At 43.3% G+C, this 144,179-nt stretch overlaps 1 protein-coding gene and 1 non-coding gene across 2 annotated transcripts; one reads left to right on the forward strand and one right to left on the reverse strand.

The window, feature by feature from the left end:
- The first annotated feature begins 10,900 nt into the window (after positions 1-10,900).
- ANKFN1 (ankyrin repeat and fibronectin type III domain containing 1) lies at positions 10,901-113,363 on the forward strand. The gene is made up of 18 exons (XM_044981860.1): positions 10,901-11,000; positions 19,267-19,468; positions 29,989-30,199; positions 37,038-37,232; positions 38,994-39,107; positions 61,357-61,454; positions 66,151-66,241; positions 70,126-70,233; positions 80,434-80,533; positions 81,968-82,100; positions 82,757-82,873; positions 88,085-88,300; positions 90,880-91,046; positions 93,414-93,564; positions 96,521-96,689; positions 101,359-101,525; positions 107,534-107,753; positions 112,397-113,363. The coding sequence occupies exons 2-18, from the start codon at positions 19,283-19,285 to the stop codon at positions 113,194-113,196; spliced, it is 3,243 nt and encodes a 1,080-aa protein (XP_044837795.1). The 5' UTR covers positions 10,901-11,000; positions 19,267-19,282; the 3' UTR covers positions 113,197-113,363.
- LOC123347082 lies at positions 21,332-21,517 on the reverse strand. The gene has a single exon (XR_006573036.1). It is a non-coding gene; the product is annotated as a U2 spliceosomal RNA (small nuclear RNA).
- Positions 113,364-144,179: the final 30,816 nt, after the last annotated feature.

The raw sequence follows: 144,179 nt of genomic DNA on the forward strand, positions 1-144,179 counted from the left end.
GTTCCAAGACTCAGGATAAAATCGTGAGTGTTAGCAACGCTGTAATTCTATGCATGTCCAAATCTTGCTCACATGCTGGTATTTCTTCTTTTAAAGCCCTAGTACTTCAGGTGAAACAAAATCCGATTTCCAACTATATGATCTGTGACAAATTTTTATACTAAACTAGGAAGCTTTTTGTTCCATGAATAGCGTCCTAAAGACAGCACAGATCTTTGATGCCTCACAGAGGCAAGATTCATTCTTTTGGCTGATGGCGTAACAACCATAGCATAGAAATTATTTAGCCCTCCAGTGGCAGCACAGGCTGGATGGTTTCTTTCTAGCATTTACATTTCTCTATAGTCTATAATGCTGGAGAAAAATCCAATGGCATCTTTATTAAAACATTATTCAAAAGCCAACCTATATTTTAAATGGATCCAAACCCTGCCTCTGAATAATCCTTGATAAAATGTGCCTCTGGATCCAGATCTGAACTTAACCATTCAGGGGCCATATCATGTAACTTTACTGGGAAATCATTCGTTTTCACAAACTTCTGCAAACCTCCAAAATAGTGAGATTTGCCAAACCTTGAACTCTAAAAGGGTTTCCTATCCCTTGTTATGTTGCATTGACATTTAAACCAACACAGTTTATACTGTACCAAAACTCAAGTGTTTTATCATTTCATTGTTCAGTGGTATATGAAATGGCAGTTTCACCAGTCCAATATATGGTTTCAACAGGACTCTAGCGGGACACATGGGTGCTTGCATGCATCTCATTGTAGGACCAGGGCCTGTATGTGTACATATTTCATCTGCATGTGTATATGTGTGTATGTCTATGTTTATTTATATATATAAAAAACACACACACATAAAGAAATAGAAACAGAAGTAACGTACCTTTGGACTTACAAAAAATAATATAAGCGAAAAGATAGTCAGATTTTTTAGCATTCTGTGAATTCAATTAATTTCTCCTTCTATCGCACCTCATAATTTTTCTGAACAGGGACTATTAATCATTCCAAGTTGTGTAGAAGTTTGTGGGATAGCTGTAAGATCACCAAACTCTGACCTGTGAGGAAATGAGTTCCTAAAGGCGAAAAGCAAGTGTTTGCTTAATTAAGCCACCTAAACCACCTGCTCTTGCAAACACTTCTTAACTCAGTTCAGATGAACTCAAATTAGCACTTCTAGTTCAAGTGAATATGCGCTTCATTGGACCACGTGGCCTAGTTTGCAAACTGATATTCAATCGCTTAACATAACTGCAAATTATTCTGCCCATCTGTTTCCTGTGACACCTTAGACTAAATTAATATTAGGGTGGTGACGTGCAAACATTTTCTAAGTGTTTTCTTTTTAAAAAAAATATATTTAGCAGATATTTGTAGCAGCTTGTTTCATTTTTTTTACACCTTTCTGAAAAACTTATTTTTAATGATTTTTCTTTTTAAAAATTGCTAGATGGGGAAGTTGAGTTGGGACTGACTTAGTCTACATTCCTTCTCAAACTGGATTCCACTAACATACAAGAGGGTCATTTTGTAACCAGGCATGTCTGGCATCTTAAACACATGGATTACGTGAGTTTGGTATAAGAAGGAATATTTCAAACAGTGATTCTCCAGCTGGGACCAAGAATTATCTTAGCAGCAATTTGAAAGATAAAGGACACTTCTGTGACCCGGGGCCTGACTAGAGGCAGAGCTGACCCGCAGTATAACTTAGAGCAGCCCAAGGGCTGTTCTAAATTACGCTGACACTAGAGAACATCTGTCACCCAGGGATCACCCAAGCTTGCCCAGAATCACTCTCTACACTTTGGGAAAGAGTGAGAGGCATAAAGAAGGAAAGTCACCAGCTGTCCTGTTAGGGCAATGAAAGAGCAAAAGGGGCCAAGGCAGCGGGTCAGGATTCAGCCCAATATTCCTGCCTTTCGGTATTAGCTGTAACCATCTTCCTCCCATCTCTTGGTTGCTGCCCTGTCTTCTCTCAAACTGAAGTGAATGGGACTATCTGTGTGCTGAACATATGGCACATGCTTAAGTACCTTGCTGAAATGGGCTTAAATGGGGAAATCCATGCCAGGAATCTTCTTATCTCTGCTTAGATCCTCCTTAACCAGGTGGGAAACAGAGGTAAATGAACTGCTGAACCCTGCTCTGAGAAGCTGAAAGGTGAAAAGTGGGAAATCAGTTCAGAATCCTTGTCCTCCCCCCACCCATGTGGTGTTAATTGATTCATCACTCAGGACAAGTTGGGGGTGTCAGAATGAAAAGAGAAGCTCTAAGCGTGGTACAATTAAAGGTACATGATCAGGCTCATTAAAGAACAGGAAAAACAATGAGGAGTCCTTGTGGCACCTTAGAGACTAACAAATGTATTTGAGCACAAACTTTCATGGGCTACAGCCCACTTCATCAGATTCATGGGGTGAAAAAAAGTAGGCAGGTATAAATATACAGCACATGAAAAGATGGGAGTTGTCTTTCATGTGCTTTTACATGTGCTTTCAGGACTCCTGGTTTTGCTGATACAGACTAGCACGGCACCTCTGAAACCTGTCACCACCAAAGAACAGGGATTGCCTTCTATTACACTTTGGATTGTGGTAGAGAAGTTGTGATACCAGCGGTGACTAAACAGGAAATTGTAAGGATGTTGATTACTACTGCGGGGCTAACTTAGCTATATTTGAAAACACAGATGCGTCATCTTTTTGGCTTGAGGGAGGAGATGAAAGAGGCTACCCTTTGAAATTATTGTTCTAGTTACTTAACCATATTAAAAATCTGTTCTCAAATGGGAAGTAATGTGTTTTGACAACATGCTGGGAGCTCCGGTATAGCTCTCTTATACTCTACATGGAAAAGTTAACCTCAAGTTTGGTTCAGTTCCCTGTGTGAATGAGTCAGGCCTTTTAACTTTCCATTTAGAGAAAAAAAATGGGCATTTTGTTTGCCTCAGATGAAGAAAGGAAGTTGTGGTTAAGGCACTGGAGTGGGAATCAGGAGATCACTTCAATTCTCAGCTCTGTCACTGACTTCCTTTGTGACCTTGGCCAAGTCACCTAGTCTCTCTGTGCCTCAGTTCCCCTTCTGTACAATATGGATAATAGCACTTTCTTTGTCTATTTAGAATGTAAGCAGTGTGAGGCAGGGACTCTCTCTCACTGGGAATATGTACAGTGCCTAGCACAATGAGCCCCTGATCTCGGTTGGATGCTTAACGGTGTGAAATTCACCTTAAGAGGCAAGCAGTACTGGCTGTTTAGATGGGGTCTTCACTAAATGTAGAATAAAATTGCACTGGAAAGCTTGGAGTTGCTTCAAAGTGATCATTTCTCTTCTGTCTAGGTTTCTATACTGCTCCTATGAGACTGGGGTTTCCAACTGAGGAATCCCTTACAGCAATTTTCACTTTAACTAATAAATAAATGAAGAGTCAGATCTGCCCAGCTGATTCAAGTATCTACCAGTTTTAGTCTGTGCAGAACTAGCAGGCCCCAAAAGGGTCATGTTCTTATGTTATTAAAATGACCCTATGTCACAGTTTTACTGGGATAGTCCTGATGTTTCATTTTAGTGATCACAATATTTGATTTTTTTTTTTATCCCTACAGCATGTTTGTTCAAGACTTATCACTGCCCTGAGTAGATGCTGCTGTGGCTACCAGGAACAGACAGTCCTGTGAACAAATGTTTGGTGTAATGAACAATGTTTGAGGCGAAGGGGGAAGTCAAGCAATTGCAGACACTGTCAAATCTGTTCCTTCACTCAGACTGAAAACTAATCACACTATTCAGCGTTTCATGATAGACTTGTTCAGATGCTAGGTTACAGGGGAGGGAAATGCTCCACTCCCAGAAACATCCCATATTGCTGCTGAATCAGAAGCTGGAAGTAGTGACACCTGCCTGCAGACATTTGTTCTTCAAGCACACTTATCATTTGTGTGACAAAGGTGTCACACCCTTACAAAATGCGGCTGAAATTGTCCCACTTTCCAATATTAAAGATGCTGTCACCTTATAGCTAACAAGTAAATGATTAACTTTCTTTATATATCTGTGGAATCTTTCCGAAAACTGTTTCTGCCTCAATTTGTGTTCTTTTCACACAAGTTTTGATCGATGGCAGCTTTTTCCCCCTTCTTCCTAATCTAGAAATTGCCAGTTATGAAAAGCTTGTTAATTTCTCTTTGTAAAATGTGCTCCTATTACTTGGATGTAAACACTGTTGCATCGCTTCTGGGAATAGTCCCAACCAATCAATATGTGACATAAATTATCTCCATGAGGAGCGGCTGACTAGATGGCATAAACAACATGAGATTGACAAAATATCACAGCTGCACTTTGGCTGTTGACAGCTTCATTATTCCTGTGGTGTTCAACTGGGTAATTCATTTCTGAGGAACTGCAATATCTCCTGATACGTCTAATGGCCTGAATGTAATTTTGCAAGCTTTTTGAAAATGAATGTGCTCCCTCATGTTTAGCTTTGCCCTGGAATGGAAAACAATTATTGCAACCATTAGCTAACAACATTGGGACACACACTATTTTACCATAGGGCAGAAGCTCCGGCAGGAAACATTAGTGATAAGTTCTGATCTATGTATGGGTCATGGGTGGTGTTAGCAGCTGCTTTTTGATTCATAATGATTATAGTCTTCATGGGCCTGATTGTGTTCTCTCTTACACTAATGTTACAATTAAGTATCTTCATGGATCTCAGTGGAGACGTTCTTCATTTACACTCGTGTGAGAGAATTCAGACCCCAAGTGACCAGATTGTTTGTTTTCTAACCACAGAAAATGCGTAAGCCTGTCCCATTGAAGTCAAGGACAATTTTTCCATTGACTGAACTGGGAGCAAGTTCAAGCCCCATATTAAGTTTTTTATAAAATCCTGACATGATTAGTTAGGCTTCTTGCCCCCAAACTTCACTTCCAGTTTCCAAACCCCACTGTTCTTTTGAGCATTTTGCATCCTCTCTATGTGCCTAGATGGTGTAAATCAGTTCAGCTCAGTGCTTAATTTGTGCCAGGGCTTGCCAGGGGTGAGCCCTAGCCCCTCTCGGCTTGGCAGTTCATAGCCCTGGCACTGCTGCGCTTGCCATGTCAGTTATGAATGTAAAAAAATTGCTTGAGCTTTGGCACCTAATTGCTTGAACCCCCGCATCTCTTTCAGTACAAATTAAGCACTGGTTTAGCTCCATTGACTACAGTAGAGCCAAAGTAGCTGACACACACGGAGGATCTGGCCTATAATATACAAATGATTCCTACTGAAATATCTTGTGCAAATTTGCCTGGTAGTTAAGAGTTGGACATGGTGTGATTGGGACAGCGCAGTACATGTGCGTTCCTGCTGTTCCAGGGTCCATTATCTTGCCTGTGAAGAACTGGGTGAATACTGCCACCTATTGTTTGATTAAATAAAAATTTAGTGTTGCCCAGCTACCTTGAGATGGAACACGCCATATGAGCATTCCCGGTCAGGTAAGCAAAATGCTACATATGTTATCACTTTGCATAAGAAATAACTACAAATCTGATCAATGGAATTGGAATCCAGCAAAACGTACTGCAAAACTCACATCTACAGGAAAATAAATTAGCCGCTGGAATGCAAAGTGGCTCAGTTAGTGATATGCTGGCTGCAGCTCGCCTTGTAAGGTGATTGAAAGAAGGATATGAAAATGTCCCCACTGCAACGTGTCACTTCACTAGTACAGTTTGTGGAAACAGAGTAGTTGAACTATTCAGCTCAACTAATTAAGTATGAAATATGGGCAGCTGAAATATTAAATAGCTGACGTGTATATAGGTCAACCAATGGAATATAAGTCTGAATCGCCAAAGTCTAAGAACATGAGAGTTCCTGCACCAGATCAGACCAACCTGTCAGACTGTTTGTTTTATCTTAATCCCAAATTCTTATTCTCTCTTTGCCTCTCAATCTTCTCTTATCTTCAGAAATCAATGGTGGTATTTCTGGAACTCATTTATACTCTCTTATTCAGTCACCTTTCCTGATCATTTATTCCATGTTTCTTATCCTTTGAGAAGTTCCCATCTTAACATACTTATTCTTACTGTATTAAATGTTATTTTATGTCCTTTCATTTCTGAACTTGTGATCAATGAACTTAAACTCATGTGGCAGGAAGGGTTTTCAATGCATTAATTTCAGTTAATGTTAGCAAAATAGTTATTTTTTAAAGTAGTAGCCTGGACAAGAGAAAAGTCTTTGTTTCATATTCCACCAACTAAAGTTTGCACTGAAAGATATGGAGAAATACTAGACACCATGAAAAGAAAAGGCATGAGGTCGAATCCAATAGCCAACCTTCAAAATGATCAGTTCCCACCTAGTAAGATGAAAGCAGAAGGGATAGGAAATATTGGCACCAGAGGAGGAACCACCAGGAAATGGTCATGAACAGACCAGTTGTATTAAATTGTCCTCACGATCTGTTTGCCCTAAAGCAGCCAGAGAGAGCTCTCATCCATAGGAGAGTTCCATAGTTAAAGAACCTAGATATAGGCAGACCTGTCCCTAGACTAGTGCTGATTGAAGCCAAATCAAACATTTACGTCTTTATTCCAATGGGGATACAAGAACCCCTCAAGGTGGCTTTATTTGCTTCTGTCGATTTGGTGCTCACCATGTGGGTAAGTTAAATTAATGGTCATCGATCAGATTTTCCTCTAATCTATGCATTGGACTTCATCTGGTCCTTTTGATATATTCATCTGGCCCACGGGGCAGGATGAGACTCCACAGAAGAGAAGAAAATCGCTTTAAAAAATAAGTTTCTAATCCTCGTAGTTGCAAAGAAAAAGCTTGGAAACATGACCCGAGTGTAACTGACGCAGCGATGTCTGCTAACAGGATTCCACCAGTGGGGAGAGAGATGGAGGAAGAGTGGGTGGGGCCAGGGCAATGTATATCATCCCCCCCTCACTGGCTCCACATTGCTCTGGGAGCAAATACATACTGGGTTGTACTAAGGCTCCATTTCAGAAAGGCACTTAAGCATGTACTTAACTTTAGGCATGTGCCTAAAACCCATTTGCCTTGAGTAGAATTAGGCAGATGCTTAAGTGCTTTGCTAAATAATAATGGTTCTTATTATTCCTCTCATCTGTAATCTTTATGGGAATGAGATTCTTGTCATCGTAATTTACAATGGGCAGCTGTAGAAACTATTGTGGTGTAACAAGAGGAGTATCAGGATCTTAGCTGAAAAATAGGCAGCAAGAGCAAATTAAAATCCCAGCAGAGACAAAGGCCAGGTCGCTGTGCTAATGTCTACAGCTGAACAAATAATTGGTACTGAATAATTTGCTGGATGAGTCTGGGCACTTTTTCTGCTTGTCAGAATAACTGAGCAGATCTCAACTTCCTCAGATGTGTGTATTAGACTTTACTCATGAGCATTCTTGTGACATTTCCCCTTCTCCCCCACTCTATGGACGGATCACAAACAATTTACTCTGAATGTTCAAAGTGCGGTACTTTAAATCTGAGTTGTGATGCCAATTGTATTTTCTCTGTTCTCTGAATCAGGAAGAGCAGGACTTGATCTGGGTCTTCTGCTCCTCTCTCCTCCCTCCCCCATCCCATCCCATCCCATCCCATCCCATCCTGGTCTTCTTAAATGGAAGCATATTTTGAAAACTCAAAATTACTCATGAAGCAAAATAGTTACCAGTCAGCCCTACCATATATCCACATGGATAGGTTACTAGACTGAATGAGACCAAACCCAGCTCGGCCACTAATTTTCTGTGCAACATTGGACAAGCCACTCTGAAATAATTGTAAGCAATTTAAAACTGGAACAAGAAATGATTGGTTCCTTATATTTGTCAGCATTTTTTAACTACTGGCTCCCAAAGTGCTTTCTGAAATTCTAAGATAACTTCAGGAACTGATTCATTATCAGACCGAGTTATACTTCACAGAGCTCAACTCAAACGTCTGAAGCCAGCTGCGATTGACTTTGATAAAGAGACCTGCAAGGTGCTGTTCAACCTGCCAGCTGGAAAAGAACCCTGAGCTGAACTGAAACTAAGGCTCTTGTTCTTGCTTTTTAACATCTACACCTCTGTTGCCTTGAAAGGACTTTGAGAGGCTTTCAAGCTCTCACAAACCACACTAAATGCCCCCAGCTGGTATAAATGAGGGTAGCTACATTTATTTTGATTTACACCAGCTGAGGATTTGGCTATTAAGTTTTATATTTGAAACTTAAATTAAAAACTTGGGAGAAATAGGAAGCTCTCATAATTATTCAGCAGTCCTTTAATTACATAAACAACACATTTTTTTTTCAATTTATTCCTGCCCCTCAAAGATGCCCCTAATATCTGATCCCTACAAACCACCCTTTTTCTCATGAGAATATGTGAGCAAGATTGGCACCTCCATCACACTGGGCCTTGTTTAGCCTTACGTCTCCCTGCTGATGTGCTTTTGAACAATACCCATTCTGAAGTATCTCCTTTGCCAAACTAGTTCATCCTCCACCATTGACAGAATGGTGCTCAAATGGGCCCAAGCCGTGACGCAAAGATTTTCTGCCGTTGCAATTCACATGTGATTTATTTGCATCCCAGGAGGTTTTCACTGAGTCTTGAGCTGGAATGAATCAGAAAACCTCAAAGCAAAAGTACCACCAAGTTTCACCCAGTTCTGATTCAAAACCATTTCAACGTCAAATCTTAGGCATGGGCTGGCAAATCTTGTTACAAAACCTGGGCTGGGTTTCCAGCTTAGAACAAAATCCAAAACTAGGTGAGTTCTGGGGAGTGCCAAGGTTTTGCGAGGAACACTTTGCACTGCTCTGACCAGTTAAACATAAGCAGCTAACATATCTAAGCAGCAAACCTGTACGTGCTAAAAATAATTCCAGTGCTAGCCTTCATCAATCCAGCTTCACCAGGTTTACTGAAGTCTGACACCAAGTTTCAGAAGACAGATTGGAGTTCTTACTCCATACTATGCAGCTTGTGCCTAACAGATTATTGACACTGTAGTTAGTTGAAAGCTATGATCACTATTCATTGGCCCCAAACTAAGGATCATTGTTTTGACTAATAACCTGAGATGGGCTCACGCTGCAGAGTGCCTAGATCCACGTTTCAAACTTCCCAAAGTTTAGGACGTTTGGATGTGAGGGTTTGGTGCAGGCCCAGACTTAATCTTTATAAATTCTGTGTCACTAAGAGAACATGATTTGACCAACTTCAATGTAGTGTTTGCCACTGCGAGGGCACTTACCATTCAGCACAGAAGTCAGAGTTATACTCAGCTGTCCAGCCAGTTCTGCTGCATGCTGTGTAAGAACAGACCCCATGTCATGCAGGGACATTCTGCTCTCAGCTGCACTGCCATAAGCAGGACACCACCCTGCAAGAAGCTGAGCACCCTCAACTCTCCTTTGAAGTGGGTGAGAATCAAGTATGGCCACCATCTCCCAGAGGATGCTCAGCGTTTTCCAGAATCATATCTGAGTAACGCCACTGAGTCAGAGAGGCTACTCCAGGCTCACTCTCAAACCCACAGTGTCTTTATGATGCCTACAAAAAACTGAACTGTGGGCAGGCTACCCGTATGCTGAGGTCCCTGCCTATCACGCTGACCAGTGCTGTTTCACTGGTCCCTTGTACCCCCTGGTTGGTCTGTTTGTATCCACCTGTTGTTTTATACTTCGATTGTAAGCTCCTTGGGGCAGGGGCTGTCTCGTTGATGTGTGTACAGGACCTAGCACAGTGGGATCCTTGCCCATGACTGGGGCTCCAGGGCGCTATGAGAATACAAATAATAATAATAGTCAAATTGCTATTATAGACAACTGATGATCATACATCCCCAAATGAGCATCTAAAGAGTCTTTTCATCTTATTCTGTTAGTAGGCGCTTAACTTTTATGGTTGTTTGAATGTAACCAGGAAGGCGATCCAAAAACATATCGTGCTTTACTTGATCATCTTTGTTTATCTTCAGTCCAACACATATCCTGTATTTTTAGCATTCTGAGGTTTGGCAAACTTTTTGCATATTCTGACTTTGTAACGTATTGCTGGGTTCAGTGGGATCTAGGTTTTACATTTTCTACTAGACATTTAAAAAAACCACCTCTTGTTTAAAAATGTCACTGTTTTTGTACCAGGCTGTATTGTCAAAAGCATTTAAAAATTAATTCCTGGGGACCTGTTGTAATTAAAATTTAAGCATCATTAAAGTTGTATGTGCTGGTGGTGGGGGTTAGCTGGTTTAATAACCTTTTAAAGATAACCTGTTCATGCTGGGAGCTTTGAAATGATCTTGCAGATGTCCCAGAGCTATGGATATGGTTGCTGCTTTTGTTGCTATGATTGCAGACAGCTGTATTGGTAGCTTGGCGAAAGAAGGAACAGTACATCATATGCAATCATGAATGCCTGGACTAAGTGTAGGGCTAGGATTATTTTTCTTTTATTGATTTAACTTAGAACTAATTGTTTTAAGATTACTGCATTAATATCTTTTTGTTCATACTGAGTGACAATGGACTACAATTCCCGTTTGTTTACTCTGGGCAGTGATTACTTGTTCTACTTGCATGCTGTGCTGATCAATTCTTAGAGATACAACAGGCTAAAAGCATGCAGAAGTCATGGCATCTTTGACCACAGAAACAAGAGCATTAAATACCAGTCATTACTATAGCTGCAGTACTAAGAGCACAGTAGTGTTAAGGCATCAGATATTTTACTTCAGATGTTTCATAATTTGCTTTTATCTTTGGTTTTTGCACTGAGATTTAATCAGTGATCTTGGACTTCAGTAATTGCTTGTAGTAAGCTCTTTCATTTTTGATCATTCATACAGTGTAGGAAAGAGGCTGAACCAGAAAAGAAAGCAAAGCCAATGTGAAATATTGAATGAAGATAGTGGACAATTACTTCCAACTTGTTCCCAGTCTGAATTATACAGCCTAAGCTGGTAAGTCAAATTTAATTCTCTAACTCATGTTCTCTAGCTATGTGTTGGTGAATGAAATCACTTAATAAATAAGTGTGTGGGGTTTTTTATTATTATCTATTGTATGTGTATGTTTTTATCAAATCTTCCAAAGTTAACACTTCTACATCTAGGTTGTATTTATACAGTGTGCCTATGTATGCTCTATGCTCATGTGTGTATAATCGACACACACCACTACGTAATTCAGGGATTTGTTTCCCTTTTACAATGTGATTTTAGAAACTGTGCATGAATATTTGATCAGTCCCCCAAGACAAAATAAGCTGCTTTCAGGGGTAGGTTATTTAAATGGATTTTATCTAAAATCTCCACTTTTAAAACACATGCCTGTCCGGAAAGGTTACTTTAGTAGCGCCTGGGATGTGTGATCAGAAGCCTGATCACAAAGATTAGATTACATTGTGTACAGTATGAAACATGTGTTGGGCGACTTCCCTCTCTTAGTTGGTACATGCTAAATGAGAGTGATGATGCAGAGTCTGCATGCGATGGCTAGTGTAAAATGTCTGCAGTAGACTGTTTGCCCAGTGATTCAGATATTCATCACTGGAACCATTTTTGTTGTGATTTTTAATTCTTAAAAAAGTGGGCTACTGCCAGTATTGGTTATGCCCAGTTACAATGTGAGCAGCTGCTCTGCATGCTACCCTGCAGAGCTCTACCTACACCCCCCAAACCTGCTGCACGTTTCTCGTCAATTTCTTGATTGCCTGTGACAAGCGTTAGCCAGTTAGGTCAAATATTGTGACGGTTATTTTGATGTGCACAAAGATCTATTCAGAACAACACTGAGATCGCCTAATGCTTTTAAATTTGTGACCTAAGCTAGATATGTGCTGAAGTTCCCAGAGGTGAAAGCCTTGAATATATGAACCCCAGTGCACCACCTAGCACCTACAGGGTTTGTTTTTTATAATCCACTGCTAACAGTTTAACTCTAGCAATCATCCATCCTTCGTCGTAGCACATCTTCAATTGTCCATATGTTAAACACATGAAGACATGTCTAATGTGTAACTTCAGTGAGAATGATGTATGTTTTGCTGTATCATCTGACATGGCTATGAAAGCTAACCTGAATTTCTTATAAAAGAAGACTAAAGATGTTCCTATAAAATTACTTCGATATTACAAAACTGCTACCAGCCAATTTAAATATCCCTGCATTTGAAGCAGTTTTGAATCATGTGAATTAGAGCTGGAAAAGACCCTGTAGATGATCAAATCTATCGCCTTCCCAATGCAGGATTATTCCGTGTTTTTATTGAGTCTAGTTTCCATTAATTCCCTTGGGAGACAGCTCTCCAGCTTAATAAGATCACAGTACTAGAAAGTTTTCTGTGATATGCAGCATACATTTTCCCTTTCCTTTTTTTGCATCTAATAACTGCTTATTACTTACCCCGTTGTGCTGTCCTAAATACAGTAATCCTCGGCAATATTTTGCATTTTACAAACATTGTATGAACATGCTGACCAGGACTCCGGTGAATTTGCATTGCATTATTTCCAACTATTACTTGGCTGTTGTGTGTTTAGTTCATGCAATGTTTTATGTACTTCTGTTAGTATATAAAAATAGCCCATTGAACATTTTTAAGGTCATTGATGACCTAATATGGGATCAGTGTGGATATGGTACTATTGCCACATAGAAAAATGGTGTCACTGAATCACTGCAAGTTTTACGGCTATGTTTAGTCAACCTCCTCTTGACCTATCTCTCCTTGGATAAAGAGAAACACCCATGGCATATGGTCATAAAGATGTATATTTATCATATATCATAAATAAAATAATAATAGGTAGCTCTTGTATAGCACTTTTCATCAGCAGATCTCAAAGTTCTTTACAAATGAGCCAGATAGTGTTATCCTTATTGTACTGATGGGGAAACTGAGGCACGGAGCAGTTAAAGTAACTTACCCAACGTCACCCTGCAGGACAATGGCAGAGCAGGAAATAGAACCCAGGTCTCCTGACACCCCATCTAATGTTCTAGCCATTGGGAAATACTGTCTTTGTACCTGCATATTGATTTTAAAGATCAGCTATGGCTAACTCATATAAAAACAACCCATGGGTAATTAAAGAGACAAGGTGGGTGAGATAATCTCTTTTACTGGACCGACTTCTGTTGGTGATGGAGACAAGCTTTCAAACTACACAGAGCTCTTCTTCAGCTCTGGGAAAGATACTAAGAGTGTTACAGCTAAATACAAGATCGAACAGATAGAATATGCACTAACTACTAATGCTAAACTAAGGGATCATTCAAGGTGATGTGGCCTGTAACCCACCAACCTCTCCAAGCTCAGCATCAGGAGCAAGACCACACACTAGGACACATCAGCTGAAAGTGGCATCAGACCCTGCCAGTACAACAGATGCAAAACCTGCACACACATCTCCACTGTACAATGATCAACATCCCCCACAACACACCTTTCAAGATCCATGGCTCCTAAACATGCCTATCACAACATGTGATGTACTTCATCCAGTGAACTAAATGTTCCAATAACAACTATGTGGGTTGAAACCAGACAATCACTAGACTCTCAAATGAGCATACACAGGAAAATGATAAAAGACAAAAATATCACATCACCTGTGGGTGAACATTTTTTTCCACAAAGCGATCACTCTATATGTGATGTATCAGTCCTCATCCTCAAAGGAAACCTGCACAACACTTTCAAAAGACAAGCCTGGGAGCTTAAATTCATAACTTTGCTAGACACTAAAAACCATGCCCTTAATAAAGACACTGAACTTATGGCTTATTACAACAATCTGTAACCAACTATTCCCCACTTTTTGTCCTGTGACTGCAGGGATGCTAATGGTCCCCTTTCCCCTGGAATGGCCCCTTAGAATAAGTGCTAACTATTTATGCTAAACTATATGTTCAATCTTTTATTTAGCTGTCACACTCGGAGTACCTTTCCCAGACCTGAAGAAGAGCTCTGTGCAGCTTGAAAGCTTGTCTCTCTCACCAACAGAAGTTCGTCTAATAAAAGATTGCCTTACCCACTGTGACAGGATCAGACCAGATGGTTACAGGAGAGTGTTAAAAGGCAGATATATTAGTCCCAGATTAAGTAGATCCCTTTTCCCTGGGTAAGTAACAGGGGCAGTTCCAGAACAAGCAGGAACTTGCTGGAACCAACTAAGGCAGGCAGGCTAATTAGTACACCTGGAGCCAATTAAGAGTTAAAAAGAACCTCACTTCAGTTTGTAGTGTGCATGTGAGGAGCTGGGAGCAAGAGGCATTAGGAGCTGAAAGTGAGAAGACATATTGCTGGAAGACTGAGGAGTACAAGCATTATCAGACACCAGGAGAAAGGTCCTGTGGTGAGGATAAAGAAGGTGTTGGGAGGAGGCCACGGGGAAGTAGCCCAGGGAGTTGTAGCTGTCGTGCAGCTGTACCAGGAGGCACTATAGACAGCTGCAGTCCATAGGGCCCTGGGCGGGAACCCGGAGTAGAGGGCGGGCCTGGGTTCCCTCCAAACCTCCCAACTCCTGATCAGACACAGGAGGAATTGACCTGGACTGTGGCTTCTACCAGAGGGGAAGGTCTCTGGGCTGTTTCCTGACCCACATGGTGAATCTCTGAGGCAAGCAAATCCACCAATAAGCACAAATAAGCACAGGACCCACCAGTAGAGGAGGAACTTTGTCACACACCTTGTCTCGCTAATATCCTGGGACCAACCCGGCTACAACAACACTGCATACATCCATGGATAGAACAGTAATCCTACTACAATGGTCCTTGGAAGGGTGCTGTTTAAATGTTTGGTACTGTAGCAGGATGGACCCTGCTCCTGCTGTGAAGGGGTTTAAAAAGTGGCCTGGCAGGGCTTGAGAGCAGTGGCTCTCAAGGCTGAGCTGATTGGGGAAGTGGCTGCAGCCGGGGGCCACGCCCCAAATAGAGCAACAGGGCCTTATAAGAAGGCAGGGAAGCCAGAAGACAGACAGTCTCTCTCTGGCTATAGAGAGAAGATGGGCCTGGCTGCTTAGTAGCTAAACAAGGTACCTAGGGTGAAGCAGGGCTGGGGAAAGGCTGAGGAGCTGGGGAAGCTCCAGCCTAGGAAAGCCCCAGGCTGCGGCCTAGCTATAGGCTAAGAGGTACTGGGGGTTACAGGGGGCAACCCAGGGGTAGGCAAGGCAGCAGGTCCAAACCCCTTTTGCCTGTGATGAGTGGGCTGATACTGCAGTCTGCCCCAGAGTGTGGGGCTAGATAATGACTGGCAGTAGCCACTACTGAGGCAAAGTGGGGATAGTGGGGTGGGGGTTCCCCTGGGAGGGGGAGACCCAGTCAAAGGGGCACTGGGGTCCTGGGAGGGACACGGGGCCAATAGTAAACAGGTGGATCACCGGCCTGCAGAGGGCGCTCCGGGCTGGAACAGAGCTAATTCCCAGAGTCACCAGCAGGAGGCGCCACAGGGGGTGAGTACGACCCTGTTACAGGTACCTAAAGTTATTTTGACTCTGAGGTTACACTAGCATCTTTCTCATATGTATGTAGCAGGCCTCATTCACCACTGCGAAACTCCAGCTGCACAATGCTGTAACAGTTGAAGTCAATGGAGCTGTGACATAGATTTTTAAGGGCCAAAGCAACCACCATGATTATCTCGTCTGACCTCCTGCATATCACAGCTTCCCAGACAGATTGCCAGTGTGCAACACAATGGTCCAGCTATCCATCCCTAGCACATGGGGGACTGTGATCTCCTTTAACAGAGCATCACCCAGCAGTCAGAACTGATGGAAAATCAAGACTGCTGACATTTAGAGAAGATTTGTTCAGGCTCTGCCACCAGCAGAGGCTGAATTCCGCTTCTTATAAAAGAGGTGGGGGTGGTGGCAGGGTCCACCGGGGCCAGTTAATGTATGACACGCTAGTGTGCACTTGCATTTACACCTCCTGGTGTGGACTAATGCACCGTGTAGGTAAGCCCTTAGAATGGCATTGACAGGCCAGACAGAGATTGTTTGGTCTGACTCTAGATGGGAAGGCAGCCTATTTAGTTACACAGGCCTAGATTCTCAAAGGTGTCCAGGTGCCTAACTCCAGTTTATATCAGTGGGAATTAGGTCTGTAGTGTAGACAACATAACCTTACAGCAGCACCACTGTACCATGTAGCCACTCTCTGCTGATGGAAGAGAGCACTCCCGCCAGCATAATTAAACCACCCCCAACAAGCAGCGATAGCTATGGAGTGCATCTCCTGCTGGCGTAGTGCTGTCAATACCGGCGCTTTTGTCAGTGAATCTGATGTCGGTCGTGGGAACAGGTGTTTTTTCAGTCTTGATATGGGTGTAGTTCACACTGTTGTTCTTAGTTCTTTAATGATTTAATGGGATCAGCCGGAAGTAGCAAGCATCTAATGCCACCATTGCTTGTTCTTAATCGTAGCGTGATGGCATTTCCAGGCTTGAGAAGTCCCATTCAGTACCAAGTAGAACTGCTTGACTTGTTCGTTATGAATGAACCTAGTCCTTTTCTCTTGTTGTTCTCAAGGCATTTGCAAACCGTTCATCATCTCTGCAAATGCAAGGGGAGATTTTCAGAGGCGCAGATGGGCGTTATGTGCCCAAGTTCCTTTGACTTTTGGTGAAAGTTGGGTGCTTCCTGGTTCCCTAGACCTCTGAACATCTCCCCTGTGTACACTATTCACAGATATCTGCTCAGCCACTTCGACTAACTATTTCCAGCCCTGGATTATTCATGAAACTTCCCCTTGTACTATTTGCAGTAGATGACTGCTCACTTTTCTCACGTGGGGTAGCCTCTGCTCCGTGACTGGATGCCTGGAACTTTTAAACAGGAGCAGAGTGAATTGAACTATTTTGTGAGTGTTTGCAAGACCCTTTGTGTTACTGATACATTTGGGGCTGATTCTTCCCACATGCTGCTGTACAGGAGGAGCCATATATTGAAGTCAGTGCAGGGTAAAGTGGATGTGGGCGCAGATGCCCTTTCTGTTTCAATCTGTTGTGCGGTGGAATATAGGGAAGCAGGTTGTCATGGGGCATTACGAGGGGATCTTTGCCATCACTCTGAGTGACTGAGAATAAAACGAACTTTGGTAAGGTGCTGAGTCACCTTTAAATATTAATAGCATGAGACTGTGGGATCTGAAGATCTCTGGGGGCAACACACCAAATCCATCCACCTCTTTAAACATATCTTCAGATGTTCATTAGAAACTCACTGAACTAATGGCAAGATTCTAAATAGGGGGTTAAAGCGAGCACACCCGTAACAGCCATTTTTTTAAACCGTTTTATTTCACTGACTGTACCTTTGCTCATGTTTTCAGTTAAAACTCCTGATTGATCCGCTCACTGCATCAGTAAAGCAGAATGCTTTTTGCATTTGTCGTGTGTTTGCCGTTAAAATCAGCACTTACTGACAGTTTCCACATCTGGTTCATGGAGTATCGGGGGCAGATCTATGCATGCCACTCCAGATGTAACCAATGTGATTCCACCATGTGGGTGGGGAAAAAAGGATTTGTGGCACCCATGCTGAGTGTTCACGTCCCCTGTGTGCCATAGAGACCAAATTTTGGGGGGCTCTCTTCATACCCCCATGTAGCAAGGTATGGGGAACTAGGACTAGGGGGAAATCTTCCAATATATGGATCCACTGGATATTGCCCCAGTAGGGGACGACTGCAGCACCACGCAGAGCGATTCCACTGCTGCTCCACCAGCTGGATGGGACGGAGCGGTCCTTCCAACCCTGCTTCCTGCTGCCCTTACAGAAACCCCCTTCCACTAGACCTGGCATCTCCTGTGTGTTACTTTGCAGGGAGGGGGGAGAAAAGAGGAGGATCATTTAGCTCTATTTCCCTCTACTGCAAATAGGAAAAATAATTCCAAAATTTCAGGTAAATGTAGATTTTATTTTTATTGTAACCTCTATAATATTACAAGGTTCCTTGGTCCAGTGAATGGAACACTGGACTGTAATTCAAGAGACCTGGATTCTGTTCCTGCCTCTGCTATTGATCTACTGTGTGACCTAGGCAAAGGCACTGACTGTGTCTCTATTTCCTCTGCCACCCTTTGTCTGTCTCATCTGTTTTGACTAGCTCTTCGGGACAGGGACTGTCTTACTCTGTGTTTTGTGCAAGTGCTTAGTGCACAGGGGCCATAATTTCAGTTCAGGCCACTGAGCTCTACTAAAATGCAAATTAATAATAACGAAAAAGCAAGATAACTTCTATTGTGTGCAGTCTGACTGCACCTATATTCCATGGTCGTCATGCTCAATGAAAGACGATCCTGGAGATCTTAGAAGGCCTGCTTTGCCTTGCATCCATTATTATTTTTTTTGTTTGCTCATTAGTTGCAGGGATGCTACTCACACAGAGCTCTGTTCTTGTTTGTACACATGGGTGTGCTGAGTTAACGAGGAAGTCTCCTTGTCACATGTCCCAATTATCTCGAGTCTCTGGGCATATGTTCGTCATTCAGAGACCTTGTCTATTTGTAGTACCTCGTTAGCCTGGGAAATGTGTGAGATTATTTGTAAATGGACACTTTTGTGTTCAGAATGTCTGCTTTGCCACCATTCACCAACGGGAATGGAAGACTTAGAGGCCTTGGAGAGTTGGCGTTGAGCTTTAAATCTTAGAGGCAAATTAAAGCCAAAGAGCAGCAATTACAGGACAAGAAAGTGTTTAGCAGAAAAGCTTTTATGACAATAAATGGTAGGGCCAAATTGTTAGGTCCTGATTCTGCAATCCTGCTTGTTCTGGTTGAATTTAGGGAATATCAGCATCACTTTACATACATAGAGTATAAATCCCTCTTCCCAATTCTTGTTTAATCCAAACTCCCTCCCTCTTTAAATTTTTTTTTAACCAGAATTTTTTTACCAGAATTGTTGTTTTTCCCACAATGTTCCCTGGAGTTCTTATTCCTCCCATTGGCTGGCACTCATAGGGGTGGTCCCATTGATATCCACATCATACACCCTCCCGCCCATTGATGTCAATGAGACTATCTCTGTGAGCAACAACTCACCAATGAAAAATATCTAAAATATGGCCCTTCCTGTTCTTGGTGTGGGGCTGGCCTACCTTAATGAAAGTCCGCTGCTGCACAAGTCTTGCTGTGTGTGTTACAAGGATGCGTTTTGAACGGATGAAGTTAGTGTAGCAAACCCGTATCCAACGGCTGCATTGCCTTCTCTCTAGGAACTGCCACGTGAAAATGACACAGCAAATGCAGAACTTGAACCTTTCGCAGACAAAAAAGAACAGTGGGCCGTCTTCTCCGAATGCTGCTAAACGACTGTATCGCAACCTCTCCGAGAAGCTGAAGGGGAGTCACGCATCTTTTGATGAGGCGTATTTCAGGGCCAGATCAGATCGACTCAGTCTCCGAAAGACTTCTGTGGTAATTACTTCATTTTTAATAAACTGTGATAGTAGCTAATTTCACCTTGACCTTGCTTCTCTGTTGTATACCTTTCTTCATCCTTCTTCATCTGCATTTTGTCTATTCACGGACCTGCTCTACACACCTATTCCTGAGCTTATGTCAGAGGAATCTCATTGATGTGAAGCATGTGCTAATAAGCACTATGCTTGATAACGTTTGCTCTGCAGAGCAGATATTGATGTTTTTTCTTGTGGGCCAGATTCTGGGGCACCCTTACAGTACCAGTTTTTTATTCCATGAGGAGTCCACTTTTAAGGAGTAAGGTTCTACACAGCATGCGTAAATGTGGCAGAATCTGGCCCTATAGATAAGGAAAATGTCTAGCCCACCTTGGAAATATAAGAAACGATCATTTTCTCTAGAAGTTTGACGTATGCGCCAATGTCTCTCAACAGCCAAGGAAGTAACAGTCGAATAAGTTACAATTAAGTGCCAGGGTCACAGGCTAGGATGGTGAGCACCAGATCAGAACCTAGACAGAGAGCCAAGGACCCCCACGCATCAAAGCTTTTGGCACTCTCCTGTGGTCGCAAAGCCCATCTATGGCCTTGATTGTACAAGATGCTGAGCCCAGCGCGTAGGCACTTGCTTCACCAAGCGCATGACTACTCCCATTGACTTCAATGGGGCTACTGTGACACAGCCTCGTGTGCTGCGTTCTGGCAGGCTTGGACAAACAGGCAGAGACCCCTGTAGAATGACACAGGCATGGGCTCAGTAGCAACACAACCTCATCTATTTATTACTGGAGGGAGGTGCCGAGGCAGCTGCCCTCCTGCTGCTGGTGTTGCTGAAACAAAACAGGTTTCCTCCCCTCTGGAGGCAGGAAGGACACGCCCTTGGATTTCTACTCCGAATTACTTCCTGAGGGAGGGAGGAGCAGCCACCTTGAGGGGTTGCCTGTGGATGTGCCAAGAAACACCTGCTCACCCAGCTGGCACGGTAACGACGCCTGGGCTTAAAGTTAAGTGCTGTGCTGGATCAGGGCTAGCGTGCTCAGCACCTTGCAGGACCACTCTACCTCAGGCCCATATTGCTAATGGGAACCGTATGACTGGCCAGAAAAAGATGTATGGCTTAGATTTCCTTAACACGTGCAAATCTGCCTTAGAGGTAAGAAAAATTGCATGCAGCAATACAAGTGCTGAAGCCCTAGGAGAGTTAATTCAAAACAATCACAGCCTGTAGATCAGGCTAGATGTTTCTTTCAGGAAGTTATAGGGCTAGATTCAGCCTGGCCCTGTTAGAGGGGCATGGCAGTGGAGAGGGCATTAGCAGACTGTTGTTCTCGTACATGGCCTGCAGAAGAGCTAGGCAGAACTGCAGCCCCTGTGCGATAGACGTGACAGGAAGGCTCTGTCCCTGTTCCTGTGGTGGGCACAGGGCACTGGCTGTCTCCACGACCCCGCCTGTCTTCCATGCACTGGCATGAGGAGCTGCCTGGCTGTGGGAGAGGTAAGCAGCTGTGCATGGGCTTGGTAATGGGAACACAGCCTGTATGCTTCAGGAATTTCTTCTTTGAGGCACAGCACCATCTGAGGCTGCCATTGGGTCAGAGCAGCTGCACCCCTCCCCTTAACAGGAGCTGCACGTAAATGGCACTATCTAGCCCATGGAGAGGGGTTTGTACAATGAAGTTTGGATTTGCATCTGGGTCCACTTTGGGGCGCATTTGAATTTAGGAGGGTTTGCTACAGGCCTAGGTATAGGAGTTAGCTGTGGGAAAAGCCTACTGTGTCATGATTTCCACCCCGTCCCCTGTCCCCCCCCCCCTTTTTTTTTTCTTACCAGGTTTTTTTAATCATACCTTTTGTATGATTATTGTGCTGGCAAAGGCACTGCAATATCAGGCTGAGGCATGGAGTGGCTGGAACAAGGTCCTAGCCCAAATCCCTGTTCCAAAAATCCACTTATTATGCAGTCCCAGACAGGGAACACGTCAGATCTTAAACTAGTAAGATCACATGGGTAAATCTGTTCTTAGCCAAAAGGCCGAGGAGCACATGACCGCTGTGGAGACTGGACTCCTCTGTCACCTAGTGAGCTGCTGGCTTGCTCACTCACTGCCCACCATCCTTCTCAGATCTGACCTGTCAGGACCCCCTCTAGGCATGGGAGTGTTTGTTTCAGTCCTCGGCCTTACTGACAAAACTCTATGGCCAAGTATGATGTGGACAGTTGTATAATGGGAAATAGATCGAGACTCGTTACTTTTATGTCCTCCAATCCATTATGCAACCATGAAAGTGTAATGGCTTTCTGTCACGACTGACCTGCCGTAGGCCAAATGCTAGAGGTGAACGTTTCTATATCCCATCAGTAATTCAGAGCCTGATCCAACACCTATCAAAGTCAGTGACAAGATTCCCACTGACCTCTGTGGGCTTTGGATCAGGTCTCTGCTGAGCAAGCCAATCAACCAACTATCTATTCTTTTCAGTGTTCACTGTGGAAAATAATCAGGAAACCACAATTAAGGAGTAAAAATATGAGGGATCAAGGCGTTAGCTGATATGTTTTTTTAATCCTAAACCTCAATTTAAAGGACATATGTGGTATAGGGTCGACACATTAATTAAAATCGATTTTCCAGATGAGAGAACAGGATTTTTAGACTCTTCGCTCACCGTCCACTAGTGAACAGTTTTCTCTTCATTTTTTCTATGCAACACTTTCCATTCAAGACATTTATTGTCCTGCCAGAGACATAGCCACCTCCCAGAACTGCTTTATTCTCACTCTCATGTTTGTCAAAGCACTTCCTTGCTGGAACTAGTTTGATATTTTGTTTCCAACTCTAGGACCAGACATGGACTTTCCTAGCTAACCCAAAGCAAATAGCTACACACGACTGCATTTTTAAACACTCAGCACTAAATCACTTCACTGGAACATAGCTCCTGCTTACCGCAAAGCAGCACAGTGGTTCTTTTCAGTGTGTACATTTTTGCATCTGTGTAACACCCTCCATAAATTAATCTTGTCGTGCAACTGTTAAGGGAGGAAAAACTTGAGAATTGTCCCTAAACTGCACTTGATTGTTTGTAGCTGGGTCATCAGATACTGTTTGCTCCCAGTGATGTTTTCACAGTGGAGAAATATCCTGTGCTCTAGTGGGTGCAGATGAAGTCAGAAGGCGCTTTTGAATCATTTTGATGGTACCAGCTGGTCTGAAGCTGAACATGTCGGTCTGATGAGATCACGGTGCTCCTTTCCCCCATTTGAATTCCATCCCTGGGAGCTGCAGGTGACTGAATGGTATAGCAAAGACTAAGGGATGTTTTAAATAAGAGTTTGGTGCAGTATTTGCATTAACTGATATAGAAGGTAAAGATATTTCTTGTTTGCAAACTGCCAAACTCACAGGAAGGATGGTCTAGTGGCTACAGCACTTGACTGGGGCTTGGGTTCAAGTCTGAGCTCAGTTGCAGACATCAAGTGCAACCTGGGGCAAGTTACTTCATCTATCCTTTCCACTCTCTAAAATAAGAGGCGATATTTTGCCCTCACACAAGTGTATTATGAGAATAAAACCCATGAATCATTGCAAGATGCTCAGATATGATGATGAGGGCCATATAAGTACCTCGGTAGACAGAATAGATCACAATTTCCATTATTATTTTTCTCAGTGTTCAAAACTACTGGACAATTATTTCATGCAAATACTTTTCGGCCTGTTGGTTGCTTCTGACTTGTTCATTCAGGATATTTGCAATTTGGCCTCTGCTGTTTTGATTGGATGCAGAGAGTAGGTTCCAAGGTATGCTCTCTTCTTTGTCTAGATGAAAGCAACTCTGCATCAGATTTTCTGTGTGATTATGAATGTTCGTATTTGCATTTTGGGTTGAACTAATTTAGGCCCCAATTCAGCAAAGCACTGAAGCCTGTGTTTAGGTGCATCCCTGTTCTGTAAAGCATTTAGGGCCACATTTTCAAAGGTATTTAGGCAACTAAAGATATAGATAGGAGCCTAATATGATTTTTTTCAGCAATGTCTATGTAAATCTCACTGGGCACTTAGCGGCATCTTTAGGTACCTAAATATCTTTGAAAATCTGACCTGTTAGCCTTTGCTTAACTTTATGCATTTATTTAAGTCCCATGAACATCAACAGGACTTAGGCATTCACTTAAATTTAAGCATGTGCTTAAATGCATTGAGGAATAGGGATGGTTTGCTGAATTATGGGTTTATTGAGGCTGAGTTAAAAAAAAAATCAAAGTTCCCCAATAATTTTTGCAGTATTCACCCAGAACTTGTTTTAGGTACAGCAGCTGTATAGCATCCAGCCTGCTGTCTGGTATCGTACATATAAAAATATTATATGTTTGAATAAGAGAGAGCCAGATTCTGCTCCCAGTTATAGGCTAGAAATCCAGAGTCGCACCCCTGACTTCAGTTCAGCTACACAACTCACACCGCACAATTTTGGGCCCCAAATGATAAAGCTCTATTAATTTTTCTGCTTATTCCTAATGCAAGGATTGCCCCATATGATGTAACGTCTGTAAGACTGATTTTGAGCTTTGAATGTAATATGAAGACAAAGTAAGTTGATAATATTTGGTCCTTAGATAGTGCTCCGGAAACACGAGTCAGATAATCTTCATTGCACCGTGTGGTGCGGCTTTGCCGCGGTTCGTCTCTCAGCGGGGCCGTGGGGTATCCCACCGCCTCGCTCTAGTCCACCAGCCGTTGGCTCTGCGGTCGTGGGGAATAATGCCCATTCGGTTGGGGCTCAGGCCCTTGGAGCGGGGGCTGAGTCAATAGTCAAATGGCGGCCCAGGCCCTAGGTCAGGGCAGGGCAGCCAGCAAACAGTCAGAGACCCAGGCCTTTAAGCAGGGACTGAGTCAGCAGTTAATAGCAGCCCAGGCCCTAGGTTAGGGCGAGGCAGAAAACAAGCAGTCAAGGACTCAGGCCTTTAAGCAGGGCCTGAGTCAGTAGGCAAAGCGCAGCCCAAGCCCTAAGTCAGGGCGGGGCAGCAATCACACAGTCAGGGACTCGGGCCCTTAAGCAGGGGCTGAGTCAGTAGTTCCATAGCAGGAGGTCCTAGCCTCTCCAGGCCAGGGAGAAGGGGGAGTCTGCCACCCAGGAGTTGGGTGGCAGGGGGGGACGCAGGCCCTCCCACTCCACTGCGTCCCAGCCCGGGGCCCTAGCAGCGGCAAAGACCCGCTGCTGTCAGTAGGGATCCAGGCCGCAACACACGGACATTGGTTCAGGCAGTGCTGCAGCCAGACTGGGGTCGGCTACCCCCGGGCTACTTCCACACTCCCCCTCGTAGGGTACCTGGGTCGTGCTAGCATCCTCGGCTGTCTCAAACAGCATCGGCTCCTCCTCGGGGTAGCTGGCACGGGGCAGGCTCGGCCAGTCCTCCTCAGGGTAGCTGGCACGGGGCAGGCTCGGCCAGTCCTCCTCGGGGTAGCTGGCACGGGGCAGGCTCGGCCGCTCCTCCTCGGGGTAGCGGGCGCGGGGCAGGCTCGGCCGCTCCTCCTCGGGGTAGCGGGCGCGGGGCAGGCTCGGCCGCTCCTCCTCGGGGTAGCGGGCGCGGGGCAGGCTCGGCCGCTCCTCCTCGGGGTAGCGGGCGCGGGGCAGGCTCGGCCGCTCCTCCTCGGGGTAGCGGGCGCGGGGCAGGCTCGGCTGGCCGGGTGCGAGCTCCGGCTGGCTGCGGCCTGCTGCTGTCTCCCAAGAGGGAGCTCGGTCACAGACGTCTGGCCTCTGCGGTGGCTGGTTCTTCACTGAGCTCTGCAGGTGAGCTTTTATACTTCCGGGGCTGCGCCGTGACCTCTGAGGGGCGGGCGCAGGACCCAGTGGTTCCGCCCACGTTGGTGTTAGGGGAGGCTTGTCTCTCAGCGGGGCTGTGGGGTATCCCACCGCTTTGCTACACATGGGTATTGTTTCTGTTTTCAAATTGGATGAACACGCAGGTGCTTCTGACGTATATTCCGAAATTCATTTTGAATTTTTCTTTCTGTTAATGTATGTGACAGTAAAATAGAGAGCTCAGATATTCACAGGAAATTAACTTGAAAGGGATACCAGCTCGACTGAAATGAATTTATTTTAAAGTCCAAACAAATATGCCTGGAGAAACAAAAAGTGGCATTATTTGCCAACCCTAATTTTTAATATAAAGGTGGTTTTGGTAGGTTATAGTTCATAGTTCACAATCCTCAGCCTTAAAGCTGCAGGGAGCAAAGGAGTGTAACGCTTTTGTTCTTCTTATCTGGAATGTTAATGACCCAATTTAAAACATGTTAAATGTGCCTAGACAGCAGAGTGACGGCCAGCTATTAAATACATGTAACAATATCTAATTCCCATTGACTCCAATTGGAGTTGAAGAGCTCAATATGTTTCAAGCTCCATGCCACTAACGAATAGGTTTTCTCTTGTCTGAGCAAAGAGTTTCATCATCTCAGATGGGAGGGGAACCCCACAAACACATGAAGAAAGTGCTGAGTTTTAATTTCAGAGTGATCCAAATCAAGCATTAGAAAAGCAGGGGAACAGATGTGTGGAGCTGCTGTGTAGTGCAAGGCAACTGCTGCATTGCAGAAAAAATTCCTCTCCTTTTAGGCTTTGCCTTACAATTGAGAAATACATGACAGGATCTTTTCTTACATTTATTTTAGACCTGCCCTCACAAGGGAAAGTTTGCCTTTAAAACTGTTCTAATTATGATTTAGATAACCAGAGGATAATCTCTATCCATCTGCCATTCATTCATCTATCATTTGAGGATTTTTCTCTTGCACCCCTCCCACTAGCATCAAAGCACTGGGTGGGTATATGAAATCTGGCTAATAGAATTCCTCATATTAAATACAAGGAGAATTAATTAGTTATCTTGAGTGTCTTCCCTGAGTAATATTTATGAAATGTGAAAGCAGCAAAGAGTCCTGTGGCACCTTATAGACTAACAGACATATTGGAGCATGAGCTTTTGTGGGTGAATACCCACTTCGTCGGATGTATTCACCCACGAGAGCTCGTGCTCCGATATGTCTGTTAGTCTATAAGGTGCTACGGGACTCTTTGCTGCTTTTACAGATCCAGATTAACACGGCTACCCCTCTGATTATCTCAGTAGTTGCAATATTTCTTGTATTTCCCATGTTGAGCAATGTCCATGTTTTCTCTAACCAGAAGGCGCACTGTACTGTTACATTCTTTTTAATAAAGTTATTGTATATGGATTGAGGTAGTGGTTTGCTTGTTTAGAACATTATAGCTAGAGCAGGTCAAAGTTCTAACAAAGTTCTTCCATCAGAAAATGCCATTTTGTTGAAAACTAAACTTTGTGCTGGAACGAGAAGGTTTAAACAAAGGTTTGTTTTTAAAAAAGACAAAACTTTGAAACAAAGTGTTTTTCGATAAGGTCAAAACATTAGGAACATTTTGATTTTTCATTTCAAAATGTATATTATAAATTATAGGTTTTTTTAAAGTTGAAATGGGAACGAAACATTTCAATTGACCCAAGACAAACAAATTTTGAATTTTTTGTTTTGTTGGTTGGTTGGTTGGTTGGGGGTTTTTTGGTCTTTGATCTGCTTCAGAGCTCAGATCTATTACACTGAGGATCTCATCCTGGTACATAGCGTACATCACAGAGCCCACCACACAATGTGGAACAACTAACAGAGTATTAATACAACAATTCCCTTGACAGGTATTAAAGATATACTGTCTTGAAAAGCTAGTATAGGCCTATATCCACCAAAGTATCCATTAATTTTTGGGTGCCCAACTCGAGACATCTTGAGCCTGATTTTCAGAGGTGCAAATCACCCGCAGCTCCAGCTGAGTTCCATGTTATCAGAGTTTCCCTTTCACAGGCAATGCTTATTTTCTTCTAGTGGTCCACAGATGCCTCCTTGGAGTCTCCATAATCCCTTCATTTATCCCCTTTTTACTCTCCCACGCTCTACCAGGCCTCTTCCTGCAGCAACGAGGGCCTGAACGCAGAGTTAGGCCATGCTTCTCCTTCAATAGGCCAAACGGGAGTGCTAGTGAGTGTGCTGAGCAGGCTGCCTCTGTAACATTTCCGCTTCCAGCAGTGAGGGAGAGCCAAGCTTCAGTCCTGAATCTCTCTCTCGCTCATATCCAAGTATTTCTTTAATGCTCCCCTCAGCACAGTACATCCACCCAAACCGTAGCTCCCTTGCATGGCATCATGCTGAGCTCTCTTTGCACAGCTGGGCCAGTTGCTTCTAATAATTCACTTTTAAAAGAAGAACGCTGTTGGGTAATTATCACAAAGGGACATTGAAAGGGAGTTTAAAGTAACTTGGCAAATAACACGTCACCACTGTAGAGCACTAGAAGGATGTTTTCATAAACAAAAACCCTGCAGGCCGTGCTAGCTTCCTGCACCTGCTTCTTCCCAGCTCAATTAAGGAATGATATGTTTCTTTGCATCCTACCACTTTTCCTTTATGACTGCTCTTAGTTCTTATATCTATTGTTGAGGAGAAAAGGGGCCTCACTGTTCTTTTCTAGCCTAGAATATTAGCCAGGGTGGGTAAAGAATGGTGTCGCTAGCCTCTGGTCGGCAGAGGATGGAGATGGATGGCAGGAGAGAGATCACTTGATCATTGCCTGTTACGTTCACTCCCTCTGGGGCACATGGCATTGGCCACTGTCGGTAGACAGATACTGGGCTAGATGGACCTTTGGTCTGACCCAGTACGGCCATTCTTATGTCCTTAGAAGATGCTAATACATGGTATATCCTTGGGTCCTATTTTTCAGGTGCTCACCCACTCAATCTGCATTTTTCCGAGTACCACACAGATACATATATTTGGTTACCTGACGATATTTTGGAGGTACCCAGACAGTTAATCTACTTCAGTCCCATCCCCTATTCTTACGTCATGATGACAAGCTCCACTGAGTTTCAAGGCCTCTCCTAGTCAGTGTTTTTCTCTGGAAGCCGGATGTGAAATTATTAGGGTATTTAAAAATGACCTAGGGCTTGTCTTCACTGCAACAGTTAGCTTGAAGTGGTACACTCAAGTTATTGCAGTCGAGCTAACCTACCCTAGCTTGAGTGAGATTGATGACACGGCACAGCAATAGTCCAGTTGCACAGAGTGACTGCATGAGCAGTAGTTGTGGGTATGTCTATACTGCAAAGTTATTCCCGGTGATCGGCATATGGGTTAGCCTGGCCAGTATGTGCGCATTTCCCCTGCAGAGCCTTACCTGCGTTACTGTATCCTCCCTGCTTCTGCTGTCACTCGTGTGTCTCTGGGGGTATATCCCAGGGTTCTTTGTGCTGAGACAGACTAGGATTCTTTCACTGTCAATTCTGTCAGTTGTGGGAGAACTTGTCTGTCCCTTGGGGGAATTGTGGGAAGGGTGTTGGGGGACCATCAGGACTTATGTGATCTTGCTTGAGTCCGCATTGCAGAGTGGGTGGATTCCAGCCTGAGCTTTCACCCATGCCCTCAGCTGTTGAAGCAAGCACAGGTTCGAAGCACAAATAAGCACATGCTTGGGGGATTTGTGGTAGAGGGATGTGGGCAACAATGCATGCATGTGCTAGTATTACAGCGTAGACAGACCATTTAACTTGAGCTAGAGGTTTTTTTGTGGGAATGGGAGTCAGGTTATGAGCAAAACTCGAGTTATAACTCCAAACTCTTACAGCAGTGAAGAGAAGCCAGATATGCTGCTAGCATGCAGAGACCACTGCCTATCATGCTGACAAATATATATATTTTTTTTTACTGCTACTCCCCCATCGGTCTATATCCATCTGTTGTCTCTTGTCTTATAATTAGATTGGAAGCCCCTTAAGGCAGGGACAATCTTTTTGTTCTGTTTTTGTACAGAACCTAGCTCAGAGGTGTCCCGCTTCACGACTAGGGCTTCTTGGTGCTATGGGAAAACGTCATAATAATAATAAGCCCTGAAGAGTTCAGAATTTATGAGCAATTTCAGAGCCAGTGCCTGGTACCAGCTCATGATAAAGCTGCAAGACACTTTTTGAGTTTTGCTTTGTTTTAGTTGGCTGTTGATTACCTTGGGTTACATCCCCCAGGTTTTTGCTTTGAGTTTTGGGGGTTGAACAACCTCAGAGTCAAGCCCTCTGTCAAATCCACAAACTTTCACCCAGTTTCACATGTAAATCTTAAAAGATCACTTCTGTGGCTTGGTTTCAGGACAAACCTGTAAATTGGTTCAGATTTGCTTTGGGAGGGTTGTGAACCTCATTGAACCTTCCAACAAACCTGAACTGAGTTCAAGGGTATAATGAAACCTGAAGCAAGGGGAGATGGGCTTTGTTGAAAACAATTTGCACATCTCCAGGGGAAGCTAACGGACTGGTAGGGCCCTTCCTCTAGTCTTTATGCTTGGGCTATAGGATTGGGCCAGTGGTCCCTCGAACAGGATACAAAGTAAAACTTGTGGCTGCCATAGGAAGAATTGTAACTAATTTCTGCTGTTGCTGATGTACAGAATTTCCAATGCAACGAAGCTATGTTTGAGGCGGTGGAACAGCAGGATTTGGACGCTGTTCAGATTCTCCTCTATCAATATACACCAGAGGAGCTGGATCTAAACACGCCGAACAGTGAGGGATTAACTCCCTTGGATATTGCCATCCTGACAAACAACGTGCCTATCGCTAGGATCCTTCTGAGGATTGGCGCAAAAGAAAGCCCGCACTGTAAGTATAGCAGAACACAAATTGTGTTGCTCCAAATAATCCATACTAAGGGCTTCCTCTTGCTCTAGGAGGCTTAATTAAATTACATAAAAGAGAAAAATCTGTCTGCTTTTGTTTGTAAGAGGAATACAAGCAGCAATGGCATCACGACAACTGGAGACAGTTGCAAGAGTATTTGCTTCCTGAGCACAAGCTCAGCAGGTGGTTCCTGTCTCGTGTCAGCAACTGGGTGCAACCTACCAACCCAGCAAATCCCAACCTGAAGATTTGCTGTAAGTGGCTCTGGGGATAAAGTTAGCTGTTTGCCTTGTCCCGTCAAGAGGGAACACACCAAAGTCACATGGGAATGGCTTCAATAACGTCCAGACATAGCTGCTCACTTTTGCTGGTTCAGTGTGTCACACATGAGTCTATATAGGTATAACTATGTAGGCACATGAAGACATATGTTTTCCATGTAGGCACAGGATCCATATTTATCAAAGTTATTGTTATGATAGTAGTTAGTGTGAGACACCCTAGTGCGGACTAGAATTTACACCCCTGAAGTGCAGATAGCGTAGATGATGGTAGGTTATATGATGCTATAGGGTTAGGCATCATTAAATACTTGACAATTACCAATTATAGCAGCTGAAGTTACCATGGTATTTGCAGTAATCTCCATTCTAAGTATTAGTTTTATGTTTTGAGGCTTGTTTAACCCTTCATTTTAAAGTTCTTTGGGATGAAAGGCGCATAGCAGAAAGCAAAACCTATTAATTGACTGCACCCTCTCTCTGAGTCAAACGGCTCTATGGACCTGTCTGCCGTAGGTACATTGTCTATAAAGGTCCCATTGCTGCTAAAACTGGTTCACATCCACTAGTGTTAGCAATATTGCAAGCCCTAGCATAGATGTACCAAGACAAGTGGCAAATTAATCATTTACTGTCTTTCAGTAGAGACCAGATGTTTTTCTGAAGCATATGCTGTACTTCAACTATAGGTAGGGCTTCTGATTTTAGGTTTTAAGTAAAAAACACCTATAAAACACCCCAAATACAAAAAAAAATAGTGTTTATCCTATGAAGAGCCAAAAAAAACCCTAGAAATGGTTACTCAATTCAGGTTGACTTCTCTGCTTTCCCTGTAGTCAGTGTCCCTGCTCCCTGGCTTGTATCTAACATTAATTCATGCTAGGTACTTTAAATCTGCCTCAGCTACTGAGTGCAGCCAATTCCTACATTCCAATGGACACTCCATAGATAGGGAGGACTGTACACGCACACAGAATTTACACTTCTGTATTACAAATTGTGGATGCAATTTAAAAAATTACTAAAAATTTAAAAAATCCATTTTGCTCGAAGTTGGAAATTACTATTCTTGACGTCATAAACATTGTACTTTTTGACTACATTGGGATATTAATATGATGGGAAAGGACACAATCTCTCTAGATAATGGTAAGCGTATTTGTATTTTATGTTTTTTATTAAATAACAGCTTCTCTTTATGGTAAATATGCATTATAAAAAATGTCAGCCTAGTGCCAGGGAGAGGTATATGAAATGCACTAAATGCTAAACCAGGGATCCATAACAAATATACAAAGCTTAAACTAACATGAAAGTCATTTTTATACATATAATAAAAATTAAAGTTGATCCTATTTAAACAAGAATTTTGGGATGTACCCCCCAAAAATCTTCTCATTATAGTATATAAAAAGTGAAACCCCTGATTTTTGCATATCATCACAGAAAGCAAATTGCTAAACAATGAACTGCAAACAATGAAACTGATACACCCTGAGAAACAGAAGCCGTAACTATAAATTACTGGACTCAATCATGTTCAGTTACCTGGTCTGAGTTATGCAGGAGGTCAGACTAGATCAGTGGGTCTGGCCTTAAAATCTATAGCTTTAGGGCCAGATTTTTATCGCTATTTAGGAACCTATTGATGTAGGTAGTTGCCAGTGGGATTTTCAAAAGTGCTTAGTGATTCCACTGGGCACCTACCTGCATTTTAGGCAGCTAAATACCTTTAAAAATCTGGCTCCTAATTCCTATTTAGAGCATGGCCTGTTTATGCCATTCAGCCAGTATAAAAGGGCCGCAGTGTAAACCCAGCCTTATGAATGTGTAAGATGGGCTACCAGCTACTGGCAGGGTTACCAAAGCTAAATAACAATGTTAAAAATGATTGCCTCCGCCAGCATCCCACCCAAGCTAGGGCTGTTTAACATCATTAAGACCGGTGGAGCTGAACTGATGTTAGCAATAGTGGGAAATCTTTAGAAAATAAGTAGATAGGGACTGAGTCAGTAATACAGAGATCACAGGTCCCTAATGGCATTGAGTATGTGAAACAGGATAATAGACTCTTATGTCTATGGAGTAATGGGACGATTATTCTGGTCCATGCCATGGTGTCCCAACGAGGTAGCAAGGAGCGTGGAGGTATATCACTGAATGGATAGTCGAGCCACTTCCAATACTTCAGACATTAATTCCCACTCTTCTGTTGAGCTAACAGTCCCATTAAAATCAGATTACCGCAATTTTAGGGCCTAAAAGTGCAGTGGAGTCAATGGGAGTCTTTCTATTCACTTTGATGGGCTTTGGATCAATGAGAGAATGACAGCAGCAATGAACTGGCAGGATGGTATCGGTAAATATATGGCAACTGCACCAATGAAAACTCAGCTCAGATTCTACCTCCTCACTGCACGGGAACACTAATAGCACTTATTGGGGTTATAAAACTATCCTTTGTCTTCCTTCATGGGACTTTTTCTGCATAATTTGGGGAGTGCGGGGGGGAGGAACTTACCAAGTCAATTAATCAACCTTAAACCATGACACAAACTCTCGACGCCTTACTTTTGGCTGAAAATACACAAATATATACGAATTGGTTTTTAAGTGTCAATGCCTATATTTAGGACATTCCCAGCAAGGCTATAATGAGACTGTGTTTGAAGGGTTCAGCCACTGCAGACTGTGTCATTAATTTGAAGTTAGTTAAATTAACAACATTTAGGACTGGCATGTCAATCTCAGTGCTCCAGGAAATTGCACCTTGAGGCTACTCACAGTGCCAATTTTTTTCACTGGAGAGCGTATGTGTGCGCGTGTGTATGGGTGTGTGTGTGTTGGGATTTTTTGCCAGACCCTCAGTGTTGGTACACCTTTATTGCTTTTCTATGTCCACAGCACTTATATTATCATTTATTCTGGCCTCCTTTAACCTTCCCATGAGATTTTTGCATCGTGTAGCTGCTCAGTGAAAAGAGGGAGTTTTGGATTTTTTTTTTTGCTTTATATTTATTTGTTTATTTTTCTGTCATGGTTCATGACTGAGGCTTTAAAAAAAAAGTGTGACAGCATTTAGAGTGCATGATTGACTGCTGAAGCAACATTCATTAACCATGACAAATCTAGAGGAAAACACAGTCTTGAGTGTTCTAAACAGCAGTTAAAAAAAAAAAAAAGACTAAACTAATTTTTCATTGACCTCATCTGTAAATAAATGCAGTCTGATGGCAAGCAGGGGCAATCATAAATTAGTATTCATTTCCTGTAATTAATGCAAACATGCCTATGAACACAGAGAATATGAATATATAACCACCTCATTTCCATTTCAAAATATGCCCACCAAATTTCCACTTCACTTATCTTGATTTTCAGTTTTTCTGATTGAAATAATGGTGAAGGCTTTCTCGATAAAAAACCAAATCATTGAGTTTTTGTCCCCGAGGATCTAAAGTCGCTGCTTGAAAGTGAAAAGCGAAGTGTCGCATTCAAGGCTCCATGGAAAGGCTTTCAGCACCTCTGTATTTGTCTCCGCTGTTCGACGCTGGCAGTAATCGCTGTTTTACCCTATTCTGCCCCCTTGCCACACTTCACAGCCCCTCCACATTCCTTCCTATATTTAGCCTTCCCTGTTAGAGTGAAATCCCCTCCACCTGCATGGCATTTGGGCTCTGGAGGCCTGACCCAACACCCAATGGAAAGACTCCCATTGACTTCAATGGGCAGAGGGATCTGAAGGTAGAACTCCCACCTGCCCCTTGGGCAGCTAAGCATATATAAACTTGACCTCTCGCTGGCTGCCTCATTTCAGAGCCTTTCTGTGCTTCAAGGTACCTGTGCCTGGCAACTCTGCCCAGTATCTCCACCCAGCACAGCCCCTGGCCGTCATGCCATCACCCTTTCCTGTCATGTGGCTGTTATGTGTCAGGCTCAGAATTCTTTGTTTCCTCGCCCCTCCCCCACCTCCCCGCACTAGCAGCAGGGGCCCAGCAGGAATCACACTACCATTAGCTGGGTCCCCTTGTAGCTACCCTGCCCTAGCTTTAGAGAGGACACAGGTGACATACCTCCCAGCTGCGTTACTTGGATTTCTGTGTGGAAATCCAAAAGCAAAACAGAGAGCAACAACTCCCACTACCAGATCCACGTGGCGCTCAGTCCATGCAAGCCCCAGCACAAGCTCATTCTTCCCTTAAATACCGAATAGGAAGAAGGATATAGTGCAGCCCCTACAACAATTACATTAAAAATGTAAAGCTGGTTGCTTGACTTTCCCTGATCTCAGAGTCCACTTTGTGCTATGTAACCATCTCTCTCGCCTCCACTGATTTTATTTGTCATTTGTGCAAAACTAAGTAGAAATAAAATTAAAATGCCCAGTGGTTGTTGCCTGCAAACATTCTACACCTCGCCAAGGCCTGACAACTGTAGAGTTGAATCTTGATGAGGGAGATAAGATCAGATCATCCTCTGGACCTTGGAGCAATGCCAGTTTACACCAGCTGAGAACCTGACCCATAGAACCTTCCCTCTCAGTCCTGGTATGTTATCAGATATGCTCCACACTTACCATTTGCATGGATCCAGGAAGGTCTGTCACCCTTTGCTGGTTTCACAGAAGGTAGCGAATTCTGAAGATGTTAGCCGATTGCGGTAAGCATGGCTATGTGTCCCAAGATGTCCACATGAAGAATGATCATACTTGGAGGAGAGAGGCTCCAAGCCAGCTTCCGAAAGTAGAGCCCCAGAAACGACCTTTCTTCAAAAACCTTTAGGATGTCAGAGGCGTGGAGTAATTCTTTGCTCTTCCCCTTGTGGTTGTTAAATACCTGATGGCGCTTTTCACATTAGTACGTGGGATTATCCTTGGACTCCTGGCTAAGCTCCAGCCATGATACTAAGGTTTGAAATGAAAACATGTACACATCTATGTATACACATCAGAGTATCCCTCTGCTTTTTTCCTGATGCAGTATCCTGAGCTGTTGGACTGGTTTTTTTATATAGTGGAGTAGCTATCGAAGGCATCACTTAACACCCAGATCTGGTCACTTTTGCTCTTCTGTGGGGTGCTTTTTATGTCACAGCAGATTAGAGTCCTGTCCCCATATGACATCTCAGAGATGCCTTGGTCCCTTTTTAAATAGTCATTGCAACTTGCTCTTTGGCAAGGTTGGTTCAGATGCCATAAAAGACTTGGAAGAGCCAGTAGCCTGGCTGTGTCCCTAAGCCTCATCGTCTCCAGCATTGCTAAGAGCTGTGGCTTGTCGTGGTAAATTATTTCTGATGAATAGGGCCCCTTTTTTTTGGTCCAAGGCAATTAAGGCTCTGATGTTAAAATCAGACAGCTCTTGTGGAAAGTTACTGCACACCGTAGCAGGACTATTTTTGGTGATTTCAGGAGTCCTCCTCCTTTATGCTATGTGCTGAATTTTGATCACCACCTGGATCTGCCACTTTTCCTCCCATGCTCAAATTAAACAGCTTTGCAAATAATATTTTCTAAATTGCAAATAATTTGATCAAACTACCCTAAATATTTCAGAACAAGAGCAATTCTAAAACAGTTTGCTCCACTCAGATTCACTAGGCACTCGTGGCGGTAGTTTGCATTACAGTAGTGCTCCGAGGCCCCGACTGAGGTTGGGACCCATTTTAGATTTAACCTCTGTAGCTGTCATTTTCTGTATGTTTATACAGCACTTATGCGGCCCAGACCTGGTTGGGCTGTCAGCGCTACTGCTATATAAATGTAAAATAATAATAGTACTAGACACTGCACACACACACACACACACACACACACACGTTCAGAGACAGTTCCTGCTTATAAGACAAGGCAGGCAAATGAATTATTATTACCCTTCTTTTACAAATGGGGAGTTCAGACATAGGGAGACTAAGTGAATTGCCAAAGAATTCAAGAATTCAAAGTGATTCTTGAAGTCTGTAGCAGAGCATAGAACTGAATACCGATCTCCTGAGTTTTACACCAGTACCTTAACCACAAAGCCATCCTTCCTGGGCTTCCAACAGCTGTTTCTTTTGACCTGTAGATATTTGTGAATTTTATATTTTGTCCATAGTCAACCACAGCTTTTTGTTCATTAGAAGCATATGGGTTTTTATGACCAAGTAAAACTGAAAACCGGGTGGAAACTGAAAAGCTTTAATTGTGGCTGTTAATCTTTTGTAATAATCTGTCAACATGAAAGAAAAGGATATAGGGTAATTTTGGTTTGCTTAAGACACTTCCAAGCATATGATAAATACCGTGAGCTTAAACTTCCTCACCTTACTCATGTGGTTAGTCTCATTTAAAGAGGACAGATCCTCAGCTGGTAGAAATTGACATAGATCCATTGACTTTAATGGAGCAATGCCAGTTTACACCAGATGAGCATCATTTCACTTCAGCAGGGCTACTCGAAGGATGGAGAGGATTTGGCTTTAAATGGGTTGTGCTAGTGTAAGTGAGGGCAGAACTTTATCACTCCATCAAGCAGTCACTTGCATTCCCCTTTTCTTGGCAGTTGTTAATATGGAAAGCAGGTCAATGCATCTGAGCACCTTGGTCCAGGAAGCCCAGCAGCGAGTGAGTGAGCTGTCTGCACAAGTGATGAGTGAAGGTCTTAGTATGGACGACACAGACAAAGAGAAGCAACTAAAAGCGTGGGAGTGGAGATACAGGCTATACAAGCGCATGAAAGCAGGCTATGAGCATGCCAGTAAGTAGTACCAAGGTGGAGTTATACACCTAAAAGGAATATGCTTTAAATAAGAATAATTTGCACTTGTAGAGCAATTTTTTCTCTACAAAAATGCTCTAATCAGTCCTCCTGATGCCCCTGGGAAGCAGTGAAGGTTATAGGTGGGGAAAGTGGAGCACAGAAAGTAAGTGACCTGTCCAAAAGTGGAAAGGGAGTTGGTGTTAGAATTTGAGAGGCCCAGTTATTCTGACAATTGCATGAGTGCAGCTTCTACAGAATGGGAGTTGTGTGCTCAAAACTGTTCAGATAATCAGACCCCAAAATCCCTGGTACAATGTCTAATTCTTGCATCATTAAGCCACACTCCTTTCACCTTTCCCCTGTCTCCTTCCCTTTACATTTTCCTTCCTTCCAGGTTTCATTTAATGTGATTAAAGATAGTTGTAAAATAGGGACATTTGAGGGAAAATGGGGGGAAATTCAACCTTTCTATCATAATTTGAGAAAAAATGTGAACAATTCTGTGGGTGGTGAAACCCCAGAATGAAGTTTTCACACAGAAAATTGTGAGAAGTTAATTCTATATGTTGGTATCGACAAAATGAGCCAATTTAAAAAATGTGGAACTTTTTAAGCCACTCTAAATGTGGTTCTGTGCAGAAAGGCATACTGTGGCCCTTGGAGAGGAGTAGACTAGAGATTGAAGTTTCTGTTTGTATAAGCATTTAGATCTTTTGGCTGTAATACATTCAGTGACAAACAATCATTGTCATTAACATTTTTAGAACCACCTTTCTAAAAATCTGTTTGCAAATAATTATCTTTATCTAAAGGGTTTTGCACACCAAGAATACTCCTCTAATGTATTTATGGTGTTCTCTGAGTTAGGATATGAGGAATACTACAAATGTAATATGTAATGTTCATTACTTGCAATGACAAAATTGTAAATATATTAGGCCACATCCATAAGTGGTGTCAGTCAGGGTATCTTCATTTAATTTAGTGGTGTTACACTGCTATAACCAGTAACCAGCTGAGGATCTGGCCCATCAGCCAGCATGTTATGTTACATGACAAGAGTTTGCTTAATGCCCTTATCCTAAATCAGATGTAAAAAGTTACATAACTATATGATCTTCATCCACACCTAGAATGACCTCAGAATCATTTGCATGTTCAAAGGGATTGCCAGTTATTCCTACAAACAATAGGTAATTAATTTGATTTCTGGACTGAATTACTTTTTGAACTGATCTATATGCTTCAAAGAGACTTCATGCCACAATACGTTTTAGAATGACCATAGTGAAACATATACAAAGTAGCTGTTACAACCTGGGTGATTTCTAAACCAGAATAATGTACAAATGTTTTTGTGTCTTGTGATACATTTGAATCTGTTAGTGAAATCTTGATGATTTAATTAGCCCTTTATGGTAGTTTTTGTCCCCTTTCTTTCCTCCCACCCACCCCAAAAGATTTATAGGGGCTTTTCATTGACATAATTAACATTATCCTGTTTTATTGGGTTACGTGGGTACAGGAAAATATTTTTAACCCAAAGGAGCTGAAAACCATGATAGAAACAAATGGTGTCTGCAGGATATTGTTAGTTGGGGTACTAATTAAAATGTTCAAAAGGCAGGGAACACAAACACTTACGAACCAAAGCTCACAATTGCCGGGTGGTTTTCAGTTGGTTCTTTGAAGACACACAAACGTTGTTTGAATAGGATTTGTTGTGCTATGGACCTGATGTTTTTTCTTCTCTCTCAGGAGCCCCTGAGGCGCCAACCAATGTCTGTTTCATGGTAACAAGCAGCACATCACTCACTGTCACCTTCCAAGAACCTCTTAGCGTCAACTCGGCTGTAGTGACCAAATATAAAGGTACTGGATTTGGACATATTTCATTTACCTTTCTTAAGAGTGCACAGAAACGTTAGGGCTCAATCATGAGCTGTTTACTTGCAGAAAATATTTTGCTCTAAAAGCTTCATTTGGATAGAAATATTTCATTGGTTATCTGTGTATACATGAGAATGTTTTGGATGGGATTCCCTAATGAGACAGTAAGACAAAAAGACAGTTCACCCAGACCATTATCCATGGTGCCTTGAAGTTTGCTTGACTCATTGTGGTTAGAACATGGGATGAGCCAGCTTGAAAACATCAGCTAGCCTATGGGGCCTGTGGGCTTCTTAACAACCCTGTGTATCCTTGCCCATGCCAAAGCCACACTGCCATCTCTTAAAGGAATGCCTCTGGAAGCTGAAGCTGCTGGGTGTGGCTTCACACAGCCCAGCTAATTAGCTGTTCCAGTGCCGCCACATAATTCCTGGAAGAGTATCACATTAGGGGTGGCATCAGTTACAGTCTTTAAAGTGGAATGAACAGAGCGAATACCTTTCTCTGAACAGTCCTGCTAAACACTCCGAGCATATGCAGCTCATCTGCATTGTTGTAATGAATATTAAATACAGTCATGAGGTTGCACAGAGGGGCTTAAGTATTTAAGACTTCTTTTTTTAAGCAAAGCAAATCTATTTTTAAAGCCATCGGTGTCTTCAGGTGGACTGTATTAAGCTTCATCCTGAGGAATTTTAGAAAGGGAAAGCCTCATTTTTTCTTTGCTGGAATATTTCAAGTGAAGCCCATTCTAGTTCCTAACCAGATTAGTCCTGTACACTTACACTAATCATGCTAGTAGCGGTAATACTCTACAATTCCATGGGACCTTTCATCTGAGGATCTAAAAGCTATATGTAAACAATTAAACCTCAGTTAATTAAGCCTGGCCCACACATTCAGCCTGTGTCTAATTCTTGCAGCTTCTTCCTTTACGACATCTCCAAAATCCAGCCTTCCATCTCTGCCCACACTACCAAAACTCCTGTCCAAGTCCTTATCATATCATACATTGAACACAACAATCTTCACCTTTCTGACAGGTTTATAATGGTCTGCAAATTGGTTAAAATGAAGTGGAGAGAGGCTTAGATACCTAACTGTAAGCACTTTCAAACCTGGGTGCTTACAGTTAGGTATCTACGTTCTTATTTAACACCTAAATAAGTAGCCTGGTTTTCAAAGGTGCTAAGTAACCATGGCTCACATCAACTTCAAAATTCATTGTCAATGTTCTGTCCAGACACCCAAAGTGGCCTCATACCTGATGGTATTAGAGGAGAGTTAAATCACCCATATTTCAGCTAGCTAGCTGTGCAAATGCAACGTAGTGATTTACGAGCCCAGACCCCATTTTTCAAAAGTGACTTAGGAGCCTTCGAATGACTTCTACTGATAGTCTCCTAGGTGCCTAAGTCACTTGAAAATAAGACAGGAACCTAAATCACTTAGGTGCATTTGAAAATGTAACTTGATAGGACAAAACTCAAATATACCTAACATGCAGGGGGCCAATGAATCTTGTACAAGTCATAACTTCACAATAACATAAATTCCCAAGTACAATTGATTAATTTTTTTTAATATTTACTTTCCAAAGGTTGTGTGATATTTTCCCCACACCTAGTTGTTTAGTTTGAATCAGTTTTATAGCCTCTATCCTGGGTTCGGCAGGTATGAAGGCAGGAAAAATGTTACCCAACTTGACATAACTTTCCTAAATCTGACTAGTTCACACTCTAGTGCCTTCATGCTTTGAGTAATCCACACTGCTACCTGTTTTATGCTTGGTCAGAATGGCCATGAATTCTACCAGGATGTTCATTTTAAACCCTTTATCCCAGGAAACTTGCCTATTTAAGGTTAGATGGAAAGAAAGAGCATTAATGGGTCATGTTGGTGACTTGTGGGGATTAATTAAGCACAATATATGGAATTGTTTATTACACCGCAGAGCAAAATTCTTTGTGTTAAAATGAACCTTTCAAAAGAGCACTCGTGATTAGAACCAGGTAAGAGATACTGTTCCCATAAAGATAGTTTGATAATATTAATTGAGGATCTTTTAGCCAAAAGTATGAGCCCAAATTCAGCAAACCACCTAAGCACATACTTAAATGCTTTCCTGATTCAGGGCCATAAATAACACACTACTGTTAGGAGAGATAGTAGTCTTTCTCCTCCTCACTACCAAACTCTAATAATGATCTTTTCAATGGATCTATGGATTATTTTGGATAAGTATCAAGTTTAAAGTTGCTTCAGGTACTTAGCGTTTTGACAAGCTGCCAATGCCCTCTTCATGTCATTTCTTTTGAAATGTTTGATATGTGGCTTGAACCTGCATTGTGGAATAGTTTTTTCCCATGTGCCCATTTGTTCAAAGTGATTCAGACACATGTATCAGAACATTATCTGAATCCTGTGTGCAGGATTTTCCTTGTTAATTATATAACTTCTAAATAAGAAAGGACAATAACATTTTGTAGTCTCTTTAATCCATAAAACCAATTTACTTCCTTTAAGAGATTTAATTTAAGCACACAAGGTAGCTGGGTGTTAAGTTTGGGGTGCCAGCTAGGTTCCAGTTCTGTGACTGCATTCTGCCAAGCCATTTCTCTAAGTAGCTGAGGTATTCTTTACTTCCTACCCTGGACTGCCATTTATTGTTACTGCCACCATCCTAATGGCTCCTTTAGTTTCCCTCCAGAGAAGGCTGCCTTATGTCAGTGTCTGAAGTGAAATGATTCCTATGTATATAGTAATTCAGTAAAGTGTTTTGAGTCTTGAGACAGGCATGACATAAATCAATAATAATAATAATTGTAATAATCATCTCCAAGCTACAGAGAAATATTTGTATCAGTTCCTGAAAGACCCCACCCCAGCAAAAGGATATTAAGGATTACATTAACTCATCAGGAAAAAATCTCGGATTGACTAATCATGCCCTGAGGACAAGCTTTGCACCTGAACCTGAAAGCATTTGGACTTGCCTACACCGTATAAACCACTTTGCACCAGTAAAAACCCCTAATGTAAAAGTGCTGAGCTGGTGTTAAAAAGTGAATTGCACCAGCCCAGCTTCCTCCAGCTTGAAACTGGGTGACTCACGTTCCGGTCAGTTATTTTGACACTGAGCCGATGTGTCTACACTGGAGCTGGATGGGAAACAGTTTTCCCATGCCACGAAGATTTTCAAGATATAAAAATATTTTCCCATCCCGAATCAGGATGAAAACGTCAAAATCTTGAAAATTTTCACCAACCAAAAATCTGGGGGGAAAAATAATCTTGTTCCAGGTCAATTGAAATGTTACATTTAGATTGCTCAATCATTTCATTTTTTTTAATTCTAATTACCTTACATTTTGAAACAAAAATGTTTTGAACCAGAAAACTGGAATTTTTCTTTTAGAAAATGTCAAAATATTTTTTTCAAAAATATACTTTGAGTAAAAAAATTCATCGAACCTGACTCTTTAAAAGTTTCCGCTTCAACAATTCAGCGTATTTCAATAAGTAAAAGGTTTGATTGAAACATTCCTGACCAGTTCCAGCCTACACTACATGTTTGTACCAGCGGGGCTACATTGGTATAACAATACTGTTGCAAAAAAAAACCCCACAAAACCATAACACCAACATAGACAAGACCTTATTCCTCACTGTTGTCCCATTGGAGCCTGGAAGTAGGACATTCAAGAACTGTTGTCTTCAAGAAGTAATCCTTTTAATGGGTGTCACCTCTCTCTCTTACACACACTCACATGCACACATCAATTTAGTTCAATGAAAATCACTTTTCAACATCATTAACCACAGGTAATTGTAAAGATTAATGTGAAATTCAAAAACTGCACTGGAGGAAAAGTATTGCCAGTCTGGTAAAAATGCTACTTCTCCTTCTTGTTTGTTTATTTTTGTTTTAAGCCTGTTTTTTGGTGGTGGTGGTGGTTGTTTTCCCCTCTACATAGATGTAATTTCGGGCATACATAATCGCCTCTTATTGCACAGTGTTACTTTATGCGTATCTCCTGTCAGAAGTACTTGAAAATCCCCAGGCATCAAGATAAACAAGAGCATGTACAATATCAGAAGATAACCACTGAATGGACCACCAATGAAAAATTACCATGAAATATAGTCTCAGTGTATACCTCTGAGTTTCGTATATCTTATTAATTTTTAAGCAAACATATGTTAGACAAATACATTTTATTTTGGTGAAAAATGTGAAGCAGCTTATGTTTTTGAGTTTAGTTATTTAGCTAACGGACCTGAAAAATTCAAGCTGTAGTAGGAAACAGAGAGAGATTCTGAGTCACCCTTTAACTGAGCAATTTGAGCTGCTCTGCCATCTGCATGAACGTAGATCCCAATGCCTGCACGACAAGCTTCACAAGCTGTTTTTCCAGTAGCAGTATTTGCCTTTAACAAGGTCTTACGAGGTTCTCTTGGTGGGTTTTGAAGTAGCTTCCCAGCCTGACATCGAGTTGGGGGGATGATGATTTGTTTAGCCCACCTGATCCCCTGTTACTATTTTCTTTTTATTCATTTTTTGGTTAATCATTTTACACATTTCTGTTTGTCAATATTCCCCCACTCCCTCCTAGGATTTCTGCCTGGTTGGAAAGTATGTTTTTCTTTTATGTCAATTTTGTAGCCTTAAAGAAAAAGTCAAGCAGTCATGTTAGATCAAGACGAGGTGGAGGAGGAAGAAAGCATCTATTGCTTGCTCAATTTTTGACCAAAAAATTATTCCATACCTCCTTTCCTCCAGGGCAATTTGTGGTTCACCTCAAACATTTTTTGCATTAGTATAATTTTCTTTAATTACCTCTAAGTCACTGGTTCAGCCCAGGTCAGAAGTGACGTGGCCAAAACTTGTTACCATCTAATGGCTGGCTTGGTGTCCTGTGTGAAGTGAGTTTACTGGGCTCAGCCCTGCTCCCAGAGAAACGGGTGTCGCTATTACCAGCACAATCGATGCAATTTGGCACCATTGTTGGAAGTCTCAGCAGAGGGAACTGAATGGATCTTGGAGACTAAAAAGCCATTTCATACTTAGAGGAGAAACCCTTTGAAAGTCAGAGTTTGGGACCCCCAGCGTGGCAGAAGGGGGAAGCTTGCCCAGATTGGCTTGCATTGTACACGTTGTAGAAATAAATAGAGCTTCCTTGACCCAGGCTCTCAATCTGTTCCCCTTTACAAGCACTAAGGGGATGATCCAGTTGGGGGTATGTCTACAGTGCATTGTAAATCTGTAAATTTACACTACACAGACATTCGGACGCGGCGCCATCCACACTGCAAAATGACAGGGCTGGACCTGAGTCACGCTGGGACTTGGCTCTGACCTATCCCCCAAGCAGGGTCCTAGGACCTGGGTCCTGATTGCTTGCTGACCCCATCAGACTGATTTGTGTGTGGACAGAAGGGTGGTTTGGGCTCCAACCTGAGTCAGAGCTTGGGCTTAATGTGCAGGGTAGACACACCCTAGCCTAGGCGTCTTCCCTTGAAAATCTTCACTTGAAAAATCACAGTTTAAGATTGTAAAAAGAACATAGGGAGTTTTCCTGATCCATCATATTTTATTCCTGTGAATGATCTATACTCTCATTGACTTCTCTGGGTCTACACACACACACAACCTCCCTCTTGTTCTTTCTCTTTTTATATATATATAATATAAAGTATGTATGTCTGTGCAGGTAATCCAGCGCACGTATGCAAACAGTTTTTGTAAGGCTGTATTTAATTTGTCTATCAGTAGAATTTGCACGTGTGCTTTTTTTTTCTTTTACATATGACACATACAGCTTTTTTCCACATCTCTCTCTAATGAGAGCCATTCCCATTAAACGTTGTCACTCAGGAGTCAATCAAACACACACACATTCTTCAGCTCCTTTTGACTCCAGTGGGTGGGAGCTGAGGGTGCTGACATAAACTCCTACGGTGTGTTTACACTGCAGCTAGAAGCCAGCCTCCCAGCCCAGGACCAGACTCTCACTAGCAGGGCTCAAGCTACCATGGTAAAAATAGCAGTGTGGACATTGCGCCTTTAGTGGAGATTCGGGCTAGACGCCCGAGCTCAGGCCCAGGGGACTGGGCCGGCTGGAGAGACTGAGCTCACACCCAAGCTGCGATGTCCACACTGCTATTTTTAGCATGCTAGTCTGAGCCTCTAACTTCCCAGGTTGAGCGCCCGCTCCCAGCTGCAGTGTAGACATGTCCATAGGATCGAGCCCTTACCAAGAATTGTGATGCTGTAACATTACGTTCTAATGAACCTTTTATAAAGTGCTGCAGCGAATGCTCCATCCCAACTTGAGTCTACCCCCAGCTTCATGGCACCATATATCCAAATTGGTCGTTTTGCCACGTTTGCCAACCATTCGAAGTATTTCTGTATATTTTAAAACTTTCTTTTTCCTTCTATCCCCAAATCAGTTCTTTTCTGCATTAAAAATGAAAGAGAATACATTTCTTTGTAACATATTCAAGTTCATGCTGCAGAATAGGTGTGGTCTGGTATTTTATTTTTACAGTAGTTCATTTCTGGCATTTTATTAGGTCTCATGGGCATTTTATTTGCACATTACATTTCGGTAGCTAACAAGACTGTGCAACTTGATTTCTATTTTTATGCCCAGCAAGTACAGAAATGCGTACATGTTAAAACAAACCTTTCTATTTCCAAGTCCTCTCAGCATTTGTACTCTTCAACTTTGGGACTAGTTTAAAGATACCGGAGACAGATATGGCAATTTCCTGCAATATTCTGGACAGCCCTACTGAATTAAGTTTAAGTATGTTTGGAGTTCATTGTAGTAAAAATGCAAAAGTCGATGTGTTATTGCCAAAATACCATAAATGAACTACTGTAAAAATAAAATGTGGTGTTGTGGGATTGTATGTAACGTAACTGGGGGGAGACGGGACTAATGTAAACCCTGGGAGTGTTATGAGCATCAAAGGACTATTTGAGACAATGGGCCAGACAAGAATGAAATTTTAATTAAGTGGGTTTTGCAGGAAATCGGTGGGGGGGGGAAGGGGAGATGCAATGTACCCCCTTCAGTTATACCAAGATTCAGTCTTTTGGAGTTTCTCTCTGCGGAGGAGGAGATCTTTGTCTGGCTGATTACCTCTTCACGATCTCTACAGATCAAAGACCCAGGCTGCGTAAAGGAAAGGCTAATCTGCACATAGGTCAGCTTGTTCTGAGTGAAAGGGTGTTATGAAATTGACCACAGAAAACCCCCCGGGTAGGGTTTGAACAGACTCCTACCAAAGTCCTGGTTGGAGTTGAGGGTGGCTGGAAAGCATATTAGCATGTCTGTAGGGTTCTTTCATTGGTTTGTATACGTTTTCTCTATAGTGCTTTCACCTTAAGAATTAATGTGCTTGCTTAGGAAAAGCTGTGTGGTACCTAAGAACTTTGGCAATTACACTATTCTTAACCTCTGAGGAAAAGGCAAAGCAGGCCTGCTTAGTGAGTCTGACTCGCTGGGAAACTCACAGTGTAGGCAGAGAGATGGGCAGCCTGGAAAAACCCCAGTCAGGAGGGAGAAAGATGTGAGTCTCCAACAAGAGAGGTGACATCTGAGGGTTGGGTGCCCTTGCAGGACCAGGAGACGGAGTATAGCGGCCGCTGCCCGAAACTGGAACAATATCCACCAGCTAGGGTTAAATATTAAATGAAGGTACAATTAACTAATGTAATTGATCAGCCAAAAACTACTCACGTCAATTATTCTGATCTTCTGCTTTGTGTTTTATGAGCATTTTGAGCAGCCAGTCACAGTGAATGGCAATGAGAAACCCAGAGACTTAGGGGCTGATCCTGTCCTTATTTTGGGTGAACAAGGAATACAGGATCATACCTTTAAATGGATGATTTTTAGGAGATGTTGGTTTACCTTTTACATTTGCTTTGACTTAATAATAATAATAATTATTAATAATAATAATTAGGGCTGTCAAGCAATTAAAATAACTAATCACGCAATTAAAAAAATTAATTGTGATTAATTGTGTAATTAAAAACATTAATTGTGATTAATCGTGCTGTTGAACAATAATAGAATATCATTTATTTAAATATTTTTGGATGTTTTCTATGTTTTCAAATATATTGATTTCAATTACAACAGAATACAAAGTGTACAGTGCTTAGTTTTTATTTATTTTATTTGCACTGTAATAAACAAAATAAATAGTATTTTTTAATTCCCCCATTGCAAGTACTGTAGTGCAATCTCTTTATCATGAAAGCTGAATTTACAAATATAGAACTATGTACAAAAGAACTGCAGTCAAAAATAAAACAATGTAAAACTTTAGAGCCTACAAGTCCATTCAGTCCTATTTCTTGTTCAGCCAGTCGCTCAGACAAACAAGTTTATTTACAATTGCAGGAGATAATGCTGCCGACTTGTTTACAACGTCACCTGAAAGTGAGAACAGGCATTCACATGGCACTGTTGTACCCAGCATCACAAGATATTTACGTGCTAAATTCCCTAAAGATTCATATGTCCTTTCATGCTTCAACCACCATTCCAGAGGACATGCGTCCATGCTGATGACAGTTTCTGCTCAATAATGATCCAAAGCAGTGTGGACTAACACATGTTCATTTTCATCATCTGAGTCATATGTCACCAGCAGAAGGTTGATTTTCTTTTTTGGTGATTCAGGTTCTGTAGTTTCTGCATCAGAGTGTTGCTCTTTTAAGACTTCTGAGAGCATGCTCCACACCTCGTCCCTCTCAAATTTTTGGAGGCACTTCAGATTCTTAAACCTTGGGTCGAGTGCTGTAGCTATCTTTAGAAATCTCATATTGGTACCTTCTTTGAGTTTTGTCAAATCTGCAGTGAGAGTGTTCTTAAAACAACCAACATGTGCTGGGTCATCATCTGAGACTGCTATAACATGAAATATATGGCAGAATGCAGTTAAAACAGAGCCAGAGCCATACAATTCTCCCCCAAAGAGTTCAGTCACAAATTTATTTAACACAATATTTTTTTAACAAGCATCATCAGCATGGAAGCATGTCCTCTTGAATGGTGGCCGAAGCATGAACGGATATACGAATGTTTAGCAAAAGAGTGCATGCCTGTTCTCACTTTCAGGTGACATTGTAAATAATAAGCAGGCAGCATTATGTCCCATAAATGTAAACAAACTTGTTTGAATTTGTGATTGGCTGAACAAGAAGTAGGACTGAGTGGACTTGTAGGCTCTAAAGTTTTATATTGTTTTGTGTTTGAGTGCAGTTATGTAACAAAAAAAATCTACATTTGTAAGTTGCACTTTCACAATAAAGAGATTGCACTACAGTACTTGTATGAGGTGAATTGAAAAATACTATTTCTTTTGTTTATCATTTTTAGAGGGCACATATTAGTAATCAAAAATAAAAATATAAAGCGAGCACTGTACACTTTGTATTCTGTTGTAATAGAAATCAATATATTTGAAAATATTGAAAAACATCCAAAAATATTTACTAAATTTCAATTGCTATTCTATTGCTTAACAGTGTGATTAAAACCGCAATTCATCTTGATTAATTTTTTTAATCGCGATTAATGTTTTTTAGTTAATCATGTGGGTTATGTGCAATTAATCATAGAAACATAGAATATTAGAGTTGGAAGAGACCTCAGGAGGTCATCTAGTCCACCCCCCTGCTCAAAGCAGGACCAATCCCCAAGCCTGACCTTAAAAACCTTAAAAAATGACCTTAAAAATGGACATCCCTAATAATAATAATAAATAATAAGTATTTTGCATGTTGAAAGCACTGTTCAGACATTAGCTCAATAACCCTCACATCACCCCTTGGGCTTGGTGAATAAGTATTATCCCTACTTTGGAAATGGGAAACTGGGATAGAAAGGTAAAGTGACATGCCCAAAGTTACACAGTAAGTCAATGGCAGAACCAGGATTAGAACTCAAGCCCTCCTTAGTCATAGCCTCATTTTCATTCCACCAGGGCACCCTGCCTTTCAGGTGGCAAAGGAATGTCTCTGTAGGATGGATCCTGCCTCTGCCGCTCTGGTGAGGGCTCCCAACCCCTTGGATCACCCCCTGCAAATTTTACAGGAACCAGAACCCCTCCCACTGCTGGAAGATGTTTAGCAGGAAGCTCTGAAGGGGAATCTCATGGAGATTCCCTGCCTTTCTCTTGCAGGTCTCACTGTGCCAGAAGGTGATTTGATCCATGGCATACACAAATGCATGGGGCCTGAAAAATAGTGTGAAATCCACTTCCCTATCAAGTTAGAAACATGTCACAGTCTGACAACATTTTACTCACCTCATCTAAAGCCCACAATCGTCTATGGGAGTCTTTCCATTGACTTCAATGTTTTTGGGATCAGGCCCCTAGATCTGGTTCCAGCTCCTTGCCTGGCTGCAGTTTCCAATTTTTTAGAACATACTGTGCAGTCAAGCTCATCTCTGTGGACCTTGCAACATCCAAAAAAAACTCAGTTTGCAGAATCCAGGACCTTACTGTACTAATATTGGGTCTCTCACATAGTCCCGCCAACTGACAAATTACATTGAACTACCCCATTTGCAAGTCCTACTACACTTGTGTTCCTTCCTATCAAGTGCCTGGAAGAGTCCCATGCTCAAAGTAATGCAAGTACAGGAAGCAGCAAGGGACACGCTGGGTGAGTAGACCCATGTTTGCGTTTGCTTTATCTTCACTGAGTGCTCTGCTTCTGTCTCTAATGCTCCTGATCCTCTTTCTTCACCTCAAAGCTGGTACTTTTGTTGGTGAAAGTAAAATTTCACAGCTTAGGCAGCCCCCATGCTGAGCAGAGAATTTCTTTGATCCCTAACCACTATCTAATGGCATTTTTTAAAGAATTTAGGGATTAACTTAGAAAAAATAAAACCCCTAAACATAAGTGATTAATGCTCTCGGCAAATAAGACTTTTTTTTAATTTAATGTTTCTAACACTGCAGCATTAAAAGAACAATGCTGGCATCAAACAATATCACTTGATGGGTGTTGGTGTATTTTCTTTTGTTCGGTTGCCGTTAAATGTTCTGATACCTGAATGTTGGGCACATGTGAGCGAAGTGACCTTTTTTCTGTGATTGCGTCTTTATGACTGTTCATTTTTTAGTTGGATTTTTGAATGTAGGATGGTTCAGAAAGAGCCTGAGGCAGACAATGCATGCTTTAGGCATGTGCATACTCCTTACTGGTGTGCACCATCCCCATGGCTTTGGTGGCACTGCTTGCTTGAGTCAAAACTATTCCCTGTGAATGGGGGGTTGTAAGATTGGGGCCTGAAGCAGTTATGCTTTTCTAAGACATGTTGCCTTTGGGCTAGAATCACACTTACGCTAAGGCCCCTAGTAAATTGCAGGAGAAAAGATGCCCCTATCTCCCCACCCCATGCTCTTTAGAGAATTTGGACAAAGATACCAAGTGTTTGTTGAGGAAAGTGAAAATTGGGCATAAGTCTGAAGAAACTGAAGTAACAAAGATTGGCCGCAGCTGGAGAAAGGACACCGGATGGAGTAGACTAGTGCTGTGAGGTGGTACAGAGAAACCTCTCTCTTAGATGCCTGGCTGATGAGTCTTGTTCACATGCTCAAAATTAATCTGGTCATCAGATCTGGGGTCAGGAAGGAATTTCCTCCCAGGTCAGATTGGCTGGGACCTTGTTTATGGTGGGGGGTTGGGAGGGCTCCTTTCTCTGCAGCATGGGGCATGGGTCACTTGCCTGGATCATCTGGGTATATCTCACTTAATCAACGCCATGCTGTTGCATAGGCCTCTGGCATTGAAGCACATTGCTCCCTTCTATTCTCTGCCTGTGGCACACAATAGTTTAGTCCCCCAGGGCTGCAATACTTTGGTCTAACTTCCCAACATAAATCAAATCTTTGGATCTAATTAAACCACAGAGCAACTTGGAGAGTAATTTAAGTGTGAATGAGGAAACAAATGCCAAGAGAAATGACCAATTCTGTTGTGGCTTGTGCTTTCTGTTTATTCGGGAAAAGCTGCCCCTTTCCTGAATAAATCAATGATTGGGGTGGGCGAGATGTTTTATTACCTTCGCTGTATCTCTTGTCCGTCCATCCCTCTGGTGAGCTGCCCTGTACTCTGCGCATCGCCCCCAAAACAGGGAGCGGTGGGAAAGAAACAGGTGACAAGAAGCCTATCCCTTGTTCTAAAATGTAAAGTGCATGAATTGGGTATTTTAAAAAAAAAGAAAAAAAATCTTGGCTAAAAGTAGGTTACATAACTTAAGCCAGTCTAAAATTATTTGCCAGCAATTTACATGAGTTTTATGTAACTGTTTATACTGCTGTTTATTTAAAAATTACTACTTATCTTGGCAACCGCAGCTACACACCATGCATTTGCTAGCTCCGGAATACAGGGCACCTTCATTAAAAACACATAGTCACCAATATATTAGATACAAAAAAACCCTGCTCTGACATAATGTTAAGAGTCAGATAGAAACCCGCAACAGCAAGGACATTCAGTGTTCAAGACAAAGCAGGCCTTTCGGGTGCTGAGAACAGGGCTGGAGCATGCTCCATCCTTAATTCACCCAGCAGCACTAAGGTATCCTACAACTCAGCTGCTACAGTCTATAAGACCAGCTCTTGTTCTCGAGCTCTTATAAAGGACCCTCTTCATCCGTAGATATTTATGCTTCTGCTTTTGTGGGTTCAAGTCAGACTCATCACACTTTTAAAATGCTGAGGGTAGGCGGTCTTTTGTTCTTTCTTAAAGTCCCATCATCATGTTGTTTAGAGCTTTAATTTTACCAACCTTAAAAATGTTGCCATCTTGTATTTTATTTTATGTTTTCAATCTACCCCTCCATAATCAACATGAAAAAAACCAACTTGTCAATGGCCATTGTTTATGTAGGACCTACTCAAAAGCAATATTTAGTGCCCTCTCACTGCTTCTGCGGGTATATTTTTAAGCAACAAAGTGCATACCCCAAGTCTGTGCAGCCATCTTTGAAAATGGTTGTGCCCTAACAATCTAAACGATGAAACAGAAAGGGAAGAAACAAATATTTGTGAAATGGAAAAAGAGACAAAATTGGTAGGAAAGTAACTTTTATTCTACGTTTGAAGAAGGGAACAAGAAACAGTGAAGAGTTAGAGGCTATTAGCCACGTAACGGTCAGCCTCACTTCAGCAAAACAACGGTATCACCTGCATGGGACACTTCCACAGACAGAGCCACTTCTTAGCTTGGCCTCATGAGGAACTGCAGGATTATTAACAGTATTGTTACTGCCCTGTATTGCAGCTCAGACTGGATGGTGTCCTATAACACTGGCTTCTCTCTCTCATTGCCCCATGTGAGTTGCAATATCAGTTGCAAATTGAATCCAGGAAAGTCCTTTAGCAGTAAAGCCATGTCAGACCTCCATAGTCCAGAGCCCTTGGTCCAAGTCTTACCAGTATAGGCTCCACCTTTCACTAGGCAGCACGTCAACGTGAGGGGCTTGCAAGTTATATCAGTGAAAGTTTCTCGAATACAGACAAGGCCGTCTGAGGCATTCCAGCTGACAGTCTCTTGATTTAATCAGGAGGGGCGTTCTCAGTAGGTGGTCCTCGGCTCTGGAACTTGCTCTTTTGCCTTGGTTCACTATAGCCCAGGCCCGATGTGCTCCATCATCCAAGTTGTCTCCAAGCATCTGATTCTCCATTGCCCTGCATCCCAGAACAAAGTGAATGCAAAGTGCTGAAGTTCTGATCTGGTGGTGTTTTGCCCTCCCTTTGCACTGGTGTGAAAAGCCACATCCAGTGCAGGGCAATCAGTGGTGAATTAAGGCCCAGACTGTATGACTACACTGGGGGCAGGAAGAGTGGTCTTAACTTAGGTTAGCTAACTCACATTAAAATAGCAGTGAAGACACGGCAACTCGGGTTAACAGCCCAAGTTCTGCCTCGGCACCCCGACAGAATTTCACCAGAGCTGCTAATCTGAATTAAAAGCCAAGCTGCCCTGTCTTGACTGTGAATTGAACCTGAGTTCAACCCAAGTTAAGAACGTACCTTTTTTGTTAACCCAAGTTAAGAACGTACCTTTTTTGTTTTGTTTTGCATACAATGTGAGTCGGGGAACTGAACTGAACAGGAAGGGGGTAGAGTTTGGAGTACAATGGTGGGGAAGATCCTGGGGAAACTATTTGGGATCGAAGTCTCAAATAAGACCCAGAAATATTCATTCCCGGTCTCTTTCTCTAACAAGTAAGGAACAGACCCTGCTTCCCTCTGAAGTCCATGGGAGTTTGGCCATTAACCTGAGCGGATGCAGGATCAAGCCCCAAATGACGCCCACAATTCTCTGGTCCTACCAAGCTGTACTCAGTGCAGGAATGGGGCATGGCGGAAGGTGGTTTTGACCCACTTTTGTGTGTCCCCTCTTCTCAGGCTGAGCAGTCTGTGTCCAAATTCCAGCTACTTGGAAGCCAAAGTGAATAGACGTTCTGGCTACATTCCAGCTATGCCCAGTACACTAGAGGAATTCTTTGACAAGCAGCTCCATCTGGCTTATCGCCTGTTTGTGCCACTGAAATGATATAAAGAGGCCATAAAACAATGGCGCATTAGTCTCTTAATTTCCATGTATGTGTCAGATTGTGGATGACACTGTGATGCATCATTAAAATTTCATGTCCTTTTAAGCATCCTCCTGCTCAGAATATTACCATCCCAGCAACTAGTATTCTTACCAGGAAGTGCATTTCTGCAACATACCACTGCCTTTTATTCATACAACACTAAAAAAAAAATGTATTCAAATCAGTGGTGCCGGTAATTTATTCATTTCAATCAAGCTTTGCAGGTAAGCTAACACATAGTTAAAAAAAAAATTATATGCAATGAAACTTCTGCCAAAATTGCTCTCAGCGCACTCGGAGAAGATGCACCAATAAGCACATTATCCTTACCCTGAAGTATTTTTCCTGTATTGTGGGCCTCGTCAAATGTCAATTGAAGTCAATGGATGCAGTCCTGCAGTTATAAATTATTACAGTGACTGTGAAGACTGTGTTTTTTCACTGTGACTATTCTATGTAAAAATACTATTGTGTGAATAAATCAACCATAGAACAAGGTTTACTATGCAGTAATATGATTTTAACTTGCAGTTCACTGCAGTTTATTTAAACAAAATCTAAGCTTAAACAGGCTGTAAGTGTAGACATACCCCTAGTCACACCCCCAGAGTGGCAGCTACTCTCCCCCGGACACAATAGCTAGGCACCTGCCAATTGCTCAAGGGAGTGCTAGATGAAAACGTTGGCCAGATGCCGAGTGAGCGTATTAGAAAGAATCACATGCCCTTATCTCATGCCCCCAGCTAGCTGTGTGAGACAGGACATCAGTTTGCTCAGAGCTGTTAGAACTGCTTTCACCTGTTTACAATACACTTTTGTTTTATTATTTTGAAAACCTCTTTTGATTTGATGGGTTCAACGATGACTGTGGAGGGAGGGGAACTCAGCCTTTTCTTGCTGTTCATAAAATGCACACCCTTTTCTTACCCAGTTTCTTTCTTTGAGTTCTGTGATCTCTGAATGAATATTTGGGGAAATGAATTATTATTTTTATTACTTTATTTAATAAATTATTATCCTTCAGTACATCATGGGGATGTTTTGTTGGGTTTTTTTAAACAAATAGCCTTCATGACATAGAAGATCTTTAAGCATAAAAGAGACAGTTACTGTCTAAAATTTATTCCATAGGTCACCAACAAATCCTGACCATGACTCTGTACTAGGGCTGTCAATTAATCGCAATTAACTCTTGGGATTAACTCAAAAAATTAATCGTGATTAATTACAGTTTAATCGCACTGTTAAACAATAGACTACCAATTGAAATGTATTAACTATTTTAGATGTATTTCTACATTTTCAGATATATTGATTTCAATTACAACACAGAATACAAAGTGTACCATGTTCACTTTATATTATTTTTATTACAAATATTTGCACTGTACAAATTATAAACAAAAGAAATAAGATTTTTCAGTTCACGTCATACAAGTCCTGTAGTGCAATCTCTTTATCATGAAAGTGCAACTTACAAATGTTACTTAACTGCACTCAAAAACAAAAAATGTAAAACTTGAGAGCCTACAAGTCCGCTCAGTCCTACTTCTTGATCAGCCAATCGCTAAGAGAAACAAATTTGTTTACATTTACGGGAGATAAAGCTGCCCACTTCTTAATTACAATGTCACCTGAAAGTGAGAACAGGCATTCTCATGGCACTGTTGTAGCCGGCATCACAAGATATTTATGTGCCAGATGCACTAAAGATTTATATGCCTTTTCATACTTCAGCTGCCATTACAGAGGACATGCTTCCATGCTGATGACGCTCATTAAAAAAACAATGTGTTAATTAAATTTATGACTAAACTCCTTGGGTAGAATTGTATATCTCCTGCTCTGTTTTACCCACATTCTGCCATGTATTTCATGTTATAGCAGTCTCAGATGATGACCCAGCACATGTTGGTTGTTTTAAGAATACTTTTACTGCAAATTTGACAAAATGCAAAGAAGGTATCAATGTGAAATTTCTAAAGATAGCTACAGTACTCAACCCAAGATTTAAGAATCTGAAGTGCCTTCAAAAATTTGAGAGGGATGAGGTGTGTAGCTTGCTTTCAGACATCTTAAAAGAGCAACACTCTGATGCAGAAACTACAGAACCTGAATCACCAAAAAAGAAAATCAACCTTCTGCTGGTGACATCTGACTCATGATGAAAATTCACATGCATCAGTCTACACTGCTTTGGATCATTACCGAGCAGAACCCGTCATCAGTATGGACTTATGTCCTCTGGAATGGTGGTTGAAGCATGAAGGGACATATGAATCTTTAGCGCATCTGGCACGTAAATATCTTGTGACGCAGGCTACAACTGTGCCATGCGAAAGCCTGTTCTCAGTTTCAGGTGACACTGTAAACAAAAAGCAGGCAGCATTAGCTTCTGCAAATGTAAACAAACTTGTTGTCTGAGCGATTGGCTGAACAAAAAATAGGACTGATTGGACTTGTAGGCTCTAAAGTTTTACATTGTTTTATTTTTGAATGCGGGGGGTTTTGTACATAATTCTACATTTGTAAGTTCAACTTTCATGATAAAGAGATTGCACTACAGTACTTGTATTAGGTGAATTGAAACATCATATTGTTTTTACAGTGCAAATATTTGTAATAAAAAATAAATATAAAGTGAGCACTGTACACTTTGTATTCCGTGTTGTAACTGAAATCAATATATTTGGAAATGTAGAAAACATCCACAAATATTTAAATGAATGGTATTCTATTATTAACAGTGCAATTAATCGTGATTAATTTTTTTAATCTCTTGACAGCCCTACTCTGTACGATTCGGTAGTCGGGAGTTTTGTTAACTCCTCTGCAGAATTCCTGCATTTTGGGTGCTCAGATGCACTCATTCTCCTTTGACTTTCTTTGTTCTTGTTGTCCATAACCGTTCCACTACATAGCAGAGTTCTTCAGACTTCGCCATCTTCTCTTCTTGTTTCTTTTTTGTGTTTCTGTCTGCTGGTATGGCAATCTCAGTTAACATGGTCTTATTTGTCATCTTTTCTGCAACAACTATATCCAGCCTGTTTGCATGCACTGTTCGGTCTGTGACAATTGCCAGATCCCATAAAATCTTCGCCGCTTCATTCTCTAGAGCGCTTTTGATTTGGTGGTCATAATACCGCAGGGTGCGTTGAAATCCGTACTTGCCACAGAGGCTCCAGTACAGACTGGGCGACCTCATTGTGTCTGTTCACATATTGCCTCCTACCCAGGCTCTTCTGAAAAGGAAGAGACTGTGGAGCATGTGTGGAGTGCCTGCTCAACAGATGCTCCACCGTCGCTTCCTTTTCAGAACACATTCTGCAGTTCGGGGAGCAGTTCTGTTTGGTCAATTTTGTTTTGAATGTAATTAGTCCTTAAGGTCTACTCTTGTGCACTCATAATGAGGCGCTCTGTCTCTTTTTTGAGGCAATTAAGCAAGTGCTCAAGTGACGGGGAGGGATAGCTCAGTGGTTTGAGCATTGGCCTGCTAAACCCAGAGTTGTGAGTTCAATCCTTGAGGGGGCCGTTTGGGGATTTAGTTGGGGATTGGTCCTGCATTGAGCAGGGGGTGGGACTAGATGACCTCCTGAGGTCCCTTCCAACCCTGATAGTCTATGATTCTTAGCCATTATTATATGACCATATTAGCATCCAGAGGTCTCAAGCAGAAATGGGGCACCATTATGTTAGCTGCTGTCCAAATACATACAAAGACACAGGAGCTGATTCTCATTTGAACTAAGGCCTTTTTACACCTTCCTGGCATTTTTTAAGGGTCCTTAAAAGGGGCATAAATTACAGAATGGTGTGAAGGAGCCATAGTTTAGATGGTCCTCTTGGGGTTGTGTAATTTATGCCCAGAGCCTCTCCAATCCCCAAAACAGCCTAGGATTGGGAAGGCCCAAAGGTGGCTTAAAGCCCCCATAATCTCCGCTCTCTCAGAGCTTCGAGCGTTGTCTCACAGACACAGGACACACACCATTTCTCATGCTGAGAAGTACCTTACTCTGCCTCTAGTCCCATTACTCTGAGTGCAGCAAAGTGCTGTTCCAGAGAGTCTGGCCCTAAATGACACCATCTTGTTTTACCGGAAGAAAAAAGGCATCTGAAATGATGGAAAGCCCATTTGTTAGATGCTCAGCAGCTTAGGACTGGCTTCTCCAGTGTACCCTACTGCAGTAAGGGAACATGTCCATGCAAGCAGCGTGCATACCAGACTTCAGTTCCCAGTGATTTAATACAGCTGAGTTATAAAACCCTGAAAATCATGTTTTACAATGGAAACTCTGACAGGCCGTCAAGTATAATGGCACTTACAGGCACTGCTATAATTAAACCCTCCACACACCAAAAACCCTACAACATCTTACAGTAACAATCTCTACATGTTCATAGAGGCGGATGGAGGTAGCCCCGTGACTCCCATTTAAGCCGGCAGTAGATAGGTAGTTAAAACTCCTTGGAACTCTAGGGAAATGTGTCCTGAAAAAAGCCAGAGGCAAATGGACAAAATCAAGAACAACAGTGTTTACTTAGCAGTGAATGTTAAAGTGTTTCAGAACAGAGCATATGATGTCTAAGATCACACGGCACTGTCAGAGAGAGAGGGAGTGCTGAGCATGGGGGATGGAATGAGAAGAGAAGGGAAAGGTGGCTTGAGCCTCTTGTTCTGGCAATCCTGCCGAAATAGGGAAATTAATTGCTGAGCAGAAAATATTGTGAAATATTGTTTTCTTTTTTCCAAATAGGGCAGACTCCGCTTTACCAGTGATCTGTGTGAGAATCACATGCTCTAAATAGACTTGTATCCAGTGCTTGATCTTAAAAACTAAAGCTGATAACAATTAAACCTCTGAAAATAGCAACCGCTCTGGGGAATTTTGAGGCTCTAGCATGCAGAAGTCTTTGGACCAACTTTTTCTCTTGGTTACATTGGTGTAAATGCAGAAAACGAATGGAGTTTCTCCACGCTTACATCAGCATAACTGAGAGAAGAAGCTGATCTCTAGCCTTTAATGAGATCGTGATGGTCTGTTGAAATAGATGTCCAGGATGACAGCTTGTCCACAAGTTTGAGTCTGATGCGTTTTTGAAGTGGACAACTATTAAATCCCAGATGTGTGAGTCTCCAGGAGTAACTGGCCCTTAACTATACCCCTGGTACCTGCCATTGCTAGAGTATAATTTTTTTTTAAAAAAATAGGCTATTTTCCTGTCAGCAGTCACACTTCCCCACTTGCTTGTGCTCATTTTAAAAATGATTTAACTTGTCTGCATCGCTCTATTTTATATTATTTTTATGTTTTCATTCATTTTTGCAAGGAATGGAGGGGGGAGATTGATGGCAGTGGGACTGATCCTGTAAATCTTTCGCTCATGAACACTTCTTATAAGTTAATGGGAACACTTACGTGAGTAAAGCTACCCCGGCATCTGCTTGAGCCTGCAGGATAAGCCCCTTCAATTGCAAAGTATATGTCAATACAGCATCATTTGATTCACTTTCATAGTGGGCTACTGCTTAGTAATTCCTCATGGCTTGGAGTGACTTCTGTGATTATGTAACACAATCTGATATGGAGTAGAGATCTGGTCCTATGTCTTCTGAAGTCAATAGAAAGATTCCTGTTGACTTCGGTGAGCTCTGGATCAGGCCCAGAGAGGATCATTCTGTTGTGGGTTGGGCAAAACATCAATCAAGCTGGTGATTGCAACTCCAACCCATCTTTTAAGATAGCCGATGCTCCTTTATAAAAGCCCACTCCTAAAACAAATATGTTTGCAAATCGACCCAGGAATTAGTACTATATGTACAGAAGGTTTCACTGGATATTGTTTTGGGTGGGCTGGTGGGAGAGAGAGAGAGAAGAAAGCTACACACACAGCATAAACAAGCACAGTCTGGTGCTGGCTAAAAGAGTTCTTGGGCTATACGCCAAGAAACTATCTCCTCTTTGATTCCTCCTGTGTTCAGGGAAACAGGACTTTGTACATTCTTTGTAAATAAACAAGATTGCATCAGAGGTATCTGGCCCCATCCCATTTCTCCTCCTCACTGGAACAACCTGCAAGAACCCAAAGTTTTATTAGCCGCTCAGGCCAACTTTTGGGCCAAAAAAGGGGTAACAATCTTCTGTGGGCTGGCTCCTGCAGTAAGAGCCACATGATGTATTATAATATGTAGGCCATATTTACTCTATCCTGGGATGCAATGACTGAAAAATACTTGGAGCTGAACATGAGCTCCTGGTGGGATGCTATAGCCAAAAGGGATAATAGGATTCTTGGAGTAGAGTATTTGGCACCAGTCTCACTGCTGCTGGAATACAATCCGGTTCTGGGATTGGCAATTCAGGTAGGATGTTGATAAATTGGAGAGGATCCAGAGAAGAGCCACAAGAATAATTAAAGGGTTGGAAAACGTGGCTTATTGTGGTTCTCAACCTGTGGTGATCTGCTGACTCCTCGGGGTCCGTGGACTATGTCTAAGGGGTCCACAAAAGATTTAGACTGAAAACTGACTGGTCAAAATTCATATATATACAGACAATAGATTTCCAAAAGGGTCTGCGCCTCCATTCAACATTTCCAAAGGGGTCGGCTCCTCCATTTGAAATTTTTTAGGGGTCTGCAAATGAGAAAAGATTGAGAACCACTGAGATAGACTCAAGGAGCTCAACCATTTTATCTTACCAAATAGATGGTTAAGGGTGACTTGATCACAGTTTATACATACCTATCTGGGGAACAAATACTTCATAATGGGCTCTTCAATCCAGCACTCAAAGGTATAACACAATCCGCTAGTTGGAAACTGAAGCTAGAAAAACTGAAACTGTAAATAACATGTAAATTTTTAACAGTGAAGGTAATTAACCATTGGAACAATTTACCAAGGATCAGAGTGGATACTCCATCACTGCCCATTTTTTAAATCAAGATTGGATGTTTTTTATAAAAGATCTACACTAGGAATTATTTTGGGCAAGTTCTGTGGCCTGTGCTACAAAGGAGGACAGACTAGATCACAATGATCCCTTCTGGCTTTGGAATCTATGATCAGAACTTGGCACTCGTGTGAAACTTCATTGATTCCCTGAGGCTCTGCATAGGCGCAAGGGTCCATCCGTGCAAATCCATCTGCAGGATCAGGGGCTTTATACTGATTTTGATTTATAGGCTTGCTTCATTGTGTTTGCAGACCAAAGTCCTGCACACAATATCTTTTTCCTGCTGCTGCTTTTTCTTTAAAAGGAAGTTGCTTAAATGAGAGCAAATGCTAACCGAATATAACTTGCATGCCAAAACATTTTAAACGTACTTTTATGAAAAGCTTTTGAGCTATTTTTTGTTATTGAGAGACACACAAACCACAGTCTATTGCTGTTCACAATGTTGTGAAACATCATTATTTTGTCTTGCTATAGCCCGATGGAAGAGCTAATAGGAAAGTGGGAGGTGGGGGTGGGGCAGGAAAAAGAAGGCTAGTTAATTTCCAAGGTGCTAAACTGCCTCTATTTCTTTACCTGATGCTGAAATCTGATTACATTTCCCCCTTGTTGTTTATTTTCTAGTGGAATGGAGCTGTTCTGAAGACTTTTCTCCGTTGGCTGGGGAAATAATCATGGACAATCTTCAGTCTTTGCGATGCACCATCACAGGCCTCAGAATGGTAAATGCCAAATCATTAATTTAGATCTTAAACTCCCCAAATGGTACACGGGCTGTGACATTTGCATCCGGGCCTCTTGGCAAGAACAGCAGAGTGCCATTCCTCTGACAACAACTGCCAGTTATTAAGCATAATATGTCTGGTATCCATAATCTGAAAGTCACAAAGGAATAGACAGACAGCAGGAACTGTTTTGTAAATTGTCATGTTATGGGGAGATCAGAAAAGATTGGAATGAAAGCCGCTGCTCTCTGGATCACAGGATAATCTTAGTGCAGATCAAAGGCTCCTGAGAGATCCAATCCTGACTCCATGTCTGATGGTTAAAATAACAATTCTCTGTCCTCTTCCTCATTCAGGAACAAAGTCACTGCTTGCAGTCTTTTAAGAAGACGTGTATTTTCATACAGATAAGAACTGGGTCAATGACGGAGAAAATCTCTCATGAATATTCACTTGGATTTTTAAGCAAGCTAACTTGAACCATATGTTTGTAACCCTTCTCTGCAGGCTTTTTGTGAACATTTGTGCAAGCAAATTTTGTGTTTTGCAAATGCTTGCAGGGAAAAAACCTTGTTCAAAATTCACACAAATATTTACGATGGAACCATTCTCGTGGGGCTTGATCCAGCACACACTGAAGTCAATGAGAGTCTTCACTAGAGATTGAATCAGGCCCTTAAGACAAAATAACAGCAGGGAGAAAAGCAAGTTTATTCCAAAAACCCCTGGCCAGTGCCCTGAAGCAGAGGTGTTAGAGATCTGCCTGTCTGCTTGGGTTAAAATTCTCAATTGTGTATGTCTGGGGGTATGTCCACACTGCAGTCGGAGGTATGATTGCAGTCCATGTAGGCACACCTGAGCTAACTCTAAGGGCTGGTCTACACTGGGGGAGGGGGTCGATGTAAGATACGCAACTTCAACTATGGGAATAGTGTAGCCAAAGTCGACGTATCTTATTTCGACTGACGACCTGTCCTCACGGCGCGGGATCGACGGCTGCGGCTCCCCTGTCGACTCCGCTTCTGCCTCTTGCACTGGTGGAGTTCCGGAGTCGACGGGAGCACGTTCGGGGATCGATGTATCATGTCTAGACGAGACACGATACATTGATCCCCGATAGATTGATCGCTACCCGCCGATCTGGCGCATAGTGTGGACGTACCCTAAGCTAGCACTGAGGCTGCAGCACCACAGGCTTCAACCCAGGCTGTACAAGCCTCCTCCCCCCCCCGGGCACTTACTTAGGTAGCTAGCTGCTGTAGCTTTGCTGCTATTGCTACTCACACTAGCTAGGTCAAAGCTAGCTCAGGTGCGTCCGCCCCTGCAGCAGTCACACGTCTGATTGTAGTGTAGACACGGCAAAGAGTAAAGTGATGGGCACAGTATAAAAACCTCCCAGCCAGAATAGAACAGGCATTTTTTCAGTCTGAAGAGCTTTGATTTGAAACTTTTCCAGGCTGCCGGGCCATAGTATGTATTTCCTGCATTTGGGCTATGTTATCAGCAATCCAAAGTACCTTTACTAAACATAAAAGCACCGCAGCTTACATAGTCACTTTCAGGGGCACGTGTTAACAGCAGAGCCGATTGTACACTGTCTACACTCACACTCCCTGCCAAGGATGCCGTACCTTTAAGTGAAGGGCAGGATTTTCGAAAAGCACTCATCACTGGCCTGTCTCTAGTCTCATTCAGATCAATGGTAAAGCTCCAACTGACTTCAATGGGAGCAGTGTTAGGTGTCTAGACACTTCTGTCCGCACTGGCACGCAGGCTGTGATGCATGACTGTGGAGCTGTCCATTAATGTCAAGGGTCTCCCTATGCTATCATTGATAGATTGTAATGTCTCTTTTGGACCCATTGTGGTCCATTAACTCAGGGATCCACTCGTACTGGGATTTGGGGGAGATCTTTGAACTATGTCTTCCAATCTCTCATGATATTCTGGTCAAAGCACCATGGGTAGTAGGTTTGGAAGAAGGTGACTCTGGGTGTGGGAACGTTGTCTAGTGATTAGAACACAGGCCTGGGCATCAATTGCTGGTTCTGTTCCCAGCTCTGTGACTGAATTTTTATGCGACTTGGGCCCAGTATCCACAAAGGAATTTAAGCCCCTAACTTCCATTGATTTTGTGGATCTGGGCCTTAACCTCAGTTTCACCATGGGGGAAACAGACGTAATATCTGCTACTTCATGTTTTGAGGATTGAAAAGAGCTTGATGTCCTAAATTTAAAAGTGTCTTATAAGTGCAGTGTATCACTTATTTGCACTACACAGTCGCAGTCAAGAGACGATCCATTCCAGCTGAGACTGTGTAGTTGTCAAAGAGTAGTAAATTGCAATCTGCCACACACTCAATCACTGTACGTTCCATCTCCTGCCTCCCTTACCTGATGTTTTTGTAGCTGAGCTGTTTAAGTACTCAGCTGTAATACCTAGCTACAATGGAATGAATTAAGGAGTGAACACCAGTCCTAGTTCTGAGTATCCTCGCTCTGGTGGTGTGACAAGGTGTAAAGACACTCGAGCATGTAGGGAGTTACCAGGTTCCTGCCTATCGCATGGCTGATCCTGGCAGAGTTAGAAAAGGAAAGAGGAAGCTGGTGCAAAGGAGGCTGCCACAAAGTGGGTGTCCTCTCTCCCGGTTGGGGAGGCTAGAAATGCCCGAGGCGCTTATAATTCGGTAACTTGCGTTTATTTGGTCTACTTTTGAATTTTGGAAACAAAACAAGTCCTGAGGAAATGGCTGTGAGGTGCAGAGGAAAGCTGGCCCAGTGACTAGGGCACTCATGTAGGAGTGGGGAGACCTGGCTTCAAATCCCTGCCTGGCTACAGACTCCCTGCATGACCTTGGGCTAGTCACTTACCCCTACTAGTCACTTCCCTACCTCACAGGGGTGTTGTGAGAAGCTTGCGAGGCACTCGGATACTACAGTAAATTGACCATGTAAGTATCTGAGATAGAGCAAAGCAGCCTCTGGCTGGTGGCTCTGCACACAAGCTTACAAGTGAGTTAAGGTCCTGGTCCTGCCAACACATAGTGCTGGAAGTAGCTCTTACTACTGTGGCTTTAGTGGGACTAAACACGATGCGCAGGACTGGGTCCTAAGGACCGGAGTCTGCCACCCTTATGCACCAACTGAAGTCAGCGGGCCTGATTCTCATTTACACTGAGGCCTGTTACGCCAGAGCGGCGTAAGGACAACTTCATCCAAATGAGAACCAGGCCCCTAGGGATTCCTTGTGTAATGAGGTACTCTCCAGTGTGAGTAAGGCTATCAGAACCTCACCCTTAGTTCTATTTGTAGGGTTTGTCTACACATCGCCAGAGCCTGGACTACAGAGGTATGAATTGTAGAGCACTCTAACGTGTCATGGTCTAACTGTTCCAGGTTGACCCTGCCAGTGTGAACTAAAAGGTACCTAGTACACATTCAGGTAATCCTGTTTGAAACGGGACTACAGTAGAATCTCAAAGTTATGAACACCTCAGGAATGGAGGTTGTTCTTAACTCTGAAATGTTCAGAACTTTGAACAAAACATTATGGTTGTTCTTTTAGAAGTTTACAACTGAACCTTGACTTAAAACAGCTTTCAAACTTTACTATGCAAAAGAAAAATGCTGCTTTCTCTTTATTTTTTTTTAGTTGTTTACATTTAACAAAATACTGTACTGTATTTGTTTGTTTGTCTCTACTGCTGCCTGATTGCATACTTCTGGTTCCAAATGAGGTTTGTGGTTGACCAGTCAGTTCGTAACTCTGGTGTTTGTAACTCTGAGGTTCTACTGTACATCAGTGTGAGCTAGGCATCTTTTAGTTTTGTGCCAGCAAGGTCTACATGGAGCAGTTACAGCACAACACGTTAGAGCACTGTACAGTTCACACACCCCTAGTCCAGATTGTGGTGCCATGTAGACAAGCAATGGGCGAAATAGATTGGCTTAGTAAGGAATCAGTCATCTTTGAACTGAACCAGAACCTATTTTCAACTTCAGAAAAGTTTTTAAGATTTAGTTTGTTTGCATTTCACCTTTGCCAGCCTCAGTGCTTCCTGGGTTCCTCCAGGACCAGAGGAGAAGGACCAAAATACCACAAAGGGAGGCTATTTCTGCAGTTTTTCCAACCTAACTAAAATGGGAAGTGCTGTAAATCTAGCAAAAACACCTGTTCTCATGACAACTCCAGCCCAGTTTTTAGACCAAAGAGGATGGACAGTTAGATAAGCTTTGGGTAAACTTTTTAGTATTTAAACAAAGCAGATATTTATTGATCCCAGTCATAGAGTTTACTCTACTGCTAGGAGACAAACAAACAAACAAAAAAACCCTAAAACTGTAATCATTACTTCATTATAGATTTTCATAGGCCCTGATTCTACGACCTTTGGAGTGAGCAGTATGTACATACTAATCTCACTGATTTCACCATTTTGCCACTGACTCACTGTATAATCCTTGGCAAGTCATTTAACATCTCTCCACCAATTATTGAGTTCAGTGGCTCTATTAGGTATGAGTTAGGGTATGAGTAGAACTGGCTATAAGTAATTTTAAAATTCGCTATGATAAGGGTTCATTAGTTGATGTTTGTATGAGGCATTGAAGAAGCAAAGTGCAGAGTATTATTGTTAATATTTATAAATGAAATATTTAATACCCTTCTGTTTCCATTTCAATGCATTTGCAGGGCCAAAGTTATTACGCTCGTGTGTCAGCATACAACATGAAGGGATGGGGACCTTCACAGACTACCACTCCTGCCTGTGCTTCTCCTTCTAGTAGGTTAAGATCTCCATGATTGATTTATTAAAGCAACTTTATTTTTTTGTTTTTAAAGTGAATTTGACCCATTGGGGTCAAATACGAAAATGGGCAAGTCACCCAGGCATGAAATAAATAAAATATAACTTCAAACAAAAAAAAACCTGGAAAGAATTTATATATATTTTAATTGTCCTGCACTGTTACCACTTCCACACTTTCTCCAGTTCTTTGTCAGCATGTTGTCTATTTAGGACCTGACCCTGCACACATATGTTCACAAGGGGTAGGATTTTGATCCTTATGTCCGTTAATAGGCTTCTGTCGTATTGAACTTTCTCTAATGTAAAGAAAAGAGCAGATCATAGTCTGAATCTGAACTACCATCAGGAAAACATTGATAGCGCAGACAGTTCTGCCCTGTGCATTGCAAACATTGTTAGTCTAGTCCTTTGAGATTCTGAGGGGTGTTAATTCTCATTGAAGTCAATGGACTGCTCATATAAGTAGAGATGCGTATGTGCATGCATGTTCACAGCAGTAGTTAAGTAGTAGTTAAAATGTTCCACATGACTGAAACCCTCCTTCCTTTTAAAAATCATGGTGGGTTTGCTGAAACTCCACTGGGACCATAATTTGACTTTTGCAATTTTTTAATTTATCCTAATTGCATCCTATTGTTAGTCACTTTTCCTGGATTAGTACTCACTGCTGAATTGGCTAGGCACATTACAGCTTCCCTTGTATTGATTAGTGTGGGGAAGGTTTTCATTTTATTGCATTCGCACTTTCTTTTATTAGGCTAATGTAACCAGTTAATAAGCTTGAATGGTAATGTGAGAACATAAAGGAAACTGGACTGACACTACCTATCTGAGAATTGTGGGAAGTGGAGTTTGGGTAATTGAGGCTGTTACTACTGTCATATCCAAAGCCCATTGAAGTCAAACGAAATCCTGCCACAGACTTCAGTGGGCTTTCTTTCCATCAGGCGCTATTGAACCCAAACAAGAGCTGGTCAGAAAATAGGGTTCATTTTCCTGCAGAAAGTTAAGACTTTGCATCTAAAAGAAACTGAATTTATTTTTTTACTGAAAACTTTCCTCCCCCACAAAAAAATTGGTTTTCAAGTGAACATTTTTGTGATTGGCTTTTTCAGTTTTCCGACAAACATACATTTTCGAGGGGAGAAGGCACATTCCACAAAACTTTGCCTTTTGTCAAAAAAAAACAGTTTTCTGTCGAAAGAAGTTTTGATGGACAATTTTTGACCAACCCTAACCAAAACCCTGTTGCCTGCCTATGCTGCTTTGGCAACATTATGGTGCTACAGAGGCCTGAGAGAGAATGTCCCTAGTTTAGGAGCAGCCTAGGGTTGATATAAGCAAATGTAAAGTGGTCTTCCTTGTGGATCCTGTTGCTCTGGAGGATCACGAGTGGGAAAGGAAGTGCTCATAGATCTCGGTGCTGCAGGGACACAGAGTTGCAGAGCAGCCATAGGCAGCCCCAGGTAAGTAAGAATTAAGACCACTTTGTCCCCACAACAGCTGAGAATCCAGGTGAAGTAAAGCCACCTTTCCTCTGCCTCCTCCTAGGCTATGCCTTCTATGACAACAGTGCCACAGCTGCACCTGGGGAACTCATAGCAGGCTGCAGTGGGATTTTTAGAAGAGGCAGGCATGGCAACAGTAGAAAGGGACCAGTCAATGACACACGCTCAAGCTCGAGTGAGACTCTTATAGCCTAAGTTTAAACTCTTTTTATGAGGTAACGTTAGCGTCAGAATTTCAGCTTGAGATGCAGCATTCGTTGGTCCAGTTACAGTCTGCAGAACTTATTCTAGTGAGAAGGTCTTTATCCAGGGGATTGCCTTTACCACTGCCTTTGAAAAGCAAGTGCTCAGCAAGGGTGGTGTGCCCCTGGAATGACACTGGTGTAACCGAGCAGAATTCGGCCCTAAGCTATAAACTAAAGTTAGACTCTTTAACACTCTATAAAACAGTCTATAAGGACCGCCAGAAAAATATGCTAGTGCAGTGTTTCTCAGTCTTTTTGATCCCAGAGACCGGCTTGCTGCCTGTGCCAGGGAGATCTCAGGGACTGGCACCGGTCCATGGACCGGTCGCTAAGAATAACTGTGGTAGTGGAATTAAAGATCCAGGGTTCAAGCTTGAATCCCACTCCAGGCCAAGGCACCAAGGGATTGAAAAGTCAATTAATCTTCCTGGCTGGAGATTCTCCTGGCATGGGGGATTCTTTGAGTGCTGGCGTCTAACCCCTTCCCCACCCCCAGGTCCAGTGAATGTACCTGAGGCAAACTTGGGCAATAAAAGGGGTGTAGCCAGAATGCTGCTGTGCTCTGGTGATCCCCAGCTGCCCCTCTGAGGGCCATGCCAAGCTGATCTGGTCTAAATGACACCAGCCTGTAGAACCTGCCTCCAGCCAGCCCCTGGATCCGTAAGCGGCAAATGATTCCTATGTGTCTCCCCACACACCTGCACCCAATAGATACTGAATATAGCTGAGAATTGACCTCCCAAAAGTTATCGCTTTTGGCATCCACCAGAATATCTAACATATCTCTACAGTTGTTGCAATAGCCCACAGACTATAGGAGTAGCCACAGTCCACTACATCCACCCGTATGTGGGGCTTGTTATCATAGTAGCAAGTCAAGGACAAAGCACATTTAGGTCTCTGGCAGGTTGAGTCGCTGAAAAGGAATAAGTCACTCTCAACTTAAATTAGGACTGTATCTTCAGCAAGTGAGCAGTTAGTTGGTGGCACCTGTCTTCTGTGCCAGCTAAGAAGAGAAGAAGGAATCTGTTGATGCACTGACACGCCAAGGGCACGCTTTTATTTGTGAAACTGGGGTGGGTGGGTGGTGGTTGGTTTTTTTTAAATTTTATTTCATTTTATTTTTGTAAATAGAAGAAGTGTGAATATAAAATTTAAAATGATCTGACATCATGGCTCGCCTGGATTCCATGAACTCGGTTGATTTTCTCACACCCATGACAAAGAATTTGGGAGCTTGTGATAGAAGGTTTTAGTAAGGCTGAGATTTTTAGCTAGCAAACGTTCTTTGCAGGGGCGGCTCTAGGAATTTGGCCGCCCCAAGCACGCCGGTCCCGCGGCTCCAGGGGACCTCTTGCAGACATGACTGCGGAAGGTCCGCCGGAGCCGCCTGCCGCCCTGCCGGCAAAATGCCGCCCCAAGCGCACGCTTGGCGTGCTGGGGTCTGGAGCCGGCCCTGGTTCTTTGCCCTGAGGGTATTTGGGGCAGAAACCAGGGCTTCTTGCTTTGTCAGTACCATGTCTGGCTGGAATGTTCAGGGCTCAGCGGCCACAACCAGGACCAGGTTTTCAAAAGTACTAAGTCCAGCTAGCCAGGATGTTCCAATGGATTGGGTACCATCACCTGGGTTCAATTCTCTGCTCCACAACAGAGTTCCTGTGTGACCTTGGGCACGTCACTTAGTCTCTCTCTGTATCTCAGCACCTCATCTGTAAAATGGAATAAAGGGTTGTTAGGATAAATATATTAACGATTGTGAGACATTCAGTTGCTATGGTAAACCCCATTTTCTGACCAGCTGTGGCAGTGGGGGGCCATATAGGTACCTAAGCTAGATGTTTCTGGCAATAATTGTCACAACAGAAGCTGCTGGGAGCTGATTTCTTTTGAAACTCTAGCCCTACCTTGTTATTATATTATCTATTTTGCAGGGGGAGAGGAAGCTTATGGTGTAGGCAGTGCCATCCCATCCCATGTGCATATATGCAAATCTCCCCTCCCCCCCAACCCCACAACAGCCAGGAAAAATGAGAAGCAAGAAAACATTTTAAAGCCTTTTTCTGCTCCTTTCCATTTCCATTTGTTTATTTCTTTTGTTCACCAGACTGGAAAGACTGCGATGGCAGAGAACCTAGGCACTGGGGACATACTGAAGCCCTGGAACGTCTCCTTCAGCAGGTTCGAGCGGCTCATCAGCATTACAGTTGCCGAGGTAAGGAGAAAAAAAACCTGTGGTAGGGAACCAGTCGAAGCCTCCGTGGCGCCTGTAATTTTAGCAGTTTCCTAACTGGGTCAGACCTTCTCATTCATCAGGAAAAGAAAGATATTAATATTGGCCCATCTGGAATCACTTGAGCGTACTATCTTGCTCTTAACCCTTGCAATAAGTCATATGCAAACATGTGAAAGCAAGCATGCACCCCCGGCTCTCGTTTAATTGTTCTCCCTGCAAATCGTTTTCACACAGGAATCCATGAAAAAGCTTCAAGGATCTCTTTCTTCCCCTCCCTCCCTCCCTCCCAATAATTTATTTTAAAAACTATTTTGGATCAACAGAGAGGACTTGGCCACCTCTAAATGAGAGACGCTATGTATTCTAGCAGAGGTGGTGCCAATGGAATGAAAAATTGTTGCACTAACCAGTGCGAAGGCAAGACTGCTACATTTTTTTAACGTAACAACCCAAAACGGGGAGAGGGTTCGAATCTCAGCAGTTCTGCGCTCTTCATTCATGGGAAACAGACTGTGCCTTTGATAGCTCGAGAGTCAAAGCAGCAGGCTGGGATACTTTTTAAAGCTGTTTAAAAGTCTTTGTTCTATATCGACTGTTGAAATGTTACTATTTATTTTTTAAATCCGATTCCTAATGGGAATAATGCTTGGAATTTGATTTCAACTGAAGAAATCAAACTACCGCGAAGTTGTCATTTTCCCCTGCTGTTTTACTTCTTATATTCCAAGCTGCCTCAAACGATTCACATTCACAGAAGTGCTTAAGACTGAAAATGAAAGATGCAGCCTTAGTTCTCTGAGTGCAAATATGCCATAATCATGATGATCAAGGGTCTGCCACAGTCCTATTGTAGCTATGGCAACTTAATTCAGCAGTGTTGCTTGGAAATGGAAAAGAGATATTGCAAGAAAATAGAATGTTTCTCTAATGAAGATTCACAAAAACACCATGATTTGTAGAGGATTTTGGACATGAAGCTGCAGACTGCGTATTCTGACTCTTAAATAGCTGGCTTCATATCTGACTATGAGAGGAGCTGTTTTGCATGGGACAGTCTCCCTTCTCTGAACAGTAGCAGATGTCCAGGGTCTTTCAGGTCAACTTCACAGTGGAGGAGAAACAAATGATACAGAGTCTGGATATATTCTAAGTGGAACTTGTTTTATTTGCACACACACACCAGTCCTGGAGCAGAAGTGGTCACAAACTGCATGCAGGGCAAGCCATTCTTTCAGGAATCTCAGCCCTAAGCCAATGCCAAGTTCCTAGGGAACCCCTCCGCCTCAAGAATTGACTCCAGTTGGAGACCAAGGCAGGAAGCAAACTCAGCTGCCGCTTTCACAACTCCCATTTCTGTTCCTTGCCTAGCAAAACTAACAATCATACAGTGAGTTTTCCCAGGACTGAGCATTTTCTTGCATGCTAAGAAAAAGAATTTGGAAGACTCTCTGGAACAGTACCATCTGGCAGCACCTGCCATGACAACATTCTTACTTTGGATCATATAAAAATTCTCAATCGCTTGTGTTGTAGCAAAGCATCACATGTTGGATGAATGAGAATCGTAACATGATAAAAGGGCCTTTGGAAACTTGCCTAAGCTGTGTAACTGGTGTCAGCACCTTCCATTTCAATATTTTTTATGAAATTGGAGGCACCTGGAAACTGTTTGCATTGAAGTACAGTGGGGGGGAGGAAACTGCAAGGTCACTTTTGCTCTGAAATTTGCAGCGGGGAGTTGTCGAGCTGAACGGAAAGCCAGGTTTGTGGCAGGAGAAGAATTGTCTAGTGGGTGGATCATGGGCTGGAAGGCCAGAAGGACCTCATGAGTCCTGTCCACTGAGAACTGGCTTTCATAATAGTTTTCATCAATCTAACACTTGGCAAAGACGGAGCCAGCCCCTCAGCTGGGGTAAATCAGCACAGCTCCACTGATCTCAGTGGAGCCACACTCATTTACACCAACTGAGAAGCCGGCCCATTGTTGAGTTAGGCCTCACAACGCGTCCATCAGAGTGTAAGTAAATGTCATGACCCCATTATACAGAGGAAGAGACTGAGGCTCAGAGGTGAAGTGGCTATGACGTAGTGTCACAAGCCTGGTCTCCTGACACTCAGTCCTATGTCAAATCCACTGGGTGACACCGCGCTCCTCAGGTTAAACGTTTAAATTTGAGGGTAAGCGTCTCAGTCAGTGTAAATCAGCATAGGTATATTGACTTCAACAGAGCTTTGCTGATTTACGTCAGCTGCCCTCTGAGTCTGTTTCCGTGGCACAGCTAAAGAATAGGACAGAATTTGCTCTCAGACCGTTTTTACCCGTGTAACTCCATTAGTTTAAGTGAGAGCAGAATCAGGCCCAGTGTTTAGTGGAAATTAAGACTAGACAGTAGTAGAAGTAAGATTAGAACACAGGCCTCCAACCTTGTGCTCAGTTCACTAGCCCATGCTGCCTTGGTGAGAGAGCATGAGTAATAGATCCATGATTATGTAGATCCCACTGACCAAAACCTCCCTATATAAGGGGAGCTCTAAAGGCAGCAGCTGCATTAGTGCCCCAGCATGACAGAGGAGGAGTAAATTCCCCAGACTCCATAAAGAGCTCTGCACAAAGCCTGGTTGTCAGGCTTTGCACGGAAGTCTGGAATTTGGCCTGGTGTGTAGAAAAGCTCACAAAAGCACCAGGAAGAATACACTGGAATGTACAGTGAGTTTAAGAGCTTTTGGAATTAGATCAGCTGTTGCTTTTGAACCTGCTCTGTGATATGATGAAATCTCCTAGGGAATTGCTCAGGAAGCTTTGCTTTCATATGTTTAATCTTCTGGAAAATCCTGATGATTACAAACAACAAAGTCATCCATTTGTCTTCATAATACCATGCTACAGAATAGCGTAACCAAGTTACTACAATTACATATGTCCTGGCAACACTTCAGTTGTATTTTTAAGTGCTTTTTTTTTTAATGTAGGATCATTGATTCCAAACAAATTCTGTGCAGGGAGAAGTAATTGTGTGGTGTTTTGTTACAAGAGAGACCCCTGTCTTCATTGAAATGCTTTCCAAATATTTTCTTTCTGGGACCTAGTTGTAAATATATTTTACTGGACAAGTCAGAGGTTAGTTTTTAAAAATATTTTAGTAGTAATTTGTTTCATAAGCAATAGAACCCATTTTTCTTCATTTAGCAAAGGGGTGGGAGGAGGCTCTGTTTTCATAGTGCATCATATTTTTAAAGTTTTTAGCTTGGACTAAATGCTTAGCGTGAATATGAAATAACAGGCCTGAGGGGGCTTTCACGATGCCATGGGTTGAGAACAACACACAAAACTATCCATAGATTATAAAGCCAGAAGAGACCATTACGACCATCCAGTCTGACTGCTGGTATAACTCAGGCCAGAGAAATGCACTCAGTCATTTCTGCACCAAGCCCATAATTTCTCTTTGAGCTAGAGCATCTCTTTTAGAAAGACATCCAGTCTTGATACAAAGACTTGAGGTGATGGAGAATCCACCACATTCGTAGGCAAGTTGTTCCAATGGTTAATTGCGCTCACTGTTAAATATGTACGCCTTTTTTTCTAGTCTGAATTTGTCTAGCTTCAGCTTCCAACCACTGGATCTATTTTTGCACAGGGTGAATTTGAGCCCCATGTGCCAAGTCACTACAAGGGCTAGGCACTGCTTATGCCCTCAAATAGGGGTAAGTGGGATCTGAGTACTGAATAGGACTTGTGCTGACCCTCTGCATGGTTGAATTTCACTCTAAATGAATCTAACTTTTATGGAACCCCCTGGCCTCATTGGGTTGGAGGCTCCTTGTTAACACTCTGACACTGGTGTAATTCCATCAACATCAAAGGAGTTACTTCTCATTTCCACCAGTTGGGAGAGAGGTACTTGCTTCTGCAGTGATGGGACAATCGACGAGCAGACCCTTTCCATCCAAATGTTCTTCCTTGTCAGGAAAACAGAACAGAGCAATTAACAGAGATTCCTTTAGAGACTGGTGCCATTATCGTACACTGGAAGCCTGGGTACAATTTTGCTCTTATGCCTCCACAAATCTATGTATGTTGCTTTTTTAAATATCAGTTGCATTTCCCATTATTTGGTGGACAACAAAGAAACATTTCGACATCCTGCCTAAAGAAAGAAAAACTGCCCATGTTATCAATTTACGTTGGTAGTTAATTGCTTAGCACGATCCAAATTTCAATGTTTCTGATCTCAATCTAATCACTAGCAATTCCCTAATTTCTGCCAGTAAACATTTGTGCTAAGGCTTTTGTTAAGTGAGCTCATAGCGTGGTTGTCTTATCATTTATTAATGTAGACTTGCTCTGCTGCTACTGATATTTTACTATTAGCGGCACTCCGTGTTATTTATTAGTTAATTAAATAACAGACTATTAAAATTCCATTTCCTCTGGATTCAAATTATCCTCTAATCCCAGCTCCACATTGCTGGCTTCAACTTACAGAAGATTGTAAAACAAAAGCGAACAACAATGTGGGAAAGTTTACAGTCTTTTATATACTTTTACATTATTTCTTTTGCTGTTGGCATCTAAGAAGCTGTGGACTGCATCCAAACCACTGAATAGCCCAATAGCATGTACGCTCACTTTAAATGTTCCCTATTATTTCAGTGCTATAATCTCTGCTGGGCGTTTTATGTGGAGTTATGTTGCTTTGCCTGTAGCAACTCATCTCCCCCATATACAGGAGAGAATCTAATTTACATAATTAGGATGGCAATGGTATTGCTAAACTGGTTTTACTCAGGGAGGAGAGGAAGCATGATCCATGAGCTTTCACCCAGTGTTTGGTTTACGTTATGGAGATACACTGAAATACACTCACAGGGAAGTAATAATGATCCATGAGACTGTTTTCCAAGTATTGTCTTTCTCCGGGAGGGCCGGCAGAACCCGTATTGGAAGGATGTAAACACTGAAGAGGGTGTCAGGGGTGTTGCTTGGAGTAATAGGGTAAAATTAAGGAAAAGTAAATTGAAGATGAATGTTGGAGAAAGGATCTGGAGAGGGCATGAGAGAAGGAATAACCCTAGTTAAGGCACTGGCATGAGAGACAGGCTTCAACGCCTGGCTTTCCTCGAGCCGCTCATTTAATCTCTCTCTGCCTCAGTTTCTCATTCTTGGTAAAACAGGGGTAATAATCTTTCCTTTGTCTTGACTATTTAGATTGTAAACTCTCTGGGGCTAGAACCAGCTCTTGTTGCAGTGCCTAGCAAGTTAGGGCATCTGGCTGCTACTGCAATACAAAGAATAAGAAAACATTACTTAATGGGAGACCTAACTGTGACATGATTGCTCTGATTACTCTTCTCCTGGCTTCCCTCCACCTCCTGCATCTTGTCTCTGACTGTAGGCTGAGATGTTTAAAAGCCCTTAATTTTGACCTAACTGTGCTGTCCGTGATTTCAATGGGAGCAGTGTTACACTAATGCTGAATAGAGCCGGTTGGGAAATTTTCAGGAACGTGTTTTTTTCTCATCAGAAAATGCCAAATTTGCCAAAATTGAAACTTTTTGCAGAAACTTCTAGGTGTTGATGAAAAAAATTGTCCAGATGTTTTCTCGGGCCCATGTTGGAATTTCTGGTCAAAATGGGAGAGTGAGAAGAAGGCGTTGGGGGAGGAAGGAGATAGTGGGGGCTGAACAACCCCTACCTTTGAATAGCCATTAACTCAGTGGTTAGGGACTTAGCTGGGATGTGGGAGTCCCAGGTTCAAATTCCTGCTCAAAACCAGGCAGAAGAAAGAGCAACAACCTCAATTTTTTTCACAAAACGAAATTCTTGTTTTCCAGCCAGCCCTGATACTGACTATTTTTGAAAATCTTATCCATAAATTCTTTGGAAACGAGATTGTTTTACAGTATGGGACAGATTTCGCTACCTGTACTCATGGTGAGTAACAGCTTACTACCCAGGTAGTCCCATTCAAGTCAATGAGAATACTTGTGTAGTAATCAGCTACTCGGCATAAGTAATGGGGACAGTATCTGGCCCTGTGTCTTTGCAGAGCCTGGCCCAGTGGAAGCATGATCTGGTTGGGGTCTTTATGCACTAATAAAATACAATTAGCAAAGAATAAATAATGATAAAAGGAATAATCTTCCAAGGGAAGAACTTAGCTTGAGACATCTAAAACTGGACCACACAAAGCACTGGAGACAATAGTATTGAGAAGAGTTTTGCACTGGAAAGAGTATGGATTTGATGACCTAATACATTTTTCCCATCTCTGAACTGTAGCATTGCATAATAAATTCACCTCACTTGTTCTCTTTGCATTTGCTGTTTGGCAGAACAATAATTATGCTAACAATGTACCTTCTTTCTGTGGTCTTCAATGTGCTAATTATGGTGCAAATTTATTCATCATTTTAAAATATGTTGAACACTTCCACAGATGGAGTTTTGACAAGAACAAATTTAAATGTTCAGATTTAGAACTTGTTAAGAAGACACAGTCAGACACCTCTTATTTAGCATTAGAGGCACGAGGAAAATATGTTACTTTGAGAATATCCAAGGAGACCGATTAGCAACATGCAACAAACAGTTTTCTGCAAAAAGTTGGCAGGATAATAGGCTTTTCCGACACAGAAAGGTTAACCTACAAGTGTATTGGAGGTTCAGTCCAGATGCTTATCCAAACTTCATCTAATCAGTCAGAACATCCTGGCCCTTTAAAACTGAATTGTAATTTCACACAATTACCATTTTCTGCTCTTTCTTTCCAGATCAGCCAGAAATACCATGAGACTTGTCTCTCTGGGACCGATTCTCCTCTCTCTGACACCAGTGATAAATAGAATTGACTCCATTGAAGTAAATGGAGTTTCATCAGTGTAAAACCAGTTTTGCAAGCCTGCTCCTCTTGAGAGCTGCATGGAAAAAAGTATCAGAGGGGTAGCCATGTTAGTCTGGATCTGTAAAAGCAGCAAAGAATCCTGTGGCACCTTATAGACTAACAGACGTTTTGCAGCATGAGCTTTCGTGGGTGAATACCCACTTCTTCGGATGCAAGTGGTGGAAATTTCCAGGGGCAGGTTTATATATGCAAGCAAGAAGCAAGCTAGAGATAACGAGGTTAGTTCAATCAGGGAGGATGAGGCCCTGTTCTAGCAGTTGATTGAAAACCAAGAGAGGAGAAACTGGTTCTGTAGTTGGCAAGCCATTCACAGTCTTTGTTTAATCCTGAGCTGATGGTGTCAAATTTGCAGATGAACTGGAGCTCAGCAGTTTCTCTTTGAAGTCTGGTCCTGAAGTTTTTTTGCTGCAGGATGGCCACCTTAAGATCTGCTATTGTGTGGCCAGGGATGTTGAAGTGTTCTCCTACAGGTTTTTGTATATTGCCATTCCTAATATCTGATTTGTGTCCATTTATCCTTTTCCTTAGAGACTGTCCAGTTTGGCCGATGTACATAGCAGAGGGGCATTGCTGGCATATGATGGCATATATTACATTGGTGGACGTGCAGGTGAATGAACCGGTGATGGTGTGGCTGATCTGGTTAGGTCCTGTGATGGTGTCGCTGGTGTAGATATGTGGGCAGAGTTGGCATCGAAGTTTGTTGCATGGATTGGTTCCTGAGCTAGAGTTACTATGGTGCGGTGTGCAGTTACTGGTGAGAATATGCTTCAGGTTGGCAGGTTGTCTGTGGGCGAGGACTGGCCTGCCACCCAAGGCCTGTGAAAGTGTGGGATCATTCTTCAGGATGGGTTGTAGATCCCTGATGATGCGCTGGAGGGGTTTTAGCTGGGGACTGTATGTGATGGCCAGTGGAGTCCTGTTGGTTTCTTTCTTGGGTTTGTCTTGCAGTAGGAGGCTTCTGGGTACACGTCTGGCTCTGTTGATCTGTCTCCTTATTTCCTCGTGCGGGTACTGTAGTTTTGAGAATGCTTGGTGGAGATTTTGTAGGTGTTGGTCTCTGTCTGTGGGGTTAGAGCAGATGCGGTTGTACCTCAGTGCTTGGCTGTAGACAATGGATCTTGTGGTGTGCCCGGGATGGAAGCTGGAGGCATGAAGGTAGGCATAGCGGTCGGTAGGTTTTCGGTATAGGGTGGTGTTAATGTGACCATCAATTATTTGCACCGTAGTGTCTAGGAAGTGGACCTCCCGTGTAGATTGGTCCAGGCTGAGGTTGATGGTGGGGTGGAAGCTGTAGAAATCGTGGTGGAATTTTTCCAGAGTCTCCTTCCCATGGGCCCAGATGATGAAGATGTCATCAATGTAGCATAGGTAGAGAAGGGGCGTGAGTGGACGGGAGCTGAGGAAGCGTTGTTCCAGGTCAGCCATAAAAATATTGGCATATTGTGGGGCCATGCGGGTGCCCATAGCGGTGCCACTGATCTGGAGATATATATTGTCATCAAATTTGAAATAGTTGTGTCTGAGGATAAAGGCACAGAGCTCAGCAACCAGTTGTGCTGTGGCATCATCAGGGATACTGTTCCTGACAGCTTGTATTCCATCAGCGTGTGGGATGTTGGTGTAGAGAGCCTCTACATCCATGGTGGCCAGGATGGTGTTTTCTGGAAGGTCACCAATGCATTGTAGTTTCCTCAGGAAATCAGTGGTGTCACGGAGATAGCTGGGAGTGCTGGTGGCATAGGGTCTGAGTAGAGAGTCCACATATCCAGACAGTCCTTCAGTGAGAGTTCCAGTGCCCGAGATGATGGGGCGTCCAGGATTTCCAGGTTTGTGGATTTTGGGCAGTAGATAGAATAGCCCTGGTCGGGGCTCTAAGGGTATGTTGATTTGTTCCGGTGTTAGTGTAGGGAGTGTCCTGAGTAGATGGTTCAGTTTCTTAGTGTATTCCTCAGTGGGATCTGAGGGAAGTGGCCTGTAGAATTTGGTGTTGGAGAGTTGTCTGGCGGCCTCCTTTTGGTAGTCAGACCTGTTCATGATGACAACAGCACCTCCTTTATCAGCCTCTTTGATTATAATGTCAGGATGGTTTCTGAGGCTGTGGATGGCATTGCGTTCTGCACGACTTAGGTTATGAGGCAAGCGATGTTGTTTTTCCACAATTTCTGCCTGTGCACGTCGGTGGAAGCATTCAATGGTCCAGACTGTCATTTCGACCCTCAGGAGGAGTCCATGTGGAGTTCTTCTTTTTGTGCTGTTGGTGGGAGGGTAACTGTGTATACCCTCCCACCAAAAAAAAAAAAGCTATACACCAAAAGCAATATGCAAAGCACAACAGCAACTTTTACTGTTGCACAATGCTGCAAGTTCCTGAGTGCTATTTACTGGCATAGCCTCTAAAAACTATTTACATATATCTTTTGTAGAGCACTTTCATAACAGTTCCTCCCAACTCCCATTGGGAGTCTTTTTATTGACTTCAAAAGATATCAGATCAGGCCCTCAGACCACTATTTTAGCAAAGACTCAAGAAAACTAAAAGCGATTTAACCAATAAAACATTAACCAAATATTTTAGAACCTCCGAAAAGGGTGATTTCTTCTGTTATCAGACCTGTTCCACCCATCACTCTTTTACAGTCAGACTCACAGTAGGGTAGATTTACACCTCAACTTGCCACGAATTAAGTATTCATGTAGACACTTACGCTGTCTTATTTAATCTTTTATTGATGTCACCAAATTGTTACTGTCTGGCATTGCTTTTGTAAGTCTCATCCCTCCTTTCTAAGAGTTTAAAACCAAAACAAGGAGGTCAATCGTTCCATTACTAGGAGCTTGAGAGTAGAGATGGGCTCAAGTCACAAAATTTGAAACGTGATTTCAAGTATCATAAAATTCAAGGAAGTTCAGATCTGGATCTGTTTCCATCCATTATAATTATAGGGACCATTTGCAAAATTCAGAACCAGATTTTGAATGGCCTAAAGCTCAAGATCCATGGCACTGGTTCAGGCCCATCCTTGCTTGGGAGCAAACTAACAAGAATTTTTTCCAGATTTCATTGGCATTAGGAGGTCATTTTAATCTTCCTTATCACCGACAGCATGAATACATAAGGAAAGGGGATGCATTTCTGAAATGCTTGTCTGTGGATAGGCATAAACATACTGAAAGTAATGAGATGGGACGAGACAAATGTTCTTTATATTTTACTGTAACCCTGAAGTTCGCACTCTGAATTTTTTTTTTTGGTTTTTATTTTCCATTTTAGAAAGTTCTAAACTACAGAATGCTGGTCGCAAGCAATCGGTCTCCAGGAGCCTGAAGCATCTTTTCCATTCTTCAAACAAGTTTGTGAAGACTCTGAAACGGTTTGTCCTACATTTCATTTACCCAAAATGCCAATTTATCTACAGATGGGAGCTTAGATACCAAAAAGACCACAGCTCAGACATAGCTATGGACATGTTCTCCTATGGCTTAAATTGCAGTAAATCAGACATAACCGTGGTGAAGTCCATGAAGGTATAAAAAACTGGGGTGGCTGAGTGGAAAATGAGGCTCATAGAGCCTGAGCCCAGCACCCACTGAAGTCAATCGGAATCTTTCCATTGTCTTGCTGGCTGTGGACTTATAACATTATGGAACCTTGTACGCAAAACCACAACGCTGTTATTTAAATGTTTTTGACATGCTGGTTCTGTTGCTGCTCAATAATGGAATTTCATTTGTTTATGACATAAAATGTAGGGCGTAGACAGCCTGCTTGCATACATTTATAATACCCCTTCACCAGTAAGCAACCCACCTGAGAGGTCCCTAATATTTTTAGCTAGTTCTGCGAGCTTGGTGACCCAGGCAGCACTGAGCCTTGATGGTTTGGTTTCGGTAAATGAAAGTTGCCCACATTGGCTTACTTCTTCTTTCATCACCAAGAGCATTCCGTTTGCTTTTTCTTCTTTGTATTTTGATAAGAGTTTTGATTCTTCCAGAAGTGCTCTCTGGGGTCTTTACATTCCCTAAAGCGCCTGGTTAATGTATGTAACTAATTACAAGAGTAAATATTGAAAGGAATGATTTCTATGAAGAGTTTTGCAGATATGCTGGCCAAACTATACCCTGGAACATTTATGTAAATCCATAACAACTCTGTTGATTTCAGTGGAGTTACTCCAGATTTACACTGGTGTAGATGAGAGCAGAACTTGGCCCATTATTGGTACAAAATACTAACACGCACATTGATTTCAGAAAACATCATGACCCCAATCATGCACTATTTACTCAGGCAAAATTCCCGCTGAAATGGAAGTCAGTGGGTTGTTTTACTTTAAAAATAAATAGAAGATATACCTATCTCTTAGAACTGGAAAGGATCTTGAAAGGTCATCAAGTCCAGTCCCCTGCCTTCACTAATAGGACCACGCACTGATTTTTGCCCCAGATCCCTAAGTGGCCCTCTTAAGGATTGAACTTGCAACCACCCTAGGTTCAGCAGGCTAATGCTCAAACCACTGAGCTATCCCTCTGCAAGCTGTGCTGATTAGCGTCATAGATAACTACATTGTGGTAGTTTCCTTTATTCGGAGCAATACATTTCCTGTGCACATTTTGCAGGAATCACTGGATAAAGTTCTATGGTCTGCGTTATGCAAGAGGTTCATACTAGATTATCAAAAATGTCCCTTCTGCCCTTAAAATCTGTGGATCTATGTGTCTTTGCCTATCCAGGACACTTGGTGCTGATTTTGATAGCTATTGAGACTCTGATTGCTCGCTTTCTGGTTTGTCTTTCTTCCTTTCAGTGGACTCTACATAGCTGTCATATTTTATTACAAAGACAACTTGTTAGTAACCAATGAAGATCAAATCCCAATTGTGGAAATTGATGACTCACACACCAGTTCCATTATGCAAGATTTTCTGTGGTTCACAAAGGTAACTGGCACCTAATTTCATACACTGTCTCTCAATAAATTGTCTATACCAGAAATTGCTCCAACCTTAGTATATTTCCAGAACAAAACATAACAGCAGTGAAGAAGCTAAGTGATAAAGCACAGTACTTTTTGCTTGGGTTAGTTATTTTTCCTTCTAGCATTTTTAAAGGGATAAATCCTGTCTAACCCATTGATGGGCATGGAGGGAACTGGCCAAAGCAGAATTCATTCACTGAGATGTCTAATCCCACATGACCCTATTTCCAGTTACCGTTATTTAAGAGCTTCTGGGGAAAGAAGGACAGAGTTAAAGAACATTAACCACTGACCAGAAGTTTCAAGGACTGGGGTTTTGATTGCCCACATCTTCACATTATTTTTTAATCCAAGTGGACACTGAATCAATCTTACATGAAAATCCACAGATGGGCTGAGATAGGTGCATGCTGTTTATGAAATGCTCTCTCTTTCTGTAGCTAGATATGGCTCCCTCTTTCTCTCCAATCAATAACTATCCACTTTGGTACCACCCACAGAAACTCAAAATGAACAATAGCTACTGATTTTTCCAAAGCCAAATATGCTTTTATTTTTGCTGCCGGCTTTTCAAGCATTGAGAACAAAGGGGATTGAACTGTGACATATATTTTGCAGCTGTCTTGTATGTGGGATGATATCAGATGGCTGAGGCAGAATATGTCCATATCCATGTCCTCATCAACAGCACTTCAAGCCAGGCAAAAGATGGTTTCGGCAACTGCACAGTTACAGGTTAGTTGCATTGCATGTTTTCAGTCGTTAATTTAATTCATGGTCTCTGAGGGAAGGTGCTGCCAGCTGTTCTCTGCCTTAGCATTCCCCACTGGCTCATCCTTGGGAGTAGTGTTAACATCTGCTGTGAAGTGAGCTGCTGCACCTATATCTCCTGCTGGAAAAAGAGGGATCATGTAAAAACTAAACCCTAGGAAAAGAGGGGGAAGGAGAAACAATGACAGAAGAAGAAACAAACATAATGCAGCAAATAAAGATTCCAAATAAGTCCAAGATTTTGCAGGTCGGGGACACACTGAAAGAGAGCAGCAATCATAACCCTGAGATACATTACTCAAAAGCTGAGATGCCTCATATGGAAAAGACGTTTTTATTACCATTATTTGTATTACTGTAGCACCTACAGGCCTCAAGCAAGATTAGAGCCCCTTTGTGGAAGGTGCTGGGCGCACACACAGGAAGAGACAGCCCCTGCCCCAAAGAACTTGTGGGCAAAAATGACATGGCAGACAAAAGTTTGGGAGCAGCATTATACCCATTTTACAGAGACATTAAGGCTTGGATCTTCCCAGGAGCCCGAGGGAGTTAGATCGCCAAATCCCATCACAGGTCAATGGAAGCCCAAGGTTACATGTGAAGTCTGTGGTAGAAATTGAATTTAGCTCTCCAGAATCACAGGTCAGTGGTGTAACCACAAGACCATCCTGTGATGTTGCACTCTATATGATTTTATGAAAGTATGCTGATGAGCATGAACATAATGTAACTAGAATATGCTTCATGCGAAAGGTCTCTTGTAAAGTATCATTACAAAGCTTATAATCTACTGAGTGTGGTCATCCTTTTTGTATAAATGTATCACTCTTCCATCAGAAACTAGAAATATGAAATATAACTCTGAGGACCTATTGTAATTATGCAAAGTGTGGGCCATTAATGGAGGTTTGGAATCTTGATGGCTCCCATCAACCAGGACAATTGTCTGTAGATGGCTCTATTTTACTTGTAAGTCTTCCTGTATACGTGTGTGCTGGCAAGTGGGTAATGAAGTCTTACAGTGACATGGGATCATGTCACCTGAACTGGAATCCATCTTTAACCTGGTGCTTTTCCATTGAGAAGGAGGGGTGGGAACCCAGAGCGGGACAAAGGATTCCTGCCTTATGCAAAAAATGTATAAGTGGGTGGAGCAGAACAAAAGAGGCAGCCATCGTGAGAAATCCTCTAGCTACCACCTGAGCTGGAACAAAGGCTGTACCAGGGGAAAGGATTGTGCCCAGACTAGGAAGGTGTCCAGTCTGTGAAAGAAACTTATTGAAGCATCTCTGAGGGTGAGATTTTATCTGTATTCAGTTTTATTACTGTATTAGGCTTATTTTATTTTATTTTACTTGGTAACTCACTTTGTTCTGTCTGTTACTACTTGGAACCACTTAAATCCTACTTTCTGTATTTAATAAAATCACTTTTTACTTATTAATTAACCCAGAGTATATATTAATACCTGGGGGTGGCGGGGGACAACCAGCCGTGCATATCTCTCTATCAATGTTATAGCGGGTGAACAATTTATGAGTTTACCCTGAATAAGCTTTATACACAGTAAAACAGATTTATTTGAGTTTGGATCCCATTAGGAGTTGGGCATCTGAGTGTTAAAGACAGGAACATTTTTAACCTGCTTTCAATGAAGCGTACAGCTGTTAGGGGGCGTGGTTCAGACCTGGGTCTGGGTTTGCAACAGGCTAGGGGGTTTGGCTCAAACCAGGCAGGGCACTGAAGTCCCAAGCTGGGAAGGCAGGGAAAGCAGGGGCAGAAGTAGTCTTGGCACATCAGCTGGCAGCCCCAAGGGGGTTTCTATGATACAACCTGTCACACATCCTTCCTGGCCATAGGCTTACAGAACTGAATAGAGATTGTCAAAAAAAATTGATCAGCCACATCAATAACACTTCCTTTTTCTCACCTTTTGTGTGATTTGTGTATGTAGACTGTAAACTCTCTGGGGAGGGTGGAGTGTCATGCATACATAGAGTGCTTAACACAATGAGGTCTTTAGATGTAAACAATTGTCGATAATGATAATAATCCTAGAGCTCAGGAAACTGCATGATGAAATAAATGACTTACCTGGGATATACTAGAGCTGTCAATCTATCTAAGTATTTCTATGCCCCACCCTCATCCCAATCACAAACTTTAATGTATTTAGTGTATTTTACAGATAGGGAAACTGAGGCACGGAGGGGGAGGATTTTTAAGTGACTTGCTTAAAGTTACACAGAAAATCTAGAGCAGAGTCATGGAGGGAACCCAGCTCACCTGAGTCTCAGCTGGTGTGTAACCACAAGACAGTTCTTCTTCCTATTCTAGGTCACTGCAAGAACTGAGTTTTATGGCATCCGGGACATTCTGGCACCTGGTGACAAACTAGCCCTGTGTGGGCATGATTAAGAATATCTTTCTATTCGTTTTATATTTATCTACAATGAAAGCTGTACAAGAGACCAGCCTTCCCAGGCAGCCACCTGACCTGGGCGGCAGCCCCCAAAATAGCTACAAATGTCTGGAGTATCCATCTTCGGGTGTGTCTGCACCAATCAAGGAGGAGATGTGAGTCCCAGCTCAAGTTGAAAACTTGCAGGCACTCTCACCAAGTGGCAATGTGAGTAGTGGGATGGGCTTGCCACGCCGGGTCTGTACCTGTTTGTGACCCTAGGCGTGTACTCAGGACAGCCAGCCTGTTCTGCAGCTCATGCCCCCACAGCTACCATGCTAGGTTGATGAGAGCTAGCATGAGTATGTCTCCTCGAGCTGGGACACCCCCTCCCCCCACAGCTTGAAGTGTAGACATAACCCTTATTAGAGGGCCACCTATTTTAAACAATAGATGCTTGTCAGTGCTTTGAGTGGTCACTTGACAGATTTCACCATATTGCTGAATGCCTCCATGTAGGGTGGCTAGCTCAGTTCTGGAGTGCACATTCCTATGCTGAGCTGAGTTTCAGTTTGCCTGCACGGATTGTCTTTAACAGATCATTGTTGTTAATACTCGCTGTAAATGTACAGAGACTGCATTTTGAGATACCCAAGATACTGTGCACATTGCATTCGATTTGCTAGCAGCAGTTATAAGAGAAGAGCTGGAAGCATAGAAAGATAGTGTGTTTCTCCCCGTGGTATACTGCTCTGGTGGTTTTGTGGCAAATTTGTCATCCTAAACATTTGTTCTGTCACTTTGGTCCCCTGATGAACACAGGACTGTCACCAATCTGCCAACCTTTAGCAGTATGTGGTCTAATGGAATCCACCCATGAAGGGTCTCAATAAAGTTTATACAGTTGAATAAACTTTATTGAGGCTGTTTAACAGACTGACTACATAGGAACTTAGGACACAGTGGGAGAGATCAGTGACAACACAGCTGGTACAGGACTGAATCGGTGGACAAAAAAGGGACTGGGGACTGTAATTTTACCTGCTGCTACCATTAGACAGCTAGAGCAAACAAAACATGTGATAGAATGCCATGCCAGGGGGACTGAAAAATGGTTTTTGCCTGTGTCCTAGCAATATGTTCTTGAGTCAACATAAGCTCTTCCATTCTGTCTGCTGGGATTCAGTTCAGAATCTAGTGCTGTCAATAATCCCATTTCAACTGTTTTAATTAAAAATGGCAAATATATGACCAGCTTCTGGCTAGCGTACTGTCTCCCATCCCCTTACTGGACACATATGCCACTACGTACTGCAAAATCTACCCCGTGCCATGCTGCTCGGGTTAGGAGGCTAATCTTTACAGGCAGCAAAAAAGAAGAGCATGTGGCAATATAGCCTTCTACAGTATGCCCTGGAGAGGGATACATAAAACTCAAATAGCTACTTAAAGCCACTTAGAAATGACAGCCACTGTACTGACTATCTTGAGTGCTTAGTTTATAAACAATTTAATAATACAGATTATAAGTAAATAGTGCCTGCTAAGTGCAGATAAATCAACTCAGGATCATCTATCAGTACAGAATGTCATTAAGTTAAAGTACAGCTACATACTTTCCTATACGTACAATGTGCTACATTGTCAATTCAGTTTTTCCTTTTAAACAATCCCCACCCCTCACCAGCGTACTGTAGATCTCTTGAAAACTCCAACAGTAATGAGCATATTTTAAATGTTAGGCATTTTTCTTTAAGACATCTGGGAATCTCTTCAGTGGCTGGTCACTGAAGTCAGTGTGCTCACATCAACAAGCTGATGCTTCCTATGTGGGGAAAGGGATTTTGACAGAGGTTAGTTTTGTTCTTTTTTAATAAATTTCTTTAATCTTCAGATATTTTGCCAGAAACTTTTTGGCCCTGGCAGAGTGTTAGGGTCTCTGCTGTTTTTGTCTAGCACATTTTTGGTATTCAAAGTAAAAGGGGCGGATAAATACCTCTCCAAAGTCCCTTTTGTCAAGAGACAGCACTCATTTTAGTCCCAGATTTACCTGACCTGCATTCCGCACATATTTGGTGTCCCCTCACTTTTACGGCTGGAAATAATTTACATCAGAAAAAATAATGAACCTGAATTTATAGAAAGTGACTGACCCTAAAGGAGGGAATTCAACAGCATTTTAAGTTTCCAGAATCAGTCATTTTTGGGTCCCTTATATGGCCTCTTTGACACCCATTGTATCCCACAATCCGACCTTGGTAGGGTGGAATGTGTATGCAGATCTTCAATCAGTATAACTCAGCTTGATTCCATTGAAGTCAATGAGAGCAAAGTTAGGCCCACCCTGAGTGCTTTTGAAAATCCCACCCTGTAGTCACATAACTTGATGCAACTAGGACAAAAATTCTGCCCTGGGTTGTGTATGTGAATCACATTGCAATTTGGTCTTTTAAAAAGACCTTTTGTCATAATGATCAGATTGATATTTGCCAGTAACCTCTGTCTACACCAGCTGAGGAATTGCCCCCAAATTCCACAATGCAATTCTCACACATACAACCCAGGGCAGAATTTTTCTCTGATTGCGCTGAGTGATGTTGGACATAGGGTTGAAACAGCAGAAGTGCTTTGCATTGGCCTAACCAGCTCCTGCTGAGGTCAGTGGCAAAACCCTCATTGAGTTCAGTGGGAACAGAGCTAGGCCTATGCTGAAAATGCCGCCCTCCTGATGTGTAATGGCTAATATTGTCCTTTGTAATCTGCTTCTTTTCTAGAATTTGCTGGGAACTCACAACTTAGGCAGAGTTTATTACGAGCCGATCAAGGACAGACATGGCAATATCCTGATAGTTACGATAAGAGAAGTAGAGACTCTCTATTCATTTTTTAATGGCAAATGGATGCAAATATCCAAGCTACAAAGCCAGAGAAAATCCCTTTCAACTCCCGAGGAGCCAACGGCATTAGACATCTTGCTCATAACGATCCAGGTAGCACTTTGCTTCGCTTACTTTATGTTTTTAATCTTAAAAAGCCTGTGACTGTGAGCATGCTTTATGGAAAAGTCATATACGTTTTAGGCCCTGATCCAATGCCCATTACAATTCATGGAAAGGCTCCCATTGAGAGTAAAGTCTTCCATTGCCTTCAGTGGGCATTGGATTGAGCTCTTAATATGGATAAAACTAATAAGGTTCTATAAAAATGTAATAGGGTTCTATAGAAATGACTTTAAAGACCTGTAGACTATATAGGAGACTGATATATTTTCTGTAGGTTTTTGGAACCATACTATAGAATTGTATAGCGAGAGATGTAATTCTCTCTTAAATTCTGTAGGATGGCTCTGAACATCTATAGAGAAGCTACCATTTTCTATTATAGTCTGTATGATTTTTCCATCAGAGGTTTATCACTAAAACCAGGTTTTATTTTTGAAACCAGACAAGATTTTGGGAGGTGTTGAGGGCCCTCAACTCCCAATGAAATCAGCTCCCATTGAATTATCTACAGACCGTATCCTCCCATCTCTTTTTACGTCAAATTCCCAGTGGACTTCAGTGGTGGAATGATGCCAAGATATTGGAGTGATCCTGCAAGGTGAAGAGCACCCCCAACTCCCATTTAACATCTGTGAGTTGTGGGTGCTCAGCGCTTTGCAGAACTGTGTCTATTAAAGTCACCTCCTTCTATTGTCTCATGCACATAACTCATATCAAAGTCAAGAGACGTTGTGTGTAGGTGATAGCAGGATATATCCTACAGAATGATTTATCAATATCTCTTATCTCTAAACCTAAGGGATCACTTCCTCATTGGAAATACTGCCAGACAAGTTATTATCTTAGCTCTGTCTTCAGTCACTTCGGCTCGATATTGACTACTGTGGCTAATTGTGATTTATGGTCATTTTCTTGGGTGGTGACTGTGTGCTTTTGTGCATCAGAAGCTGACGGGTAATCATACATACACATTGCAAGGTTTGGGGTCAATGAAAAGATTTCCAAACGACAATAAAACATACTTGATCTGTGCTTGACGTACTGTATTAAATACAGTACAAAAAAAGCCCAATCTGGGCAAAAGTTTTATATCAGGAAACGCAAAATACAGGTCCGATCAGGTTTCCACAGAGATCCTACTGGAAAAATTTCCCCCTAATGGTTTGCACATTCCTGTGTAATGCCCTCCCTTTCTTGTATTACATGTTGAATCATCATGCGGGTATTTTGTTCATGAAGTGCTCATGAAAATGAAGATCTAATTGCACTAGTTAGAGCCAAGCATAGCACTGGCAGACAATGTGATGGTTCCAAGGGTGAAGGCAAAGGGCCAGGTGGCCTAATCCTTACTCATTGCAGAGGGACACATTACTCAGGATGACAGTCAACTTCATTTATTAAGGTAGTCTTTGGGGAACGCTATACATAGCCCTGTTAATGTCTGCTAGCGACAGCAAATGGAACATCGGTGCCAGTCCTTTGCAAGCTCTTTTTGACGATAAAGTTCATTGTGTTGAAAATATAGTGATGCATTTGACAATAAATTTTACTTTGGTACTATACTTGACAACCTGGTGCACACAGAAAAGTCCCCATTGATGTTAGTAGCTGTAGAAGGAGTTCGCTGGAGACTTACGCTGGGCATTAAAAAGCCCTGAGCACAGATCAGAGAGGAGAATTTTGCTTTAGGACTGCAACATGCGTCTTACTTTTGGATAGTTACTGTTTTACAGCCGACTCCTACAAGGTGCTGAGCACTCTGAGCACCTGATCCACCAAACATTTAAGCACATGCTTAACTTTAAGCACAAGTAGCCTCAGTGCATCAAGCTGAACAGGGCCGCCGGTGGGGGGGGGAGGCAAGTGGGGCAATTTGCCTCAGGCCCCGGGCCCCGCAGGGGCCCCCACAAGAGTTTTTCCGGGCCCTGGAGCGGGGTCCTTCACTCGCTCTGGGGGCCCCGGAAAACTCTCGCGGGGCCTGGGCCCCCGGAGCTTCTTCTGCTCTGGGTCTTCAGCGGCGGGGGGTCCTTCCACCCCCCCACCGCCGAATTACCGCCAAAGTGGGACCCATCATCGAAATGCCGGGTCTTCGGTGGTAATTCGGCAGCAGGGGGCCCCCGCCACGGGTCTTTGGGGCACTTCAGTGGCGGGTCCCAGAGCGGAAGGCTCCCCCACCGCCGAATTACCGCCAAAGCGGGACCCGTCGTCGAAGTGCCGGGTCTTCGGTGGTAATTCGGCAGCAGGGGGCCCCCGCCACGGGTCTTCAGGGCACTTCAGCAGCGGGTCCCGGAGCAGAAGGCTCCCCCGCCACCGAATTACTGCAGAAGCGGGGGCCCCCCACCGCCGAAGACCCCAGGCCCCCTGAATCCTCTGGGCGGCCCTGAAGCTGAACATTCCTAACTGCAAGAGGATTGCTGATGCGCCTAGAGTTGAGCATATGCTTACATGTATTGCTGGGTTCAGGACACCCTTAAAGCAAAAGACCTGCTATAAAACCATTATCCGACCTCTCTTCTTATCTGGGGGAAAATAGGCATTTATATGTAGGAATGTTTCTGTTCGAACAGGACACACTTTTCTATCACAGAAGAAGCCAGCAGCGCCTCCCTCCTGGCTTGTATCTGGGTTACCTGAAACTCTGCAGCTCCGTAGATCAAATCAAAGTCCTTGTACTGCAAAAGCTGCCCAACATTCTGTGTCATGTTAAAATCCGAGACAACAGCAATGTTTCCAAGTAAGTGATTTTTTTTAAATACTCATTCGTTTAAGACAGTTGATCAAACTTGAATAACTCAAGTGCCAAGTGTGTGAAAATATGCTCAGTTTATGTGGGCACCAAATACGAAATCTACTTTATAAACAGAAACAGAAGAGGCAGATAACTAATGATTAATGCTTATGGTCACAACAGTGCTGTCAGTAATTGCATAACATTGAATAAAGAGGAGTAAAGTGAACTCAGAGATTTGCAACCTACAAAGCATTGAGCACTCTGGCCCTAAGATAACGAAGAATTCAAGCACTGAGGCATTGAAGTCAGGGGACTGCACACCTGCGTAAAGTTAAGCATGTGCTTAAGTGCTTTGCTGGTTCAGGACCAGAGCACTCACCACCTTGCAGAGCCCATGGAGTACAATATTTATTTAGTTTATGAATTCTACTGTATGCCCCTTATCGACCATCTATCACGTCACTTGTTAACATTTAGAGCTAAATTCTACTCTCAGTCAGAACCGCATTAAATGTATGGCTGGTTGCGCAGGTATCATTGTCAACTATGTTTGGCACAAGCTGTGTACCATAGAGCTCCATATTGACCTCAAATGTGCCCATGCTTACGTCCAGCTATCTGGTATACAGAGCGCCTGATCCAAAGCCCATACTGGATGAAAATCCCAAAGACCCCAATCCTGGGGCTCTGTCTGGGTCAGTATGACTCTGATGGTAGAAGCAGAACCTAAAGGCCTGATCCAATGGGAGACATAAGAACATAAGAATGGCCGTACTGGGTCAGACCAAAGGTCCATCTAGCCCAGTATCTGTCTACCGACAGTGGCCATGCCAGGTGCCCCAGAGGGAGTGAACCTAACAGGCAATGATCAAGTGATCTCTCTCCTGCCATCCATCTCCATCCTCTGACGAACAGAGGCTAGGGACACAATTCTTACCCATCCTAGCTAATAGCCATTTATGGACTTAGCCACCATGAATTTATCCAGTCCCCTTTTAAACATTGTTATAGTCCTAGCCTTCACAACCTCCTCAGGTAGTCTTCTCATTGACCTTCAGCGGGGGATGGATCAGGGCCTAAGAGGGCGTTAAGTCAGTTTAAAATATAGTCTGATCTGTGATACCTTGTTTCTAACCTCCTCCTGCCCCTAAACAATAAAATAGATGATGACTGAAAAAACACATGTATTCAGATGCTGTCAGCTCTGGGTGCTCTCTGTGTTGGGTGAGCACATTCTTCCTGGTTCTGTCTCCACAGTCCCCACCCCTGGGGCAGTGCATCAGTGCATTTTCTTTCTTCCTCTGTTTGTTTTGTTTCTTTGTTAGCCCACGTGGTTCCATCAACCAGCCAAGAACTTGGCAAGATTCAAATATGGGCTGGACATTTATATGGATAACAAGACTATCCAGTGTTATAATAGTTAATACTAACAACAATTTTACATTACGTTACATCCTTCCCCTGGTGAACAGGGCAGAAACTAGTCTCCTCTATTCCCCTCTGTCGTTTGCTGTTGCTTCCATCTGCTCTGTGCTATGGAGCTTGACTGTTCTGCCCAATTCTAAGGATTCTTCTTAAAGTATCTCTTGGGCATCCTCGTTTCCTCACACCAGATGGTTTGCACTTGACAGCTTCATGTGGGAGACCGTGTTGGCATCCAGAGTACATGTATCAAATATATCCAGTGCTTCCTTCTGATTCTTGTGGAGATGGGCTGCTGGTTGGTGTATTCTTGGATCTCTTAACAGTAGTTTGGAAGGGACACAAAACCTCATGCCTCAGGGTTTAAATCAATCTCTACTATTAGGAATTAGGCTCAGACCTTCATATGGGGCCAGATTACCCCATTATTGTGGGGTTTCTTGCACCTTCTCCTGAAGCATCCAATGCTGGACGCTGTCAGAGATAGGATACTGGACTAGATGGACTATGGGTTTGATCCTGTAGTGCCATTCCTATGCTTATCTGCTCTAGAGCTGAATCCAGTTCATTGGCTGCATTCAGTACCAGAGATGTATGAAGCAGATCAGATGTAGAACTCACCAGTAAAAGCAGCTGTAGACCAAAGTATATTTTAAAAGACATGGAATGGAGTTCTTGTCAAAGAAAAAACCTTGCTGAAATATTTTGAAGGCGGTTGATTTTCAGGTGTTAGCAAGAAATGGTCAGCGTGATGTACATGTGCTAGAAAAATTAAGCAGGAAACGTTTTTAGGTTGTTTTTTTAGCCACAAACAAACTGGACTGCATCATTTTAGAACATTTGACTATTTTAGTATTAAACCCTCAACAGATCCCAAATGCACATACTGTAAATTCTTCCTTGTGCACTGAACTTTTGTTATATTTCTAATTTTAACTCAACATACAGAGATGAGTGGGAATGGCTCCAAATGCTTTCTGGCTTGGAATCGGTGGAAAGTGTGGATCATGCTTCAGACTGCCCTACTCTGTTGTTCTTCTATGAGCTCCAGATGGCAGTGAAAGCTCTCCTCAAACAGATCAATCTACCTCTGCGACAGGTATTAAACTTTGTGGTATTTATCACCTTTATTTTTTTTTCAACTGGTTCTTGGAAACATGAATGAAATCTAAAAACTGTATATATTTCTACTAGTGATTACATGTTAGAGTTGCAAAAGCAAAACAATCAGAAAGAGTTTAACTAGGGTTATTTTAAGTGTGTTGGCAATATCAACTGGTAAAAATCACCTTTAGGATAGTGTGCTTTCCTGGAGTCTATGAATATATGGAACTAAAACACTCAATCAACAGGGCCAATTTTTCAGTAGTCTTCCTCATTTGCATTTGCAGGCACATGCCTTTGTATTTGTGCAACTGCGTGCATGGTCAAACAGGCACTTTTGTACACACATCAAGCAGTAAGGTGTGCCTTTATCCAACTTGCAAAGGCAAATATGTATTTGCCTATGGCCATGGAGAATTTGCAAATTCCTGTAGGTGCACCTGCAGATATTGTAAGCACTTATAAGAAGATCAGTTGAAAGTTTGGCCCAAAGTGTACTATTGAGTAAATTCTTTTACATCCCATGGAAATTTGGTGCTTCTGAAAATGTAGCTCCAGTCTTCCAGATTGACTGATCTGGAGACTGATATCATAGACAGGGATATCATAGGCAGGAGCAGTGCAAACTTCCCTAAATATATGGCGATATACCTATCTCATAGAACTGGAAGGGACCCCAAAAGGGCATTGAGTCCAGCCCCCTGCCTTCACTAGGCAGGGACAAGTACTGATTTTGCCCCAGATCCCTAAGTAGCCCCCTCAAGGATTGAACTCACAATCCTGAGTTTAGCAGGCCAATGCTCAAACCACTGAGCTATCCCTCACCCCTTCTACTCCCATTGACTTCACTGGGGCCAGGATTTCACACAGTGTCTCAACTGAGCTATAGCCAGTTGAGGTGAGAGCATAGGTGAGCCTCCATAGCCCATTCAATCCTTGGCCTCTGCTGATGCTGCCATTAAAAATGCCCATTAGGGCTGTAGTAGTGGAGACCTGTCTAGCTGGAACTGGACTGAGTCCCCACACAAATGTATTTCACATAGGCCATTCAACAAGCCTATAGTGTGCTTGTAATTTATGTTTCACTCACACAGCGCTGCATGAAGTAGGAATTTGCTGTGGTTATACAACAAATGACACTTATCCAATTGCGCCCAAGCCATAGGAGATATGTGTCTGGTACAGTCCCTGCGAGAGACTCTGGATCTTTAACTTAAGCTATAGCTGCTCATTCTTTTAGGTCTCCGATTCAGTCCCTGGTGAGTTGACCAAGCTAGCAGCAGATGCACAGTTACTATGGACCAGAATGCCTACCCTTTACTTACATTTGTGAGCAGTTGCTCACACAAGTATTCGCCCTGACTTTAGTGAGGTTACTTGTCTAGCACTATACTACTCATGGTGAATGAGGGTATCAGAATCTGGCTCGATGGCAAACTGCAGAATAAAACAAATCTGGACAGGTAAAGAATTTGCTGGAGAAAGGATAGAAAAGATTAAGAGAGAAGCCAAGCTGTGGCTGTGATGCAAGAAAAAAATTAAAAACCGTGAGCCTAATTCTTATTCGCAGGAAGGTCACTTTACCTGTTCCGGCAATGTAAAAGAGGCCTTGCGGTGGAACTATATTATTGGTATACTCACTTTAAGGCCTCTTTACACTTCAGAGAGGTGTAAAGTGGCCTTAATGTTAATGAATCAAGTCCAATTTTTCAATGAAACTTTTTCTTAATACTGAAGGGCTGGGTTTAGGCCCTACTCAGACCCTGTGCCCATGCAAAATCCCAATAAGACCTAAGTACATCCAAAATTAAGACTTTCTCACAGACTTTAAGGTCAGAAGGGACCATCATGATCAACTAGTCTCACCTCCTGCACCTTGCAGGCCACAGAACCTCACCTACCCACGCCTGTAATAGACCCCTGACCTCTGGCTGAGTTACTGAAGTCCTCAAATCATGGTTTAAAGATTTCAAGTTACAGGGAATTCACCATTTACACTAGTTTAAACCTGCAAGTGAGCCGTGCCTCGTGCTGCAGATTTGCGGCCACTCCATCCAATTTCAGAAGCCTATCCAGGGCTCTGTGCTAGTGGGTCCCCAGGCAGGACTGGAGTGCTCATGCCAAATTATTCACTTCTTTTAAAAACTACTGGAGTTCTGCTGAAGGCAGTGGGGACCGGGCAGAGTGTCAGTCAGAATGCAATTTGTTCCTTCGGCCCCAATTCAACCACGCACTTCAGCACGTGCTGAGCTCCATCACCAATCAATGAAGCACTTAAACACATCCTTAAATCATGTGTTTAAATGCTTGGCTGAATCAGGACCGTAATTGTGGATTAAGGAATTTAATTCATTTGTATTGTGGTAGCACCTAGGAGATCCAGTCATGGCCCAGGAGTCCCTTGTACAGCAGGCACTGTACGAATACCGAACACAAAGACAGCGTTTTACACGGCAGCTACACAACAGCCTTCATCCAACTACTATTTGTGCCCATTTCCCTTCATACAGCACTTGCTAAATCTTTTCAGTCCTGTGTCGGGTAGGGGTGGGGGAGTGGTGGCATATTTCTCTTAACCAGTCCTAAATTGAATCTTAAAGGCTTTTAATTGAATCCATTTTCATGTTTTCACATAATTATACAATCATAATCTTGAAAAGCGTAGGGCATGGGATCATTTTCTGCCTAATAAGAAACATAAATGTTGTTTTCAGGGGGGTTGTTTGTGTGGGGAGTTTTTTTAAATGTGAAACATTACAGCTTTAAAGCCTGATTTTATGTAGCGACATTAACCCGTGTTTAAGTCCCCCTAATATTTATGTTTTATAAAAATTCCGAGCTTGATGTTGTGCACGTTTGCTTTAATGTTTTATATCATTTGGGGTGTTGTTTATATAAGTGCCATGTTGTAACTCTCTCCCACTTCTCTTCCCGCACGTGTCCCACTGCAGGCTAAGCACTTCCGTCTGTATACACAGGAGGTGTTGGAACTGGGTCACAATGTCTCCTTTCTTCTCCTGCTCCCCGCCTCAGACGACGTCTGCACTGCCCCAGGACAGAATAATCCTTACACCCCACATTCAGGATTTCTTAACCTCCCTCTTCAGATGTTTGAACTCGGTATAGTAGCTTGCTTCACCTAGAAATATTAACCCAGACTCCTTATAATAAAATCACAAAGTTGTATCTGTTTTCCCCCTTGTCCCAGTGGAGAGTGAATAAATCACATGATGGCTTTGGCAACAACTCTACCTATAACTGTGTACAAGTTATAGAAGGAGCATAGCGGCTGGAGTATATACTGTAGCCGTCATTATTGAAATGCAAAGCATAGAGCAAAAGCCCACAGTTATCAAGCATAAGCCCTAGTCTATTATGGAGGAGGAGGAGGATGCGGGGGCGGGGGGTTATACTGCTCATAAGATGCCAAAGCTGATATTCTGAGGGCAGCCACAAAAATGTCTTTATTCTGAAGTGAGGTTGGCATCATCGTGGAGAAGAACTAGGTCGATGGACAGATCTAGCCGTTTTATAGTGCAGAATTATTGCTACAGATGATCCTACTCAGGGCCTGAGACCCCAGCGCTTTAAGGATGTTCAGAGCCAGATTTCACACGTCAGGCCCGTCTCTTTGCTTTTCATCCTGAAACACCAAAGGGCCCAATGCTAGTGTAGGGATGCAGCAAAATCCCCATGGTGAGGCGAGGAAGAATCCTGCATCACAGCCAGTTCAACCTCCCTGTCCCACTGCAGTGCATGCAGAGCATTCCACAGAGCGGGGTCTCCTGGCTGACTGACCGTGAAGGAAAAGATGTTCCTGACACACCTTTCTCTCAGTTCCCTCCAGGGAGCAGAGAGGGGCCAAGGATGGGAGCAGCCCAGAGGATCTCACTGTAGATTTCAGAGCGGGGATAAGAGAGGCAGCTACTGAGCCTGACACATTTGCTGGAGCAAAGACGGGGGGGGGACCTCTTTCTGTTTCCTCCTTCTGCTCAATCTCCCTGGAGGGGAAAGGGAGAGAGGAGCAGCAATGGGCAGTCCCTGAACCCCAGCAAAAGCTGCCACCCCAAGATAGGGAAGGGCAGGAAAGCGCACTCATGGTGGTGGAGGTAGAAGGGCTGCATAATGGTGTGTCGTTCAGGCTGCGTTCACTGATCAAGGGGGGCTAGATCAGTTGTGTGTGCAAGGGGACGGGGAGCTGGTATTAATTGGGAAGGGGGGGCTGCATTAGGAATTGTGTATGGGGGAGGTGGGGAGGCAGCATGAACTGCGTGTGATAGGGAAGAAGGAACTGGATAGCAGGAGGCTATGGGAGGTTTGGAAAAGGGAATCCCTGCTTGGGCGTCTCCTGGGACACCAGATACAGGAAGAGCTTTGCTTGAAGCATGGTCTGTTTGGGGGTTAATTGGACAGAGACCTGCCCTTCCTCCATAGCCCTTCCTGAACCTTTTATTCTATGAGAAACCCAGGCAGGGACTCTCTCTCCCAAACTTCCCAGGCGCCAGGGTAAGAACACTGGTTCCAAACGTCGGAACCCCTGAACGTTGTTGCATGTTTGGCCCAGAAACAGGGACCCATTTTTAAATATAAAATTGTTTTGAAGGACGTTTTCTCCCTGAGCGAGTCAAGTAAACCAGATTTCACTCTGTAACAGGCCCCCTTCCCCTCACTGAACCTCTACCAGGCCACAGAACTGATTTAGTGGTGAAAATTTATACGTCAAAAAACATGAATGTTGCTTACGGTGCAACACACAACAAATCACGCATGTTCCGCATTTTGGTCATTTGTCCCATTTCTCAGTGGTTCGAGCCACACATTGGCAAGCTTGAAGGTAGAGATTTATGAACACACTGTTAGCTGCAAGATAGAATATAGTCATGAAACAAATAGCACAGGTTCAATTTCTCTGTTTTCATTCAAATATATAGTGGGTGTGAATAGGGTCACACTTTTGAGTCTAGTCCTGTACAGATAAGGATCTTGTAACAAAGCAGCAGAAGGCAATGAGTGTGAGAATGCAACTGATTGAACTATAAGGGGGCAGGATGTCCTGAGATTACACTTTATGCTACTTGTGATTCTGAAATAAAGAAATCAAGCATTCAAGTCACAGGTGTGTTATCCTCTGTAATTCAGTTGAATCCCCAATTAAATCTATTTTGAGTTCTTATCCCAGCACCTCACAATCTTTAATATATTTATCCTCACTAGACAAGAAATTTTATCCTCATTTTGCAGATGGAAACTGAGGCCGAGCTAGGCTAATTAGCTTGCCCGGGGTCACATAGGAAGTCTGCCCAGTGCTAGGCTAGGGCTCTAACCACTGGACCATTCTTCCTCATGGATTCAGTTCAGATGCAGAGTGGCCTGCTCACCGCTGTTTTGACTAGGGTGGAGCTGTGTTCTTTCCCAGGGGGACGCACAGCTGTGTTATTTCCTAGGCAGTATTCTAAAATGCCATTGGAGTCAGTGTTGTGGTAAAATAACAGATCAACTCAGGATCTACAGTCAGGCTCTGGGTACAGACCATGTTGCGCATCTGAGAGGGGAGAAATGAACTCGATTTGCTTAAGTGCATTCACTTTGGCTGAAATTCCCCCCTGGGCAGAGGGCCTGGGCACCATTTAAACCTCACTGTGTGGTGCATAAGTCCTGGTCAGGAATGAATCTTGCCCCTTGTGCACACCATAGGTTAGTCATAGACCAGGGTGAGGCAGTGTAGCTGGGACAGCTTGCTGCATGCAGTAGGGAAATGGTGATCACTCCTATGGTGTTCTGGGCCCACTCCTCGCTGCTTAGTGTAATATAGTGGAGAGAATAACAAAGAACGCTAAATTTTACTCTTTGAATAAAAAAGTAACCAATCCTGTGGCCGAAAGCAGATGACACGTTCTCTCTGATTTATTACATACATCTCCCCAACATTCTATAAAATGGCTGTGTTTCACATCAAAAATATTAGAAGCTTCCATTCCCCATTAGCTGGTGGCTACCAAATATATAATTGCAAAACCACAAAAGACTATGTTGAAGTAACATTTGTTAAAGTAACATTAAAGGCTCTGCCTTAAAACCACAAAGGCTAGAAACTTCAGCACTGAAGCTGAAACCACGGCTGTAATTCACTCAAGAGTGCAGCACATATGGCATATATGCTGTAAGACCACACACTGTTCAGACTAGATCTTGGCAATATCTAGGCACAATGAGGGGAGACAGCAGAGCGGAGAATTCCTTCTTTGACTCTCCATTTTCTGGAGTTCTTGGGTTCAGATTAGACCTCTATTGTTCGACGAACAAAGTTGTCATAGTTTGATTTCCTATTTGTTCTGTCATATGGCGTGCAAAAGAGAGAAAGATATGGGGTGGGATTTTTTCATTTCTATTTTTGATTGGAATACAGGCACAACTACCGCTACCTCTAAGCCCCCTGCCAAATGATTAACAAACCATTCCGTAACAAGACAAAAAGTACCTCACTGCCATACCAAGGTACGTGATCTATGACCGAGTTTAGTAAAGTACCAAGGAAACTTGATGTCCTCCAACAAGTTGTAAGGGCAGTACCAGGTTCCCAGTAAGCAAGAGGTTATATTCTGGGTTCCCTTCTTTCTCCCTATGCCTGAGTTTTCAGGGGATGGATTGTGAGAAAGACCCCAGAAAAGCATAATTGTTCTGCCCAAATTGTGGCATTTCCTGAAATACAGGGTATGTAACTGCCGTGATCGACACTTTAATTATTGCCCTCAGGTTTGCGTTGCTCGAACTGGCCTGCTCAATCTGCTGTGTCCACACTCACTCCTGCATGGCACTGGGACTTGTAGGGATATATCCCATGGTTCTTTGCACTGCAGTAAGCTCTCCAAATTCTCTCTCAGTAAATTGTGGGTGAATTTGTACGTCCTTTTTGGGCAGACGAGGAGAATTGTGGGAAGGCATTGGAGGACTAAAGTTAAAGTCATCAGCATCATCAAGGCCACGTCCAGAGACGTGATGTTCTCTGCAAGGGTGAATAACTGTCAGCGATCGGGATGTGGGCGGTCATGCCCAGTGGTTAGAGCAGGAGTCAGGTGTCATAGGCCAGGCGCCAGAGCCAAAGTCAGAAAGCAGAGCTGCAGGTCAAGGTTGAGTTACCCGGAGTGAGGCAAGACAGGAGCAGGACTGGGAACAAGCAGACACAGGAGCTATCGCAGCTGTGGGCAAATGCTTTGAGCAGCCTCCTACCCGTTGCTGCGGCTAGGCCTAAGGGCAGGTCTGCCGACTCTTCCGACCAATCGGGTAGTGCCGCCGCATTCATTAGAGTGCCCAGAGTCTGGCTGAGCTGCAGGCCCTGATTTCTGACTATTGAGCAGTTCTTTGTGGCCCCTGGTGTAAAACAGGGCTGCATTTTCTCTCCATTGCTGTTTGGCGTAGCCGTAGGCTGGAGAATGAAGCGTATTAGCCAAACAGACAATGGTACAGCATGGGTACATGGCAAACGCCTGGAAGACCGAGACGTTGCTGGTGATATTGCGCTATTAAGCGACACCTCTGGAAAGCTACAAGGATAGACAACCTGGCAAAAATAGCAGGCCAGGTAGGGCTCAAAATCAGTTACACCAGAACAAACATCCTTGAAACCCAGACATCGAGTGAGAGGAGAATCAAGTCTTGATTATCTATTTCTGGTTCAACATGTTCCATCAAGAATTTTAATAATTGTCTAATTAAAATGTGTGTTCAAGAAGGTAAGGATTTCAGGAGCAGAATGTAACACTAATTATTTTTTTCTCTGTCATTTTCACAGTTCATTTTTGCTGTTACAAGGAGAAATTTATTAGTCTGTATTGCCGCCTTTCTGCTGTCATAGAGCTGGACTCTCTGAAAACCCAGCAGTCCCTAAGGGAAGCAATTTCAGACAGGGAAGTTGCTGCTGCCAAACAAAGACACCAGCAAGTTTTAGACTATATACAGGTAACCGTCTGTTTCTGAGTAGGCCAAAGAGATGTTTAAGGTCTATAATTTGGAATCTAAAAGGAGAATTATTTGTAGACATCGTAAAAAGACCAGTGGTGTCAACATTTTGTTTTTTATGGAATTCCAAACCCAGAGCACAAGTTCTCCAATGGCTGCTTATATAAAAGAGATTTTTTTTATGGCTAAAATCAAATGACAGTTACACTAGAATGTTGTAAAGAAATGTCTCCGTTTGAGTTATAGAACTGACGCCCCTCCGTGTGAGGGAAGCCAGTGACAAGCACAGGGGCATTAGTCTGGCTCGTATCTTCCCTCTTATTCAGAGACATACATTTATTTCCCATTGGCAGGTTACAAAGAAAAAAAATCAAAGTTATGTTGAGGGCACATGCTATAGGAATAGATCATTGTCAATAAAAATGATCTGAGGACAATGCGCTCCAGGGACAACACAAAGAACTGGGCAGACGCGGGTTATCTGTGTGCTAGGGGTCCTTTACACCAGGGCGACTCTTGCAAACCATTTTGGTAACTAATACTCCCTAGTTGAAACTTATGACTCTTCCACAAACCATTTATGGATGCGGTCCGTCGACAGAACAGGGCACAGATCAGCTGTACAGCCCTTACTTTCCTGCAACTCAAGCCTTCTCCAGTTGGAATATGGGACAACACAACTGTTCACCCTCTCTGTACAGATTTGTGGCCACTTAAATCCACATAATTATGGATCAGCTGACCATGCCTCTGCTGATCCTTGTCGTGCAGTCAAATCCGCCTTTGCAGTAGCCTCTTTGGAGCTGCCTTGGAGCTTAGTGTTACTTCATACATGGTGGCATATCTCACTATGCTCCCACTTTAAAACTGCTCTCTCCCCAAGTCCTTCCACACTCTCACACTCAGAAGAGCCAAATTGGTCCTAAGTATCAGAGGGGTAGCCGTGTTAGTCTGGATCTGTAAAAGAAGCAAAGAGTCCTGTGGCACCTTATAGACTAACAGAAGTTTTGGAGCATGAGCTTTCGTGGGTGATGCATCCGACGAAGTGGGTATTCACCCACAAAAGCTCATGCTCCAAAACGTCTGTTAGTCTATAAGGTGCTACAGGACTCTTTGCTGCTTTTACAAATTGGCCCTAGTGCATGAAACCTTCTGGGGCTGCTGGGGGAATATATGTCTTTTGCATGAAGGGTGAAATTCACCCAGGAGCGCCAGCAGGTCTCAAGCATTAGGACCAATTTGGCTCTTCTGAGCATGGGTGTGGGAAGGGATTTGGGTGTGGCGGGGGGAGAAGCAGTTGCCAAGTGGCAGCGAAGTGAGACATGCCACCCCATGTGCAGTAAAACTACGTTCCAAAGCATCTCCAAAGAGGCCACTGTGTATGTATAAAATTGCAGGAGAGCTATAGATGCAGCAACTGTCCCTGGTCCTCTAGGGTGTCTCAGTTCACATATACATTCTAAAGAAAACTCAGGAGAGTACTTTAAACCCCTGTGTTTTGTACTGAATTATTGTGAAAACGTATTAGCCTTGTCAGTTTTCCTCTCAAATGAAAACCAGCTGTATTCCACCTTTTGGCGAAAACATCTCAGCCCACCACATACTGCAATCTTCAGTGGCGACCACAAAACCGCAAGAGCATTTGTGTGATCCCAGATCTAAGACAGTGTTGAAGTTACTACACAAACCAAACATTGTAAAGAGCAAAGGAGTCTATATAAACGCAGCTCTGAAAAGGAGTCAGAGGGCAGCCAAGAAGAAAAATAAAAAATAGCAGATAAGGTACTTGGAGTCTAAACCAGCATGTTAGTAAGAAAAGAAATGTGGCGGCATAGTCTCCAGCAATGAAGCTGAAAATGCAATTAAGTTATAATTTATATACTGAAATGCTTCAAATACTCTCAAACTGTATAAGAAGCATAGCTCGTTAAAAGTGACTAGCCAAGTATCCCAGGAGACACCTTATAATGGTATTGGGGAGAAAACCGATTGGCTTTATGTTTTAGTGAAAATATTCTCTCTCCTGCATGCAGCTAGGAGATGAGTTATGGAATGGAAATCTAGATTCCTCCAAGCCAAACGGGTGAGGAGTGTGCTAGCTGATCGGCCAATCACATCGACCTTGAAATGAGATGGGATTATCTTGTCAAGTCCCTTTATTTCTCCACAGTTTGAGGTAAAATAGGTGAAAAGCTCCACTTCTGAAGAATCCTCTGAACCACCTCTCATTACACTTGGGGTGACATCCCAGTCCCATTGAAGTCAGTGGCAAAACAATCATTGACTTCAGTGGAGCCAGAATATGCCCTTGGTTCTTATTGTATGTACTGCTTGCTGCTTCTCTGCAACTTGGGAAACAATCCTGATCTGGTGTAAGAGAATGGGCCTGGCACAAAGGGCTCAGGGTAGAATTCTGGGGTGCCATAGAGAGTGATGCAAGTAACACAATGGGCCTAATTCTCCATCGCCCGGCGCCTCGTGCAGCCACTTGCACCAATGCCAAGCATCAGCAAAATCCTAGGGTAGCATTGTACACTCTGTGCCTTCACTTTGTGTTGGTGGCGATGACGGCACAAGGGGCAGGGCAATGGAAAATCAGGCCCGATGGGTGCAATTTGCACTGTTGTGGCATTGAGTGTGCCACTTACACAACAACAGGGCAGAATTGGAGGTTAAGCAAGAAGGGCGACCAAAAGAGAGGATGTGTTGAATTGCAAGCCCTATGCGATCTTCATCTGCAGCCTCCTATTAATTGATTTCCCCACTGAAGCCCCATTCCATACCCCCGGCATGGAAGGTACCACTCTCTTATGCACACTCACCGACTCCCAATTCAGCACAAGTTACTTCCTTTTATCACTCAGACCCTTTCACTGACCAGCTCCCCCATTGCTCTTGGCATCACTGCAGAAAGTTGGCTACTGTAGCTTCAAGGCATGTCCATTTAAGCAGCTTTAGTGCTATCCCTTAGGACTCAGTCCTGCTTTATGTGAAGCAGGCTGCACTGGAAGAGATGTGGCAGCCCATGTGAAGCTCTGGAAAGGGACCTGCATCACAGGGATATTGCACCATGGCTACATCCCTTCAAATGGCTGCAGCAGCACCTATTCAGTTGTCAAAGCACTTACATCAATTAAAAATAACTACTCAGTTCCACTGTCAAAAGACATTCTTCCCATGAAAAGGTGCCCACTTTCCTCTGTGCGTAGACACTTAAAGTCACATCCTGCTATCGATTTATCCACACGCCTCCTATTGCCTCAAGAGGAGTTCAGTGCATGGAACCATGGCACAGCTCCCATTGGTATTAATGAAATGGGTGCGAACTAGAAAGGCTTACAGGGGCTTTTGGGCTATTGAGCCAGTGCAGATGCTTTCCCTCTATGCGTAATGAACCAGTGTGCTAGAGGTTTTGAGATGGGTATTTTCTTTTACTGAAACCAAAATTAAAAAATAAATAAAATCTAACATCTGAACAGTGGCCATGATGAAATACATTAGTGGATTCTGTCCAGTTCTCAGCCTACAGCTGTGGCCTTCGTTAACATTGTCACCGCAATAATTAGCCCCTTGTCAGCGAACTCAGCTAAGGGGTAAGGAACTGAACTGCACCTCAACTAGCCCTACAGGTGGTTCCTTCAGGCCAGTTTTGAGGCCCTTTGGCCCAATAGATGGAGAAGGTCAAAGGGCTATCGTCTGTGTTGTGCCTGTTTGGTAAATAGATGGGAGGGCTTCATTCTCCAGCCTGTCACTTTTCACATGCTCTAAATTCTCACCAGGAATTTATGAAACAGCAGGCTTGATTTTAATTTTCACCAGCAGAACTCCCTTGACTTCTGTGGAGTTCTCCCCCATCCTCTGATATTACACTGGGGCAGCTTAGAGCTGAAGCAGATCCACTCTTGTTAAAAGAGGCATCTGACTTACAAACCTGTCACTTCACTCTGTTTGCCAGCGCTGATGAGGAACGTTACTGATCACAGACCTGAGCCAATGAGCTCTTTCCTTTGACTTCCGTGGGCTTTGGATTCCACCCTCTGTGCTTTAAAAGTTCTACAGGGAACAAAAAAAATTCCTGAGTGAGCACAGGATCTCCAGAGATTTTTGGTGAAACGTTGCAACTTTTGGTAATAGTCATGTGAGTTAAAAGGACAAATTTAATCTTTGAAGGCACCCAGAGAGCTTCCATTGACTTGAGTAGGAGCTGAAAATCCAATATCCTACCCTACTCTTCAGTTTTCTTCTGGACACCCACTGTGATTCCTACAGGTAGAGCCCTGCAAATCTGCAGAGATCTGCTTTATATCTGTGGAAATCCACATCTGCGGATGCGGTTGCATTGTTTACCATCTTTGCGGATTGGGGATCGGATGCCGATCCAAATTTTTGTATCTGCACAGGGCTCTAACAGTGAGATTGGGTGCTGGTACGGGTATGGATGCAGATGCAGATACATATAAAAGGTGGAGTGCAGCTCGTGGGTCAGATACAAGTTAATTTTTGTGGATCAGAGGTGGATCCAAATTTTTGTATCTGTGCAGGGCTCTACCTATAGGAAATTGCCAGTTGCTAATGACTAGGCAGATGGCCATCAGTCTTTACTATTGTTATTAATATTTATAATTTATTTATATCTTTACAAAAAATCCCATCCAATTATGCAGGTGGCTAGTCTACACCACTGTGTTGTTCTTTAAAAACCTGGTTCCCATCCCCATAACCCTGCAGAGTATTTGTCACACCTGCTTGTTGATGTTCCTCAGGGAGCAATCATATCTCCCTATATATATATGTACAGCGCCTAGCGCAATGGAGCCCAGGTCTGAATGGATTAGGGCCTCTGGACATAAACGTAATATCAATAAAGGTAATAGCATAGATCAGATTCTGTGCTGGCTTGAATACTGTGTAGCCCCATTGGAGTTCTTGAGAATGGAGAAAGTCAGTGGGAATTTGGCTTTCCATGTTGAGGGCAAGCTTAGAGAGGTAAGGTGGGTAAGGTAATACCTTTTACTGGGCATCGCCAAGACCTGAAGCAGAGTTCTGGGTAGCTTGAAAGCTTGACTCTCTCCTCAACAGAAGTTGGTCCAATAAAAACTATTACCTCCCCCACCTTGTCTCTCTAATATCCTGGGACCGACACAGCTACAACACTGAAAAAAGGGCAAGATTGACACTTTGCCTAATGTGCCATCTTGTTCCCCTGCAAGGGCCACCCACATTGCAGGTCACAGCATAGGTGGAGGTCCCCATGAGGCCACTACTCCCCTGCGATACAGATGGGTGGAGATTGTGCAGAGCCTTGACTCCAGCCTCCCACAATATGTATTGATTTAGGGGAAGGTGTGAGAGAGAGAGTGACTGTCTGTAAGTTGGTGGTTAGGCCACTGGCCTGGGATGTAGGCGTCCCATGTTTAAGTCCCTGCTCTATCTGATTTCAGAATGATCTGGGATGAACTAGTCTGCTCTGAATCAGGCACAGCAGTTATGTTGGGTCTCTAACATCTCCGTCTGCTGTAACCACCAGGTCACGCTCACGCATGCCTATGTCCCAAATCGAAAAGCTCAGGTTTTGATCCCAAGATGGACATTTTAACATAATTCCCTTTTCCTGAAAATGCTCCCAAGTCTTGTTTTCATTCCAATGTGAAACCAAACCAAACTTTCAAAACCTTGAGAGTTGCCATGAAACAGAATTGTCATCCTCGAGACAGCCCTAAGCATGGGCCTGGGCCTGAACATGGACCCAAACCCCTCGAAGCTGGTCTGGATTTGAACTCCCTTGGGCCCGTCTCTCTATGCTCTGTCAATGGTGCTATGTAGATTTATACCCTAGCTCTATACATCTTTTTGGTTAACATTAAATTTAAAAAAATAAAAATATGTAAAAAGAACTGGCAGTTTCTTTATATTTTTTTAAAGAAAACCAAAATGAATACCTTCAGCATTGAGCGATTGCAAATTTCCACTGTTTTTGTTTGTCTTTTCTTTTTTCCTTTCTTCCAAAGCAAATCGACGAGATCTGGCGTGAAATGAGATGGATCACAGAGGCGCTGCAGTATGCCAGGTACAAACAGCCAGTGGCTGGCTTGCTCATAACAAAGCTTGTGGACGTGACGGAAGAGCAGAATCAGAAGAAAATAAATTCAACATCCTCTCATCTAGATTGTCTTCCATCACCACCACCCTCACCAGAGACCAGGAGCCAGAGGAGAAAAGCCCTGAGTGGTAAGAGAGGGATTTTTTTTCCCCGGGTGAAACTGAGTAGAAAATCATCAAGACGACCCCTCCATCTCCCATTTACATCGGGAGCTAGGCTGTGATATTTTTTCCATGCCTGTCTAGGTATTTTAACAATTATTTGATTTTATTTTTTTATTTTTAGCTTTATTATTTATTATTTAAGCTGACAGGCTTAATAGATAGATTGGGGGGAAAGAGGTATCAAATTACTGTGCCTTCCCATACCTACTTTTAGGGGGGGGTTCTTGAACGTTCACGCTCAGCATAATCTCAGAATTATAGAAATTGCAGATGGAAAAACCATCTATTAGCTCGGCCTCTCCAGTCACCGCAGTATCATTCCCTCCAGTTCTCCCTTCCCCTCACCATCAATGGTACCCAGTCGTCTCCTTTTTCCTGCCCACCTCGGTCTCTTTTTTTCACACCACCCCCCCTTCTCTCCCCACACATGGAATGCCTTCCCCAAGCTGGCAGCCTAGACATCACCTCCTCTGCATTCAAGTTCCTGCCTTTGGACCTGACCCAATGCCCAGTGAAGTAAGCAGAAGGACTCCCTTTGGCCTCAGGGAGCAATGAACCACTGTCACTCCCATTTTCTGCAGTGCCCTCAAGAAGTGAACCAGACAATACAAAACAATAAATACATGCACACGTGTACACACACACATTACAATATAGAAGCAGGGATTTTCAAAGGGGCCTAAGAAAGTTAATGGGACTTAGGCACCTCAGTCCCTTGGGCTTCTTTTGAAACCCCAGCTGGACAGTTTGGTACAAAGGTTTTTATCTACCTGAGTTTGGGCTGGCCGCTTTACTCACAACCTGCCCTCTCTTCAAATGCCTCATCCTTGAGAAGGAAACTTTGCAAGATGAGCCTTAGTTTCCTGGCCCACTTAGGGGATTTTTCTATAACAGGGCAGGGTGTGGCCTATAGCATGCCAATGTTCTGTTCTTGTAGCCAAATGATTTGGTGTCTCAGTTATGGGCCTGTTTGCACCTCTGGCCCCTGTACGGTCTCCATCGGTGCTCCACCCCATCCCCGTCCCCTTGGGTGTTAAGCCTCGTGCCCTAACCTGTCTTGGGATGGAATTCACAATTCTCCCACTCTTCGACTGGGATCTGGGTACAACACCCTGTCTATGCCAACTGCTTATTATCATGCAAAACCCACTGGATACCTGCGTCTCTTCACTTCAGGAGCCTGTGACCTGTGAAACAGCAACCAACTGCCTTCTTAAAACAAGTACGTCTATTAGTAAATGGAACAAAGCATTAGAGAAAATGGTTTCAGAACAACAAATAGAGAAAACACAAAATTAGTCTCATTTAACATTATACTTCATTCCAAGATGAATTAAGCTGGCTTGCTTGTTGAGTTACAGGAATAAAACAGACCCAACTCATAAGAACAGCCATACTGAGTCAGACCAATGGTCCATCTAGCCCAGTATCCTGTCTTCCAGCAGTGGCCAGTGCCAGGTGCTTCAAAGGGTTCAGATTCATCCCCTGTCGCCCACTCCCAGTTTCTGGTGAACAGAGGCTAGGGACACTCAGAGCATAGTGTTACATCCCTGCCCATCCTGGCTAATAGCTACTGGTGGACCTATCTTCCATGAACTTATCTGGTTCTCATGCCCTGTTAACCACATGGGCCTTGCCAAAGAGTTCCACATGTTGACTGTGTGTTCCTTTATTTGTTTTAAACCTGCTGCATATTAATTTCATTGGGTGACCCTAGTTCTTGTGTTATGTATAGAGTGACCAGACAGCAAGTGTGAAAAATTGGGACTGTGTGGGGGGTAATAGGAGCCTATATAAGTAAAAGACCCAAAAATCGGGACTGTCCCTATAAAATCGGACCATCTGGTCACCCTAGTTATGTGAAGGAACAAATAACATTTCCTTATTCACTTTCTCCACACCAGTCAAGCTTTTATAGACCTCTATCATATCCCCTCTTTATCATCTCTTTTCCAAGATGAAAAGTCCCAGTCTTTTTAATCTCTCCTCATATGGAAGCTGTTCCATACCCCTAATGATTTTAGTTGCACTTCTTTGTACCTCTTCCAGTTCCAATATATCTTTTTTGATATCTGCATACAGTATTCAAGATGTATGTGTACAATGGATTTATAGAACAGCAGTATGATATTTTCTGTCTTGTTATCTATCCCTTTCCTTCTGATTCCTAACATTCTGTTAGCCTTTTTGACTGCCGCTGCACGTTGAGCCGGGGCGGCTCTAGGTATTTTGCCGCCCCAAGCATGGCAGGCAGGCTGCCTTCGGCAGCTTGCCTGCGGGAGGTCCCCCGGTCCCACAGATTCGGCGGCACGCCTGCGGGAGGTCCGCCAAAGCCGCGGGACCAGCGGACACTCCGCAGGCACTGAGCTGCCCCACAGTCCTACCCATCGAGTTTAAGGCCAGAAAGGCTCATTTGCTCACCTAGTCTGACCTCCTGTATATATCAGGCCACCAACACCACTGCATGGATTATATTCAGACTTTACTGTATTTGATGCTGTACTTGGGAGGTAGTCTGGCCTGTGGGGATGGCAGCATTGGCAGTTCTGGTTTCTAATCTCTGTTCTGCCACTTGCTATGTGGTTGTGGGCAAACCACTTTGTCTCTCTGCCTCAGTTTCTGCATCTGTAAGGTGAAGATATTAACCTACAGTAGCTATCCCATAGGGCTTTTGTGAAGAGTAATTCGTGTTTGTACAACGTATGCAACATATATGCAACCATATCAACGCTAAGTATTCCGGAATTAAATTCATCCTTTTGCACATGGCCAATGCAAGACCTATGCATCTCTGAGGACATACGTGGTGCGCTATCCCTGGCCTGGGCTGCACATGGGTGAATTTCATCCATGATGACCAAGTCCTGTGAACTGCAAAATATGAAATACAAGCAGTTATGGAATAGTGAGCCCAGGATGTATCTTATCATGTCTGAGGGTTTAGGGTTCCACAGAGGCATCAAAGAACACTTCAGAGGTCAATTGCTACATGTTCATCTCGGATCATATTTTCCTCCCATCCTTTGACGACTCTCTTTTGGCACTATTTCTTTCCTGTGCTCATCTGGTTTTGTATTGACGGAGCAGCTGACTTTTTGAGCCATTGGGTTTAATTGTTGTTTTCAGATGGCTCGGTGTCCCAAGTGAGCTGAGATGGACCCTTTAAGAATATAAAATTAAGCAAATTAGTAAAATGTTATACCCACTTCATTGGCTGCTATCGCTGCTCTGAATAGCTGGAAAATTAAATCGATGAAATAAATGGATTGCAGCACAGAAAAAAGGAAGCAAATTAAATGACAGTGCCTGTTTCATTAATAGAATAAGGACTTTGGGGAAAAAAAATAAATCACTGTTCTGCTGAGCTGTCATTAAGCAATGAGTTAATGACATGGTAGAAACAAAAGCTGCAGATGCTGCATGGAACAACCGCCACGGCCTTTTTGGTCATAATAATTTATTTTTACTTCTAAATGGCAGTTTCCTACTGTCAAGAAAACCAAATAAATCTGCTCCTATTAGAGTAAAAGCAAAAAAAAGGCCCAAAGAATTTGGGTGGAAACTGTGGCCTTTATAGAAGCCTGTGTCTCTGACTTTGATTTAATCCATTATATATTAATGTTCTCCTTTGATTTCATGGGCTCTCTCTAGGCCAAATTCTCCTTTGAATAACATGGTGCAAATGCAGAATAATCCTCTTGGATTAGGTGGAGATACTTAGCATTAGCACCGTGTATCTAAGAGCATAATGTGTCCCCTAGGTGGACCTGATTCATTATTGCCCTGTACCTTGTGTATGGTCATGTGCACCAATGCAAGGTGAGTAGTGGGTACTATTTCATACCGACCCTGTGCTTGCTTTGTTCTGGTGTAACTGACGACCCCGATAGAGGGCGGCAGAGAACTGGACCCATGATGTCACATCCACTGCTCTTTACGTTACTGCAGAACTTGGCCCTGATGCTCCCATGACAAAAGAATGGCAATGACATCAGTGCAGGAGCCAGTCTGAACTTTGATTAATAAATTCACATGTGGATTCAATTTGTCAGTTTGGGACTTGGGTGAACATTCCTTCAAAAGGGCAGGCTTTGCTCATGCAGCTGTATATCTTTTATCCACACCTGTTAAAGACCTGTAAGGTCACATCCTGCCCTCGATTACACAGGTGTAAATCAATTAACTGCTTAACAGAGAACAGAATTGGGGTTATAGTTTCTCAATATCCAAAATTTCAGCCTCCATGAAATTCAGTTGGAAACTCAGAAAACAAGATTACTTTAAAATTTCATCTCAACCCCAATCCTTCCCCTTTGCTCACCTCCCATCACTTCATTAGTCGTTTCTTCCCTTCCTGTTTCTTACTGTCACGTTATCGCCTCGCTAGCATGCCCATCAATCCACCACAACCGTCTCCTCTTTGCTACTCTCACCTGGCCCCATGGAAAATTCCACAGTGGAACTACACAGAGGGTGCCAGAAGCGTGTCTGATAATCATTTTGCTCCCAAGTTAAGAAAATATATTAAGTGTATTAAGCAGTTCTTTGAAGTGGGGCTGTGTGTCATGAGAGTGGTTATTCGGTTTTAATGCGTCTTCTATTTTCAGATTCCCAGCCCTGCTCGGACGAAGAAGGCTGCTCTGAAGTATTTCTTCCAACCGACAGCGACTATGATTCCAGTGATGCATTGAGCCCCAGAGAACTGGATTTGGTTTATTCATCCTCACATGACATATCCCAACAGGCAGTGGGTGGCCTGGGCGGCAGTGCACCTGACGTCCTCCAGGTCCATGATATGAAGCCTCACCTGACTTTGAAAGAAGACCCGAAAGGGGGAAGTGACTTGGATGCCAGTGCCGAATACTGCACGGAGTACATGAACAGTCTGACCATGGGAGGGTTCACGTCAAAAAGCCTGGACAAGACTTCCAACTCCAGGCAGCCTTTGAGTTTCTTGGGGAAAAAAAAAAAGCTAGGGAAACATCAGCACTATAATTACTTCAGCCGGCACCATCGCTGGCTGCGAGTGCACAGCGAGACGCAGCCCGCCTCTCTTTCCGAGGGTGTGTACACACAGCATCTCACAGGAGCCACGGAATTATCACAGGAGCCTACCTCCAGCGAGCAAATAAGGATCCCCGTCGATGGTCCTCGGAGCACTTTCTTACCTCATGCTTCGAGCCTCCCAGAAGATGGGAAAGGCAAGTACCATGAATCGAAGCCGAATATCCGTAGGATCTACGTGGAGCCCTACAAAACCACGTTATTAGGCGAAGAGGGCAAGCCCTGGGTGCTGAGCATGCAGTCTGTAGAACGTGGAGATTTGCACGATACCACGGGACAAGAAATGGGTTTGGATGATCAGTCAAATTCTCCCATCTCTGAAGTATTCAGTAGCACGCTTTAGGAGTTTGCGCTGGGTCATTGCACTGCCTCGCACCGCCCCCAAAATGGCATTGTGAGCATTATGAATTTAGGACCATATTTTCAAAACAACCTTTAAAATGCAGATCCTCAACTGGCATCTCGTTCCACTTACTTTACCAGCTGAGGATCTTAAATGGGTATTCCCAAAAGCACATGCCAAATCACTTGCATCTGCAATTTTGCAGGTGTAAATAATAAACATTTACCATCTAACTTAATGCTGCATGGTGGCAAATCGGGTAGTTAGGCGTTGAAATTTGCTTAATTACTCACACAAATGTCTGGGCATGCAGAATTTCAGGCACATATGATTTTGCCTGCAAAATTTGGGGGAAGCTGGTTAAAGTCACTTTAGAAATGTGGTCCTAAGCTTTTATTGCTTTTTTTTTTTTTTGCTATAAATATTTCCACTTCCCAACATGCACTATGTGTGGATTTGGTTGGTATACAAGTAAAGCACTGAGTGCTCTGGTGAATGAAAATGCCACAGGTACCACAGCTCCTGGCCATTTCAGTGTCTCTATCACAAAAAATCAGTGCCAACGCTAAACATTGGCATAGCCCAGTACAATTGCTAGCGCTGAATGCTTTGTTTCAAAGGCTTCGATTTAAAAGAGCATAAATACCAACTTATTCTGCAGCCCTGGATGAGAGAGAATCCATCTAGATGGAGAGCAGAGGGTATTGGTGGGGTTTGCTGTAGTTGGCCTGACTAGTGAATGAATAGTACCTAGGCACAGGACTTTCTCTACCATGGGGGTGAATTACCATGGGGATGACGTTCATCTTGTTATAGGCAATCTCAGATTGCCATCAGAGGTGGATCTAAGCCATAAAATTCATGCCCAGACCCTTTTCTTTTTTTCCAAATACCCCCTCCAAACTTCAGGGTGGTTTGGATCAATGGTTTTAGATTTCGACCATTATACTAATCCTGAGTTTGATCTCGATTAGGGAAAAATTGAGGGGCAGTTTGCATCAAAGATTTTGGTTCAGTCCCCATCTCTGATCACTATGTAAATATCAATATCATTAATGACTTGAAATGCCCCATTTTCTGAAGGACACTTCAAAATCCACCATTGATTTGTCACTTCCAGCTAATTAAGGCCCACAGTACTCTCACCCTCCAGAAGATGTCCTAGAAAACTAAATCCATACTAATCAGAGGTGTAACTCTTGGGTCATGTTACTACATACATCTTTAAGACTTGGAGAAATTAATGAAAGGGGAGGGACACCTCCACTCCAGCTGTTGCACAAGCATTTGACTTCTATTTTTTCTTACACAGCTCTTGAAGTTTAATTTTATAGGCCACCTTCCTTTGGGTTAAATTCCCTCATTCCATGTACGCCCAGCCTTCTCCTTTTCCGTGTTTTAAATTCCACATGGATAAGTTGTAAGGCCTCCAATAAAGAGATTTGAATTCAATATGAAGATAAGGATTTGCCCCATGATCTGTGGGCCATATTAAAATACCACATTCCTAACCCCAGTGCTATTAAAATCCCCCTAATGCTTAGCACCCAATCCATAAATTCAAAAATGGAAGTTATTTGCCATTTTATACTCGGTTGGTGTGTAGTATGTAATTCCTCTTATTATAAGTGGGAATTATATATGTAACTCCTGATGCATCACACCGGGAACATATTCAATCAGGCTCAATGAGGATGGGAAGACTCCCATTGAGTTCAGTGGCTTTAGATCAGACCCACAGTGAAAATCCCAGTGGGGAGAAGAGGGCAAGGAATTCAGGTACCGATTTGCAGTGGGAATTGTATGAATTTTAGGTTTTATCTCACATTGGAGGGGAAATCCTGATGCAACTAGAAAGTGCACCATAGAACCAAAAATTGGTGATGTCTACTGGCAGCAAAGTCAGTACCAGCTTGGCATGTTGACTTATGGTCACTTGTATAATGCCCCTATCAACATGGACCAGGACAACCTGGTGCTTGTGCATTGCAGGCAAAACATGCAACTGTGCAAAATATAGTGCCTGGCCCAATGGGGCCCCGACCTGTTTGGCCTCTCGGTGCTACTGCCACATATGGTGTTTCATAATAATAAAATACTAGGCCCAAAGCTTTTTGCAGACTGTGAGGTGGTAAAAAGAGATGTTACATGGGCCTTTCTAGAGAACTGCTTTCCTAAATTGAAAACCACCTCACTTTGCTCTGGCTCTTCAAGGATATGGCAACCTTAGGACTGGAGGTACCAAGGTCCACATCAGAAAGAACAGGCCACGCCCTGCTAGTCAGACATAGATGGAAAACTGCCCCCCCTCCCCCGCTTTTGTTTGTCTGTCTGCCCCTGCTGTTTGATTTCCCAGAAGCAGCCCTTTCTCTAATAAAATTCCCAGGGCCAATTTCTCTGCTGGTGTGAATGGGTTAACTTGAATGGAGTTTGGCCTATTTACACCAGCAAAGAATTCGGCCTGAAGATTGCAGTCCCGCTCACGATTCAGCCCCCGATCTTCATTCCAATGTTGCTATAGGTAACACTGTTTAAATAACATTAATCAATGCACAGTTCCTTCATCCCATTACCTCCACGCCGAGGTTCTCACACATACTTTAACTTTCAGAAGCACAACCACATGTCATCACTTCATTTTGAAACAGACCAGCTGAACCGTCGAAGCAGTGAGTGATAGGTACTGGGTATAAGTATTTTCAGTGGTAAGACTTTGGGGGGCATCATTTGGGTGGAGTAACTGTCCTACTAATCACTATCCCCGGCCATCAGGTGAGTCATTGAGACCCTTATAAGAATGCTAATGAATGCCCAGTGCAATAAACAGTAGGGAAAATGTGCCTTTCCGTATTAGAGAACAAAATACAGTTATAATCAGAATACTTTGCACTTCTATAGCACCTTTCATGGCAGGATCTTCCAAATCCTTTCACAAGCAATTATGATTCAAAACAAACCCCTGTGAAGTAGGTAAATCTTAACCTCACTTTACAGTTAGGTAAACCAAGGCACAGGGAGGCTAAGTGACTTTTCCAAGGCCACAAAATGATATCAGAGCCCAGAATAAAGCCTTAAAAATCAAGAATAAAACCTAATGATGAATCTCAGTCCCTTGTTCTAACCATTAGACAGCACACCCAATAGAACTCAGTTTCCCCTCTAAGATATATAAAAGGCCAAGGTTCAATGCCTACGATTCAGTTGAATTTCATTGGTCACATCCTACTCTGGTGTAAATGAACATAGGTAGCTCCATTAAAGTCACTAAGCCTGTGCCCACTTACACCAGCTGAAGACCTAGCCTTAAATGGGCATTCAAGATTCACACACACATCCAGATAGATATCTGGATTGTTGCTCTAAAATCATTCACATTCATTCTGATTTGCCCGCGAAGGAGTGTATTTTCACTTGGGCTGAGTGTACCCCTTCCCATTTGCAAACCTAAAGTGTGTCTGCACCTTGAGCACCCACAAATGAATTGCGGGCCGAAGTCTGCCCAGATACAGGTCTCACTTCCTAACTTGTGGTGGCAATTAGGTAGCTAAATGTATGACTAGGAAGATATTGCATCTGCGCACAGACAAGTTGTCTCAAAAGACCTATGGCTAAGCGTCTCCTCTCCTGTGCTTGCATGTTTGCTCTGTGAATTAGCCTCTACACACTAATTAACGACTGGATTTGCCATGCAGCAAGGGTGCACGCACAGAAAGCTATAAATTATTACTTCATTGCTGTAGTGTAAATATTTTAAAATGGAGCCAGTGAGGGGGGGAGGAGGGAATGGAATATTTTATCCTGAACGTTTATGTTTGGAGTATTTAAAGAGCAATGTTTTGGAAAGAGATGGTGCATCTTTACGTTCAGTGGGTTATAAAGAAATGCATTAAGTTGCTGGTCAACTCTTTTAAGATGTTTAAACACATGGCTCATGACTGTTATGTAAAATTTCAATGCAGCCTTACAAACAACAAGGGTGTAGTGTATTTGAAAATATGCTGTACAGTCTGGAAACTTATTCTAAGTTTTTGATTCAGAGTTTCTCTGAGGTGTTGAACTTTGCCATCAGCAAAAAGTATTTTTAGAAAAGGGCCTTGAATTTTCATACAACGCCGATTTCATCAAGTTTTGGTCTCCGTTTTTTCCACTACAGCAGCACATAAGTAGTAAGAATATTCTGTATCTCTCTCTGTATATATCTATATTTTTCTCTTCTGCTTCCACTGAGGAGGATTAACAAGGCTAAATCCTGCCCTCATTGACTCAGAGGGGGGAAGTAGGGGTGCAGGCCTGTGACATCCTCTGCAAAAAGTCAGTGCAAGATTCCCTGAGGTGATCCAGGAAAGGTGTTCTAGTGCCGCTCCTCCATGCAGGAACAAAAGGCATCCATACCTGCTGCCAGCCAGTGCTTGCAATGACCATGGTAGTCTTTCCATTGACATTAATGGGCTTTGGATAAGGCCCAGAATGTAGCCAGAAGCTAGTTATGCCTCTTACTAACCCACAGATCATGACTCTCAAAACTGATGTACATGAGCCCTTATGTTAACTGGCTGTGGGTATGTCTATACTACCCGCTGGATCGGCAGGTAGTAATTGATCTATCGGGGATCGATTTATCGCGTCTCATCTGGACATGATAAATCGATCCGCGAATCGACGCCCGTACTCCACCTCGGGAGGAGGAGTAAGCAGCGTCAACGGGGGAGCCACGGCAGTCGACTCACCGCCGTGAGGACGGCCAGGTAAGTCAATCTAATATACTTTGACTTCAGCTACGCGAATAGCATAGCTGAAGTCGCGTATCTTAGATCGATCCCCCCCCATAGTGTAGACCAGCCCTGTGTCTTCTAGCGCACCCTACTTCTTGAGTGAAAGAAGAGCCCACCTATAACCTTTTATGCATCACTGCAGCTGGGGTAAGATTTAGCCTTCAAGTTGGTCATGTTATGACAGGACAGTGTAGGGTTATTTGTTTTTTCTTATCCCTTGACTGCAGAAAATCTCCTATTTTGCTAGGAAGAAAAAGGGATATTGTTTTGTTTCCGTTTGTCATCATTGCCTTATGTTTTTATTATTCATTAATTCTGGGGGACAAAAGTTAATATTTAATTTATCTAGAAATAAAAGAATGTGATTAATTTACTGCTATTCTTCCTTCAAACTGTGAACTACGGTCATTTAACCAGCAGCCCAGTGGCAATTTTTTTGCTAAAGGGCACAGATTTCGTGCATTGCATTTTGATTTATATAAAGATCAGTTTGGGCCCGCTCATATGCTTCTTGGGCCTAATTCCCCTCTTTTTTTGACACCAGTGTCCCACTGAAGCTGGTCTCAGCCCTCAATGGTATAAATGAGCATAGCTCCATTGACTCCAAAGGTGCTACACTGATACACCAGCTGAGGATCTGGCACAGGGAATTCACCATGAAGCCAGTGGAGTTATACCTGTGTAAAGCTGTTACAAGTCAGAGGAGGACTAGGGCACTTATCTCAGGCAAAATCCTTCTTGAAGTCAATGGGAGTTTTGCCAGAGGAAAGGGCAGAAGGATGCAGCCTTCAGTGCTGCCGCGCTGTGTACTGTGACAGAGGCAACTATTTCATAATTAAACACGACATTAAAAAAGAGAAAGGAACAACTTTTATTCCCAAGATACACAAATGCATCCTCCATTAAATGCAATGGGAGTTGCATGGGCTTGCCTCTGGGAAGAATTTGGTCCCAGCTTTTTTAATTGAAAAAGAATTAAAGGCTGCTTTTTTTTTCCCCAGAGAAAAAGTAATTTAAGTGAAATGAGCAAAGCAGTGTTTAATTGCTTCCTGCCTTGTTTGTACATAGCAATTTGGCTGTTTATTGGTTGTCTTTGTTCAGATTTTTATTGTAACCCGTTGCTATATATGCAACTGAGTGTATGTTAAAGTTTAAACTTTGGTATAGTATAATGCACAATTTTGTGTGCTTTAAATCTTTGTAAATATACAGATGCACAATATATGCTCTGTTAAGTGTGATCAAAGGACCTTACACTACACTATTTTCATGCATATGTATCTATAAACTGTTTGAAAATATCAAAATATATGTTGAGGATGGCCATGAGCCAAGAATAAATGAGTGTGTTTTGACTCATGCTTCTTGAATAACTACCGGAAGAGGCATGTATATTAAGTAAAATAGAAAATGAAAATAATTTTCGAGACTACAGGTATTTTTGATAACTTCAAATGTGTTAAATACTATTTTAGAAAAATAATTGGTCAGATAAGAAATATTAGATCTATTCGAGTGAATCATAGTCCTCAAAATGTTCTTTACATGGAATATTATTTTTGTCTGATCAGACATCATGGAAACCTAGTTCTTTTTGAATTTTAGAAGGCAAGTGCTGTTGCATTCTTGCAACTCACATAGGCTGTTTTAAATCACATTTCCAGAGCCTTTACTCTTCCCTAATTTAAATAAAAAGGTGTTACCATAGATACATACTACCACAACTACCATATATACTTGTGTATAATCTTCAAATATCATCCCACAGATCTGCTGAGTGGCCACTATCAGGTCATCATATATGTGGGTCATACAATCAGTGGACAGTGGTCATCAGGTATATAAGGAAAGCAATTTCTTCTTAGGCCAAAACTTTCAAACCTGGGTGGCCACAGTTTGACTCCTATCCCTATAGTCAGGCATCTAAACAGAAGTGGTCTGATTTTCAGAGTGCTAGGGAAAAAAACAGCTCTCACTGAAGTCAAGGGAAACTGAAAATGCGGTATAACTTTGAAAATCAGATCCGTTAAATTTAGGTGCTCAATATGAGTGTATGAGCCACGCTTTGAAAATTGTGGGTTTAGTCTATACGTTCTTTTTATAGGACAGGGATGCACTAGCGGCTGCTGAAATCCAGGCACCAGGACTGCCAGCCAATTGACAATATAAGAACCTGGCTGGAGGACTGCCGTACAGGCCTTATTGTTTTACAGGTGTTCACATGCAGTGACATAGCAGACAGAATCTGCACCTGGGTGTGTTTCTGGTGTGAATCTGGGCTTTTAAAGCATGTTGTGAAAATATAGTAGATCCGGCACAGTGGGTGTATCATATAATCCAATTGTAGTCAAGAGCGATGGCAGCCATTGCCTACCTAGGGAATTGCTCTGTCAAAGAGAAGCACACTCTTCTGTTGTAACTCCACTTCTCCTACTCTTCACATGTTCCCTCAAAAGACACAGGAAAGCACTGTAACAGCAATATGATAGTACTTAAGGGGATAAAGATTGACCCTGCAGCATTTAAGCAAGAAAAGGAGAACACTTGTCATTTTTAGAAATGAAATACAATGGGATTGATGTCTACATAGAACACTGGTGCTTGTTTATGTCATCATTGCTTCTGCAATGGAGGGGTCAGCATATTTATTTTAGGTATTCGGATGGCCCCAAATGCCATAATATCTGAGCACTGTACAATCTTCTATGTACTATTATCCCCATTGTATAGAAGGAATAAGTGAATTGTCCGGGGTCACATAGGAAGTCTGTGGTAGAGCAGTGAATTGAACCCAGCTCTCTGGCAAGCACCCTAACTACTGGGCCATCTGTCATCTCTGGATAGCTCCTGCACAAGTATATATGGTAATGTAAACGTTAGCATGTGCCTGCAGCTCGGCCAAGACAGGTGAACTCATTGTTAGCTTCAGAACATTCACATCCCATTCAAAACCCTAGGGCACCTTCATGCATTAGAAAATATTTCAACAAAACCTAGCCAAAGTGGTGTTAGACAACAGGCCAAAAACCTTCTTAACGTGAAGTAAAACATGATCCTCAATCATATCTCCTTCCTTAAATTTTAATTTCTGAGGATTAACAATTTCATCACACGTACTAAGCTACACGAAAATGTGTAATTAAACCACGGACAATAATACAAAGGAGATTTACTAGAAAAACACCACCACTAGCAAGAAGGAATATTTTTGTCTGCTTGTGTTTAAATGACTTTGGTGCATTTTTGCATGTACCATGCATTTTTAGAGTATGGTTGTTTGTACATTTTTGCTAACCAGGATTTTAAATTTCTTCTTTGTATAAGAAGATATCCAGGTGAGCATTACAATTCTTATAAGACTTTACAGCAAGTTTGTCATGTTTATTGAAGAGGAAGGACAGTGCTGTTTTATAATTGCCTCTGTGTCGTACATTGTTTTACGGAAATGCTTTTGAACCAACTGGAAAAAAAAATAACAAACTCTTATTGGCATGTTTGTGACTTGCTCTTCTGACAGCAACAGATAACCATTTTGTTGTCTTATCCAATTGTATTGTCTTTTCTTATGTAAACTATCATCTTTCCAAGCAAATTATTACCTTATTTTTTAATTCTATCTTCAAATAAAAGGTTATTTTTTTTCAAACACAAACAAACGTCTCTCTTTATTAATAAACCAGCCACTTCCTGGAATGCCGTGTGGAATTCTCTTTTTAAATGATGGTACATTCAGTTAGATTAAAAACACTTTATTAATTATGCTTGTGGTTTCTTATAGCTTTTCAACCAATGGTCAATAAATATTTGATTGTCTTCAGAATAACCCTTCACATAGAACTTTAGCCTGGAAGTCCGTGGGACTTGTGCTCCTAAGTGACTTAGGCACTTCTGAAAATCTCACCCCGAGGCACAAATTTTCAAACGGGGGTGCCTAAAATTAGGTCCCTAAATCCCTATATAGGTGACTAGATAGAAGTGGCCTGCGGAGCCTCTACAGCTCCCCGTGACATCAAAGGTATTTGGGGGCATTCCTCATTTTTGTAAATCAGGTCATTTTATTTAGGTGACTGCATATGCACTTGGGTGCCTAGTTTTTGACACACATTTTTTAAATTGTGGCTCTACAGCACCCACTCCCCTCATCTTGCTTCCCTGTATTGGATCATGAATAACACAACACCGTGCTCAGTAGTCCTGCAGGGGGACGTCCTCTGCACCCTGGGAGGAGCAAGCCCAGCTTGAGCAGGACAGAGAGGAACATTTCATTGTTCCTTTTATATTGCTCTGAGTGGGACAAACGTTGCCTTTTTATTTGTGTCCCTTGCTCTTCTCTCCCCCAAATGATCGCAAACAAAGGGGCAAATGGCGACCTGGACTATGTGGTGTAACTACATTGACGCTGATGATTACACCCGTGTATGTCAGCTCTAAATTGGGCCCCAAACAAGGGTTTAAAAAAAAAAAAAAAAGCTCTTCTGGGTACACACTTGCTCCAGCCCCCTTCACGCTCTGTGGTTTAGCTTTCAGCCCCGTCTCTCTCCCCTGGCTCCATCCTGAGCCTGCTTTTCCTTGAGTCTGAGTCACGCGAGCAATAACCCTGACTGCTTAGCCCTACTCTGTGCCTCAGCTGTTCGGGCAAAGCCTCCCAAGGGACTCGTGTTGGAGTACAACCCCGGGATTGTCAGGCCTCTGGCTGGCCGTGCTGCAGAGGTGACATTCTAAGGACTCTATTTTAATCTTCTGGAGTTCAGCCAAAGACTGGAATTCAGCTGCCGGCGCGAGCGGCGGGGGGGGCGTTCATTGAGTCTGACCTCCCATCAGGAGAGGTGCTGGTGTTCCTTCTGAAACTACTGGGGGCTCTTTCATTGAGCCTGACCTCCCATCATGAGTTTTACCAGGGATCCTTCTTCAACGGCTGGGGACTCAGCGCTGGCACCGTTCCAGCATGCAGCATTCTGTGCTGCTTGTCTCCAGATGTGTGTAAGATGCACCAGCTGTAAATTCATGTGCCACAGGCTGAGCTGGAGAGTGCAGGTTCGGGTACCTTTGAAAAACAGCCCTGGGCGGCGGGGTGGGGTGGGGTATCACTGACTTCACTCTGCCTTGTAGAGGTGCATAGATTCCTGTGCCATTTTAAGATATGCCTCATCTCTTTGGACAGGTGTATATATGTGCAACCAACACTTCAGTGGGTCTCCTGTGTCCACTCTGTGCTTGACTCACAGAGCCTTGCCCGTCTAGCTCAGATATAGACACTGTCTTAGGTTGAAAGCTCTCTGGTTTAAACCTATGCCTCATTCAAAATGGCGATGGTCACATAACTGGGGTGTTGTCCTGCATTCAGATTTCTGTGGGCCTCAGGGTACTTCAACGCTGCAATAAAAGACCCGCGGCTGGCCCGGGTCAGCTGGCCCGGGTTCACGGAGTTTGGGCTGAAGGGCTAAAAAGTAGCCGTTCAGGCTTGGGCTGGAATCCAGGCTCTGGGAGGGTCTCAGAGCCCAGGCTCCAGCCTGAGCCCAAATGTCTGCCCTGGTACTTTTAGCCACTCAGCCTGAGCCCTGTGAGCTGAGTGCAAGTCAATTGACCCAGGCTCTAAGACTTGGTGCGAAGGGGTTGGTTTTTTTAATGCAGTGTAGACATCTCCTCAGATGCTTGGGCTGAGCTTGCTGCATGCAGAGGAAGTACATAACCCACTGTTCAACAAGTATTATATGATGAAAGTCTGTTATGGACCCCAATCACAGAGGCTAGCAATTTAGCTACAATTGTAGGGTATGTCTACACAGACCACAGCAACGAGCCTCCCACTTGGGCCAGTGCTACCACACTGAAAATAGCTGGGTAGATGTTGTGGCTCAGGCCGGAGCGCAGATGCTGGGTGGTTGACCCAGGCTGGGAGGCTCACTGCCACAGGCTGTGTAGATATACCCACAGAAGTCTCTGGTTCAACCCTTTGGGACAGCCAAAATGGTGGATGTCACAGATGTGCTTATTATATCCTTGGCTGATACTGTCCTATAGGAGAGCATTTAATACATCAGAAGCACAATCTAAAGCCTATTTAAGTCAATGAATTTCAGCAGGCTTTAGATCAGGCCCCAATACCACAGTATACTGCCAAGCGTTCTATATTACTTGCAAGCACAGATAGTCATGCCGGCACATACTTACCTGATATTAAAGGGACACCGCTGAGGTTGATGGGTTACATTTTTACCTCCTTTAACTAATAAAATCACCTGTTTTATTTATATAATTATTTCTCATGAAATAATCATGACTATCATGATAGTCTAATACACTTTGAAATAATAATACCTTCCCAAAAGAAAGCTTGTCATTCAAAGAAAGCTATAAAGCAAGATTCTCCTCTAAGTTACACGGGTTATAATTAGTACTAATTCCAATGTTTTCAAGCGTATTCTGCTGGAAAGCATTTAGGTACTATGGTGACGAGGAGTTTTTGAATGGTGACTGGTGTTATTTTAAAACATTTTGGCCACTTCATAATAGAATTTCCCTTTGCCCACATTCACCCCCTCCCCTTTTATTCGCTTTTCATGACCATGCCTGTGAGCAAAGTTCATTTTGTGACGCAAGGTGGAATGTCCTCCTAAAAGATATGGTCCAGTTCAGTCATAGGCTACTGGATTGAAGAATTACTGGGTGAAATTCTCTGGCCTGTGTAATGCAAGAAATCAGCCTGTGCTCCAGCCCAAGCCTACTCAGCAATGAAACAGCCCCACAGCCCGAGCCCCACGAGCCTGAGTCAGCTGGCACGGGCCAGCCATGGGTGTCTAGTTGCTCTGTAGACACACCCTCAACTGACCAATAGCACAGCTGAAATATGGAACTGCAACTACTGAATTCTCAAAGCACGATTCTGAAACAGATTGGTTTTTTTTGAACTACTGCATTTTCAAGTGGTATCACCGGCTGTTTTATAAGTGTCCTGAATTTGCCAATGCTGCTACAGTGCCTCTACTATTGAGATTAGGTTTTTCATTGCTGAGAGGACAATTATTATTGTTAACTAGTTGTATGGCCAAGGTTAGGGCGCTGTTGTGCTAGGTGCTGCACAAACACACAATAAAAGACCGTTGGAATCATTCTGGGACCCAGGTGCTTGAAAGAGAAGTTCTTTATTCAGGGATCAGTTCCAGCTGCCTCTGTATGACAGACCAGAGACTTCTGCAGCACCCTTTCCTCAGACTTTGTATATAGGAAACTAACCCACTTACCTGTACAGTTCCCTCTACCTGAAGAGCCTCTGCCCCAAACAGCTTGCCCTTTGAACAGCCAGAAGAGGCAACATTCTCCCCATTTTACAGCTCAACTGACACCCCAGATTAAGTGACTTGCCCAAGGTCCCACAGGCACTCTGAGGTACAGGTGAGCAATCTCCTGAGTCCCAGGCTAGTACCTTGCTCACAAATCCACTTTTCCTCTCAAAATGTGATGTCATTTGCAAAGTGTGGACCATGGACTAATTCTGACCGCCAGTGAGGGCAAGTGTAGAGTGATCAGCAACTCATTCCAGGATGACTCAATCGGGGCCCGGCTTTAGCCAGACCCTTGGTGGTAACACTGCACAGTCCAGGCTAGAGCCAGAGAGCTGCAAGGAGCTGTTCTTTACCCTTCTCCCCGGCCCCGGCCCCGCCCCGACCCGACCCAGAGCCTCAGGAAAAGAGCCCCTTTGTGTTTGCTACAGAAGTCCTGTCTATTCTCTGTCACAGGGGACACTATGGGCTGGAGGGCTGAGCCCACATCAAGGTATCATGATGTCTCAACAACCCTGTATTTTTATGTAAGGCTCCATTATAAAATACTGGATTGACTCAGCTCAAATACTAATACCTATTTCTTAGACAGGGCTTTTCAAACCACTTCACAAGCTTAATCAGATTGATTTGTGTTTATCCTCACAATACCATGTCAGGTAAGGAAGTGCTGTTACCCCTATTTTATAGATGAGGAACTGGGAAGCTAAGTGACTTGCCCATGGGTTACACCAGCAGTTTGTGACAGAGCAGAGAATTAAACTCAAGTCTCTGCTAGAGCCCTAACCACTAGACCACCCTACCTCTGGCATGTTAACAGCTCTCATAATGATTAACTCTTCCAGGGAAGCAGCTTTATATAGAGTCTCTAATCCCTAGGAGATCTAATATTAGGCTGTAAATGCTTCAGGGCTGAGAATTGTTCTTCACGTATGGGTCTTCAATGCCTGGCACAATAGGGCCCCATTCTTGATTGGCCTCTTTGTGTGGCATCATTGCAATCTAAATACTAATTATTTTGCAGCTTTGCTATTCATTCAGGCGCCTGGGAAGCTGCACCACTGCGTTTATGCCACTGCATGGTGCTGTGTGAGGCTATAAAGCAGCTGCATTGCTAGGCTCACTCAGGTGATTCCAAGATGGCTTCCTTCTGAAGGTGTGTAGCTACCTTCTGCCTGGGAGCCAGCGGAAACCCAGAACACTAGGGGAGTCCCCCAGCCACCCCAAGGTAAGAGTGTCTTCTGTACTGTAAGGGAAGCAGACTAGAGGAAGCTGGCACTGCCCTGTGCACCCTCCAGCTGGTTTCTCCTTTTCAAACACACCCTTGAGGTTTCACATTAGGGAGTGGATTGTGGGCATTAAGGAAACTTCTGGTGCTTTTTGTAAAAGGGGGAGGGTTAACATCCTTGTCCTGGGGTATGCCAGTGCCCATGTAGGGAACTGCATCCTGCCTCACTAAAATTCCTGCCATGTATAGCATTCGCGTCACGTCCTCTACCTTACCTGGGGGAGTGTTGCTGAGAGCTATCAAGCAGATGCCACGTTTCATCCCCCAGCATAACTGCATTTTGGGAAGGGACGAGGGGATCACTCTGTATGGTCTGTAGGTTCTATTGTAAAGCATTTTGGGTGCCGTCAGGATGCTGGCAGCCCTGGTTGTCCTTAGTGTCGTTCTTGGAAAGCAAGCGGTGTGAGCCCTAAAAAGGGAGCTTTCATTCTGCGTGGGAGTCTTGTGGCATGGGCAGGTTTGAAACACCAGATTTAAAATAGCTGTTTCTGAGAGGGCTGCGTTCATTTGTATTAGCAGGTTTGCTGAATCACACATCATTGACTCATCACAATCTAGTCATCTGTCTTGAATGCTGTTGGGCACGCGAGGCCCATTGCAGTCAATGGAAGTCTATCCACTAACTACAGCACACTTGGGATTGGGTCCCACAAGCACAGCAGCCCACTTCTTATGCCATAGGCACCGACTCTGGGGGTGCTCCAGGGCTGGCGCACCCATGGGGAAAAAAAGTGGGTGCTCAGCACCCACCAGCAGCCCCACTGATCAGTGCCTTCCCCTCCCCCCAGCATCTCCTGCCTGCCAGTGGACCCTGCTGATCATCTCCCCATCTCACGCATGCCTCCCACCTGCTAGTGATCAGCTGTTCAGCAGCGTGCAAGAGGCACTTGGGGAAGGGAAGGAGCGGGGGCAGGAAGAGGCAGGGGGAGGGGCAGAATGGGGTGGGAAGAGGCAGGGGTGGGGACTAGGGGGAAGGGATGGAGTGGGCTCAGGGCCTGGGACGGAGCGGGGCTCCAGCACCTCTAGGAAACTCGGGAAGTCGGCGCCTCTGGCTTACACCATCATTAGGAGACACCTGGCCCACAAAACCAAGTGGGTTTAGATTTGTGTGTATGAGGCTTATTGACAATGTGTCATCCCTATAAAACACCTCTCTGTAACACGGTTTGTACATGCATTCTTGGCAACGGTGAACGCACAAAGATGACTCTGTTCGAATGATTGCATCACCGCAGGCTTCTGAGTTACTCCAAACTCAAGATGCATATTTTAAATCACCCCTGCTGTTGCTGATAATTTGTTCCATATTTACCGTATCACTTAGCACTTGCAAATGGGATTCTTTGGAATGTAAATATTAATTAAATTAAATAGCTGTAGTTAAAGCAGGCCAAACTCATCACTGACGCTTTAATTCCACAAAGGAGTTGACACCAAGGATGAATTTGGCCCCAGTGACTTTCACCTTACATCATTTTAACACACACGGAAAAAAACGGAGAGGAGCTTTCCTCCTTCCCTTATATTTAAGTTTAAACACTGCTTCTTGCATGGCTGACCTTAAAGTGGATCCTGAAAACTAGAGTGATATCTACCCAAAGAGAGACTCATGCCCAAAGGGTGAGGTTACCCCAATTGTGTTGGACCATTGTTTGTTAAAACATAAGAAGATAAAAAATGCAGAGTATAATTTAGGGTAGTGGTTCTCACCAGGGGTACCTGTACTTCTGGGGGTACACGGAGGTCTTCCAGGGGATACATCAACTCATCTAACTATTTGCCTAGTTTTACAACAGGCTACCTAAAAAACACTAGCGAAGTCAGTATAAACTAAAATTTCATACAGACAACGACTTGTCTATACTGCTGTATATGCTATACACTGAAATAAAAGTACAATATTTATATTCCAATTGATTTATTTTATAATTATATGGCAAAAATGAGAAAGGAAGCAATTTTTCAGTACTTGTGTGCTGTGTGACGCTTGTATTTTTATGTCTAATTTTGTAAGCAAGTAGTTTTTAAGTGAAGTGAAACTTATGGGTACACAAGACAAATCAGACTCCTGAAAGGGGTACAATAGGCTGCAAAAGGTTGAGAAACACTGATGTAGGGTTTATTCAAAGACCAAAGTTCCCATATTATTTGCCACGGTGCAAACATGTGAGGGAAGGTTTGGGCAAGAATGCAGGTGCACTGAAAATAAAATAAAAGGCCTAAAACAAACAAGCTCTTATATAACCACCAGTGCATAGCTGGAATTTGTATGGAGACCTTATTAACTAAAGTATTTTGCTGGGCTCCCACAATATCTGTAATAAAAATGGCAACTCGGAAAAAACTACCTCCAGCATTTTTTCTACCCGCCACATTCCACCCAGCTTCTGCAATAACCTTTCAATTCAATGTTAACAACTATTTTATATATAAAACATATATTTCAAATGGCATATTTAGCCCATTTGAGAAGAGAATGCCTTTATTCAGCCCATGATGCCCAGTTTACGGCTTGCATGTTTCTCATTTGGGACCGGGCTTAAGATGGATGAGATCGGCCCAGTTGGGACCATCACTGAACCTGCTGGTGAGAGAGAGGTTGCTTTTGGAACCTAGAAACACCAGCATCTTGCTTTTGACTTGTTCCACAATATTTGCTAATTAAGTTCCATAGAAAAACCAGCTCAACCAGTGATGTAAAGCAAAACCTTTCAGCCCTGGCACCTAAATAGGTGACCTGATTTTCAAATAAGCAGCAGCCATTGGAGTCATGACAGCTGAAGAGTGCTCTGCCTCTTTGAAAATTAGGCCATCTATTTATGTGCCTAAATATGGATGTTGGAGCCTATTGTTAGGCACCCCTTTTTTTAAAAATGTGCCTGAAGTGGCTACATTTTTTCCCGTAGGTGGTTTTCTCCTTCCTCTTCCCCCTAGCCAGATAACACTTCTTTTTAATCACCATCCTTTTTGTTACTTGTCCTCTTTATACACTATCAGATTAACTGGACAGTACTCCCGGTCGTTGCAATAGTGGGACCATTACTGGAATACTCTGTCCGGTTCTGGAGTTCAAACTTCAAAAAGGAAGTTGACTAGTCAGAAAGGGTTCGGGAAAGAGCAACAAGAATGATTCAAGGCCTGGAAACTTTAAGAAACTCATTCTATTTACCTTGCCCAAGAGAGGGTTAAGAGATGACTCCATCACCGTCTAAAAGTGCCTATCCACGGAAGAGATTTCTGACAGCAGATAGCTCTAATCTAGGAGGAATTTTCTAGCAGGAAAAAGCATAATAAGATCCAGTGGTTGGAAGCTAAAACTAGAGAAATTCAATAACTAGAGATCAGATCCAGAGTTTTAACCATGAGGTAACTAAACTTTGGAACGAACTTACCGATGGAGGTGATGGGCTCTCCATCACCTGAAATCTTCAAATCAGATGTCTTTCTAAAGAAAAAAACACTATAGCTCAAACAGAGATATGGGCTTGATGCAGAGTTTACTGGGTGAGGTTTTTTGGACTGCCTTACGCAGGAGATTAGACTAAATGATCGTGATGCTCTGTTTTGGCCTTAAAATCTATGCATCTGTGCTTCCAGAATTGCCTTCAACACGCACAAGTGTGGCTGAACTGAGCAGTTTTACAGAGAGACTTAGAGGGCTAGTTCCGTTTTTGTGAAGCTTGAATTTATGCCGCAATTAGCTCACAGAAATTATCCGGAGTTGCTGCAGGCAAAGACCCAGTGAAGCAGTTGGGCTAATAAATCAGCCATAAAAATCACCTCCCTATTAGATCTTCAAAGGCCTGTGGAAAGAAAAAAAAACAAACAGCATAAATCTTCATCAGGACAGGTCACAACCGAATGGGAGGGCCCTCCTTCTGTAAGGCAATCAAGAAGAGAAAATTATTTCTCCTAATCAGTAGTGGTGGGAGTAATTTATTAAGATATTTTTAGTTTCAGGGCCTATATTGGTACCCTTGCCACCCAGTATCATTATGAGCTTGATTCAGCTCTGTCTGACTTCAGTGGAGCTACTCCAGATTAATGCTGTTGTAAGTAGTTGCTCTGGGTTTACACCAGGATACCAGAGATCAGAATCTTGTCCTATGTGCACGTAACTCCCATTGACTTCAATAGGAATTGCTGGTGCATATGTGCAGAATGTAATCATAACCCTTATATAGCACTTTTTAGCAGCAGCTCAAAAGCCCTTTGCAAAAGCAGATAAGAATCATTGTCCCTATTTTTTAGATGGGGAAGACAAGGCACGGATAGGTGTAGAGTCAGTGGCAGAAATAACACCCAGGTGGAGGAGGGGCTAAGGTAAACCATTTTTGCATCCTCCCAAACCTGGGCTGCAGCAGAGCTAGAGAGGCCCTTGGTATAATTTAGGTAGCCCTGGGGGCCTGTTTAAATTCCTGCAGACTCCCCAGGGCAGTCCAGAGTCTCGGCAGCACTGCATCTTGTGGTCTCAGCCTCCTCTAGTGGGACTTGCCATCAAGTCCTGGGACGGCAGCCTCACAACTGTCGATTAATGTGTCTTCACCAGGGGGGATTGTCCTTCACTTGGATACCGGATGTTCTCCCCCAGCTGGATTCTTTGTGCTGCCCTTGCCTTTTTGTGAAGCATAAAAGGGCCGGAGCTAGGGTGGACCAGGTTTTCTGACTCCCAGTCCTGGGCCGTTCCGCTGGCCTGCGTTTGTACTCCAGTCTGCATTCATGCCCGGTGTGACAATCATCAAGCGCTTCATCCAGAACAATTATCTATTCCCTCTTGCTAATTAAGGACAAATTTAAAAAACTGATAATAAGATTTAAGAGTATACTTAATACACACCACATAAACGGATACACCAGGCAGCATGCATTCTTACATACAGTTTTACAATGACCTGTGCTCTCAGAAATCCCTGTATCTTTGGCCTGGGCACGCATTATGCATATGCCTACTTATTTCAGGGAAGGTAAAGAGCTGGATAAAGATGAATTCACTGGAAGGAAAATGAATACAGATTTGTTACACCTCTGCCCAAATGGCAACAGAAGGGCTGCTTTTCAGAGGAAAACTGAGGAACAATAGTGCAGACCCTGTACAGGGAATCGAGCTTTGCTTGAGTTAAACCTGCAGTACTGGGCCTTAATTTAAATCCAGAAATATCTGTTGGATGCCTCCTCTAACCAAAGCAGCAATTCCCATTTTTTTTAAAGCTGAGACTACTTTCATGAAACTGAAACCTTACCCTAACATCTTCCCCTCAACCCACCATGGTTTGTTAAAGACCTACACCTCTTAATGTATACATCTTCACTGCACCCCCAGCTCGTCCTTTGCACCCCTCCTGAGGTAGATCTTCATAACAAATTTCCTCTCCTTGCTTATATGCGCCGATGAGCAGTAAAATAGTTAAGCGATGACATCCAACGTATAATAACTGACATTTGACTTAGCACCCATTGAAATGAATCAGGCAGTTCAGAGCTATTGTTTCAGGCTCTCTGCAAACTCCAGCCGATATTGCTGCATCGGTTATACTGCCTTTATATTTTGAAGGTTTCCTTTGTAATCATAACACCCAGTGACATTTTTTAAATGAAAACTGAGAATATGGAAAACAATGGAGAGATCTGGCTGCCCCCCCCATACACTTTTCCATCCCCACAGTCAGTCCTTCACACCCTACGCTTTGGGAAATACTAGTCTAGGGCATTCAGCACAGAGATCTGGGACTCAGTGTTCACTTTCCCCAGCGATGGGCCTGGACTAGAACGTTAAGTCTTGGGTGGCGTGTGTGGCGTTCAGTAATCACTCCGAGCTTATGCTGCTTGCAAGAGCTCTGCTCTCTGGCTGGGCAGCTCAGCCCTTAAAGGCACAGTACCTAAAACTACAGGGTGGAGAATGCTGGAATTTGACATTCCCATAACAGCAGAAGGTGATAAGTTAACCAGCACTGAGCACTTTTGAAAACCCCACCCTGACACTTTCATTCTCTGGGGCAGTAACTTCCCCCATGTTGACTATGTGCTATGTGAGTAGATATACAAGTACTTTGTTATTTCTCAGCTTGTGCTTTCCTTAGGATGCTTTTTCTTAGTTACCTGTGAGCATATTTGTAAATTAGCTGCTAGGTTCATTTTGCCAGTGCGGTTTCTGAAGCATGTCTGGGCGCAGGAGATCTTTATCCAATCGCTCTGCTTCTTTTAAGGTCCTCTTCTGCCAAAACCTTGTCTCTTATCATCAGTGCTTAGGTATCACAAAAACTCAGAGGAGCTTTATGCCCAGCAGACCTGTTTCTGCTGCACAGGCCACTGGATGCAAACTGTGACCTGTTTGTTAAGACTAGTCTCCTCTCGTAATGCAAGTTCATCAACAGCACTTTGTCAGCGGCAATGAACATTTAAGTAGCTGAAGTATCTATTCAGTCAGAAGCCTGCCAAGTCCCCAAGGTGAGCGTATTTTTGTACAGAAATATGCAGCTAAACTGGTGGTGGCCATTGAGGAATTGAGCTGCAATCAACATCAACACCACAAGGACACAATATTTTTCTCCTGATTACAACATGTTCATTTATTTTGGAATTCTTGTGCCAGCTGAGGACTACAGGGCAGTGACAGAAGAAGAGCTGTCCAGGTGCCAAGCAAAAGAGAGAACTGCATATGTACTCATGTTCTGAAAAGGGTATGCTAGAACGCGTGAAAAGGCTGGGTAGAGAGATTTAAAAGAATACCCTTCCATTAACATTTTGAAGGCAGCCCATAGATTGGTCCCACAATGTGCTGAAATGATGCATCGTATATCGCTCCTTGCTGGATTCTCAAATTCAGTCATTTCACTTGAGAAGGGTTCTGAGTTTTGCAGGCTCAGAACAATTTTAAATTGGGGGCAGGAGGGTGTTCTAAAATTAAAATGTTGTGCTTGCCTTTCAGATCGCCTTGCAAGCCACAGTGGGCATGTCTACAAGGCAAAGAAAATCCCATGGCACCAAGTCACCGAGCCCAGATCAATTGACTGGGGCTCGCAGGGCTAAAAATATCAGTGTTGATGCTCCTGCTTGGGCTGGAGCCCGGCTCCGAGACCCTCCCCCTTGGCTGGGTTTCAGAGCCTGAGCTCCAGCCTGCCCGGGAATGCCTGCACTGCTGCTGTTAGCCCCGCAAGCCAAAGCAATTGACCTGGGCTCTGAGGCTCAGTGCCATGGGTTTTTCTTTGCATTGTAGACATGGCCAGTGACTGTAAGCTGTTTAGGGGGTGCAGTTTGTCTCCTCACAACATAAGCATGGACCCTCTAACGCAATGGGGCCATGCTTTCTGATTAGGAGCAATTTTAGGACCCACTGTAATAAAAATAATAAGTAACCAAGAGATAATTTGTTTAATTTTTTATGGAAAATTAAAACCACCATTCTGCTTTTCAGTATATACAATACACACTGGTTTTTTTAGCTCTAGAACGGGGGTTATCAAACTGGGGTTCGGGACCCCTCAGGGGGTCACTAGGTTATTACATGGCAGATCACAAACTGTCAACCTCCACCCCAAATCCCGCTTTGCCTCCAGCATTTATAATGGTGTTAAATATATTTTAAAAAGTGTTTTTAATTTATAAGGGGGGGAGGGGGGTTGGACTCAGAGGCTTGCTGTGTGAAAGGGGTCACCAGTAAAAACGTTTGAGCCACTGCTCTAGAATGTGATGCACTCAACAGTTTGAAGACAGTTTGAAGACTGTCCCTCCAGCACTGTTGTATTGCTTGTGTCCTTTTGGATTTAGTAATGGTTCAAAGCATTGAGCTGTTAAAACCTACTGCCTTCATTAAAGGATACTGAGGCTCAGGAGACCTGGAATCTATTCCCCACTTGGTCACTGGCCTGCTAGGTGACCTTGGGCAAGTCACTTCACTGCTCTGTGCCTCAGTTTCCCCTTCTGTCAAATCGGGATAATGATGCTTACCCAAAGTGCTTTGAGATCTAGTGAAGAAAAGCACAATCTAAGAGCTAGGTGATGGTATTACTTGTTAAGAGAAGTTGTCAGATGGACATTCTGGTCTTATTTCTCTCTCAGATACTCAGGAGTAAATCCCCTGAAGTAAACGGAATTGTTCAAGTGTGAAACCAGCGTAAGTGAGATGAGATTCCAGAAGAAATGTAATAGATGCATATTGGTATTTGCCACATTACTGTGCAATGGCAGCTAAAACATTTATAATATTTTATCTCACTGAGGTATTGAAGGTTGAAAATAGAAGGAAAAACTAATCCGTCCTGCAAAGTTAATTAGTTAAAAGGACAAAAATAAACATTTTCAATCTAGACTTAAAGGGAAGAAAAGGCCATAGCCGATGTCAAAAGACAATGCATTCCACAGAGCAGGTGCACAATATTAAAGTGCTACAGCAGAATAACAAAAACGCAAAGGACAAAAACAAGGTCTCCGACAATGCTCCTGGTACGGGTGCACACTAGGAGGAGCTGGAGTGGATTTTTGCCAGGGAAGCAACCGCGGATCCCTCCTGTGTCCTACTGTCTAGGAGCCGTGTTTGAGAGAGGCCTGCGGGACCAGGCCGTAGGCAGGTGTTTTAAGAAGTGATGGTTTGAATACAAACATGATAGGCAAGGGAACTCGGCTTCTCCAGCCTTGCTGGTTCTCTGTGTATCATGATCATCCCTCCAAAGCCAGGGACTATTCAGCCAAAACAGTAAGTCCAACAGAGATAATGATTAATGGTGAAAACTAAGGAGGCTGCTTTTAGACAAAATGGTACCAGCACCTTGCTGTCGAGTCATTGTTTGCTTCATCTAATGCTGTGAAGGTTCCTCTGTGCGGCTATTCAGGGAGCGCCAGGGATTTCGCTCCGAGTTCTGATAATCCACCCAGCAGTGAGCTGCAAAGGGATATTCAGCCAGCCCTCATTCCTGCCTCTAAAGGATTTCTCATTTGATCTCACTCTCTCCCCTCATACTCTCTCGCTTTTGGAGCTGATCCTGGTGCCGCTGAGGTCAATGGGGAGGTTTGCCACTGCCTTCCACGAGACCGGGATCTGGTCCCCACAATCCAACTGGCGCCCGACTCCTACTGACATAGAATTAGCCTGGAAAATTGCTCCAAGGTCAATTGGAGAGGTGAAAAGCATTTCAGAGAGAAGTAATGAAAGGGGGAAAGTTTCAACACCAGGGGACCTAGCTTTACGCTGAACCTAGAATTGCCTGGTCTTTCATTCAGAGACACTCGTCTAAGTAGCACAGCTGGGTTAATCCCTTGAAGATCTAATACTAAATAACTTCGCGCGTCTAACTTGCTGGACACTCCTTGTAAGTCTGAGCCGAGCGCCTCTGGGGCAGCTGTGGAACTCCAGCACCTTTCCAGAGCAGAAAGAACATTAAAAGGAAACATTGGGGTGGATTTTTTTCTCCAAACATCTGAGAGTTTTGACAGTATTTCCCCCACAGGTCTCTAGAGCTAAGAGGAAAGGAAACGTTCCATCTGTGTACGAGGCAGTGTGAGCTAAAGGATCTGGAGACGCAGGAGTCCCAGCTCTGCCACTGATCTGCTGAGTGACCTTGGGGAAGTCCCTTCATCTTCTACACCTCACTTTCCCCTCCCACCCTTTGTCAGTCTTGCCTATTTAGGCTGTAAACTCCTCTGGGCAGAGACTGCCTTTTGCTGTGTGGTTATGTAATGCCTCGCACAACAGGGCCCTGAGCTCATCTGGGCACTACAGTAATACTACTAGATTTAGGTGAGCAAGCAGAGCAACCTCTAGCCAGAAGAAGCTATGAGAAGCTGAACTCAGTGACACAATCTCTGAGCAAAAGTGGGCAGGCCATGCCACGGACTCCGAAAACTCAGACGTGTGCTCCGGGTTGTATGGGGTCTTTTGGTACCCCCCCTCCCCCCAAAGTCTGTGATCAAGCTGCCTCCACCAGACCACAGCTATCCCTGCATGCTATTGTGTACATGTTGGGAACATTCGGGGGGAGGGAGGGTCTTGAAATAACCCTCTGACAAACAAGCCACTCTCAGGGACTTTGGAAATCTGGGTTCAGTTTCTAGTGCTGTCACAGACTGGGTGGCCAAAGGCAAGTCACAGTGATGCCTGTGTTCCCAGGCTTCTGCTTATATGCTTGGCCTCCCGCCTCCCGCCTTTGTCTGTCTCATCTATTTAGATGGTGAGCTTTTCAGGACTGTCTCTTACGATGTTTGTGTACAGCACCTAGCGCACCCAGGCTCTGATGGTGACTGGGGACTCCAGGCACTACTGAAATACTGGAACAGAGCAACTCCAGCAAAGATTTCTTCCCATCAAAACCAGGTGACCCTCCATCTCTCGGTATTCAGTAAAAGTGAGCTGATTCCAACTAAATAATAACTCCTTGAACAAGCGGGCCAAACTCCAGCCTTTGTGTTTGAAAAGCTGGCTGGTTTTTTCACTCCTTCTACTTCACTTTGTCAGTGTCTGGCTCTACCAGTTGTGCAGATCCATGAGGTCTGGATAAGATTTGGGGAAGCACCAAGTTTAGGTCCATATGTCCCTGCTGAGCTTGCAAACCTGACCCAGGTAAATACGGAGAGTCATGGACTGATAGCTGGATGTTGATGTTTCCTAACCAGCTTGGCCTTCTTGGGGGTTGGGTGGGCATTCCTGGTTCTTTCACAGCCCCGTTCCCTCTCTGGATATGCGATCGCTGGGCATACCTGTGGGGATGCATCTTCAACAACCAAGGAAACCGGGAGGCCTGGGGAATCCCACTTGTCTGTAGCTGCTGCCTTATAAACACTCTGGACCAGATCTACAGCTCTTTGAAATCAGTGGGAGTCTGTCCATTGAGCTCAGCTGGCTTTGAATCAAGCCCTTCAGTCCAACTGGGAGTGTCGCTTGCCTATGGACTGAAGGATTGGGCCCTTCGCTTGCAAATCTTTCCAGAAGGTGTCTGGCATGTTCCCTACCTGGGTGCTGAACTAGTCAATAAAACCCTTTGCATCACAACAGAAAAGCTTATATTCATCCTTCCAAACTGGGGGTGGGGGGGGGTTCCTCGTTGAATTTCACCGCCCCACCAGGCCCAAGGCTACATGATTGACTCTGGTGTGGGCCCCTCTGAATAAACCTGACAGCGCTGGGCTGGAAATGCCTCCGCTCCTTCTGCTCCAGAAAAGATTTATCAGGCAGGGGTGAAGCCATGACCCGGGTTTGTCCTGGGGCGTGGGGGGGTCCCTCGGGCAGGATTGAAAAGCGGCGGAGGGAACTGAGACGCCCCAAGCCCTTTGCTATTTTCAGGTATCTGTTACCCTCTTACCGATCGCCCTGCTCCCCAAGCGTCCACACGGGCCTTGGCACCCGGCACCCGCCTTGCAAAAGCAGCACCGCCCTCTGCCACGGGGGCGGGGGGGATTTGTGCTCAGCCGCAGGATCCGGGGGCAGGTTGGTGGGGCTGGATCGCGGGGGGGCGCCTGGCCTGGCATGTCCGGGAGCTGGGGGCGGGGGCTGCTCGTAATGGGGCTTTCACGGCGCTGGCAGCTCCCGGGGCTGCTAATTGGCGTCTTTCATTCCGAGCGAAACCTGCTCTCGCCAAGAAAGCAGCTGCGAGGCCCCGGCCCCGGGCGCCGATTTCGCACGCTGGTTTCGCGGCGCATCGAGGCCGGGTGTCGGCGACCCTGGGGATGCCGGGGAGGGTCTATTTTTAGTGAGGGTTTTATGGAGTGGATCCCCGCGGTCTGGCTCCACACTGAAATATTGTCCTCGTCTCAATGACATAAACACAGGGCCAGCCGGGGATCCTGGCGCCAGCTTCAGCCAGGGAATGTGCCTGAGAGGAGCAGTGGGGTCCAGGCAAGAAATCCCGGGCTGTAATGGCAAATCAATCCCAAACCCCTTTCGCTCGCCTGGCTTCCTTAGGGCAGCAAACAGCTTCGCTTTCTAGACAAATAACGGCCCCGGCTTAGGCACTGACAGATCTGCCAAGAGGCCCTTGATGGAACAAGGACCAGGGGAGCTTAGGGGTAATTGACAAACAAGCCCTTCGCCAGGGTGACTGAGCCCTGGGTGCTGCTGTGTTGTCAGAGAGCCCTCGCAGGTACCAAGCAGTGAGAACAGGCCGCTCCTAGTTCCTGGGGTGACACCTGGAGCTGAGCTTGGTGTGGGGATTTTCACCAGAGAAGGGGGAATTTCTGGGGAACAGGAAGAAGCCATCACTTTCCTGGGACACTTGAAGCAGGAGTGTGCCCTCTTTTCTGATGTATTATTCCGCCCTCCCACCCCCCTTTCCGGGTAATATCCTCAACTCTGCTTCTCTAAACCAGCCCTCAGATAATATTGGCGGTAGGGTGACCAGACAGCAAGTGTGAAAAATCGGGGTCGGGGTGGGGGATAATAGGGGCCTATGTAAGAGAAAGCCGCAAATATCAGGACTGTCCCTATAAAATCGGTACATCTGGTCACCCTAAAATTTGGAGGTGAAGTGGCTCTTTTGCTTGAGAGATTCAACCCCGCTATTCACTTCATGCAGAGGCTCTCACCGCTTTCCCAAGTGTGGCTGACCAATAGCGTTTTTGAATTTGCACAGTGTCTTGTTCCAAGGAGACGGCCTATACAGAATGTTTGTGCTGGTGAAAAATATCCATATTATGCTTAAATATGCCATTGTTTATAGATAGAGAGAACTAGCTCAAAAACATCATACAATTGGAAGCAAATATTTCCCATGTTTGAAAGGATAAGTCCTAGCTGGATAGGTTCTACTTTAAGATATGGTGCAACTTAACGTAGCATGCTAAAAACGCATCTGGGTGACACGATTTTGAGCATGCCATTATTTAAACCTCAGCCATACTAAGGCGAATCATCTTAAAGCTAAGATGAATGCAGCAAAGCCATAATTATCGCAGGCTGATTCCCAAATCTGATGCCATGGCCAAACTATTAATTACATATCCCTGGGATACCTTACAAGTGATCTCCCAAATGCTGTTTATGCGATAGTGTGGAGTTGTGGGGAATGTTGATGATCTGAGACTAATCTCTAGACTAGTATTTTTTAAAAGAGTTTTCTGTTCGCCTGAGTTTATGGAAGGGATGATCGTGCATGAGGGATGCTTTGCAGTGAACAAAGCTGTAACTTGCGATTGTTTTCTTTGCTGGGGAAGTGTTTTCTGTTACTGTTTTGGTGGGGTGTGGATGTGTGATGCTTTGCTTGAGAGGGGCTCTGAAAGCTTTTGAGCTTGTCTGGTAATTGATGTGTTGGGTAAACTGCAATAAAGGAAGGGTATTAAAAAGGGGGAGCATTTTTAATGAAGATGAGTAAACACACCCAAAACGTAACTCTAGATATAAGAAAAATAAAAGCAGCTGGGGGGCTTCTGAGACATTGTTTGTCTTGAAAGTGATGAGAAGAGGCACGATCAAAAGGCTTGTTTTACTACAGTCATGCTTCATTATAGGGGAGGGGAAGGCGGGACTTCCATAAGCAACCTGGTTGCTAGAAGAGAGAACCCAACTGGCTTGCATGGCCTATTTAATCCCTGAACCCATTCAAACACCAAAAGCAAATGTCAGACTTGTGTCTGGGAAGCCCAGATTTCACTGGTTTCAGAGTAGCAGCCGTTTTAGTCTGTAACCACAAAAAGGACAGGAGTACTTGTGGCACCTTACCACGAAAGCTTATGCTCAAATAAATTTGTTAGTCTCTAAGGTGCCACAAGCATTCCAGTTCTTTTTTCCAGATTTCACTATGTCCTCGCCTGGTTCCCGTTGCTTCCACATGTAGTTGAGAAAGATTTGAAACTAGCAAGCTACTAAAACTCAAGTGGCATTTCCCAATCGGTTAGAACGTCCATTTCTGATTGAAATCAGTGGAGAGACTTCCACTGGACCTTAGTGGGTTTTGGATCAGGCTCCTTTGTGTCTGTTTCTATACTTGAATCCATCAGATCAACACCATGCATCTGTCTCTTTCAGTCTGCCTATTGTCTGAAGTGCCTGAATCATTCCACTTTGAGATGAAATACAAAATTTACTGGGAAATATTCTCTTTGAACAGACAGGTCTTTTTAAAGCCAACCAGATCTTTGATAATTCATATTCTGGGACATTTTATTATCCTTGACCATAATAAGTAGAGCCAGGGTTAACTCTACGAGTGCAGCTATTTTTTTTTTAAATGTGCTCCATGATCATTTTAATCCACTATTTTTTTAAAAGATCAGATTTCCTAAAGGGGCCAAGAGTAACAACCAGAAAAAATTATAAATACAAAATCTCCAGAAGTGAGATGCAAGTTAATCTCTTTCCAATTATTAAGACTTCACCTTCTTTTCAAATTCTCTAAGACATTCACTGATTTAAAAAAAAAGAAAAAGAAAAAAGTCTATTGATCCCCTATCCCAACTCTGTGGGTCTGAATCTGCTCTCTTTACTCAATGAACCTAACAGAAAACCCATATTTCTTTTATACATTGGTTCTAATTTTGCTTATTAGTTACACCGATGTAAATCCAGGGAAGCTCCATTGAGGCCACTGGAATTATTCCAGATTTGCACCTGAGCAGGATTTGGTCTTGTGCATTGTTTTTGAGCTATGCACATACAGTATTTTTAATCAGGCCCTGCCTCGCTCTGAGGTCAGAATTACAGACCCCGCAGCCTGAGATGTTATTGGCCATGTCCACACTACAAAATTAAGTCGACCTAATTTATGTTGACACACAGTAGTAATTACGTCGCTTGTGCGTGTCTACACTTTGCTGCTTATACTGGTGGTGCGTGTCCTCAGCAGGAGCACTTGCACCGATTGAACTGTCAACGTAGGGCATTGTGGGGCCGCTCCTGAAAGCCAGCAACAGTCAATGAAGGCAACGCAACTGTCTACACTAACACTGCATTGACCTAACTACGTGGACTCTACCCCTCTTGTGGAGGTGTAGCAGGATGGTTACATTGGCAGGAGCGAAATTTCAGTGTAGACACTAGTTAGGTCAACATGAGCTGCCCTGCCTCAGCCTAACTCTGTAGTATAGACCAGGGCATTTTCTTTCCACTAAATCTGTCAGATCTCTCCAGAAACTTGCCCTGGGGCCTGATGCAAAGCCCACTGAAGTAACTGACTAGCCCGGGGTTTTGCTGAGCTAACTTTGATAAAGGTGCTTTTAAAAGCTTCATTTTTTTCTCCTGTGTTTAAAACCAGGAGGCTAAATATGATGTAATCGGATTTTTTCTTCACCCCCACTGAAGCCAGGAAAATGAAGTAGCTGAGAGAAAGCGGGGTTGTCATTTTTAGCCAAGCAGCAATCCATCATTTGGCAGTAGACAATCAGCAATAAAACATTTCAAGGGCTCCACTGGTGCTAACTAGGCGTAGGGGCCTTTTTAAATATCAGAGGTGGGAAATGTTATGTATTAGGTTTATTCAGTAGCTGGCATCAATGAATCACACACACACACAAGGAGCACTTGGTTAGAAGGGTGTTTTAAATCGCCGTATTTTCTTTACTCTATTGGATGCCTGTCGCCCTGTTATCTTTAGTCTCAAAGACCCTCTAGACTAGTTTATCTCAATAAACATCTATCTGAATACATGGCTGGCAAAATAAATAAATTCCTAGCCTTCAAATACATATATGCTACTACTGGCAGGAGTTTGTGTGAATAAACTAGATTGCCTGTATGTAAATTCAGATCCCAGTTAGGAGCCACAGCTTGTAAATATAAGTGTCATAATTTTTAGGCTTAAGAAAGAAAGAAAGAAATCTCCTGGTTACTGCTTCATCTTTGCCAATCCTCTCACCGGCCCCCCACGAGCCTCTCTTCCCATGATGAATCTGTCTGCAAACTGTGAGACACTTAACCAGCTTTGGTCTGGCATTTAAATTTCTCTCCACTTGATTGCTGAGATGTTAATATTTGGCATGAAAAGCAGGAGGTGGGGGGGGATAGGAGAGCTTTTGGTTTACTCTGCTGCAGACCGTGTGTGTGTGTGTGTGTGTGTGTGTGTGTGTGTGTGAGAGAGAGAGAGAGAGAGAGAGTCGGGGGGGGGAGGGAGGAGTGGATAGAATAAGAAAACTCTCCTTAGTTTCTCCTTATGGCCAAGTGGGGCTGTAGCCAAGAAAACTCAGTCTGGGAGGTTCAGATTTACTGCAGAAGACACTGCTGAGAGAGATAGAGACGGTGGAGTCCGTCTCCCATGATATATAGAGCCAAGGGGAGATATAAATACCCTCCTTCCCCCTTTAAAAAAAAAAAAGACAAACACCCAGGATCCTGTCTCTGGCTGGCTTGCAACAAGGCGCCCTCATAAAAGCTAAGATAAACAGTTTATCAGCAGATGAATGCACAAGCCCAGCTCCGAAGACAAAAGTCTCTACCTTAGGCAGAACCCTGGAGGTAATGGAGAATGGGTTGAGAATCTGGGTGGCATGGCATTTTAAGAGCAGGGGTGAAATTAAATGAGAAAAATAGAGCAATCCTTTAAGGACCCTGCAAGCTTTTTCTTTTATAGTGTTTTTTTGCAAGGCAACATGTGTGTGTTGGCAAGATTTGCTCTATAACCTTTAGATTTAACACTTGTTAGAGGGGCCTGAGCCGTCACTTATATTTTAGATTTCGGGTTCTCCCTTGTTTTGTATTTTCATTGCTTTAAAGCATCAGTCATCTGAGGATTTACTCAACTATAAAACATTCATTTCAGAACTTAGCTACAAAATATATTTATAGCCCATTTATCATGGTAGATACAGATTCTCTGCCCAAACTATCCATCTGTCTTGGGATTCTAAGGTAGAACTTTTCTCTCTCAAATATTGTTTTCCTTCCAAAGTAGGACATTGGTGATTGTTTTCTTTCATACCAGCTGATCACCTGCTAGCCAATACATGGACAATACTGTCTTCTAGAACTGTCTGAATCTAGAAAACGCATAGGCTCCTGCACTTTGAGGAAGTCACACTACCTTTCAAAGGTGCAGCTAAATATTTTCACTTAAGCTCAGCCTAAAGGACTGACCATGAAAATTGGAGGAGCTTCCTGTAAACTGAATCCAGGGTTAGGAAGGATGGTATCGGTGATAGCACATTGGATAGATACTCGGGCAGTGTGGGTTCACTTCCTTCCTCTACCACAAATTCCCTGTATGACGTTGGGAAAGTCATTTAATCTACCCTTTGCCTTAATTCCTTATCTGTAAAACAGGGATAACTCCCCTCTATTGTGTTAGGTATTACGAGGATAAACTCCACTAATCATTGTGACTGCCTCAGAGGCTATCTGAATGGGAGACATCAATGGGCTGCAGATCTGGGACCTAAAAGAATATAAATAATTACAGTTATTTTAACTGTTACACCTTTGCACTGTATACGACCCAGGAATAATATTTACTACACCTATAAGTGCTTTAAAGACTAAAAGTACTAACAGGCATCATCTAATTACACTTCACAATGTCTCTGTGAAATCGATAGGTATTATTTCCATTTTCCAAATAGGGAAACTAAGGCACGGAGGCAAAGTGAATTGTTCAAAGACACAGAAGACATTAGAATGAGAGCCAAGTACAGGACTCAGGGATTACTGGGTCCCCTGCAGTGCCCAGAGCTGTGGATTGTGTTGTCACTTTTTATATACATATAGTAACATGCAATCACAATATAATTAGCAAATAG

This window comes from Mauremys mutica, chromosome 12, assembly GCF_020497125.1.
Source record: "Mauremys mutica isolate MM-2020 ecotype Southern chromosome 12, ASM2049712v1, whole genome shotgun sequence".
Taxonomy (NCBI): Eukaryota; Metazoa; Chordata; order Testudines; family Geoemydidae; genus Mauremys; species Mauremys mutica.

Coding starts and splice junctions, on each gene's coding strand:
- ANKFN1 (XM_044981860.1), top strand. CDS start 19,283: ATGACACAGCAAATGCAGAACTTGAACCTTTCGCAGACAAAAAAGAAC. Junction 66,242..70,125: donor TGCCTGTGCTTCTCCTTCTA/GTAGGTTAAGAT, acceptor TTTGTTCACCAG/ACTGGAAAGACTGCGATGGC. Junction 107,754..112,396: donor GAGGAGAAAAGCCCTGAGTG/GTAAGAGAGGGA, acceptor TTCTATTTTCAG/ATTCCCAGCCCTGCTCGGAC.